The sequence below is a fragment of the Salvelinus fontinalis genome, chromosome 4 (genome assembly GCF_029448725.1).
Source record: "Salvelinus fontinalis isolate EN_2023a chromosome 4, ASM2944872v1, whole genome shotgun sequence".
NCBI lineage: Eukaryota > Metazoa > Chordata > Actinopteri > Salmoniformes > Salmonidae > Salvelinus > Salvelinus fontinalis.
In genome coordinates this window covers 13,197,079-13,300,692 of record NC_074668.1, presented here as the reverse complement: position 1 = coordinate 13,300,692, position 103,614 = coordinate 13,197,079, and the positions used below count along the sequence as shown (strand labels likewise).

The following is a 103,614-nucleotide window of genomic DNA, read 5'->3' as shown; positions in this document are numbered from 1 at the left end:
GACACTAAAATGTGCAGTTTAGTCACAACACAATGCCACAGATGTCTCAAGTTTTGAGGGAGTGTGCAATTGGCATGCTGGCTGCAGGAATATCCACCAGAGCTGTGGCCAGATAATTTCATGTTCATTTCTCTACCATAAGCCACCTTCAACGTCATTTTTGAGAATTTAGCAGTATGTCCAACCAGCCTCACAACCGCAGACCTGTGTAACCACACCAGCCCAGGACCTACACATCCGGCTTCTTCATCCGTAGGATCATCTAGAGACCAGCCACCCGGACAGCTGATGAAACTGAGAACTATTTATGTAATAAAGCCCTTTTGTTGGGGAAAAATAAATAATTCTGATTGGCTGGGCCTGGCTTCCCAGTGGGTGGGCCTATGCCCTCCCAGTCCCACCATGGCTGCGTCCCTGCCCAGTCATATGAAATAGATTAGGGCCAAATTATTTGGTACAAATTGACTGATTTCCATATATGACCTGTAACATAGTAAAATCGTTTAAATTGTTGCATTTATATTTTATACTATTACACAACTCTAGTCTCTGAATTACCATAATTTAATCTGAATCACAATAAAATAGGATGGAATGCGTCAGTTAATGTGGTAAAGGTAGTGAATTGAGGAGTTTCATTTACGCCTGTTAGGTTACTCCCAGTCCTAGCCAAATACTTGTTTGAGAAATATTTTGTTAAAGTTATTTTTGCCCATTTTATTGGAACTATATTACAGTAAGGTACGTCATTGTTACGCAAAAGTAATTTGATATAAAAACGGCTTTATTGGGCATTTAAATAGTTTCACATGTGAAATTACACATTGTTGTACTTCCGAGTCAAATTTACCCGGAAAAATATATTTTTTTTAATGTCACTTTTTTTTAAATATATATATATATATATATATATATATATATAAAGGCTTTATTTAATTGAGACAATCATGGCTTTCGATTTCAAAGTTAAAAATACATTTAAAAAAAATCAATACTTGAAATTGAAGAGTTCATTTCCGGGGCAAACTCCTTGGTTAACACCTTTTAGTAAAGACCTATGATTGGGCGTTGCTGAATTAGCTATAACATACGTTTTAATTACTGAATTCAAACATCTAGATAAGCTACAGGTAAAGTTAACGCTTATGTTTTGTTGCTGGTCATCTTTACGTGTAGTGGTAACGAGCCAAGCAAGCTAAGGCTACCTAAAAACTAGTGTCAACAACCGCTTAACAGTACTGTTAGCTAACGTTACCAAAGCTATTTTGATTTAGTTAATAACTACAGTAGCTAGATGTAGTGCAAACTAGTTTTAATAAGGCTATTGCTAGCTCTACTTGGTAACGTTAGTAGTTAGGTTGATGACAAGCTATCTTGTTAGCCAAGTCAGTTTGCTAGCTGGTAACCCAAACAACGAGATCTAAGCCAAAGAATATATAACTAAGGTTTCCCCTTTCATCTGTGTAAGCTATCTGGGCTAGCTGTGAGACTGGGCGGAATTCGTTTTCAGCGATTACCTTCGCCCACGACTGGCTCGTGTTAACTATAATACCGACGCTGTGTTCTAACGTTTAGAAACGTCAATAAAGCGCTTTCGTAACATATGGCCGTATCTTTCAGCGATAAATAATCCTTCAAATAAAACACTTAGTGTTGCAGTTTGGTACAGAACCATATATCTATGGGTGCCTCCACTGGAGCTGACGAAACTACACTTCCCGAGTTATGCACACACAGGTGTTTGGAGCACCCTAGATAGCCAATTAGTACAGGTGGTCTTTTAACAAGCGTTGTAACACTAACCCTGTAAAAAGTGTAGTGATATAACTCTCGTTATCTCGCAGATATGAAAGGTATGTTCCAAAAAACGCATTTCAAACGATGCGTGTTAATGTTCTGCCCCTGAACAAGGTAGTTTACCCACTTCTTGGCCGTCCATTGTAAATAAGAATTTGTTCTTATCTGACCTGCCTAGTTAAATAAAATGTTTTGACTGTCGTCTGAGCTTTTTAGTTCCCCGATCAGAAGATGGTCAATATGCATTAAAGCAGTTAGCGTCTATGAATGGGGTGTATTCAGTCCCCTTGACTTTCCACATTGTTACTGCCTTATAAAATTGATTAAATCGTTTTTACCTCCATCTATACACCATGACAAAGCAAAAACAGATTTATACATTTCTGCAAACTGAAATATCACATTTACATAAGTGTTCAAACCCTTTACTCAGTACTTTGAAGCACCTTTGGCAGCAAATACAGCATCAAGTCTTCTTGGGTATGATGCTACAAGCTTGGCACACCAGTATTTGGGGAGTTCTTCCATTCTCTGCAGATCCTCTCGAGCACTGGCAGGTTGGATGGGAGCTTTGCTGCACAGCAATTTTTCAGGTCTCTCCAGAGATGTTTGATCGGGTACAAGTCCGGGCTCTTGCTGGGCCACACAAGGACATTCAAAGACTTGTCCCAAGTCACTCCTGCATTGTCTTGGCTGTGTGTTTAGGGTCGTTGTCCTGTTGGAAGGTGAACCTTCGCCCCAGTCTTAAGGTCCAGAGCAGGTTTTCAGGAAGGATCTCTGTACTTTGCGCTGTTCATCTTTGCCTCAATCCTGACTAGTATCCCAGTCCCTACTGCTGAAAAACATCCCCACAGCATGATGCTGCCACCACGCTTCACCATTGGGATGGTGCTAGGTTTCGCCAGACATGACACTTGCCATTCAGGCCAAAGTGTTAAATCTTGGTTATCAGACCAGAGAATCTTGTTTCTCATGGTCAGAGTCTTTAGGTGCCTTTTGGTAAACTCCAAGCGGGCTGTCATGTGCCTTTTACTGAGGAGTGGTTTCAATCTGGCCATTCTACCATAAAGGCCTGATTGGTTGAGTGCTGCAGAGATTGTTCTTCTCGAAGTTTCTCCTATCTCCAGAGGAACTATAGAGCTCGGTCACTGACAATCGGTGCTTGACCAAGGCTCTTCTCACCGATTGCTGTTTGGCCGGGCAGCCAGCTCTAGGAAGAGTCTTGGTGGTTCCAAACTTCTTACATTTAAGAATGATGGAGGCTACTGTGTTCTTTGGGATATTCAATGCTGCAGAACTGTTTAGGTACCCTTCCCGAGATCTGTGCCACGACACAATCCTGTCTCGGCGATCTATGGCCAATTCCTTCAACCTCATGGCTTGGTTTTTCCTCTGACATGCACTGTCAACTGTGAGACCTTATATAGACAGGTGTGTTCCTTTCTAACTCAAGTCCAATCAATTGAATTTACCACAAGTGGACTCCAATCAAGATGTAGAAACATCTCAATAATGATCAATGGAAACAGGATGCACCTGAGCTCAATTTCAAGTCTCATAGCAAAGGGTCTGACTACTTATGTAAATAAGTTATTTCAGTTCTTTATTTTTAACACATTTGCAAAAAACTGTTTTCGCTTTGTCATTATGGGGTATTGTGTGTTGATTGCTGAGGATTTCTATTTATTTAATCAATTTTAGAATAAGGCTGTAATGTAACAACATTTGGAAAAAGTTTGAATACTTTCTGAAAACACTATGTCTGGGCTAGCTGGCTAATTTTACTCCACTCCTGTTGTTATTAATTTTAGCCCAATTGCTTAATTTTGGTGACAACTTTGACTGGTATCTTAATTGACATCTCACTGACTTGGATTTATAGAGACAATGTCAAACAAAGAAGTTAAATCAGCTCTAAAAAATGCCAGAGATGCCATAAAGAACAAGGAATTTAAAGAGGCGCTAAAACACTGCAAGGTAAGCCCTTGCCCATTTCTCTATGTTCTTTCTACACACACCAATAGTGTGAGGGGAAACTGGGTAATTATGTAGGATTTCTGTTTTGAAAAAGGTATTCTGTCTCAAATCAAACCAAATTCCCCCACCAGGCTGCCCTGAAGCTAGAGCAGAACAATTACAATGCCTGGGTGTTCATTGGTGTGGCCGCGAGCGAGCTGGAGCAACCAGACCAGGCCCAGACAGCCTACAGGAAGGCTCTGGAGCTGGAGCCAGAGCAGCTTCTGGCCTGGCAGGTACTGGAGATACATCACACCTAGATCAACTGAACTAATATAGGCTCTCGCTAGACATAGGCTTCTATATTGGACAATCAAGTGAAGAGTGTCCCAAAAGTAGAGCTGTGACGATAAACCATAAATTATCGACATGGACCATACACAATCACTTATAGCCGGCGTTTCACTGGTATCGTTCATTATGATAAGTAACCTATACCAGAGAAATGTGACGTTTGAAGTGAAATACATTTGCTAATATGGGTGATTGTTACTGAAATTAATGGTAGTAGTTTAAAACCTGTTAAATGTAATCTACGTAATCCCCAAAAGTAATAATTTTTCATGAGAGGGTCAGTAACATAAACAGTAACTAGTAATGCTGCATACTCTGGTTGAAATCTCACCTGCTGAGCTGTAGTCACTTTTGAGAAAACAAGCTCGAATACACAGTACAAATATTAAATATTTTATGATACATTTCTTATTCAACAAAACTATATGAATAAGGCTTGAAATTACTTATGCTTCATAAATATAGTATACTCAAATTATAAAACTGCTAACTATAAGATTTCACCTTCCTTATAACTGTAAAATACATATGTTTAGTGTTAGAAAATGTGCATATTTTCTAAAGGTCTCTCTTGATCAAAACGTCTGCCCCCATCTCTGTGAACTTCTCACAGGGCTCTAGGAAGTGCTTCCTGAACTCATTAGGAACTCGCCTTTCATCACATATTACTTTTGTCAGTCTATGCCAGTGTTTTTCTTGTTTAAAATCTATAAATTATTTATGTGCTACAGCCACAAAAAAACTATAGCTCCTGCTGCGCTACGATGTAAGGATTCCAGGCATATGTTAGTGGCTGTGCTGTAGGGTTCAGCTAGGAGTTGATGGAAAGTCGGAAGAGATAATGAAATGGTAAGACGGACATCCCAGCTTTATGTGGTGTCATTTCACATCCTTCTTGACACAGGCAAAAGAGACATACTCCTGTGTCTGAGAATCAGGGCTACCGCTCAGTACAAGCCATTTCCATCTATGGTGTCCTACAAGCAAAACTGTCGGTCGGAACTGGTACTAGAACCACGCAGGTCCCCTAAACAGGGGACTTTACATCTAAGAGGATTTATTAAAGGATAATAAAAAAGAAAGACTTTGGTGCACATTAATGTTATAAATGTATCGTTCTATTTATCATTATCACATCAATTCAGGCAATCTCTCGTCACAGATTTTTATTCCATATCGCCCAGCTCTACCCAAAAGTCACATTATCTACACATTATCCATTTGTCTTACAGAGTATTCCAGAGCAGTGTTATGGGGCATATCACTATGTCAACATGCTGACTAAAATGTGATCCGTTATTGTTGCTGTTTTAGGGATTAGCAAACCTGTATGAGAAAAGTGACCAATCGGATTTTAAAGCGGAACTACCCAAAGTCTACCAGAAACTCATTGAGCTTTATGAAAGGTAAGCCATGGAAATCTTCATACCTCTTCTACATCAATAATTTCCCCCCTGTGATTAGCTCTTGGAATATTGTGTTTAACTGTGTCTTGTTCTGCATACACAGTTCAGACAAAACAAAATGTTATGAAGTGATCAGAAAACTGGCAGACATCTTCCATATGGAGAAGGACTATTTACAGGTCTGTAAAGATAGTAGTTGCCCTTTAAATTAATGAGGATATATGTTAATTGTTGTGGCACAGGGTGGACATATGCATGTGTGTGTTTAGGTGGCCAGGGTGTGGCGAAGGCTGATTCAGCTGAAGGAAGGAGAAGGTGCTGACAAGGCAGAGCTGCTGCAGCTATGGCAACAGATGACCTGCCTTCTCTCAGACAGCATGGAGGAACACGACAATGAGACTCAGCAGCACGTAAGAGCAAAGATAATCTACTCAAGTAATCCCTTTAATAAGCATTGTATGTGTCGTTCCACCTCTAAAAACAAAAGGAAGGAGGATTTCGACAACCACCATCTCAGATTGTTTCTGTAGTTATGGCCTATTTATTTTCTTACCTCCCTTATCCTACCTCATTTGCACACACTGTATATAGACTTTTTCTATTGTATTATTGACTGTATGTTTGTTTTACTCCATGTGTAACTCTGTGGTGTTGTTTGTGTCGCACTGCTTTGCTTTATCTTGGCCAGGTCGCAATTGTAAATGAGAACTTGTTCTCAACTAGCCTACCTGGTTAAATAAAGGTTAAATAAAAAATAAAATAAAAGTTACAATCAGGTAAGATTGACATTCCTGAAACATTGTTTGGTTGAATTGTAATTTTATCTGGAGAAATTAAGCTAATTGGTTCCACACAAATTGGCCATTTAAATGTATAGGATTCAGATAATATTCAATAAATATAGTACCCTACATCTGATTTGGACCAAACTTTTTCCATCCAAATCTGTTTTTTAAAAAGCTACCCACAGAACCATACAATTGCAAAACTATATATTGTATGTTTGGGACTTTTACCATTTGAAGACCGTTAGAGATCATTCCAGGGGGACCGCCTCGGTGTTATTGCTAGTCATTACTAAAGGTTTTTCTCCCCTATGCTTTGTGCTCATTCCCACTGTTGATGTTATATTTATGTTGCCAGTTAATTGCAGCCTTTGAGAAGGCCATGGTTCTCTCCGACAATGTGCCTGGCGAGGACCATCGGAAGCTCTCAGCTGACTACCTCAAATGCCTTTCACAAGTAAGTCCCCCCCTGTGTTTTTCACTCACTCACACACACACACAGTTATGAGTGCTGGGACTCTGGGTTAGGACTAGGGCCAGAATCTTGCGCTGTCAACTGACCAGAAAAACTTTCCTCTCTCTAGCTTTCGCATGAAGAGTGTAAAATGAAAGAGGCCTGTGAGTCCATATTGGCCCTCTATCCCTCACAAACATTCCCTTTGGAGATCCTCGGTGCACATCATCTCAAGTCAGGTAAGAAATCACTGACTTAGCAAACTATAGGTAAAGAACTGGTGCAGTCATTGGCAGTGTATAGTTTCACTCTAGGTGAAATAAAAACAACAAAAGATTGACCTTGCAGGACTGGAGAAGGTCAAATCTACTGTGAAATGATTAGTATGTATTATTTGATTGAGCCTTTTGTTCTGTGGACAAAGAAGTGACACATTGCACCTTTTAAGTAGTCAGCTTGTGTGTATTTGTCTCTTAGGGGTCTGCAGTGAGGACGCGGGCCGTTGTTTCTCCCGTCTCTTGGAGTTGGACCCAGACAGTGGCTTAGGCCATCTGGGTTTGGGCATCAGAGCTCTGGAGGAGGGAAAATGTGACGACTCCATTAAGTATCTGGCCCAAGGTGAGTAATTTGGGGGCTCTGGTTTGGCTGTTGATCTGTGGTGTTCTCCACCACCTCACTGTCTGTTGTGCTCTCAGGACTGAAGCGAATGCGCTCCAGCTTGGTGGGCTGGTGCAGCCTTGCTCAGGCCCAGCTGAAAATGCACCGATATTCCGACTGCGCAACATCCTGCTCCCAAGGTACATCTGGCCAGTGTTTTATAATCCTAACCTAAACCTTTTCTCCGAAAACCCACCGTACTTTCCACATAATCAGGGCTTGGCTACGACCTTACTGTAAGCCTACTCATCCTTGTTTGAAGGTTATAGTGACTTGACTAGTTGAAGACCTTATCTCCCAAAGTCAAAGATGTGTATTGAAATGTGGCATTCAGTGTGTTGACAGGCCTTGCTGTGTTCTTTCAGGTCTGAAGCTGGGTGGGCCTGGAGAAGAGGCACTGGGACAAAAGCTCCTGAGGCTGAGACTAGAGGCCCTTGTGAGGACTGAGGATGAGCACACTGCAGACCAAGCCCTGGAGAGCCTCTCACAGGTACAGCATTCATACTCCACCTCATCTCACCGGCTGCTCCCCAACGGCTCACCACCAATATGCTCCAATTCTCTACGACTACTACTATCTACTGATTTGTTTGTTTGCTCATCAAAATATTTATTTTATAGCTTTCAGATGCTAACAATGACCCTGTCCTGGTAGCCTTAAAAGGAAGAGCGTATTTGCAAAAAGGACAAATTGACCAAGTGCTCCAGGTAACTTCACAATTATTGGTTACGCTAACATATTTTTTTATTAACCTCAGGTGAATGGGTATCAAATATATTTTGTGCCTATTTTGTTGATTTCCCATGTCTGCTAATCTCTGGCCTTGTACCCAACAGGTGTCGACGGAGCTGCTGAACTCTCACCCTGACCTGGCTGAGGGACTGGCGCTGAGGGGACTGGCACACATTGCACAGGGCCATCACCAACTAGCAGAACAGAGGTGTGTTTAGGGACTGCAGTTGAAAATGTGCCCGCTGGCTAAAACTGGCACTTTTACTATAATGTTGATTAACGTGCACTGTAGCTGTAAAACTAAATGTAATAAAGTGAAAGTGTGTGTGTGCGCACCCATCCCCCATTCCACACACTTCTTCTGTATTGATAACTGTCTCTATTATTACCGTTTTAATCAACAACTCATCACTACTCCTAAGAGACAGCGTGAATGAAGTAGACCATGTAGTTAGATTAAGCTTTGTCTTGTCTTCTCCTGTCCCTGTTGTAGCCTCCTGCAGGCTGCAGCCCAGAGCCCAGCCTGTGGAGAGTACTACTTCCTGTTGGGGCGGCTGTACTGGGACATGGGGGAGGAGAGTCGCAGGGACAGGAGCAAGGCCCACACCCATCTACTGAAGGTCAGTGTTTACGTGGGGCCTCTGTCTGGGGAACACTGTATAGCTGGAGAATCATACTATGGGGAGAATGCATGACTGTCACATCCACAACCAAGCAACTCCCTGCCGTTCTGAAATGCACACTCATTGATGAGAGCTTCCTGTGCATTGTTACTCTTATGGCTTCTAAATGTCATAGGATGATCAACAGGCTTTAACAGTGGGTGGGATGGGCTGTGGGCACATTTCTAGCTTTGGTACAGTTAAACTACAGTGCTTCTCACATCCAGCTGTATGGTATGACATTAGTTTGGTGATTGGCTCACTGCCATTACTGACAGCTGGTGTGTTTTGTGTCAGGCTGCCAAACTGGATCCGTACCTGGGCTCTGTGTTCTGCTACCTGGGCCATTACTACCGGGAGGTGGCCAGGGACCAGGGTCGAGCCAGGGGCTGCTACAAGAGAGCCTTTGAGCTGGACAGCAACGACGCAGAGTCCGGGGCTGCCTCTGTGGATCTGAGCATGAAGGAGGGGGACATGGTGAGTTGTCTGTTGATTTGTTCTGGTCCTGGAGGGCTGCAGCCGATAACAGAAGACTTTCCCCTGTGGAAGTGACTCTAGTAGTCCATCCACCCGATTCAATACATTTGGATAAAACCTAAATGTCACTTAGGCCTACCTAACTGTTTGATATACAGTTGAAGTCGGAAGTTTACATACACCTTAGGCAAATACAATTAAACTCAGTTTTTCACAATTCCTGACATTTAATCCAAGTATAAATTCCCTGTCTTAGGTCAGTTAGGATCACCATTTTATTTTAAGAATGTGAAATGTCAGAATAATAGAGTGATTTATTTCAGATTTAATTTCTTTCATCACATTCCCAGTGGGTCAGAAGTTTACAAACACTCAATTAGTGTTTGGTAGCATTGCCTTTAAATTGTTTAACTTGGGTCAAGCATTTTGGGTAGCCTTCCACAAGCTTCCCACAATAAGGTGGGTTAATTTTGTCTCATTTCTCCTGACAGAGCTGGTGTATCTGAGTCAGGTTTCTAGGCCTCCTTGCTCGCACATGCTTTTTCAGTTCTGCCCACACATTTTCTATAGGATTGGGGTCAGGGCTTTCTGATGGCGACACCAATACCTTGACTTTGTTGTCCTTAAGCCATTTTGCCTCAACTTTGGAAGTATGCTTGGGGTCATTGTCCATTTGGAAGACCCATTTGCGACCAAGATTTAACTTCCTGACTGATGCCTTGAGGTGTTGCTTCAATATATCCACATAATTTCTCTTCCTCATGATGCCATCTATTTTGTGAAGTGCACCAGTCCCTCCTGCAGCAAAGCACCCCCACAACATGATGTTGCAACCCCCGTGCTTCACGGTTGGGATGGTGTTCTTCTGCTTGCAAGCCTCCCCCTTTTTCTTCCAAACATAACGATGGTCATTATGGCAATACAGTTCTATTTTTGTTTCATCAGACCAGGGGAAATTACGATAATTGTCCCCATGTGCAGTTGAAAACCGCAGTCTGGCTTTATGGCGGTTTTGGAGCAGTGGCTTCTTACTTGCTGAGCCGCCTTTCAGGTTATGTCGATATAGGACTTGTTTTACTGTGGATCTAGATACTTTTGTACCTGTTTCCTCCAGCATCTTCACAAGGTCCTTTGCTGTTGTTCTGGGATTGATTTGCACTTTTCGCACCAAAGTATGTTCATCTCTAGGAGACAGAACACGTTTCCTTCCTGAGCGGTATGACGGCTGTGTGGTCCCATGGTGTTTATACTTGCGTACTATTGTTTGTACAGATGAACGTTGTACTTTCAGGTGTTTGGAAATTGCTCCCAATTATGAACCAGACTTGTGGACGTCTACAATTTTTTCAGAGGTCTTGGCTGATTTCATTTGATTTCCCATGATGTCAAGCAAAGAGGCACTGAGTTTGAAGGTAGGCCTTGAAATACATCCACAGGTACACCTCCAATTGGCTCAAATGATGTCAATTAGCCTATCAGAAGCTTCTAAAGCCATGAAGTCATTTTCTGGAATTTTCCAAGCTGTTTAAAGGCACAGTCAACTTAGTGTATGTAAACTTCTGACCCACTGGAATTGTGGTACATTGAATTATAAGTGAAATAATCTGTCTGTAAACAATTGTTGGAAAAATGACTTGTGTCATGCACAAAGTAGATGTCCTACCCGACTTGCCAAAACTATAGTTTGTTAACAAGGAATTTGTGGAGTGGTTGAAAAACAAGTTTTAATGACTCCAACCTAAGTGTATGTAAACTTCCGACTTCAACTGTAATATCAATAACACTTAGGCCTACCTAACTGTTTGATTCAGTTGATTTTGTGCCTGGATGAAATGTTTCTCTTGCTAGTGTAGACTACGGACATTGGACTGCACTGTAATCTATGCTGCTGTATCAAGCATCTGTCCCTGTTCCCTCTATCTGCCTTCCCCAGGACACTGCCCTGGCTGTGCTCCAGTCAGTGATCCAGAGAGCCACCCCTGGTTCAGCAAAGTGGGCCTGGATGAGACGAGGCCTTTACCACCTGAAGGTGGGCCAGCACCCCCAGGCCTGTGCAGAGTAAGACCCCTGAGGCGACCACTCATTTGAACATAGTCTCTGACACCACATACGAACATACACACACTCATTGATGTGTTATGTCAGTCTGCAGGCTGCTCTGAGGGCTGACCCCCAGGACTGGGTGTGCTGGGAATGTCTGGGCGAGGCCTACCTGAACCGCCGGAGCTTCACGTCGGCCCTGAAGGCCTTTGCCAAGGCCCAGCTGCTCAACCCCTCCTCTATATACAGCCTCTACCAGACTGCTGCCATCAAACAGACCCTGGGCAAGTTCAAAGAGGCTGCTGCAGAGTACCTGCAGATCATAGCCCAGGAGGACTATGTGCCTGCACTCAAAGGTAGGGGTGTGTCTGAGCGTGCACACGTGTGTGCCGCCTGTCCTTTTCTGGTGTTCTGTTGAAACTGTGACAGTCTGACAGCATACACGAATTACAGTATGTCCAGAAGCTCTGAATGGATCATGTTGGAGGATGACCTTTCCTTGAATCCCAGCCATCACATACAGCTGAAGTTGGAAGTTTACATATACTTAGGTTGGAGTCATTAAAACTTGTTTTTCAACCACTCCACAAATTCCTTGTTAACAAACTATAGTTTTGGCAAGTCGGGTAGGACGTCTACTTTGCATGACACAAGTAATTTTTCCAACAATTGTTTACAGACAGATTATTTCACTTATAATTCACTGTACCACAATTCCAGTGGGTCAGAATTTTACATGCACTGAGTTGACTGTGCCTTTAAACAGCTTGGAAAATTCCAGAAAATGATGTCATGGCTTTAGAAGCTTCTGATAGGCTAATTGACATCATTTGAGTCAATTGGAGGTGTACCTGTGGATGTATTTCAAGGCCTACCTTCAAACTCAGTGCCTCTTTGCTTGCCATCATGGGACAATCAAAAGAAATCAGCCAAGACCTGTCTGGTTCATCATTGGGAGCAATTTCCAAATGCCTGAAGGTACCACGTTCATCTGTACAAACAATAGTACGCAACTATAAACACCATGGGACCACGCAGCTGTCATACCGCTCAGGAAGGAGACGCGTTCTGTCTCCTAGAGATGAACGTACTTTGGTGCGAAAAGTGCAAATCAATCCCATAACAACAGCAAAGGACCTTGTGAAGATGCTGGAGGAAACAGGTACAAAAGTATCTATATCCACAGTAAAACAAGTCCTATATCGACATAACCTGAAAGGCCGCTTAGCAAGGACGAAGCCACTGCTCCAAAATCACCATTAAAGAAACAGACTACGGTTTGCAACTGCACATTATAACAAAGATCGTACTTTTTGGAGAAATGTCCTCTGGTCTGATGAAACAAAAATAGAACTGTTTGGCCATCATGACCATCGTTATGCTTGGAGGAAAAAGGGGGAGGCTTGCAAGCCGAAGAACACCATCCCAACCGTGAAGCACGGGAGTGGGAGCATCATGTTGTGGGTGTGCTTTGCTGCAGGAGGGACTGGTGCACCTTACAAAATACATGGCATCATGAGAAAGGAAAATGATGTGGATATATAGAAGTAACATCTCAAGACATCAGTCAGGAAGTTAAAGCTTGGTCGCAAATGGGTCTTCCAAATAGACAATGACCCCAAGCATACTTCCAAAGTTGTGGCAAAATGGCTTAAGGATAACAAAGTCAAGGTATTGGAGTGGCCATCACAAAGCCCTGACCTCAATCCTATAGAAAATTTGTGGGCAGAACTGAAAAAGCGTGTGCGAGCAAGGAGGCCTACAAACCTGACTCAGATACACCAGCTCTGTCAGGAGAATTGGGTCAAAATTCACCCAACGTATTGTTGGAAGCTTGTGGAAGGCTACCCAAAACGTTTGACCCAAGTTCAACAATTTAAAGGCAATGCTACCAAATACTAATTGAGTGTATGTAATCTTCTGACCCACTGGGAATGTGATGAAAGAAATAAAAGCTGAAATAAATCACTCTCTACTATTATTCTGACATTTCACATTCTTAAAATAAAGTGGTGATCCTAACTGACCTAAAACAGAGAATTTATACTTGGATTAAATGTCAGGAATTGTGAAAAATTTAGTTTAAATGTATTTGGCTAAGGTGTATGTAAAATTCTGACTTCAACTGTACCACCAGCCCCAAGCATTGCGACCATTTCCGTGTGTGTGTGTGTGCGTGCTGCCCCCAGGCCTTGGGGAGTGTCTGCTGTCCTTGGCCAGAGGCCTGATGGAGGACTATAGAGATGGAGGAGCCATAGACCTCATCCAACAGGCCATCCAGTACCTCTTCAGGTTAGACACTTCACTCAGCGTTCCCAGGAGCCCAGAGAGGCAGCTCATTGAAAAGGATTACTGGAACTCACCATCGGCGATCAGAGAGAATTGGAATTAATTGGGTCCATAATAAAATTACTCTGTGGTATCAAAGGGCACTTTGCTCATGAGAATGACTTGGGCTACCAGTATTACATTTGATAAATGCCTTGTTGCTTTCATGTAATGTGAGGACTTTAAACCTACATCGTTTCTCAAGTTGCTCATGAAACAAAAGTCAAGGGCCTCAACACATGATTTGTTTTGCACTGAAAATGTATACAAAAACACACTTGACTGTACTTAACATCCCCTTTGCCTGTGTCTGTCCACTCCCAGGGCTGTAGAGCTGCGTCCAGACCTGTCCTGTCTGTGGAAGTTACTGGGAGACGCCTGCACCTCAGTCAGCACTGTGGCCCCCAACAGGGCCCGCGTTGTGGTGCCAGGACCCCTGGCCGGGTTACAACCCCCAGACCAGGGCCACCTTCTCAACCAAGAACACACCCTCCGAGTGGGGGAGAGGTGAGGGGCCAACAGCGGCTAGTCACTAGTGTTCTGATAGCGTTGTCCTGTGTATTCAAATCACGTTGCTTTTATCTCAAGGCTAATGGATACTGGGTAGGAGGATCCCTCTCTGGTGTCATGATTTTTAGGTTTGGTCTGCACTGTAAGATGAATCAGGAATCATGTCTTTGTGTACAGATGCTATGGGCGTGCTCTGAAGCTGATGCCTGAGAGCTCCAGCCTGTGGTATGACCTGGGTCTCAACTACTACCACCAGGCCTGTCTGCCTGTCTGCCTTCAGGAGATGGAGCACAACACCCTGCTACTGCTGCTGGAGAAGGCTCTGCAGGTACAAAACTCACCTGGCTGGATGGATGGCAGGATGGGGCAGAACACTCAATTGTCTGAGGAGGAAGAGTTGGAAGAGATGTATTCAGCCCAATTCTTGGGAGTTAAACACCAACACGTTTCATAGTTAACATACAATATCAATGTAATACACTCTTTCTCTTCTCCTCAGTGTGTGAAAAAGGCCATCATGTTGAACAGTAGTAACCATAGCTACTGGAATGCCCTGGGAGTGGTCGCCATGAGCAAAGGTAGAAAGATGTAGCCTGGGTACCAGTCTGTTTCTGCTATCATTACACTCCTTGACACAAAACAATGTAGACGTTACTGTAATTGGCTGAACCCAAGTGTTTTACTTTTGTCTGGTTGATGGGAGCCTTCGTTGGTGGTGGAGCTATGGGATGTTGTTGCCATGTCTTTAGGTCTGTTTATAACATAAGAATGGCTGTTTACACTTCCTTTTCAGGACTTGAGAACTATGCCCTTGCCCAACACAGCTTCATTAAGTCAGTGCAAGTGGAACCCAATGTAAGTACAACACATCACACAGTATTGGGTACTCACATCTCACAGTATTGGGTACTCATCTCTTATGTCTTAGTCTGGGCACCAGTCTGTTTAGCTGCTATCATTCCACTCATTGCCACTTCTTGTCATGCTGAACAGACTGGCCTTTCTGCCATCTTCAAATATGAACATTCTATCATTAATGAGCTTGACTAGAACAGAGGAATTGATCCTGATTCGATAAACCTCAAAACGATCATCCAATCACAACGATTAGGCACATATTGGAACTCTATCACTTTTTTCCTCCACAGAACATGTTGGTATAGTTTTTTGTTTCTCCAGACCAGTCTGTCAAAAGCTGCTAGCTCATGTCAAAATTCTCTTAAGTAAATACATCCTGCAATTCCGACCACAAAACGTCTCGGCTCTGATTTTAAGCCTCAATACAACAACTTTGTTAGAATTTTAATTATATCTTCCAGAGTCCATATGTTGTTATGGAATTATTTGTTATGTTTAACAACCAATCAGCAACTCTGCCATACATCGAGCTGCATATTGAACGTTGAGATTGTTGAAAGGCCAGTCTCTTTAAACATACTGGTCCCCAGTGCAGTTATGTGTGTCTTTTAAAAAATAAATGTCCTCCCAATCTAGAATGTTGTTGCTTGGACAAACCTGGGTGCTTTGTATCTGAAGAAAGCCAGTGTTGAGGTATGTGTCCTCTAGACCGTGTAAATGCCTATGTCTATGTTCTGTCTGTATTACTGTCAGGTTCATTGTATTAGGAATGTCTCATTTCTGGTAAATGAACTTGATTGTGATTCTATCTACTGATGTTTATTGAAAGCATCTACTTCCATAGTGTGTGTGTTATTTTATTATTCATTTCATTCCCCTGTTAGTTAACAATCCTGCTCCATTGCTTTCCCAGCTCTCCCATGAAGCCTTTAAGATCGCCCAGTCTTTGGAACCACTGTATGTCAACTGCTGGATTGGACAGGTATCTTGTGACATGCCTACAAGGCACCAGAGACCGTAACCATGCAAGCCAGTGTTGCTCAACGTTATACAGACATGTTATACAGACATGTTATACAGACATGTTATACAGACATGTTCTAACCTCCTATCCCTTTCTTTTTCTCCTCTTGTCGATCGCTTTGCTCCCCATATCCCGTTTTCTACTTCTTTGTACCAGGCCCTTATTGCAGAGATGGTGGGCAGTTATGATACCATGGATCTGTTCAGACACACCACAGAGCTCAGTACACACGTATGTCTCAGTATGTAAAATGTAATGAAATGTAAAAAAATAAAATAAAATGTATGCACTCTACTGTAAGTCGCTCTGGATAAGAGTGTCTGCTAAATGACTAAAATGTAAATGTATGTCAATTCATTCCTCCATTTAGGCTCCTGTTGGTGGTCGTCAGCTGAGACCTATTGGAATGATGTTGTAGCATCTCATTGTCTGCTATTCCGTTATCCTGTCTTGTTTTATTCTCTTGCTCTTGTGCTCTCTACACTCTCTCTCCTTTCACTCTCAATCTGTCTCTCTCGACACCCCCCCCCCCCCCCCCCCCCCCTCACACACACACACACACCTAGACGGAGGGGGTAAAGGGCTATGCTTACTGGGTTTGTGCCACTCTGCTGGATAAGAGCAACAGGGACTCTGAGCTCTATCGCTACAACATCGTCCAGATGAACGCGGTGTCTGCCGCTCAGGTGGCTTTGAGCAAGTACACAGGTGTGTGGTTGAGTCATCAATCAAGCTTTCTTACAATGGTCTTCTTATGCCATAATTGGCAAAACTTGAGATTGTTGTACCTTGTATCTTCAGTCTTTGATTGTCAAATTTAGAAATTAGCTCTAAGAGCCTAAAGGGAAATGGTTAATTTCTTTCTGTCTTGTCAGAGCGGATCCAGACAGACCCTGATGCCTTCGTCATGCTGGGTTTCCTCAACGAGCACCTGCAGCTGAAGAAACAGGCAGTGCTGGCTTACCAGAGGTGTGTCTGTCTGGAAATGGATTGTGTGTGTCTGTGTTAGTGCGCCTCTACTTGCTATTTAAATGCCAGGTTAAATAGAAAATGTATCTCTTGAATTGGAAATTAATCTCTTCTGTTTTTCATGAAGTAATTCACTTCTTCCTCTTCTCCTCAGAGCTGTGGAGTTGCTGCAGGCGACGCCTTCCGTGGAGTTACTGGCCTTCTCCCTGGGAAGCTATGGCCGGGCCCTCTGGTACCACAACACTTTGTCCTCGTACAGATGTTCCGAAATGATTGAAAGATCTCAAAAAACAGGTTTGGTAGTGTAAGTGTGGTGTTTCTACCCCTCAGCAACACAGGCCAATGGGAGGAGGCGGTGTATGTTTACTCTTCCACATCTCTAGAGGTGCTCCACGACTTGGCTGGCCTGGCGCTGGCCTACTGCAGAGCAGGACTCATCCCAGAGAGCATCAGTGGTGAGTGGCTCATTCAGTGTCGGGGGGGGGGGGGGGGGGGGGGGGGTATTTTTATATGTTTGGATGCCTTTCAACATTGCCCTGTCTCTTAGCCTATGAGAAGGCGCTGATGGTGGCCTCTACTGAGAAAGAGAAGGCCTACATTCTGACTTCTCTGGCTCTGCTGCAGCACAGACTGGGGAACATGGACTCTGCTAAAACACTGCTCTTCAAATGGTCAGTTCCTCCTGACGCACCACTGCTTCAACACTTCTCCCTTCACACACTGAATGAAGACCTAAATGACTAAACCTATGGTGTGTGTGTGTCTCTGTGTGTTTCTGTCTCTTTGGGTCTGTGTGTGGTGTCCGTAGCTCCATGCTGAAGGAACCTGTGCCAGAGTCTCTGCTGTGCCTGTGTGCTCTGGGGCTGGTCCATGGGGACAGCACCCTGGCCAGCGCGGCCCTCACTGAGCTGCTGAAGCAGGGCAGGGCCACAGGGGCTGCCGTGGAGCAACGCTGCCTGCTCACCTGCACCCTGCTGGCCCTGCAGGGCAACTACAGCGCTGTGCAGCGAGAGGCCTCCAGGGCCGTCCACAGGTACACCTCAACACCACTGGGTGTAGTCAATAGTCCAAAGGAAAACGTTTTGCAACGAAAACTAGTTTCTTATTGGACCAAATACTAGGTAGGTCCAGGTAGTTACCTCCACGTTTCAGCCCGCTTGGCTCCTTTTGGTTCCTAGTGTATGCAACCCAAGTCTCAATATTGACCCGTAATCCCGGCCTGTACTACAGACCTATTCCATCCCCCTTCCCTTGAGTAGCATCAAGGTCCCTTTTCTTATACAGGACCAGTCAAGTTTGGACACACCTACTCATTCAAGGGTTTTTCTTTATTTTGACTAATTTCTACATTGAAATAACACATGGAATCACGTAGTAACCATAAAAGTGTGAAACAAATCAAAATATATTTTATATTTGAGATTCTTCAAAGTAGCCACCCTTTGCCTTGATGACAGCTTTGTGGACTCTTGGCATTCTCTCAACCAACTTCACCTGGAATGCTTTTCCAACAGTCTTGAAGCAGTTCCCACATATGCTGATCGCTTGTTGGCTGCTTTTCCTTAACTCTAAGGTCCAACTCATCCCAAACCATCTCAATTGGGTTGAGGTCGGGTGATTGTGGAGGCCAGGTCATCTGATGCAGCACTCCATCACTCTCCTTCTTAATCAAATAGCCCTTACACAGCCTGAAAGTGTGTTTTGGGTCATTGTCCTGTTAAAAAACAAATGATAGTCCCACTAAGTGCAAACCAGATGGGATGGCGTATTGCTGCAGAATGCTGTGGTAGCCATGCTGGTTAAGTGTGCCTTGAATTCTAAATAAATCACTGGGCCACTGCAAAGTACCATCACATCACCTCCTCCTCCATGCTTCACGGTGGGCACCACACATGTGGAGATCATCCGTTCACCTACTCTGCGTCTCACAAAGACACGGATGTTGGAACCAAAAATCTCAAATTTGGACTCATTAGACCAAAGGACAGATTTCCACCTGTCTAATGCCCATTGCTCGTGTGTCTTGGCCCTAGCAAGTCTCTTCTTATTATTGGTGTCCTTTAGTAGTGTTTTTTTTGCAGAAATGTCAAGTTCTGATTCACGCAGTCTCCTCTGAACAGTTGATGTTGAGATGTCTGTTACTTGAACTCTGTAACAGACGCATGCTTGCCAAATAGGGCTATCTTCTGTATACCACCCCTAACTTGTCACAACACAACTGATTGGCTCAAACGCATTAAGAAGGAAAGAAATTCCACAAATTAACTTTTAACAAGGCACACCTGTTAATTGAAATGCATTCCAGGTGACTAACTCATGAAGCTGGTTGAGAGAATGCCAAGAGTGTGCAAAGCTGTCATGAAGACAAAGGGTGGCTACTTTGAAGAATCTCAAATATAAAATATATTTTGATTTGTTTCACACTTTTATGGTTACTACGTGATTCCATGTGTTATTTCATCGTTTTGATGTCTTCACTATTATTCTGCAATGTAGAAAATAGTAAAAATAAAGAAAAACCCTTGAATGAGTAGGTGTCTCCAAAATTTTGACTGGTCCTGTAGTTTAGGATTAAAGAAAGCGCTAGAATCTCTTCCATATGAGTAGGTATGTAGATACAGATAGTAACACGCTTTCTTGTTGTGTTGGTGCAGTAACCCTGGCAACCCTTCCCTGTGGGCCCTGCTTTCCAGACTGGTGCCACAGTATTACCCCAGGAAGGCCAAGGTATGTCATCTATCTATCTCTATCTTTATCTGTCACTTTCACTCTATCACTCAGCTTGTGTTGTGTGTTCCAGGGAGGTGCAGTGGCAGGCCACGTGGCGTGTCTCTCCAGCATGACCCAAGGAAAGGTACGTGTGCACCCCTGTCCCCACGCCTCACCCCTACCCTTCGTCTCTACTTGACACCCCCCAAATTTCACTAGTGATCTTCTAGGGAAGGTTTGGTCCCCTCCCTCTCACTGTGTCTATTTTGTCCCTGTGTGTGGGTGTGCTGCCTGCCACTACCTGTGTGTGGCTGCAGAGGGCACTGCTGTACAGTGGAGTGAACCAGCTGGCATGTGGCAGGCACTCTGGAGAAGATCGCAGCAGGAACGCTCTGAAGACCATGCAGAGGGCTGTGCTGCTCTGCCCCGGTAAGGCCATGATGATCACACACACACAGCCTTTTCCAACATTAACATCTACACACAAAGCCTCAATCCCTTTAAGACTGTGTATGGACACTGTGTATGGATTCCCTGATGTAACATGTTCCTCTCCCCGTCTGTCAGATGACCCGGCGGTGTGGGCGGGGCTAATGGCTGCTTGTCACACAGAGAACACAGCCTGCTCCCTCTCTGGCTCCACCCCTGGCAGACGAGGCTTGGAGCAGGTGCTCATGGCCGTGGTGTCAGAGAAAGGTAGGTCAGCACTGGTCGGAGGTGTGTGTGACTATGTGTACATGTGTAGCAAAGACATGTAGCATTATTTAAGTTTTGGATCGAAAGAAAGTATTTAAATGTGAGACTTTTTCCCTCGCTCCGTGTGTTTACCTTTTTCTTTAACCTTTTTCTCTGTGTGTGTGCAGTGCGGAATGTGGAGGAGGTGGAACAGCCTCTGGCCCAGGCTCTGGAGGGTTGGGTGCTGCAGCAGGCTGTGACAGGACTGACAAGTGGAGGCCAGCTAGAGCAGGCTGAGGCCCTCTGCTCTCAGGTACACACACCGTCAAAACCCTCACATACACACACACACACACACACACACCACACACACATGTGTTAAATACTGTTGAAGTAATATGTCTACAGGTTCTTCTGCCTCACCTAAAGCCCATTTTTGTGGGAAGATGCTATAGACCACCAAATGCTAAAAGTCAGTATCTGGATAATATGTGTGAAATGCTTGATAATGTATGTGATATCAACAGAGAAGTATATTTTCTGGGGGATTTTAAATATTGACTGGCACTCAAGCTACCCACTCAAGAAAAAAATTAAAACTGTAACCAGTGCCTACAACCTGGTTCAGGTTGTCAGTCAACCTACCAGGGTATTTACAAACAAATATAATAGCCATATCTAGGAAAACTACTGTTCCAAAGGCTGGGCCCAATATAATGTATGAGGTCATACAATAAGTTTTGTAGTGATTCATATGTTGATGTAAAGAATATTTGCTGGTGTGTAATGAGGAGCAACCAGACGCTGCACTTGACACATGATGAAACACATTATGAAATTGCTTATTCCAGTTACTAATAAGCGTGCACCCATTTAAGAAAATGACTGTAAAAACTGTTGAATCACCTTGGATTGATGAGGAAGTGAAAAATGATATGGTTGAGAGGGATGAGGCAAAAGGTATGGCAATTAAGTCTGGCAGCCCAACTGATTGGCAAACGTTCTGCAAATTAGGAAAACATGTGACTAAACTAAATAAAAATAAACTATACTCTAAAACAAAGATGAATGATAGTAAAAAGTCTTTGGAGCACCTTAAATGAAATGTTGGGGGAAAAGCCAACTTTGCTCCATCATTCATTGAATCAGATGGCTCATTCATCACAAAGCCCACTGATATCGCCAACTACTTTAATTACTTTTTCAATGGCAAGATAAGCAAACTTAGGGATGACATGCCAGCAACAAACGCTGACACTACACATCCAAGTATATCAGACCAACTTATGAAAGACAAGAATTGTACTTTTTAATTCCGTAAAGAGGTGAAAACATTATTGTTGTCTATCAACAATGACAAGCCACTGGGGTCTGACAATCTGGATGGAAAATTACTGAGGATAATAGGAGACGATATTGCCACTCCTATTTGCCACATCATCAATTTAATCCTACTAGAGAGCGTGTGCCCTCAGGCCTGGGGGAAAGCTAAAGTCATTCCGCTACCCAAGAATTGTAAATCCCCCTTTTCTGGCTCAAATAGCCGACCAATCTGCCTGTTACCAACCCTTAGTAAACTTCTGGAAAAAATTGTGTTTGACCAGATACAATGCTATTTCACAGTAATCAAATTGACAACAAAATTTCAGCACGCTTATAGTGAAGGACACTCAACAAGCACAGCACTTACACAAATGACTGATGATTGGCTGATAGAAATTGATGATCAAATGATTGTAGGGGCTGTTTTGTTAGACTTCAGTGTGGCTTTTGACATTATCGATCATAGTCTGCTGCTGGAAAAACGTATGTGTTATGGCTATATTGTGGATAAAGAGTTACTTCTCCAACAGAACACAGAGGGTGTTCTTTAATGGAAGCCTCTCAAACACAATCCAGGTAGAATCAGGAATTCCCCAGGGTAGCGTTGAGTAAAGCCAGTGTGTCTATGTATGTGGATGACTCAACACTATACACGTCAGCTACTACAGCGACTGAAACGACTGCAACACTTAACAAAGAGTTGCAGTTAGTTTCAGAGTGGGTGGCAAGGAATAAGTAAGTCCTAAATATTTCTAAAACTAAAAGCATTGTATTTGGGACAAATCATTCACTTAATCATAAAACTCAATTAAATCTTGCAATGAATAATGTGGAAATTGAGCAAGTTGAGATGACTAAACTGCTTGGAGTAACCCTGGATTGTAAACTGTCATGGTCAAAACATGTTGATACAACAGTAGCTAAGATGGGGAGAAGTCTGTCCATAATAAAATGTTACTCTGCCTTCTTAACAAGGCAGGTCCTACAGGCCCTGGTTGTCACACCTGGACTACTGTTCAGTCATGTGGTCAGGTGCCACAAATAAGGACTTAGGAAAATTGCAATTGGCTCAAAACAAGGCAGCACATCTCGCCCTTGGATGTACACAGAACTAATATTAGTAATATGCATGTCAATCTCTCCTGGCTCAAAGTGGCGGAGAGATTTCAGTGACTTCATCAGTACTTGTATTTATGAGCGGTATTGACATGTTGAATGCACCGAGCTGTCTGTCTGAACTACTGGCACACAGCTCGGACACCCATGCATACCCCAGAAACATGCCACAAGAGGTCTCTTCACAGTCCCCAAGTCCAGAACGGACTATGGGTAGTGCACAGTACTACATAGAGCCATGACAACATGGAACTCTATTCCACATCAAGTAACTCATGCAAGCAGTAAAATTAGATTTAAAAAACAGATTAAAAAACACCTTATGGAACAGCAGTACTGTGAAGCAACACAAACATAGACACACACACACACACACACACACACACACACACACACACACACGATAACATATGCACTATACACATGGAGTTAGTACTGTAGATATGTAGTAGTAGGGGCCTGAGAGCACACAGTGTTGTGAAATCTGTGAATGTATTGTAATGTTTTTTTTTAAATTGTATAAACTGCCTTCATTTTGCTGGACCCCAGGAAGAGTAGCTGTTGCCTTGGCAGGAACTAATGGGGATCCATAACAAAAACAAATACACCCTGTACATGCAGCAGTCATACGTCCCCTATACGCTCGGCACTTCCAAACCACATCCGTCCTACATCTCTCTGAGCTTTTGAGTCTAATTTGAAAGTGAAGGAGTTTTCATGTTTGATCTCCTGAAGGTGTTCCTCATCTCCTGCAATTGTCCCTCTCCCCCCATCTGGCCCAAGTCGTTTGGAAATGCTCTTCATGGTCGACAATTCTGAAGTGTCATCCTCTAACCCCGTCTCTCCTCCCTCTCTCCCAGGTCCTGAGTGTGTCTCCTGAGCACCCCGCTGTAGTCCTGCTGTTGAGGCAGGTGCAGTGTGAACACCTCCTCCTGTCCAGTGCCGGTACTGCCCTGCCAGCTTCCGTCCTGGAGCAGCTCAGCAGTGCCGTCTTAGCCAATCACACCTCAGTGGCCGCCTGGCACGTGAGTCACACACACTGCTGACTGGAGGGGTTGAAGATATTGGCCTGGATGTCTGTAAAGTATTGTATGTTTGCGTCCTTCTTCCCTCACTTGTCTCTCCCCTCCTCTCTCAGTGGCTGGCGGAGGTGTATCGTACCCAGGGTCTGCTGGTACAGGCAGTAATGGCCTACAGACAAAGCCTGCAGCTGGCCTCCCAGCTTGACCTTCACAGTGGGAAAATGGCATGTCTTCTGCGCCTAGCCCTGCTGGCCCTCAGCCCCTGCATGGTGAGTCTCCCTCTGGGACTAGCCCTACTGGGCATGGTGAGTCTCCCTCTGGGACTAGCCCTACTGGGCATGGTGAGTCTCCCTCTGGCACTAGCCCTACTGGGCATGGTGAGTCTCCCTCTGGGACTAGCCCTACTGGGCATGGTGAGTCTCCCTCTGGGACTAGCCCTACTGGGCATGGTGAGTCTCCCTCTGGGACTAGCCCTACTGGGCATGGTGAGTCTCCCTCTGGGACTAGCCCTACTGGGCATGGTGAGTCTCCCTCTGGGACTAGCCCTACTGGGCATGGTGAGTCTCCCTCTGGGACTAGCCCTACTGGGCATGGTGAGTCTCCCTCTGGGACTAGCCCTACTGGGCATGGTGAGTCTCCCTCTGGGACTAGCCCTACTGGGCATGGTGAGTCTCCCTCTGGGACTAGCCCTACTGGGCATGGTGAGTCTCCCTCTGGGACTAGCCCTACTGGGCATGGTGAGTCTCCCTCTGGGACTAGCCCTACTGGGCATGGTGAGTCTCCCTCTGGGACTAGCCCTACTGGGCATGGTGAGTCTCCCTCTGGGACTAGCCCTACTGGGCATGGTGAGTCTCCCTCTGGGACTAGCCCTATTGGGCATGGTGAGTCTCCCTCTGGGACTAGCTCTACTGGGCATGGTGAGTCTCCCTCTGGCACTAGCCCTACTGGGCATGGTGAGTCTCTCTCTGGGACTAGCCCTATTGGGCATGGTGAGTCTCCCTCTGGCACTAGCTCTACTGGGCATGGTGAGTCTCTCTCTGGGACTAGCCCTACTGGGCATGGTGAGTCTCTCTCTGGGACTAGCCCTACTGGGCATGGTGAGTCTCTCTCTGGGACTAGCCCTATTGGGCATGGTGAGTCTCTCTCTGGGACTAGCCCTACTGGGCATGGTGAGTCTCTCTCTGGGACTAGCCCTATTGGGCATGGTGAGTCTCTCTCTGGGACTAGCCCTATTGGGCATGGTGAGTTTCCCTCTGGGACTAGCCCTACTGGGCATGGTGAGTCTCCCTCTGGGACTAGCCCTACTGGGCATGGTGAGTCTCCCTCTGGGACTAGCCCTACTGGGCTACTGAGTAGTACAATTATTTACACATCCATGACAAGTCAAGAATGCGGAGTTTGTTTGTATTCTAGTAAATTACACAAGTGATCCTTGGCATGTGAACCCTTTTTCCTAAAAATGTCTGAAATGTGGTTAAACCAAGGTAGCCGGTGTATTGAATCAGTTGCTAACACAAAACACACTCACACAGGGGCCCATCCACCCCAAATACAGAGACCAACAACAGAACACAAACAGACGGCAGGTTAGTGAGGAATGACACACACACAATGATGGAACAGCTGATCAAAGCCAAGTGGAAATGCAAACAGCACCAAGGGTATTCATTGTCCCTTTCAACAGCCCCAGTGTATGTACAGCTCTAAAAGGGGAGGTTTGGGTTATGCATCAGGCTTATGAGCATAGTCGTGAGAAGTAGGGGTGCTGATGGTGCTGCAGCACCCCCTGAAAATATATATATTTTTAAAGGAAACAAATGTCCCACTAAAGTAGTTCCAATGGGCCTTTACTAGGCCTGTATTAGTGGACCAATATAGCAGTCTGTAGCGTAGGGAAGAAAAAAATAAACCAAACATCTTCCCGCGGCTGTGACTTTTTAAGAGGCATAGTGAACCTTGGTGAGAGAGGGGTATGAACGGTTCTCTTCCTGTGGGGTGGTAATTATCTGTCTCAGTACCTGCTGAGCCCAAATTAGATTGCAGACAAAGCCTTCCAGATTAGACAATTCCTTGATTAAACAGTGGAACATTGCATTGTCTTTTTTGTCAATGTAGTTACTGCTATAAAGCTTCAAGGGACATTCACCTTCTGCTCACCTATATGGAGGTATGAAATGTGTTGTTTTTTTTCTTGTGTGTTTCAGGCGAAGGTCCCTGGTGATGAATGGAAGGAGCTGGTTCTGGAGGCGACCACCGAGGCTCTGAAGCTGGGCCCCTCCCCTGTAGCCCTCCTTGTCCAGGCCCTGCTACACTTCGCCACCAAGATGGCCGCCAGGTGGGAACCCCTGCTACACTCATCAGAGTGGCTGGCGATGTCTCAATTATCTCCTTCCTCCCAAAGTGTGGACTTATTCACTTCTTTACCTGTAGCTTCCCTTCAAGTTAGGAATCAGGAATATGGTGAAAACTCCCACTAGCCAATGTCTCCACCAAACCAATGCTTTTGGATTTATGGGAAGTAGTGAATGAGTGTACACTTCAGGATAAAGGAGATATTATTGGGATGTACCCATAATCTCCATTTCATATTCTCGCCCCTCGAACCATGACAGCAAATCTTCAATGAATGTGTTCAACAGTACAGTTGATATTACCAGACAGCTTATTCTTGTGTGCTACAACTTCATAACACATTCACAATAGTAAAAGCCCATGCACATCCGCTGCAAACAACTCTCCTGTCGTCTGAGTCGGATTGCTCTTATTGTTGTTGTGGTCCAGGGAGACGAGGCGTCTGTTGGAGAGGCTGGTGTACTTCCCCTCCCAAGGTTACCCAGAGACGGTGGCGTGTGTGGCTCGCTGGTACCTCCTACGCCACCTGCATGCCAAAGATGACCTGGAGCTGATGGACGTGAGTACAGAATGAACCAATTACAGCTAAAAGATTTCCAAGAAGTATACATGTGTGATTGGTTTAAAAAGACTAACGTAACAGTATTTGTGGTTAAAATGAGATGCCATATTTAATACAGGAGAAGGTAGTATATTTACTTTGTATTGATTGCTTGGTCTGTCGAAGCAGGGAGCACAGTTGAGGTCAGGTGTACTGTTTCAATAAGGAGCAGGCCAGCCAGGTGGGATGCACTGAGGTAGCAGCAGTTAGCTAGGGACTGCCAATCAGGTAACAGAAGATCATTAGCCTAATGTCTCAGAGGATGAAGAGATGAGGAGGGTCAGGTGGCCAAAACACTAGCCTCTGAAGATTGTATCTTGAAACTTTTTGAACAGCGAAGCAGTGGTCATATCATGCATAGGGTGTGTTCGTATGCATGAGATGACCACTATGTCCTGCTACGCTGTTCAAAGGGTATGCTGCATGTAGGTAGAAGGTAGTGGTACGCAGTGAATACATCCCTTAAAACATGTTCCTGTCACAATGTTTAGTGTTCCTATTCAGCAGTTTTACTTTGTGTGTCTTTAGACCCTGGTGGATGACGCCAAAGCCAGTGGAGACGGCAGACTGCTAGAGTTCCACACACGGCTCACCTCTTGCTGACTACCAGGGGACAGCACAGCTCCATCCACAGCCAGCCACTCACTCCGCAAACAATGCATGACCTGAAGTCAACAATGTATCTCCTACATCTCCTTCACTGCTTGACTCTTGTGCTGTCTCTGTCTTTCACAATCATGTCAAACGTTTACAGTACTTATGGTATTTGTATGCAATAGATTAGTTTAGGCAATCAGTTCTTACTATGGGATATTGAGATTTGGGAATAACACCAACGGGAGGTGCTGAGGGTCAAAACACTAGCCTCTGAAAATGGTGTCTTAACTTTTTGAGCAGCGCGGCAGGATGTAGCGGAGTGGTCATATCATGCATAAGTTATGTTGTCGCCTATGTATGATCGTATGCATGAGATGACCACTCCTCTATATCCTGCCATGATGTTCAAAGGGTATTCTTTATGTAGGTAGAAGGGAGGCAAGGTAGTGGTAAGCAGTGAACACATTCCTGTCACAATGTTTTACTTCCAGGGTTTAACAGTTTAACTTCAAATCCTTAGAGGTGCATTCTGTAGCTTTAAATCCATTTCTCCAGTGGCAACTCACAGTACCAGAAACACATTCAGACAAAAAACAAATGGGTACATTTGAATGCACCAAAACCTACACCTTCAGATTCAGCACTTTTGACCATTCCAAAACATATGTATGGTCTCCCTACAGCTTCTGGTGAATGCTCACTAGTTAACCCATATTTAACTGATCAGTTACTAAATGCCTTGACTGACACTTGTGATATTGACAGACAAACAAGACAGTGTTTAAATTCTGTAGTTGGCTAATTAAGAATGTAAGCTTTGTCATCTTGCTATTGCACTATGCTGTTTATCATGTAGGAAAGTGCCTTCAGAGCATGAGCTATATTAACATATCTGCTTTTGGGTGTCGCCTTAAGACAGAAAAGATGTATCACTTAATAACATTTTTAATTTGCGCTCAAAGCCAACCCACTGGTGCGGAAAGCCACCCTTGATGTATATGCTCTAAGCCTGGCCATGAGTCAGGACTGAAGAGTAAAGATGGTTGAAATCACATCACACGCCACTGGGTCTCAAACTCTTTAGATTCCAGTGTAGTTTGCACTGTGCATACTGAGGAAATTGAGTTTAAAACAAGGCGCTTTCTCCGAAACGCATCAACAATAAATATAATTGAAGGAAATTAAGCTGCCGTCCTGAACCTGCTTTTACTATTTGTTGCTTCTTTATTTCATGTGAATGCTGTCACACATTGCAACACAGCCAAATTATATCATGTAACCACTGCCATAGCTATATCTAAGAATCACAAACCCTATGAGGATTAAGTATTTTTACTTTGGAGCTCATGTATTTCATATGAAATGGATCAAATCAAACTTTATTTGCCACATGCGCCGAATACAACAAATGTAGACTTTACCGTGAAATGCTTACTTACAAGCTCTTAACCAACAGTGCAGTTCAAGAAGAAGACAATATTACATAGTGAAAATATACATAGTGATGCTGCAGTAATAAAAGACCAATATACAGTACCAGTCAATTTTGGACACACCTACTCATTGAAAGGTTTTTCTTTATTTGTACTATTTTCTACATTGTTGAATAATAGTGAAGACATCAGAACTATGAAATAACATATGGAATCATGTAGTAACCAAAAAATTGTTAAACAAATCTAAATATATTTTACATTCTTCAAAGTAGCCACCCTTTGCCTTGATGACAGCTTTGTGCACTCTTGGCATTCTCTCAACCAGCTTCACCTGGAATGCTTTTCAAACAGTCTTGAAGGAGTTCTGAGCACTTGTTGGCTGCGTTTCCTTCACTCTGTGGTCCAACTCATTCCAAACCATCTCAATTGGGTTGAGGTCGGGTGATTGTGGAGGCCAGGTCATCTGATGCCATCACTCTCCTTGGTCAAATAGCCCTTACACAGCCTGGAGGTGTGTTTGGGGTTCATTGTCCTGTTGAAAATCAAGTTCTAGTCCCACTAAGCGCAAACTATATGGGATGGATGGTGTATCGCTGCAGAATGCTGTGGTAGCCACGCTGGTTAAGTGTGCCTTGAATTCTAAATAAATCACTGACAGTGTCACCAGCAAAGCACCTCCATGTTTCACAGTGGGAACCACACATGCAGAGATCATCCGTTCTCTACATCTCACAAAGACATGTCGGTTGGAACTAAAAATCTCAAATTTGGACTCATCAGACCAAAGGACAGATTTCCACCTGTCTCATGTCCATTGCTCGTGTTTCTTGGCCCAAGCAAGTCTCTTCTTATTATTGGTGTCCTTAAGTAGTGGTTTCTTTTCAGCAATTCAACCACGAAGGCCTGATTCACGCAGTCTCTGCACAGTTGATGTTGAGATGTCTGTTACTTGAACTCTGTGAAGCATTTATTTGGGCTGCAATTTCTGAGGCTGGTAACTCGAATGAACTTATCCTCAGTGGCAGAGGTATCTCTGGGTCTTCCTTTCCTGTGGCGGTCCTCATGAGAGCCAGTTTCATCATAGCGCTTGATCGATTTTGCGACTGCACTTGAAAAAACTTTGAATGTTCTTGACATTTTCCAGATTGACTGACCATCAAGTCTTGAAGTAATGATGGACTGTAGTTTCTCTTTGCTTATTTGAGCTATTCTTGCCATAATATAGACTTATAGGTGGTACACAACTGATTGGCTCAAATGCATGAAGGAAAGCAATTCCACAAATTAACTTTTAACAAGGCACACCTGTTAATTGAAATGCATTTCAGGTGACCTGAAATGCATTTCAAGCTCATCAAGCTGGTAGAGAGAATGCCAAGACTGTACAAAGCTGTCATCAAGGCAAAGGGTGGCTACTTTGAAGAATCTCATAAAATTGATTTTGATTTAACACTCTTCACTATTATTCTGCAATGTAGAAAATAATAAAAATAAAGAAAAACCCTGGAATGAGTAGGTGTGTCCAAACTTTTGACTGGTACTGTACAAGAACATGCTATGTGTCTTTGTTGATCCACTCTGGCACATCAATGTGCACCAAAATAGCACACCATAATCAGCCACATGCAACATAAGCCTACATGTGGAGATAAAAGGTTTGTTCAGGAGATACATTCTGGCCACATTATGTACAGCATATATTTTACAGGAGAAAAAAATATTAGGTCCCTGAGACACGTGTATGCAATAACACACCACCGAAGACTATTAGACCATGACACATCACTGCCCTATGAAAAATTCCCCCCGTCAGGCACTGGCAGAGCAGGTGTGTTTGGTCATGAGGGTGCAGATGTTCTGTCCGCAGCCCCAGCACGGGTGCAGCGTATGTGTGTGATCTGGTGTGGTTTTCCTCCTGCACAGGGTACACACACCCCCAGCCACCGCAACCTGTATGTCTCCACCCCTTCCAGTCGCAGCCCGCTTCTGTGAAACCAACTGCATTAGCTCAGCCATGATGGTGGGGTTGGGCGCCTTGGCGATGCTAGTGACCACAACACGCTGGGGGTCAAACACACAGTCCTCCTCCAGGCCGCTGGGCACGGATTGCATGCCACAGTTGGGGGGAACCCACGCGGTGTCGTACCCTGCTGCGTTCCAGCTCTTCTGCATAGGGTGGTTGTCTTTGTCGATGCGTTTCACGCGGCCAGTGTTAACACGCAGCTGCAGCACCACGCGGTCGGAGGGGGGGGCTTTTAGCGGGTAGCGCGCTGCCTTTTGCTGGTTGCGGCTCACGTACACACCGGGGCCCAACATGCCATCAGGGGACTGGCGGAAGCCATTGGTGATGATGAGCCGAGCAGTCTGGACATTGGTGCCATGGTACATAGTGTAAGCATCCCCCTTTTGAGGCTCCTGCTCCGCCCCCAGTTCCAACACCAGGGAGTTGTCATCGTACACCACGTCCCAGCCAAAGAACGTCACCGACATCCTAGAATTAAATTAATTGGATAGTCAAAAAAATATATTCTACATTCTATTTGGGAGCCAAATAGTACTTCAAATGAATGAAACGGTTTAAAAAGGATTTGAGTTGGCTGCTAAGTGTAGGCCTACTTCCTGGCATTGGTGTAAAGTGCTTTAAAGTGGCAATATGTAACTTTTTGGGCGACCTGACCAAATTCACATAGAAACGTGAGTTATAGATCTATCATTCTACTTGAAAGCAAGTTTGTTCTTGTTCATTCTTAAGTTTTGTTTTTGCATCTTTTACTTTTGGTTTAGGACACAAGCTTCAAACCGCTGAAAATATAATATTTCTGGTTTTGAAAAATATATTTCACAGCGGTTTAGATGGTACAATGATTCTCTACACTATACTAGCTTATTTTGTCACAAACTGAAATTAGGAGAACTATTACAGCAACCAGGAAATTGCGGAGTGATTTCTGCATAGTGCAACTTTAAGTAAAAATACTTTTAAGTACTACTTAAGTAGTTGTTTGGGGTATTTTTATGTTACTATTTACATTTTTGACAACATTTATTTTTACTCCACTACATTCCTAAAGAAAATAATGTTATTTTTACTCCATACATTTTTCCTGACACCCAAAAGTACTCGTTTCACTTCAAATGATTCCTTACCAGGCTGGGAAAATGGTCCAATTTACGCACTTATCAAGACAATGTCCTAGTCATCTCTACTGCCTCTGATCTGTCACTCACTAAACACAAATGTTTTGTTTGAAATTATGACTGAGTGTTGGAGTGTGCCCCTGGCTACCCATACATTTTTAAAACAAGAAAACCGTGCCGTCTGGTTTGTTTATTATAAGGAATGCGAAATTATTTCTATGTTTACTTTTGATAATTAGATATATTTGAGAAATTACTTTTACTTTGATACTTAAGTATATTTAAAACCAAATACTTTTAGACGTTTAATCAAGTAGTATTTCACTGGGTGACTTTCACTTTTACTTGAGTCCTTTTCTATTAGTGTCAATATGTAACTTTTTGAGCAACCGACCAAATTCACATACACATGTGAGTCGTAGATCTATAATGTTACTTGAAAACAAGTCTAAAGTGGTCGCTCTGTTATTTCTATGCTTTCCGTTCTTAAGTTTCGTTTTTGGGTCTTTGTCTTTCGGTTTTGTACACCGGCTTCAAACAGCTGAAATAGCAATAATTTTGGTTATGGAAAATATATTTCACAGCGGTTTGGATGGTACAATGATTATCTACACTGTACTAGCTTATTTTGTCACATAAACTGAAATGAGCCAAACTAGAGTTTTAGCAACCAGGAAATGGCGGAGCTAATTCCGCATAGTGCAACTGTAAGGTATCTTTACTATTACTCAAGTATGACAATTGGGTATTTTTTCCACCACTGCATCCTGATCTCATCATCCCTGTCTATCCCTACAGTGGACCCTAACAGATATAGCCTACTGTAGCCTACATTTAAATTACGCTAGAATGTCATATTTATAAAGTCATATTTAATTTATGTCTTATACATTATACACAGCTGCTAAACATCAAACTGTATGGACCACAGACAATGGCATAACCATAACAGACAGAAATAAAATAAATATTAGTTTAGGTTCAGCCAAGTCCTATCAAAAAGGTTTCCAAATTAGTATAACATGTATATTAGTGTTTTTCTTGCCTTACCTGTACAGCAATACGTCGGCCAAGTGAATCGTTCGATCTGAGCAATCCTTTCGCTTTCTGTATAACAAAATTGAAAGTAGCCTGAGCTAATGAAATCACACTACGTTCTAAAAACAGCGAAAACGGGAACGTGCCACAATAATAGAGTTAGACGCCGTACAGACCACAGAATTGGGCCTATATGGTAGAACTCGTAATGCATACGATTCTCATAGAGAATTCCTCTAGAATTAATTATTGCAACAGTTGCAAATTCAACTCGGCAACTAACAACTTGGAGGACACTTTTGGGCTGCGTATCAATAGTGAAACTATTTCCTCCCCTCCTCACCTTAATATAAGGTTATATCAAATAGTGAATAAGGTGCTGGAGTATAATATAGCAAATTCAGGGGTAGCCCTGACCGGGACTCAAACCCGGTCCAGCGACTGTCATGCCAACACCTTAACCATTTATACCAAGAGGTCCAAGCCTCTTGATAAGGTTGTTACATGTTGGGTTAAAGTTGCTACATTATCATTACCCCCTTCCTTTGGGAGAGCGTGTCTCCATTCTTCTCTATACCAAGTCCATCACATGTACACAGCTCTCCGGTAGCCCCACCCACCATCCCACTTCTGACACCAATGTAGCGAATTCAAGGGGTAGCACCAACCGTGAATTGAGCCACCCTGGTCCAGCGACTATCAAGGCAGCAACTTAACTGTTACGCCAAAAGGTCCAAACCTCTTGACGAAGTCGCTAAAGATATTCTGGATAGGGAGAGTCAGTCCCTGCAACATGACATACAGCCTTCATAGACTTCTCTATAGGCTATGCTGGCTGCTGCTGTGTAGGACATTAAGAACCTTGTCAATTATGCCATGTCCCCCCCCTACTTCCCCCTTCCAAAGACAGAGTGAAGGATTGAAGGGTCTGAAGAGCTAGCTTCACAGCTGTGTAAAGCTGAGACTGGGGTGTGATTCATGGCTAGGTTTATTCCTGTTTGTCAAGGGCTTCAGAATCCCTGCAGAGGGAAGGCCTTACCATTTAGCACATTTGGTTCCTTAGAAGTTGTGGGAACGTACATTTTTTGTTTCCCATTGGTTCTAGGAATGAAGCCATACGTTTCCTGACCGTTAAAACTGAACGTTTTTTAGACATTCTGAGAATAGAAGTGAAAATTTCACCATTTCTGGGAACTATACCTTTTAGGTTGCAGTTAGCTTTGCAAATGTTTTTCTATGGTTCCCATAAAGTAATTATTTTGGTTTTATTAACGTTCTGAGTACAGAAATTATAGGTTATATGAAGATAATTAAATAACGTTCTGAGAACATGTTTCAATAATTCTGCTAGCTTAGGCTAACTGTTTTGAACTCCAAGCACAGATAGAACACATGGAATTTAATTTGCTTACGTATTAATCATGCAAACACATGTATTTTTTATTGTGGCATGGCGTCAGTGAGATTCAAAACCATTGATCTTCTGCGTTCTATCCATGGAATTAGTCCACTGTCCACCAGGATGGCCTTGTTTTTTTTTTTTACTTATACAAAGCTTTTCATTTTAGTCTATTCAAACAGACCCCATTCCAAAGGAAACACGCACTCATTAAGATCAGGTGTGGCCATGTAGTGGGTGTGACCAACACACCTGAACACAGTTAACAAGATAGAGGACAGAGGGAGTTTTGTTGAGCTGAGAACATTATGTATATGTTTTTAAATAACATTCTTAGAACGTTACAAATGTTTTCTTGTGTTTTTTTGATGGAAAGTTTACTTAATGTGCTGAGAACATGACAAATAAAACCACGAGGAAACCTGCAGAAAATGTTATTCTGAAGTAATGGAATTCCCACAGAAGAATGTTGTTTCTTAATGTGAACAATTTGAGAACATTGCTTTAAATAGAACCATGAGGAAACCTGTAGGAAACGTTATAGGAAGGTTGTATGCAAAATAACCATGAGACAATCACGCTCTCACCAAGCTCTAAGAAACATATATGGTTTTCAGAATGTTATGTGCTAGCTGGGTAGAGCAAGTGCCAGCTCCTTGGAGCAATGAGCTAGAAATCGGCATCAGGAAATTGGCATAAGGACCAAACCCAGGCAGAGGTTAATATTTTTTATGGGATTTATAGTAAAGACATGTATTTTAACTGTAATGTACGTTCATCCAAAATAATTCCACCGTCTGAACAGTGCACTGTGCACCCGCCAACTTTCCTTCAATTCACAAGTGGCTGAAACCCTCCCTGGAGAATGCATCCGAGCGAGCGAAACAGCGCCCCTCTGTCTTACAATATGTAGCCCATGTATTTTTTTTTTTTTTTTTTTATTTAACCTTTATTTAACCAGGTAGGCAAATTGAGAACACGTTCTCATTTACAATTGCGACCTGGCCAAGATAAAGCAAAGCAGTTCGACACATACAACAACACATAGTTACACATGGAGTAAAAACAAACATATAGTCAATAATACAGTGAAAAAAATAAGTCTACAGTATATACAATGTGAGCAAGTGAGGTGAGATAAGGGGGGTGAAGGCAAACAGATATATGTATAAATAAATAAAAATATAAAAAGGCCATGGAGGCGAAGTGAGTACAACACAGCAAGTAAAATAAAAACTAAAAAAAACACTGGAATGGTTGGTTTGCATTGGAAGAAAGTGCAAAGTAGAGACAGAAATAATGGGGTGCAAAGGAGCAAAATAAATTAATAAATAAATACAGTAGGTAAAGAGGTAGTTGTTTGGGCTAAATTGTAGATGGGTTATGTACAGGTGCAGTAATCTATGAGCTGCTCTGACAGCTGGTGCTTAAAGCTAGTGAGGGAGATAGGTGTTTCCAGTTTCAGAGATTTTTGTAGTTCGTTCCAGTCATTGGCAGCAGAGAACTGGAAGGAGAGGCGTCCAAAGGAAGAATTGGTTTTGGGGGTGACTAGAGAGATATACCTGCTGGAGCGCGTGCTACGGGTAGGTGCTGCTATGGTGACCAGCGAGCTGAGATAAGGGGGGACTTTACCTAGCAGGGTCTTGTAGATGACCTGGAACCAATGGGTTTGGCGACGAGTATGAAGCGAGGGCCAGCCAACGAGAGTGTACAGGTCGCAGTGGTGGGTAGTATATGGGGCTTTGGTGACAAAACGGATGGCACTGTGATAGACTGCATCCAATTTATTGAGTAGGGTTTTGGAGGCTATTTTGTAAATGACATCACCGAAGTCGTATCTGATGCTGTCTGGCCAAAAAAGAGTATGTCATGCCATAATAAAACCACCCGCGGGCCGCCAGTTGGGGATCCCTGACCGAGAGTCTATAGACCCAGGGCTGGGTTTCTACTAAGCTAAGATCTGGAATTGTTTGAAGATGATCATACAAGGACCATTTTGCCATTTGATTTTTCAATTTAAAACCCCTGTAGGTAAAAAAATATACACTGCTCAAAAAAATAAAGAGAACACTTGAACAACACAATGTAACTCCAATTAAATCACACTTCTGTGAAATCAAACTGTCCACTTAGGAAGCAACACTGATTGACAATACATTTCACATGCTGTTGTGCAAATGGAATAGACAACAGGTAGAAATTATAGGCAATTAGCAAGACACCCCCAATAAAGGAGTGGTTCTGCAGGTGGTGACCACAGACCACTTCTCAGTTCCTACAGGTTCCTATGCTTCCTGGCTGATGTTTTGGTCACTTTTGAATGCTGGCGGTGCTTTCACTCTAGTGGTAGCATGAGACGGAGTCTACAACCCACACAAGTGGCTCAGGTAGTGCAGCTCATCCAGGATGGCACATCAATGCGAGCTGTGGCAAGAAGGTTTGCTGTGTCTGTCAGCGTAGTGTCCACAGCATGGAGGCGCTACCACGAGACAGGCCAGTACATCAGGAGACGTGGAGGAGGCCGTAGGAGGGCAACAACCCAGCAGCAGGACCGCTACCTCCGCCTTTGTGCAAGGAGGAGCACTGCCAGAGCCCTGCAAAATGACCTCCAGCAGGCCACAAATGTGCATGTATCATGTGTGTGTATGTCATACAATACGCTTTTAGTTTTTGTTGTCATAGTCTACCTAGCTAAATTGCTTGCTAGCCTAACTTCCTCGCATGGGCAACAATGAACCAGCTAAGTTAGCTAGCTAGTTAATGTGAGCTTAGTAGTCTACATCTAGGCTACATTGAACTTCAATCATCTCAGGACAGTGGCACAACATATGAATTTATGGATATATCAGAATCACCATCATAACCATCGGCTTGTACAGGGAATTAAGTTAAAACCACAAGTCCAAATCCCCATCTCTATCCATGGCTTAGGAAAGGGCCGATTTAGCAAGCTGGCTACTGCAGGACAACAACACAAGCAGACCAGAAACAGACACCTTTTTCTGACAATGACGTTTTGCTTTGGATGTGATTTGACTGGTGTGAAGCCAAATCCAAACTGGCCTCCCTTGGGGGGCGTTTTGCTGCACCAGGACAATCCACAGTTGAGCTCAGCTCAACGCTGATTGGCTAATTTTTAAAAATATTTTTTATCAAGGCATGCCAAATGCTTGCTGGCATCAATCAATCAAATGCTAGGGCGGCACTATGTCATACTCTTTTGGTCCAGACAGCATCAGATACATGGGCTACACATACTGAAACAGGGGGGGTGCTGTTTCCCTCTCTCTGATGATTTCTCCGGTGAGATTCTTATGAAAACACAGAGAGACGAAAGATAAATGATTTTATAATTGTTATTTTTTTATTGGTCAAATATTTGGAGAAGCCTGGGTTCCCTTGTCATCCATGAATACACACCACTGGATGTTAGGCCTGAGGCAGTTGCCTTTTTTGCCTAATGGTAAGTCTGCCACAGAGCCTACCATCAGCCTCCAACAACTCCGTGCTTGAAGGCTCCATGGAAGGGCCTGTTACATCTTCATTTGTTAATTAAGGTTCTGGGTGTCAAGGATTTTCAGCATTTCATGAGTGTGTTTTTCTAGCAGGCCCTGCACTTGGATGGGAGGAGGCGCTCCAAGTGGGCTCTCTAGGGTAATTATTCCAGTGACCATCTCAGTAACAGCCTTTCACACACACTGTTTTGATTGGCCTGCATGCCAGCACTTCATTCAGCTGGACTCAGATACTGCCTCCTCAACAGAAATTCTTTACCAGGCGTTGTCGACTGGAGAGGAGAGAGACAGCCATCTGTGTCACGCCCTGGCCTTAGTATTATTTGTTTTCTTTATTATTTTAGTTAGGTCAGGGTGTGACATGGGAAATGTTTGTGTTTTATCGGTTTTGGGTGGTTATATGGTAAAGGGGGTGTTGGGTGTAGTGTATGGGTTTGTGTTGAGTGCATGTGTCTAGCTGTGTCTATGTTGGTGTAGTTGTCTAGGAGAGTCTATGGTTACCTGAATGGGTTCCCAATTAGAGACAGCTGATTTCTGTTGTCTCTGATTGGGAGCCATATTTAGGGTAGCCATAGGCTTTCGTTTGATGTGGGTAATTGTCTATGTTATACGTTTGTAGCCTGTGTGTGCACTTCGTTCATTAGCTTCACGATCGTTTTCTTGTTTTGTTTAGTGTGTAAGTGTTTTGTTTCGTTTTGCCTTCGTATTCATTAAAAGGAATATGGCTTATTTTCCTACTGCTGCGTTTTGGTCCGTCAATCCTCCACACGATCGTGACAGAATTTACCACCAGTGCCTAAATCACGCACCAAGCCTCCTGTGTGTCCCCAGAGTCCTGTGCGTCCTGTTGCTGCTCCCCGCACTAGCCCTGAGATGCGTGTCCCCAGTCCGGTACCACCAGTTCCGGCACCACGCACTAGGCCTAATGTGCGCTCCCAGGGTCCAGTATGCCCTGTTGCTGCTCCCCGCACTAGCCCTGAGATGCGTGTTCCCAGTCCGGTACCACCAGTTCCGGCACCACGCACTAGGCCTAATGTGCGCTCCCAGGGTCCAGTATGCCCTGTTCCTTATCCCCGCACTAGCCCTGAGATGCGTGTCCCCAGCCCGGTACCACCAGTTCCGGCACCACGCACCAGGCCTACAGTGCGCCTCAGCCGGTCAGAGTCTGCCGTCTGCACAGCGATGCCTGAAATGCCCGTCTACCCAGCGCCATCTGAGCCATCCGTCTACCCAGCGCCATCTGAGCCATCCGTCTACCCAGCGCCATCTGAGCCATCCGTCTACCCAGCGCCATCTGAGCCATCCGTCTGCCCCGAGCCATTAGAGCCGCCAACCAGACAGGATCTGCCAGAGCCGCCAACCAGACAGGATCTGCCAGAGCCGCCAACCAGACAGGATCTGCCAGAGCCGCCAACCAGACAGGATCTGCCAGAGCCGCCAACCAGGCAGGATCTGCCAGAGCCGCCAACCAGGCAGGATCTGCCAGAGCCGCCAACCAGACAGGATCTGCCAGAGCCGCCAACCAGACAGGATCTGCCAGAGCCGCCAACCAGACAGGATCTGCCAGAGCCGCCAGCCAGACAGGAGCAGCCAGATCCGTCAGCCAGCCATGAGCAGCCAGATCCGTCAGCCAGCCATGGGCCGTTCCTCTGTCCGGAGCTGCCGTCCCTCAGTCCGGAGCTGCAGTCCCTCAGTCCGGAGCTGCAGTCCCTCAGTCCGGAGCTGCCGTTCCTCAGTCCGGAGCTGCCCCTTATCCTGGTGCTGCCCCTTATCCTGGTACTGTCCCTTAGTCCGGAGCTGCCCCTTAGTCCAGAGCTGCCCCTTAGTCCGGAGCTGCCCCTTAGTCCGGAGCTGCCCTTTAGTCCGGAGCTGCCCCTTAGTCCGGAACGGCCCCTTAATTCAGTGGGGTTAATGTGGAGGGGGGTCATTTGGAGGAAGCTACGGAGGCGGTTAGTGACTGTGGTGGGGTGGGGACCACGACCAGTGCCGGAGCCGCCACCGTGGAAGGAAGCCCACCCAGACCCTCCCCTAGACTGTGTGCTGGTGCGCCCGGAGTTCGCACCTTAAGGGGGGGGTTATGTCACGTCCTGGCCTTAGTATTATTTGTTTTCTTTATTATTTTAGTTAGGTCAGGGTGTGACATGGGAAATGTTTGTGTTTTATCGGTTTTGGGTGGTTATATGGTAAAGGGGGTGTTGGGTGTAGTGTATGGGTTTGTGTTGAGTGCATGTGTCTAGCTGTGTCTATGTTGGTGTAGTTGTCTAGGAGAGTCTATGGTTACCTGAATGGGTTCCCAATGAGAGACAGCTGATTTCTGTTGTCTCTGATTGGGAGCCATATTTAGGGTAGCCATAGGCTTTCGTTTGATGTGGGTAATTGTCTATGTTATACGTTTGTAGCCTGTGTGTGCACTTCGTTCATTAGCTTCACGATCGTTTTCTTGTTTTGTTTAGTGTGTAAGTGTTTTGTTTCGTTTTGCCTTCGTATTCATTAAAAGGAATATGGCTTATTTTCCTACTGCTGCGTTTTGGTCCGTCAATCCTCCACACGATCGTGACAATCTGTCCACTGCATTCACACTAACCCAAAAGTTGGTTGCAGAGCAAAGTCCCCCAACAAACGGGATCAGTGAAAGCTGTCACCTTGGATATGCAGTTAGCTTTCCACAAAGGCTTTCTGTGAGTAGTGGCACAATATTCTCAATGACTCAATATAGCTGCCTCAACGATGCGATGTTGTGTCTTAACCCATAGCTTCTCAAATACAGGATGCCTCATTACTCTCATTGAGTGTTTCCTCTAGACAAAGAGGCAATGAGGAAGCCTCTAGGGTGTCTGTGTTTGTATATATCTGTGTCTGTCTGTGTGCGTGCGTGTGTGTGAGTGGTTTGAAGGGGCTGGTCTGTGCAACAGGACGTGCTCAAGCTACCAATGATCCTCACCCTGGAAGTATTTTTCTAAGTCTCTGCCTCATTCATGACCTGTTCCCAGAGCCAGGCCATGGCGGAATAGACACAGATGGATTACCTGCTTGGGCCTGATCAAATATTTTTATTCCCAACAAAAATAATTAAATAGAAGGTTAACACGAGGAATAACGATAGCCAAGTTATGTACAATAAATACACAGAGAGCAACGATAACTTGGCTATATACACGGGGTACCAGTACCAAGTCAATGTGCAGCAGTATGAGATGAATAAAGGAAAGATATGTACATATGGGTAGTGGTAAAGTGACAAGATCTTACCATTGTAAAAAAACAAGAGGGCTTAAACATAAAATAATGATCTTGCCTATTCACTTATAATGGCTTACATTTCCCATTTCCCAAGGAGAGAGCTACTGTATATCTTATATTGCTTGGACCAAGCCTCCTTGATGTAGAGGCTTTGACCGAGTGCCTTGATGGAGTTACCAACAGGTCAATGTTTTAGGTGGAATACAGTATGTATTACTGTTATATTCTGTTGCGTAGAAAACAGCATGATACTATTTGTAATACTGCATCTGTGAACTATAGCTGTACCATTGATGGTACATCATTGATTCGTGGTTTAGGTTACAGTCTCGAGTAGGGCATCTATCAGAATAGCTCAGTCCCTCTCACTGAGTTTCAGCTGCTGCTGAGACAGACAGAAACCACAGAGGCATTCAATGAAATAACCTTCAGACAAAGCTCATACACCACAACGTAGTCCCCCTCACACTGTGGAGCCAGAGGATGTTACCTTCATCTACCGATAAACAGTATGATTCAGTTGTTTCTCTAAAGGATTGCACAGGTTAGTGTCCGTGTTGTGTGTGTTAAGAGGAGTTACTGTAAGAGCACTAGACAAGGCCTGCTGGGCCTCCAGGAGCTGTGATGTGGCTGTGCAGGTCAGCTGTTTCTCTGGCCCTGGGCCTGCTCCATACACACACAAACGCACACAAACACAAAGGATGAAAACATATTCAGCAACACTTGTGAGGCAAATTAGAGTCCAGACAAACAACTGCGACTTCAAACCCGGACCCTGCGTGACCTATACATGTTGTTTGTGCTGTGTGCTCTGTATAGTGACGTGCATGTGTGCATGATTAGAATGGCATAATGTGTCAATTCGGCTCTACTGCCCAGAGAGTAGGGCATGCAGGGACTAGTCTGGAAAACCTGAACCTTGACAAAACAGTGACTAGGGTCTGGTTCCAATGATGGACTCTTTTGGCACAGAGCAACTACGTCACTGACTACATCACTACTTAATGTTCCAAAAAATGCTTATTACAAAAAGCTTATTTCTATCAATTTTTGTGCACAAATTTCTTTACATCCCTGTTTGTGAGCATTTTATCTTTTGTCAAGATAATCCATCCCCCTGACAGGTGTGATATCAAGAAGCTGATTAAACAGCATGATCATTATGCTGGGGACAATAAAAGGCCACTCTAAAATGTGCAGTTTTGTCACACAACACAATGCCACAGATGTCTCAAGTTTTGAGGGAGCGTGCAATTGGCATGCTGACTACAAGAATGTCCACCAGATAATTTAATGTTAATTTCTCTACCATAAGCCACCTTCAATATCGTTTTAGAGAATTTATGTCTGTAATAAAGCCCTTTTGTGGGGAAAAACTCCTGACTGGCTGGGCCTGGCTCCCAAGTGGTGGACTAGGCTAAAATCCCCTTTCACTGTTTGTCCAGCACAAAAATTCAGTTTTTACTCCAGTCCTCATCCCTATACTATACTTTATATATTCAGCAAGAGAAAACGTTGATTCCTTCAGTAAAGGAAGATAAAATGAAAGGGAGATACCTTCATGCCTCTTCTTGTGACGTGCTTGGTCAGGTTGAGTGTGACCTACAAGCAGTCCGGTTGTTCAGAGTCTCTCATCTTGGTGTCCATCTCTCCCAATCTCTCTCCCAGGCCTGACTTGACCTCTGACACCTCCTGTTGGATCCTGATGATCTGCTGCACCATGGCGCTCACATCACCAGACAGCTTGGCAATGCTGGCAACACACCTGAGAGTGCTGGAATGAGACAGGAAAGACAGCTGTCTTTACCATTACAATACAGAGCACTCCCACCTGGGGCCCATATATAAACGCTGCATATGCACAAAATAGGCCCCAAAATATCCGTGCCCCAGTTTTCAAGCAAAAGTTGGAATTTATAAAAACTGAACCTGACACGAGAATGTGCAGGAATATATAATGACACTCTTATTCATAACAAAAAAACAGGTAGCTAAATATAATAACAAGATGCAATCATTTGCTGTTAGTGTGAAGAGCGAAAAACGATTTACTTTATCTTTGCATTCTAAAATAATTAGTAATAGGCATCTATTTCCTATTATGTATTCCATGTCCATGATCGTTGCAGAATAAATTCCTCACCTTTTCTGACTGTGATGGTTTCATATTAGCTAAATAGCCTATAGGCCTACAACAAGTTATGAGAAGGCTACCATTCATCCCATCTCTCATTTAATTGGAGCCACTTCACAGTAGTAAATGGACAAGCTAGTTCAAGTATTCAGCTCTATTTGTACCAATCCGAAAGCAGTATAACGGTAGAACAGACGGTTCACCGTTTCCATTGAAGTTTGTAGGCTATTACATCTGAATACTGTAATGTCAAATTTCTCGTAGACAATATTTCATTTATAAACATAATACATACTGTATATCCATTCCTAACCTTTGCAGAATAAATTCCTCACCTTTTCTGGCCATGAATAGTTCAACTTCCTGAAGTAGCCATACAACAAATTACCATGCGCATCGGTCATTGTGCCTATTAGACATTATCATTTCAAGTTTTGACATAAGAAAAGGAGCACAGTTTATAACATACAGTAGAACTGAACAGGTGAACAGACAGGTTATCTTTTGCATTGAAGTGTGTAGACTACCACTGTAAGCAGTGGTGTAAAGTTCTTAATTCAAAATACTTTAAGTAGTTTTTTGGGGTATCTGTACTTGACTTTACTATTTATATTTTTGCCTACTTTTACTTCACTACATTCCTAAAGAAAATAATGTACTTTTTACTCCATACATTTCTCCTAACACCCAAAAGTAGTCGTTACATTAAGGATGCTTAGCAGGACAGGAAAAAGGTTCAATTCACATACTTATCAAGAGAACATTCCTGGTCAACCCTACTGCCTCTGATCTGGCGGACTCACTAAACATGCTCTCAGGTGATATTTATTTACAACAACGTTTCGACCCTTAGGTCTTCATCAGGCATCCATATCCCAGGTCGGGTGGAAGGTTCTATATATAGGGGCAGTACTCAGTGACATCACTTCCTGAAACAGGAGGTAAAAAATGTATAACATAGTTTCACAATATTAACATTCAATAATCAAAATATATGATCATACACAGGGAATGTGATCAATATTTACAGTAATATACATACACATATTCAATTAGGATTAAAAAAACACAATTTAGACATATTGAAACATATTGAAACTCCTCATTAAGGCCAAGAGGAGACAGTGTGTTGAGCCTGTGGATCCAGGAAGATTCCCTTTCAAGAAGTTCCCTCTCAATGTTCCCTCCTCTGCAGGACATCTTGACCATTTCTATTCCAATGTATCTCAAAGAACTGATAGGATGTCCAGCTTGCGTACAACTCCAGAACCTGCGGAAAGCACCTGGATGTGTGTATGTTCTTCATCTCACTAAACACACATGCTTCATTTGCAAATGATGTCTGGCTGAAAAACAAGAAAATGGTGCAGTCTGGTTTGCTTAATATAAAGAATTTGAACTGATTTATACTTTTACTTTTGATACTTAAGTATATTTTAACAATTACATTTACTTTGATACTTAAGTAAATTTACTCAAGTAATATTTTACTGGGTGACTTTTACTTGAGTAATTTTCAATTAAGATTTCTTTACTTTTACTCAAGTATGACGATTGGGTACTTTCCACCACTGACTGTAAGTAGGTCTACTTTAGAGTAGACAATGTTTCAGAATTCGCAAGCAGTGAAGCATAGCCTATTTAGGTTTGGGAAAAAGTTAACGCAAAACATTACTGAATTTAAACGATCTGTTTACAGGTCCACAACAATGTGCAATTGTTTTAGTCTTTCAGACACATTTAGATACAGCTAATGTCACTGCAAAAGAAAACGTTCTGCCAACCCCTCCATAGACATTTGATCCAATTCGCCATGCATTGCTCTTTCCTTTAGAAAATTGCCTCAGCCTAATTCCAATACTTCCAAAGTAAACAGAAAATAAGGGCATTATTGTTACCATAAAAAGTGAATGATGGGCGTTTTTCAGGCAGAGTTATAATGCTCGTTCACGCACAGTTTCACAACAGGTCTGATTTATAATGACAAACATGCATATGTATGGTGTGCTCCATGTTTATAAATCTCAATATATTTGTGCGTGAGCAGTCTTTTCAGAAATGGCCCACGCAGATACAGTATTTACGTCCTCGATCACGCCTTGATCCCACCGACAGAGTCATTGTGCAAAATAGTACGCAGCATCATCTGGATATGTGTGCAACCAAAGTTCAACATTCACCTTCTGCTACCATTTCTGTCAAGCCGTCTACGCACACAATTTGAAAAAGCAGAAAAGCAAAAGCAGCATTCCATTGGAAATGAATGTACTTCTGGTGTACCAAAATGTAAACTCTGTCGGTGTGATCGAGGCATCACACCAACAGTGTTATTGCAATTTGGTACACCAGAAGTACATTCATTTCCAATGTAATGCTGCGTTTGCCTTGCAGCATTGCATTGCAGAGGCAGTTGCAGTGCGTTGTGTGTGGTGCATATATTGGATTCAACGAACGTATGCGTCAAACTGTGTGCGTAGACGGCTTGACAGAAATGGTAGCAGAAGGTGGATGTTGAACACATCCAGATGATGCTGCATACCATTTAGCTCTATGACACTGTAGGTGTGTCCGGGCGTTAGTGTTAAATTTACACAATGGTTATAAATGAGGCCCCTGGACTGACTATCTCTGGCAACCATGCAGAAAGTTTCATGGAGTCAACAATTAGCCCATGTCAACTAACATTTTTTAGATTGCTAAATCTAGCCAGCTGTCTAAACATGTAGTAATCATGGTCGAATTGATTTTGTTAGTCACTCTCACTCAGATATCATGTTAACAATTGCTAACATTTCTCTCCACCCTATGGCAAAATGTGTAGAATTGAAGGAAATGAGTTATACAATTTCAACATTTTCTCTCCGCCCCATGGATAATGTGTAGAATTGCATGAATCTTGCTTATAACGGAAACATTTTTTCTACGCCCCATGGCAAAATGTGTAGAAATGCAGGAAAATAGCTAACACTACAAATATTTCTGTCCACTTTAAAGAAAGAGAAGAATTCCGCTTAAGGCCCCCAAAAGGCTAGGGACAATCAGAATGAGTTCATATTTTTGTGGCCCTCACCCCCTGGTTTAGACAGATTAGAATGTTATACAAGCAAGGCAATTATAGTTGCCTAAATAAATACACAGTTTATATGAATAACCCAAATGTGTATTCACCATGCACGAGATAATAATCAGCAATGCGGGGGAAAACACTCCACTAGGGATATGCAAATTCATTGAATTGTTCACATAAATCTTTATGACCACAAGGCACCTTTTGAACATTGATGTAAAGCTCTACCTTGAATGAACTCACACTAGCAGCTTCTTTTCAGATCCCTGTAGTGTCTGCTGTATAGCTCTATCGTTATTTAATTGATATTGTCAAGCACTTTTAACAACACAAACAGTGCTTGAGCTAAATGTATTGTGTCATCACCTAGGTTTCCCACTGTGCTGGTTATGAAGCACTTTGTGGAGAGCAGCGATGAGAGGTTTAGGGATACTTTTTTACATTTTAAGATTTTTTAGGAAATGTGTGTCATAATGGCTATATTGCAATAAACAGTCATTATTAATCTATTTGAAATACATATATTTCTCAAATTTTCTTCCGACACGTGGTGTCACTTCTTTGCAGTGGTCATCCCTCAACCAACATCAGTGCAAGCGGAAGTTGGTTGACATAATACAATTACATTTCTCTGTCATAATGTATATTGATGATAACTCATTTTCTCACCCCACTGATGTTACATTGTTGTTTACCTGGTACTCACTCTAAGTTGTATTTGTTTACAAGAACAGCAGATAGCCTACATGAGGTGGGATAGGCCTATTGCTAGAGATCATCATGCCTCACGACTACCCATTTACATTAACAATCACTCGTTAAACCATTCAAATGTGTCAAGCTGCACTCACTCCATATCACACGGCTGCGCCCTTGCAGATAAACTCAGGGAATATTGAGCATGACAGTATGCCAGTTTGATTAACTTTATCACCTCTCTTGTTCCATGTAGAGGAGTCAATTCCTGGTTCTGGCCTATTGCTTCTCTCGCTCTTTCTTACACACATACCAATTAGGTGATAATTTATAGTTTTAATTTCAGATAGCGTCATGCCAAATATTTGGTCAAAATAAAAAACCCATTGGTATTGAACTAATTTTGCAATGTCCGCTGTGTTCATGAGGGCATTATTCTGTTTTTACCTGTTGGAGCTGTCTATTTCATACACACAACTGTGTTATTACAGTAAGCCAGTTCTTCTTCTGAGCAGCACGATTGGCAACCGTTCCAGAACTCATTGATGTTTATTGAATGTCATAAACATGTCTGCTTACTTATGAGGAATAAGCCATAAGCTCTGAATGAGATTCAGTGAGGCTTTGCTCAGTGCAGTATAATCAACTCACCTTGATCCGGTGGAGCGAAAGAGAGAGAGAGAGAGGGAGAGGGAGAGGGAGAGAGAGAGAGGGAGAGAGAGATCGATAGACTCACGTAGAGAGACACTTAACACTCTTTTGTCTCTGACCTCACTCTCCTATACTCCCCACTCTCATGTTGCTGGACTACCACTTCAGATGATTGATCAAGGTCTGGACCACAGCCATATGTATACTGTAGCTAAGAAAGTAATACTAAGTGTATGTTGTGTAGCAAGCTGTTAGTAGCCCATGTGCCTCACCCCTAAATAAGTTTCCCCCTCATAACTTTGTGGTGCACATGTAGCCTATAGCCTGTTTTAGAGAAATGTCATCATTGACTATTGTAAGAGCTTTTATTGTCTGCTTATATGCCACCTTTATTTATCCAACGGTTCTAACTTGGTGTACAGAGAGAATACTGTAAGAACGGCCTATTTTCTGAATTTTGTAATCTCCTCCTCATCCTCTGCACCAAATTTGCCAGTTCTTGCTGTGAGATGTTACCACACTCTTCCACCAAGGCACCTGCAAGTTCCCGGACATTTCTGGGGGGAATGGCCCTAGCCCTCACCCTCCGATCCAATAGCTTCCAGACGTGCTCAATGGGATTGAGATCGGGGCTCTTTGCTGGCCATGGTAGAACACTGACATTCCTGTCTTGCAGGAAATCCCAAACAGAACGAGCAGTATGGCTGGTGGCATTGTCATGCTGGAGGGTCATGTCAGGATGAGCCTGCAGGAAGGGTACCACATGAGGGAGGAGGATGTCATCCCTGTAACGCACAGCGTTGAGATTGCCTGCAATGACAACAAGCTCAGTCCGATGATGCTGTGACACACCGCCCCAGACCATGACGGACCCTCCACCTCCAAATCGATCCCGCTCCAGAGTACAGGCCTCAGTGTAACGCTCATTCCTTCGACGATAAACGTGAATCCGACCATCACCCCTGGTGAGACAAAACCGCAACTCGTCAGTGAAGAGCACTTTTTGCCAGTCCTATCTAGCGACGTTGTTGCCGGTGATGTCTGGTGAGGACCTGACTTACAACAGGCCTACAAGCCCTCAGTCCAGCCTCTCTCAGCCTATTGCGGACAGTCTGAGCACTGATGGAGGGATTGTGCGTTCCTGGTGTAACTCGGGCAGTTGTTGTTGCCATCCTGTACCTGTCCCGCAGGTGGGATGTTCGGATGTACCGATCCTGTGCAGGTGTTGTTACACGTGGACTGCCACTGTGAGGACAATCAACTGTCAAACCTGTCTTCCTGTAGCGCTGCCTTAGGCGTCTCACAGTACGGACATTGAAATATATTGCCCTGGCCACATCTGCAGTCCTCATGTCCTCCTTGCAGCATGCCTAAGGCATGTTCACACAGATGAGCAGGGACCCTGGGCATCTTTCTTTTGGTGTTTTTCAGAGTCAGTAGAAAGGCCTCTTCAGTGTCCTAAGTTTTCATAACTGTGACCTTAATTGCCTACCGTCTGTAAACGGTTAGTGTCTTAACGACCGTTCAACAGGTGCATGTTCATTAATTGTTTATGGTTCATTGAACAAGCATGGGAAACAGTGTTTAAACCCTTTACAATGAAGATCTGTGAGGTTATTTGGATTTTTACGAATTATCTTTGAAAGACAGGGTCCTGGAAAGGGGACGTTTCTTTTTTTGCTGAGTTTATATACAAATAATTTGCTCAAATATAGATTTTGGCCTTTACTACTAAAGCCCATAGAAACGCATCGAATAACACATCAAAAAGGACAGTAAAAAAATGTATCATAAGAAACAATCTGGCCCTTCTTTGGACACTGTGTTAACAAACCTCCAAACGAGCTTCAACGCCATACAACACTCCTTCCTTGGCCTCCAAATGCTCTTCAATGCTAGTAAAACGAAATGCTCTTCAACTGATCACTGCCCGCACCCACCTGCCCGACTAGCATCACTACTCTGGATGGTTCTGACTTAGAATATGTGGACAACTATAAATACCTAGGTGTCTGGCTAGACTGTAAACTCTCATTCCAGACAGATCCACAGATGATGCTATCTCTATTGCACTCCACACTGCCCATTCTCACCTGTACAAAAGGAACACCTATGTGAGAATGCTATTCATTGACTACAACTCAGTGTTCAACACCATGGTGCCCTCAAAGCTCATCACTAAGCTAAGGACCCTGGGACTAAATACCTCCCTCTGTAACTGGATCCTGGACTTTATGATAACAACACATCCGCCACGTTGATCCTCAACACGGGGGCCACTCAGGGGTGCGTGCTCAGCCCCCTCCTGTACTCCCTGTTCCCTCATAACTGCATGGCCAGGCACGACTCCAACACAATCATTAAGTTTACAGATGACACAACAGTGGTAGGCCTGATCACTGACAACGATGAGACCGTGTGGTGCCAGGACAACAACCTCTCCTTCAACGTGATCAAGACAAAGGAGATGATTGTGGACTACAGGAAAAGGAGGACTGAGCTCGCACCCATTCTCATCGACGGGGCTGTAGTGGAGCAGGTTGAGAACTTCAAGTTCCTTGATGTCCACATCTCCAACAAAGAATCATGGTCCAAACACACCAAGGCAGTCATGAAGAGGGCACGACAAAGCCTATTCCCCCTCAGGAGACTGAAAAGATTTGGCATGGGTCCTCAGATCCTCAAAAACGTATTCAGCTGCACCATCGAGAGTATCCTGACTGGTTGCATCACTGCCTGGTATGACAATTGCTTGGCCTCCGACCGCAAGGCACTACAGAGGGTAGTACGTACGGCCCAGTACATCACTGGAGACAAGCTTCCTGCCATCCATGACCTCTATACAAGGCAGTGTCAGAGGAAGGACCTAAAAATTGTCAAACACTCCAGCCACCCTAGTCATGGACTGTCCACTATGCTATCTCACGGCAAGCAGTGCCTTGAGAGCCTACAGCTTCTACCCGCAAGCCATAAGACTCCTGAACAGCTAATCAAATGGCTACCCAGACTATTTGCATTGCCCCCCTCTTTAATGCTGCTGCTACTCTCTGTTTATTATCTATGCATAGTCACGTTAACTCTACCTACATGTACATATTATCTCAATTACCTCAACTAACCATTGACTCTGTACTGGTACCCCCTGTATATAGCCTCGCTATTGTTATTTTACTGCTGCTCTCTAATTATTTGTTTCTTTTATTTACATTTTTTTACTTATCTATTTTATACTTAACCATTATTTGTCTTAAAACTGCATTGTTGGTTAAGGGCTTGTAGGTAAGCATTTCACTGTACAACACCTGTTGATTCGGCACATGTGATTTGATAATTTTTTCCCCTTGGACATTTTACCACGTTGTGTGATGCTCTTTACCTCTGCTTTCTCAACAAAACAAAAACAATAACAACGGCCATGGGGCGGACAGTGGCACTGTTTCCCCTACTGCAGACTCCATCTTTAAAGATGGTGGTTCATTTTCCAACGGGACAGAAGGAAAGACAGGGGGATTTCTCATTTGGGCAAAAGTCCGTCCTCTGTCTTCTTTCCTCCGTCCGCTCTCCTCCGTGACCCGGAAACCGATAAGTGGTTGAGTGGGTCGAGGAGTGTGTCAATTCGTTAGTAGGCAAATGGAAGACGGTCCTTCCCTCCTCGATAGCCTCCTTTTGGTGAGGAAGCACAAGTGTATCTTATCTGAGTCCATCACAGACAGACAGACAGACAGACAGACAGACAGACAGACAGACAGACAGACAGACAGACAGACAGACAGACAGACAGACAGATATAGTGAGAGAGCGACCCTGTCTGACTTGATTTGTGTACATAGGCAAGAAGAGTGATATCCAGATCATACAGACACTAATGTTGAGTCGAGACGAGGCCAAGGGACAAGTGTTAATGAGGAATCTTACAGGAATTCAAATCAAATCATATTGTATTAGTCACATGCGCCGAATACAACAGGTGTAGACCTTACCGTGAAATGCTTACTTACAAGCCCTTGACCAACGATGCAGTTCAAGAAATAGAGTTAAGAAAATATTTACTAAATAAACTTGTGTAAAAAATATTATAAAAAAATAACACAATAAAATAAAATACTCAGGTTATATACAGGGGGTACCGGTACCGGGTCAATGTGCGGGAGTACAGGTTGGTCAAAGTAATTTGTAAATGTAGGTAGGGGCAAAGTGACTATGCATAGATAATAAACAGCGAGTAGCAGCGGCGTTAAAAAAAGGGGGGGGGGGGGGGGTCAATGCAAATAGTCCAGGTAGCCATTTGATTAGCTGTTCAGCATGCTTATGGCTTGGGATTAGAAGCTGTTAAGAAGCCTTTTGGACCTAGACTTGATGCTCCGGTACCGCTTGCCGTGCGGTAGCAGAGAGAACAGTCTATGACTGGAGTGGCTGGAGTCTTTAAACAATTTTTAGGGCCTTCAGAAGACAAAAAGCAGATGCACCTCTGGCAAACATCTGCTTGCACCAGCGGATATTTATGGTAAACCTGAAGTAAAAAATGCTTAAATAACGTTAACAAAACCATTAGAAATGGATGGAAACATAAAGAGATTCATAGTATATTTCCACTGGGTATGCCTGTCGCACAACCAGCATTACTTACATTACTTACATGAGTTGCAATATAAGTTGTAATATAAGGTATAATATAAATTGCTTAAAGCCTACTGACAATTGAACGTAAAAGCATATTGAATCACATTCCACACAATATTGAGGTTTTCTGTAAGGTGCCTGGCATCGTGGTTGGCGTTTCAGCACAGCTAAAGATACACAATGCAAGATTAGGGCAATCTTCCAACGAGAGCCAGCAGCTGTTCAATGTGATGATTCTGGAGCTCACCCAAAATGGTCATCTGAGTGCCTTTCTCTCAGACAGCAGAGAGGAAAGGATTAGGTAAGACATCAAAAGGCTTCATTTATTAGGCTGATATTCATTACACAAACCTCTTGCAAAATGCTAAACATAATCTGTAGCATATCAGAAATCCCAGACCTAGGGCAACATCACTAATATGTTGCTAGGACATTGTTAATGTGGAAGGCAACCTGTCTGCCTAGGGAGACAAATCAATGGCATCAATTATGCAATGCAATCAGGACATGTAGATCATTTACACCCACTGACATGGGTTGACCAGGTGGAGGCGCATCGCAGCTTTTAATATGTTCAGTCTTCATTACATGAAATTGATATTGAAAATACAAAAAAACGTGTAAATAGTAACAACCAAAGCATAACAAGTTATTAAAAGCCATAGTATGTTTATTTGTTGTCACTTGTCTCCAATGTGGTTGTTCTGTCCAAGCAGCCTGTGTGAACTTCACAATTATAGCACGCGCAACGGCTTCCGCTCCATCATTTTACCGTTTGACAGCTACACACCACGTTTGTCATGAAATTCACACTTCAACTGCACATATTCAGGGAAGACGCGCTCCCGAAGAACAATACACACACACACACACACCCTTTGCCAATGCGGCTCCTTGGCGCTGGAAATTGATCAGTAGAAGTACTGCTGTAGCCTATCATTAGCCAACGGTGACATTCACTAAGCTGCGCGCTCAGACTGGCAGGTTGCTGTACTAGCACTATGGAGGACAACCCCAAGGATGATAGTGCCGCGAAAGGACAGGAATCGATTTCATACCAACGAAGAATGTGGAAGAATTTCCAAGACAAAACCAAACCGTTTTTGAGCCCCAAACTGGGCTCTGGGCGTCGCAGTCCCGACAGTAAAAAGGAGACCGGGTTATGGATGTTTAAAAGGAAAAAGAAAGAGTTAGACCGTTTCTTTTCGTCCTCACAGCCCAATCTCTGCTGCTCTACCCCGACGCCTTTCCCGGTTGACCAGTCCCTCGATGGTAGAGCGCCTGGGAGCAGCAGCACCGGGCAACCTCTGCATCAGCTACTGGGGGCTGATAGAGCGTCCGCGAGCAAGCCAGAGCTAACGGGACATGACAGCCCGAAGCTCATCGTCTCCCATTTAATCCTGTCCCATCAGAAGAGCTCCTCTCTCGGCTCTGCATGCTTCGAGGAGCTGGTAGTAGAATCTTCGGTCGTTGGAGAGGAGGAACAGTTGCGCAAAAACGCCAGTGATTCTGTGAGTAGGCTAACGTGAATATAAACAGCGTGCCACACATCTCCAAAAGCGACCTTCAGGATATTTGTGAATAGACATTAATACGCAGTTAAAGTGTCAATTTATGGATAATCACCATTGTTATTGTGCAATTTGAACTCAGCTTAAACACAATATACATGCTCCTAAAAAAGGTGGTAATTGTAGGCTAACAGCAGTGGCGATCCTACTCAGGGAATTTCATAACTTTTTTAATGTTTCATAATTTGTATACTTTTTAGATAAAACTAAATAATATTCACATGTCACCAAATAACCGATTAAAAAACACTGTTTTGCAATGAATGTCTACAGTAGCCTCAACAGCACTCTCTGGGGTAGCACCACTGACTTCAATTCAAAATCTAGAAGGTTCATGGTTCTCACCCCCTTCCATAGACTTGCACAGTTAATGTGACTTCCGGAGGACGTCCTCCAACCTATCAGAGCTTTTGCAGCATGAACTGACATGTTGTCCACCCAATCAAAGAATCTGAGAATTAATCTAGTACTGAAAGCATAAGCTAAAGCTAGCTAGTTAGAATTGCAGTGCATGAAATGTGGTGAGTGTCACGTTCTTGACCTGTTTTCTGTTATTTTTGTATGTGTTTAGTTGGTCAGGACGTGAGTTGGGGTGGGCATTCTATGTTTTGTGTTTCTATGTTTAGGTCATTGGGAATTAGCCTTATATGGTTCTCAATCAGAGACAGGTGTTTGACGTTTCATCTGATTGAGAACCATATAAAGGTAGGCTGTTCACACTGTTTGTTTGTGGGTGGTTGTCTTCTGTGTCTGTGTATGTTGCACCACACGGGACTGTTTCGGTTTGTTTGCTCGTTTTAGGTAGTCTGTTCCTGTTTCATGCGTTCTTCGTGTTTATGTAAGTTCTTGTTCAGGTCAGTCTACATCGTTTGTTATTTTGTAGTTTGTTGAAGTGTTTTTGTGTTTCGTCTTTACTTTATTAAACTTCATTATGTCCACATTCCACGCTGCGCTTTGGTCCAATCCCTACTCCTCCTTTTCAGACGAAGAGGAGGAGAATAACCGTTACAGTTGACTCAAAAAGAAAGTCAATAGGTGAACAGTTTTTAACAAATCAATTTCTTCAAAAAGTAAGGAAAAGCAGCAGAGTGAGAGAGATCTAGCTATATTTCATTGTATTTTTTTTTTTTTTTTTTACTTTCACTTACTTAGCTAGCTAATTCAGCTAACTAATTTAGCCTACCCAAACACCTGGCTCAAACAGAGAGGAATGCTATTTATGTTAGCTAGCTGGCTAGCCAATAATGGAACTCTTCATTATTGTCAAGGTAAGCTTCTGGTTGTATTAATTTATTGCCACTGGGGCCTGCCAGTGTAACTGCTAAACTGCTTGCTGTAAACTGTATTGCATGATTGTAGCGTGTTTACCAACACATTAGTTCTAGTAGATATGTTGACTATGACGTTAGCTAATATGGTGATATTAACAACAATGTAGGCTGTGGTGAAAGGCAGACAGCTGTCTGTGACCAGGCAGAAAAACATTTCCAAGCCACACCTTCATACAATAACTGCTGTGGCTTGGAAAGGTTTTTCTGCCTGGTCACAGACAGCTGTTGTGTTGTGCACTGAATTCCTCAAGCAAAAAGAAAAGGTGAGAGGAGGAGAGCGCGTAGATGCAAGTGGGAATTATACAACAAGCAAAGTGATTATGCTGTGCTATGCTATGAAAGTGAACTGTGTGTACGGGTGGTGATCAGCGGTGTATTCATTCTGCCGATTCTGTTGAAAAACTTTTCTTAAACAGAAGCAAACAGAACGAAACTGGGATAAATCCACCTGAATTTGTCCAAATAGAAACACTTGTTTGCAACTGTTGGACTAATAATTACACCCTAGATCAGCTAGATACAGGCAAGAGTGTGTGAGATGGCATTGAATGTGCCACAGCCTTTCACCATGATTATTCCAATTTGTCTCTTGACCTCTGGGCGTCGCACTGGTTAATTTCACACTATACAGTTGCATCCCATGGTGAAACATCTGAAGCCATTCACTTTCAATGGAAGGAAAGCTAGATGCCAAGAGTGTGCAACTGCAACCCGCCATTCGAGGCATTCCTGCATCTGCAGGACCACCCCCCTGTCGGGCACCCCATTGGTTCCTGCATAAACGCCCTTGCTAGCTAGCAGGAGTGACATCGGTAGACTGGCAGGAAAATGGTGACCGACAGGCAGGACCGAAGGACACTGTCTACCGGTCGCCTCCCACTAGCACAGCAGGCTGGAGGCTGGGGCGACACCATGTGCTAGATAGCTGGCTAGTTAAGTTAACGACACCTTGTGCTAGCTTGCTAGCTAGCACACGGTCTCTCCCCCACTTTCTGCCTGCTGTGTAAGGCAGTAAACCATGCCCGACAGACAGAGGAGAAGGACACTGTCTACTGGTCGTCCCCGCCTCCCGCTAGCACAGGAGGCTAGGGCGACACCCCATGTACTAGCTAGCTTGATAGTAAGTGACACTGTGTGTTAGCCAGGTTGATAGTTAGTGACACTGTGTGCTAGCTAGCTTGATAGGTAGTTAGCACACGGTGTCGCCACCGCCTCCTGCCTGTTGTGTACCGGAGTCCTCTTTAGGAGTAGCTGGCTAAGCTAGCACACAGTGTCCTACGCTCCCGCCTGCCGAACACCTGCTCTCGCTGTCTTTAACGGAACTGCGGGAAAACAGTGCCTGACAGGAATGCCGACATGCAGGAATGCCCCGAATTGTGGGCCTCAATTTCACACTTTTCAGAGTTGTGGATTGGGCGGGGGACATTTGAGCAATGTTTTATTTGAACAGGGCTGGACTAAAGTTGGGGAAAACTGAACGAGTGACCAATCAAAGCTCACCATAGCTTCCAACCTCTTCTGGATTGTCTGACAATGGCTGTTGATACTTATCACTACCTAGCTTGATTGCTAGCTTGTTAGCACCCACATGAGGGTGAGGCTAGCTGGCTAGGGGACTGCCGGTTGTATAGTGTGATGGCTGAGATCCTTTGAACACGTTAATTCGATTAGCCATGCTAGCTTCGCCCTCATGTCGGTGCTAGCAAGCAGGCTAGGTAGTGCTAGGTATCAACAGCCAATCCAGTAGGGGCGGAAAACTATAGTAAGCTTCGATTGGTCAATTGCAACGCGACAAACGTTCAGCTTTCCCCAACTTAAGTTCCGCTCTGTTCAAGCTCCCAATGGTCCCCGCTCTCTTCCCTTCAATGAAAATGAATGGGGCTTCATTGTTTCATCGCCCCCAATTCGTTCAAAGGATCTCTACCGTAAACGGCCGGTAAGGACAGGTAGACTAAATGCAAGTTTCAGTGACGTGATGCACAACCAGTCAGGTAACTTGCTTTGATGTCAGCGCCATCATGGTAGGCCTATTGTCAACTCTCAATTTTGTGGCTGTGAATGTTAGGCTACTTGTGGCAGAACATAAATTGCCTAATTCCCATCTCATTACTACACTTCCACAAAATCTAATGGGGCAACAAAACTTTGTCTTTGGAGGGTCCTATGCCTACATTTTATAGGAACTTTTTGAACCCTGCTGTAGACAAGGTCCATTCAGCCAAGAGTAGACTCCCACCTCTCCCCAGTGTTTCTGGCTTTAGCCTCGACATTACAGTAGACTTGTTGTATACAACTCAGTCTGACATCCAGGTGCTTGTGTAAGCGATTTGGCATACATACTAACTGAAGTGCACTTTTCCTCTGTGCCAAGGACCCATTTAATCTTTGAGACACACTGCATTCAGGTGACAGGGTGAAGGGTACTTCAAGAAAAAGGATCTGAATTTACATTTTAGTCATTTAGTAGACACTCTTATCCAGAGCGACTTACAGCCCTTCTACACTATAGCCATCAGATGGCACTGCCATCAGCCATTGAAGAAGTGCTTCCTTTGAAGCTTCAAAGTTGCAAAGGAAATGGAGGGGGGTAATAATTTTTTACATTTGTTTTATTTAACCCTTATTTAAATAGGCAGGTCAGTTAAGAACAAATTCTTATTTACAATGACGGCTTACACCAGCCAAACCCAGACGATGCTGGGCCAATTGTGCGCCGCCCTATGGGCCTCCCAATCACAGCCGGATGTGATGCAGCCTGGATTCGAACCAGGGACTACAGTGACACCTCTTGTACTGAGATGCAGTGCCTTAATGAGGCCACATTGTTGACAAAAAAGGCCTCCAAGAAAATAAATTATACCATACAACTGAATAATAGATTGATAATTGCTTTCCATAAATATACATATATTTCATATGAATATAATCCATGTTTTTTTAAATAATCGTAGAAACAACTGTCATTAACCACCCATGGACTATGTCATAATAATAGACTGTTCCACCCTGACACAGTTGTATTGCAATGCTTCACGCGACATGATTGCAAACATTACTTTCATTGAAATTAAGCTGCTACAACGAGGCGCTTTCAGAGCAGGGGCAGAGGAAAAAATATTTAATTTAAACAGAAATATTACATAACGCATTTATTTAGTAGAAATACAGGTGCTGCTCGTCGAGACAGAGGACATATGTGTGGGACATGTATGCTTAGATGGCGCTGCAGTGGAAGGCAGCCGTTTTAGGGGCTCATGACAAATTCTGCTAATTTGTGTTTTTTTTACACTGATCGTAACTTTTTGATACATAACGCGTCATTTTCTATGCTCGGACTGAACACCTATGATCGGACACGCCTACCCGTGACGTTTTTCCCCTTTTTTCTCGCGACGATTTAAACCCCCCTGTGAAAACAAAAGTAGGGTATCCTATTCAAGAGTACCAATACAACATTACACGATACGTGCATATTTAGTGATATAAAGACGGCATAACTTCTACATGTGACCAAATGTACAGTTAAATCTCTTAAATGATTAACTCGCGACGACAGGCTCTTACCAGCTCCTCACTCGTCAGAGTCATCACATCGAAAATCTCTCTCCATTTTGATCATGAAGGCAAATATTTGTTTATTTAGTTGCCATGACATCCATACCTACGAAAGCCAACGATGATCAAATGAAGAAATTAGGTTTCCTGCTGGTAGACGGAGATCCGTTGGCGAAATAAGAAAATGCGTTTTTCAACTGGCGGATTTGGAATCATATGCAGACATTGCGATGCGATTCAAGATCAATAAATGTTGTTGACATATTAAACAGGCACTGTTAAGGTTCAAAATGGTATGTTCCCCCCTAAACCACCTTGGACACCGCATTCAAAATGTTCTGGACACTGGCTCTGAACTCTCATTTTGCCACTGAATCATTAATTAAGAACTACAGATGTATCACGTAGATCAAGTGTTACTTGCATGTGAAAATGCCATGGGATGCATTTGCTTCATTGTTAACTTTTTTGTTATTAGCCCAGTCTTTGAGGGTATTTTATAAATGTATACTGAACAAAAATATAAACGCAACATGCAACAATTTCATCTATTTTACTGGGTTACATTTCATCTTAAGAAATCATTCAATTGAAATAAATAAATTAGGCCCTAATCTATGTATTTTACATGACTGGGCAGGGGTGCAGCCAAGGGTGGGCCTGGGAGAGGGCATAGGCCCACCCACTTGGGGGCCAGGCCCAACCAATCAGAATTAGTTTTTCCCCACAAAAGGGCTTTATTACAGACAGAAATAGTCCTCTGTATCATCAGCTGTCCAGATGGCTGGTCTCAGACAATCCGGGAAGAAGCCGGATGTGGTGGTCCTGGGCTGGCATGGTTTCACGTGGTCTGCAGTTGTGAGGCTGGTTGGAAATACTGCCAAATTCTCTCAAACGGTGTTGAGGCGGCTTATGGTAGAGAAATTAACATTAAAATCTCTAGAAACAGCTCTGGTGGACATTCCTGCCATCAGCATGCCAATTGCATGCTCCATGCTGCACATTTTGGTGACCTTTTATTGTCCCCAGCACAAGGTGCACCTGTGTAATGATCATGCTGTTTAATCTTGATATTCCACACCTGTTAGGTGGATGGATTATCTTGGCAAATGAGAAATGCTCACTAACAGGGATGTAAACACATTTGTGCACAAAATCTGAGAGAAATAAGCTTTTTGTGCATATGGAACATTTCTGGGATCTTTTATTTCACCTCATGGACATGGGGCAAACACTTTACATGTTGCGTTTATATTTTTGTTCAGTATAGAATAGAAAATATTATTATGTATTTATTTTTCCAGAAGGAACTTCAGTTATGGCAAGTCGGATAAGATCAAATTGTATAGTAAACATATAAACAGCAACATTCACACATGACAAATACAAATGCTAACAAAGTATATACAAGATAAATGTCACAAAAATCTATTAGAGCCGTACTATACAAGATAAACATAAATCACACCAAAAAATAATATTTTAAAGCTGTACTGATGCTGGTACAAAACTGTTAATGGCTTTCTTGATTTTAAGAGGTATAACCCTAACGGAAAAACTGTGAATTTCTTCAAAAACACAAAAAGCAACATGTGATAAAATTGAACCTACACATGTGAAAACCTGATCACATGTGAAGTGTTCCAAAAACACGTTTTCACAAGTGAAATTTCATGTAATGTGATTTTCCACGTGAAATAATATGTAGGGTTTTTTTTGTAAGGGAAAGACCAGAGTCTGCATCATAATGTCAGTATTACGTATTGGTGGTTCAGTCTGTGCTAGTTTAAAAAATATATTATTCCTTTACCCCTCTTGTATGTCTCAGAGTGCATTTTGGTTTCTCCCTACAATTTTACCACTGACCTGCACAACTCTCTAGGGTATTCTGACTTGCCCATATGAGGAAGCTGAACCAGGACACTAAACTAAATGTTATGACAGGCTCAATAAAACATACAAATTTAAAAAATGTAAACTCCACAAACCTCGCTGGCTTGCCAACTTCAACATGCCATCAACCAGCTTCCATCATTCCTGAAGAGGTTGGCTTTAAGCATCCTCGTCAATACCTACTCAAACCCCGCTGCCTTGCCAACTTTAAATCTGGTTTCAAATCTGGTTTCAGCTACATAGAACTATCTCTCTATAGTTATTATACTTAAAATAAATTAAACATATTGACCCATCCAACCCCCACCCATCTATAGAGTAAAAAAGTAAAAAACAGTAACTTTGTTTTACATTTGAGTTTTTTTACAGCTATTTTGTTACATACAGTATACACTGAGTATACCAAACATTTGGAACACCTTCCTAAAATTGAGTTGCACCCCACCCTTTGCCCTCAGAACAGGCTCATGTTGACTCAAATGCTTCCCACAGTTGTATCAAGTTGGATGGATGTCTTTTGGGTTGTGGACCACACACGGGAAACTGTTCAGCGTGAAAAACCCAGCAGCGTTGCAGTTCTTGACACAACTGGTGCGCCTGGCATCTACTACCATACCTTGTACAAAGACACTTAAATCTGAATGGCACACATACACAATCCATATCTCAATTGTCTAAAAGCTTAGTTATCCTTCTTTAACCTGTCTCCTCCCCTTCATCTACACTGCTTGAAGTGGATTTAACAAATGACCTCAATAAGGGATCATAACTTTCACTGGATTCACCTGGTCAGTCTGTCATGGAAACAGCAGGTGTTCCTAATGTTTTGTCTGCTCAGTGTACATTATTCATATATTTTGCAAACATAGTATTTTTATATACAGTATTAAATTACATAAATATAGTTTGATATAAACATTGCACATTAAAAGGTACTCATGTATACATGATGTATGCAGTTTTCGGTCATAACTATTAGAGATTATTTTTTAATCCCAGCCCTCAGTTACTCTGTCCATCCCACCTATCTCCGTAGACCACCCTCTCTTGATTTCCATGTGCCATATATATTTTTCAAATGTGCTGTGATGTCTTACATGAGTTCTGGACCTTTCTAATCTCATTGTACCCAAAGATTGTAAATGAAAGATTAATATTTTTGCCAATTGTATTATTATATTGTTAATTGACTGACTGTGGCTTTTCAAATCTCCCAACAGTGCTATTTGTAGGGTTAGGTTTTGGCTGAATGTTGGGATTTTTCAGCCTCTATTAAACCTTTGTTTCCCTCATATCTCTCAGAACATTAAATACTTTAAAGACTAAATAGAACATTGTGGGCCTCTGGCCTTGTTGTGCAGGGACCCAAAATGCTGATGCAGCTGTGTGTGTATGCGCGTGCACGTGTGCGTGCGGTCTGCAACATTTCAAGTTTTTTTAAATGATTCTCCGAGCTCAGGATTGAGCCAACACTTTCTAAATGAAATGAGAATTTATTGGAAAAAACAAGCCACAGCATTAAACACTCATCATTTCACAATGTCATTTGGAGAGAGAGCGGTGGTGATTCACTTCAAGTTCTGACAGTCACAATGTATTACATTGTGAGGGCAAAAAAAGGGTGACATTTTCAGTAACTACACAGTGTATATTCTCCATTGGATTTTAGAAGTCTGGGTGTACATGACATAGAAGACACAGTTGAGTGTCATTGATCATCTTTACAGGTCTATGAAGGGCTCATTATGATATTGTGTTCTGTTTGTATAATGAAGATCTGCTCGGTGTATAATTAAAAATTCAAATTCCTACGAGTCCCAATTCTTTGCATATCTTTGCACACCTCACAAATTCATTCAGAGGCATGAAAAATGTGTGTGTGTGTGTGTGTGTGTGTGTGTGTGTCAACTAGGCTGAATGGTTTGTTGATGTAGCAGAAAATTGTCAAATCTATTCTTTGTACCCCATATCATTTACTTGAACATGAGAAATGGGCAGACTGACAAACTACAGGAGAACTGACAGATGCATTTGCTCATTATTAGTCATAATCAGCATGTGTCATTTTCCATAACCACTAGGCATGACATTGACATCGCTTCTTGTCAGGGTGGTAAGTGTTTCAACAGGGCCTCTTCATATTGAAATGGGTCAACTAGAGTCCCAGATATGTTCATCTGTTGACTTCAGGTTCTGAGCCTGTCCACTTTACTTGTGTCCACTTGATGAATGGCCAGTCCCAGACACATACTGAGCACTGCAGTCACTACAACCAGTCACTTCAGTCACGGGCTGAAAGCTGTCCCAGAGATGTGTTGGTCCCCATCTGATGTTCTCAGTTCAGAGGATATCTGTACACAGCTGTCTCCATCCTCTCTGTCTCTGAGCTCAGGTTGAAGCCCTGAAGCTCTTCTGTCTGGCAGGATTATATCCTTTAATCTCTCTCACTCTCACACTTTCTTACTCTTTATCTCTGTCTCCATCCTCTCTGTCCCTGAGCTCAGTCTTCATTCTGGGAGGATTAAATCCCCTCATCTCTCTCTCTCCTATCTCTCCTCTTCATCTCTCTCTTTCTCAATCTCTCTCTCTCTCTCTCTCTCTCTCTCTCTCTCTCTCCTCTCTCTCTCTCTCTCTCTCTCCTCTCTCTCTCCTCTTCATCTCTCTCTCTCTCCTCTTCATCTCTCTCCTCTTCATCTCTCTCCTCTTCATCTCTCTCTCCTCTCTCTCTCCTCTCTCTCTCCTCTTCATCTCTCTCTTTCTCAATCTCTCTGTCTCTCCACTTAATAGCTCTCTCTCAGATTCAGATAAAAAATGAGATTATGCAGTGCATATGTCTAACAATATTGAACAGGCACAATGAGCTCGTCTATGGAATGTAAGTGGGCATGTAGGTGTCAAGTCCTCACAAGAATAGTAAACCAACGAAAATTAAGCGAAGTGAGGACATTTTGCCGGTCCTCATTTGTGAAAAGGCCCATTTTAGTTTTAGGTGTTAGGGTTAAAATTAGGGTTAGGGTGAAGATTAGGGTTAGGTGTTGTGGTTAGGGAAAATAGGATTTTGAATGAGAATCAATTGTTGGTCACAAGTATAGTAAGACATAGCTGTTTGCGTGTCTCTGTGCGTGCACACATATACATTCAATCACACATACACCAACTTGTGCACATTGTTTTGTATGGGTGTGTGTGCATATAGGAGTGTGTGGATAAGTGTATGAGTGTATTACATGTTATTTGATGTATTATTTAATGTGTGCTTAGAGTGCATACATCAAGTGTTGTCTAAGTATGTATAGAAATGAAATTAGTAAAATTGATTCAATAAGAAAAGAAAAGAAAAACATAACACAATGAAACATAACAAAAACACTAACAACCGCAAAGTCTATCCCATCTCTGTGTGTGTCACAGGGTGACAAATGTAGCTGCCAGCTTAGCAGTTGCTTCTCCTCTCCAAGCAGGATGGGGAGTTTATGCACATCAGGGATCTGTCTAAAGTTTGGTATATCATTTTCTATATCTGCATACTATGTTTCCCTTATGTTGTCATATTTTGGGCAGGAACACAGGAAGTGTATCTCAGTTTCTAGCTCCTGTAAATCACAAAACCTCCATATTCTCTGATCTCTTGGGAGCCAAGATTTAAGGTGTCTGCCTCTTTCAATTTCCAGACTGTGGTCGCTGAGTCAGTATTCTGAGAGGGTTTTTCTTCTTTTTACGTCTTGGAGGCTGTCACGCCCTGGCCTTAGTTATCTTTGTTTTCTGTAATGTTTTGGTTAGGTCAGGGTGTGACAGGGGGGATGTTTGTGTATAGTTGTCTCGTCTGGGGTGGTTGTATGGTATAGGGGGTTTTGGTAGTGTATGGGTTTGTGTTGAGTGTAGGTGTCTAGGTAAGTCTATGGTTGCCTGAATGGTTCTCCGTCAGAGACAGCTTAGATATTCTGCCAATGATAACGATCAAGTTTAGTTTTAAAATACACCTAAAATACTTTTGATAAATTCTAACAGAAATTTTCCAATGGGGACTTTTTTCCATTTGCTGAAGTCAGGGTCAGAGATGGGTCCACATACTTTGCTACCATACAGTAGTATTGAGGTCAGAATGACAAAATAATAGGGATATTTGTATTACTGAATTTGTATTTGATAGCATAACACACTCTTCTGGTTTTTCCACGCAGTGCCTTTGTAGCCAGGCTGTAACTCCCAGATTAGTTTATCTCCAGGCCAGGTCATTATAGCTGGTATTGTGCTTTAGTGTAGTTCCACTGTTGGTAACTGGTAGTGGTTTCCCTGCAATCTGACTTTCTTCTTTAAAGATCATGATTGAAGTATTTTCTAAATGTACTGTTAGTGCTCATCTTTGTTATTTTTTTCTTGTGTTCCTTTTGATTTTTAGATTCATGAGCGTGTGGAGGAAGTAAATGTGATCTGAGGTGCGATGTTTAGGGAGGAAGACAAATTGACATTGTGTTTCTTTGGGAAGGAAAGAATTCTGGTATTCATGATGCTGTTAAATATTTTCCCCAGATTACTGCACACTCTGTAGTTATTGGGGTCAAATTTGTTTTATTTTTTTGTAAATGGGTGTAATAAACCTTCATTCCACATTTACAGGGAAACATCCAGTTACCAGTATGAAGTTAATAAATAATTTAAGCAGTTGTGTCCACCAGTTTATGGCTGCTCAGTTTCACCATTTCATTACTGATGTTGTCTGGTCTGCATTCCTTCTTTAATTTTAAAGTTTGGATTTTATCTTCAATTTCATTCATTGTGATTGAGAAGTCTAGAGGATTCTGGTTGAGCTTAATGTTTCCCTCACTCACTCACTCACTCACTCACTCACTCACTCACTCACTCACTCACTCACTCACTCACTCACTGCCCCAGCCTGTTCATCAGTCACCCTGCCTCTGTTTCCAGCTGATATGGGCCATTTGAAATATTTATCAGTCAAGGAGGAGGAAGGTCCTCCTGTATACAGGACACACCACAATCACACACCTTATTATAAACCTATAGTAAGCTGCATTTGGAATGGTCCCCCTGTGGTTGACTGAATTTGTTCTATCCTGGACTAAAGTGGACATAAGAGCCTGTACAGTTTTTGCTTGCAACACTAGCAACTCACTCTCCACAACTTTATGTCATCAAACACATCATTCACATACTCACGCTTTGTTGGTGACATCTTTCAGGGATGTCACCATTCACCTCACAGACAAACAGTTATTTACAAGGGCTGTCATACTGACTGGTTTCTGTACTGGGAAAATGGGTGAACAGCGGCTGATATGCATGGGCCTTTGAGAGAGCAGCGCCTGGCTCGATCCAAATGGGAGTTCCCAGAGATCGCAGTTAGTTACATTAAGAGTCATGACTGACAGCCTCAGTACCCTGGGGACCCTCTCTGCTGCTAGTCAGTGAATGACTGATGTTTAGAGCCTGAAAGTCCCTGGGCACCATGAGTCAGAGAAAAACACATTTGTGCAAGTTTGGGCGACAAATGCTCAAGAAATGGAGGCGTGTAGCTCTCATCTCTGATAGATTGCAATATTCCCTTCTCTCTTCCTGACTCCCGCCTCCTCCCAGGTGTGCTCAATGTCTGGTGAAGGATACTGAGGGTAACGAAGGATAGCTTGTCCCTGATTCAGAGGGGTTGGGTTAAATGTGGAAGACACATGTCAGTTGAATACATTCAGTTGTATAACTGACTAGGTATCCCCTTTCCCTTCCTTTCCCATTTGAGCCTTTCCCTTCTGTCTGACTGAGCATGTCAGGCCAACTTCAGACAGTTTAAGCCCACAGTATCAACAGTACTCACTATGTTACCAACACATCCCAACATCCTAGTGTGCACCTCGTCCGCTTCTCGGATGTCTCCCCTGCTCTGATCGCAATCTGTGTGTCCGAATGAATTTACGACAAGGAAGAAAGGGAGGATGTTCTGCTCTGAGGACACATGGAAATCCCTCTGAAAAACAACCAAGAACAGGGAGAACAAGCAGAGTGGTGTGAGGAGAGAGCGAACACCACTGCGTTACATTGCTTCATGGGGTCAACCATTGTTCCTGTACCCAAGAATGCAAAGGTAACTGAACTAAATGACTATTGCCTTGTAGCACTCACTTCTGCCATCATGAAGTGCTTTGAGAGACGAGCCAAGGATCATACCTTACCTGTCACCCTAGACCCACTTCAATATGCTTACCGCCCCAATAGGTCCACAGACGATGCAATCGCCAACACACTGCACTCTGCCTTATCCCATCTGGATAAGAGGAGTACCTATGTAAGAATGCTGTTCATTGACTATAGCTCAGCATTCAAAGCCATAGTACCCTCCAAGCTCATCATTAAGCTCGAGGCCCTGGGTCTGAACCCCGCCCTGTGCAATTGGGTCCAGTACTTCCTGATGGGTCGCCCCCAGGTGGTGAAGGTAGGAAACAACACCTCCACTTCGCCGATCCTCAACACTGGGGCCCCACAAGGGTGCGTACTCAGCCCCCTCCTGTACTCCCTGTTCACCCACGACTGCAAGGCCAAGCATGCCTCCAACTCAATCATCAAGTTTGCAGATGACACAGTAGTAGGCTTGATGACCAACAACGACGAGACAGCCTACAGGGAGGAAGTGAGGGCTTTGGGTGGTGCCAGGAAAATAACCTCCCACTCAACGTCAACAAAACAAAGTAGCTGATCGTGGACTTCAGGAAACAGCAGAGGGAGCACCCCCCCATCCACATCGATGGGACCGAAGTGGAGAAGGTGGAAAGTTTCAAGTTCCTCGGGGTACACATCACTGACAAACTGAAATGGTCCACATACACAGAGAGTGTTCTTCAGCTTCTTCAACCTCAGGAGGCTGAATACATGTTGCTTGTCACCTAAAACTCTCACAAACCTTTACAGATGCACAATTGAGAGCATCCTGTCAGGCTGTATCACCACCTGGTATGGCAACTGCACCACCCACAACCGCAGGGCTCTCAAGAGAGGGTGGTGCAGTCTGCCCAATGCATCACCGGGGGCAAAATACCTGCCCTCCAGGACACCTACAGCACCCGACGTCATAGGAAGACCAAAAAGATCATAACGGATGACAATCACTCGAGCCACTGCCTTTTCCTGTCGCTATCATCCAGAAGCCGAGTTCAGCTGCATCAAAGCTGGGACTGAGCAACTGAAACAGCTTCTATCTGACATTGCTCGTCCATATATTTATATATTCTTAATTCCATTCCTTTACTTAGACTGTGTGTATTGGGTGTATGTTGTGAAATTATTGAGCCCATAATTGTTAGATATTACTGCACTGTAAGAGCTAGAAACACAAGCATTTCGCTACACCCGCAATAACATCTGCTAAACACGTGTATGTGACCAATAACATTTGATTTTATTTGAGTCTTTGTTCTCTTCATTTTGCCCCTTCTCTCAGGACAGAGACTAGCGTGTTAAACCACAATACGACTGAGGATCAGTGGTGACTGGTTGCCCTTTAAATGGGGATGACAGGCTCATAGTCATAAACTCAGCAAAGAAATAAACGTCCTCTCTGTCAACTGCGTTTATTTTCAGCAAACTTAATATGTGTAAATATTTGTATGAACATGGGGATGACGGAGAGGAGGAGAAATGACTAGAAACGATTCGGTTGACCATTTTATCTGTGGATTAATTGTCGGAGTAGAAGACCTTGTGCATTACAGGTAAAATTACAACTCAATGTTGTACTCAATCCCAGGACAAATTAGCTAGCAACAGCAAGCTAGCTAAATAGGACAAATTAGCTAGCAAGTGCAAGCTAGCTAGCTAAATTGCCATAAATGTGTAATGCTTTTCAACCTGTCCCCAAATTAATAAAATTGGTTCAGAGTTTGTTTCGATATTTTAACCTGCATGTCGTGATCGTGTGATCGGACAAAATACATTTATGCACAATGGCGCACGATGGCGCACCCACGCAGCTGGTTTGGGTTCTGTGTGAGCCTGCAGGAAGGGTACCACATGAGGGAGGAGGGTGTCTTCCCTGTAACGCACCGCGTTGAGATTGCCTGCAATGACAACAAGCTCAGTCCGATGATGCTGTGACACACCACCCCAGACCATGACGGACCCTCCACCTCCAAATCGATCCCGCTCCAGAGTACAGGCCTCATTCCTTCGACGATAAACGCAAATCCGAACATCACCCCTGGTGAGACAAAACCGCGACTCGTCAGTGAAAAGCACTTTTTGCCAGTCCTGTCTGTCCCAGCGACGATGGGTTTGTGCCCATAAGCAACGTTGTTGCCGGTGATATCTGGTGAGGACCTGTCTTACAACAGGCCTACAAGCCATCAGTCAAGCCTCTCTCAGCCTATTGCGGACAGTCTGAGCACTGATGGAAGGATTGTGCGTTCCTTGTGTAACTCGGGCAGTTGTTGTTGCCATCCTGTACCTGTCCCGCAGGTGGGATGTTCGGATGTACCGATCCTGTGCAGGTGTCGTTACACGTGGTCTGCCACTGCGAGGACGATAAGCTGTCCATTCTGTCTCCCTGTAGCACTGTCTTAGGTGTCTCACAGTACAGACATTGCAATTTATTGCCTTGGCCACATCTGCAGTCCTCATGCCTACTTGCAGCATGTCTAATGCACGTTTAGCAGATGAGCAGGGACCCTGGGCATCTTTCTTTTGGTGTTTTTCAGAGTCAGTGGAAAGGCCTCTTTAGTGGCCTATGTTTTCGTAACTGTGATCTTAATTGCCTACCGTCTGTAAGCTGTTAGTGTCTTAACGACCGTTCCACAGGTGCATGTTCATTAATTGTTTATGGTTCATTGAACAAGCATGGAAAACAGTGTTTACACCGTTTACAATGAAGATCTGTGAAGTTATTTGGATTTTTACGAATTATCTTTGAAAGACAGGGTCCTGAAAAGGGGACGTTTCTTTTTTTTGCTGATTTTAGTTTTCCATTTGTTTGATACCATTCCATTCGGTCCATTCCAGCCATTGTTATGAGCCGTCCTCCCTTCACCAGCCTACTCTGCTCAGGAGTCCTCTACAGTTCTCATCATGAGCAGCACAATTAGAGATGATGACTCACATTTTACTGTCAGATCTTAGAGCACTGCACTGATTCCCTCTGACATACATAGCAGTAATGCACACTAAGGCTTACTAATGTTGTCTTCTCTTCATCTGTTGTATTCAATTTGCCCTGGAGTGTTTCTCTTCATCCACAGACACACAGACACACACACACACACCCCTCCCCTGCCCTCCATGCTCACACAAACAAACCTTTTTCTGTCTGTCTCTCTGTATGAGGGTTTTCTCCAGCCCAGGGTTGATCCGGTCTCAGTTTCTGTTTGTTTGACTGTGCGTGCATGTGTGTGTTTAGATTATATATTTTTTGTCTTCCAAAGAGGAAATTAATTTCCACATATACTCGTACATATACATAAAGACCAACAACAAACCCATACACCCATTCGTAATGTTTACAATACCAAAACCAAACTTCCCAGGACTGAAGATAAAACAACTTCCCTACACATGGGACAGCAGATAAAACAACTTCCCTACACATGGGACAGCAGATAAAACAACTTCCCTACACCCTGGACAGCAGATAAAACAACTTCCCTACACCCAGGACAGCAGATAAAACAACTTCCCTACACCCAGGACAGCAGATAAAACAACTTCCCTACACCCAGGACAGCAGATAAAACAACTTCCCTACACATGGGACAGCAGATAAAACAACTTCCCTACACCCTGGACAGCAGATAAAACAACTTCCCTACACATGGGACAGCAGATAAAACAACTTCCCTACACCCTGGACAGCAGATAAAACAACTTCCCTACACCCTGGACAGCAGATAAAACAACTTCCCTACACCCTGGACAGCAGATAAAACAACTTCCCTACACATGGGACAGCAGATAAAACAACTCCCCTACACCCTGGACAGCAGATAAAACAACTTCCCTACACATGGGACAGCAGATAAAACAACTTCCCTACACATGGGACAGCAGATAAAACAACTTCCCTACACATGGGACAGCAGATAAAACAACTTCCCTACACATGGGACAGCAGATAAAACAACTTCCCTACACCCTGGACAGCAGATAAAACAACTTCCCGACTAAGACACAACATAAGCAGTGGGATATATAGCCCATTAGCTGATGAGGTTGTTTATGGCTGTGGAGATGAAGCTCCTGCAAAACCGGGCCTTCTCCCAGCGAAGGCACCGGTACCTTCAGCCAGAGGGGGGTATTTCAAAACACTGGTGTTTAGTGTGGGTAATCCTTTTATTTTGGAGGTATGTTTCTGTTGTTGACTGTGAGCATGAACATGTAGCAGACGCTGCCATACACTATTATAACAAAGGGTTCTACCTGGAACGCTAAAGGGTTCTTCAATGGATTATCCTACGGGGTCAGCAGAAGAACCCTTTTAGGTTCTAGATACCACCTTAGGACTGGTTCCAGAATGCTGCAGTTAGGGTTTGACAGAGAGGGAACGGAGTTTGCGAACAATGAAGTCTGTTGGCAGCGTTACGGTAATATTCCAGAAAACAAATAGCATTCCCCTAAACAGACTAGACATGAAGTCCAACCCATAGATGGAGACTTGAAGCCTTGTATGAACGTTAGACTCAGGGGACTAGATATCTCTGTGGGGACTAGACATCTCTGTGAGGACACAGAAAGATGAGCAGACCCCACTAAAACCCTTTCCTGCAGTCAAATGGCCTCATGGGTGGAATATTATTCATATTTTTAATATTTTCATAATTAATAAACATAAATTATTTTTCAACGCCGAAAATCCGGTGTGTCTATGTCAAATGGTTTTGTTATATTGAGTATATCAATATTTGGAATTTGGAAGTGGGGGGGGGGGCAACTCAATATCAAGAAGGTATTACTAATGTTTGGTATACTCAGTGTATATAAAGTGTAATACTGGGATGCAAACTCAAAAATGAATACATTTCAATTCTATATCTGACATGGTACAGGTGTCTTTTTTAAGTCCATAACCATGTGTGTGAGGTATATATTTTTGTTTCAAAGTAGATTTGTTTAACCTCTTATGGCTGCAGGGGCAGTATTGAGTAGCTTGGATGAAAGGTGCACAGAGGTTCCCATAGTAAACTGCCTGCTCCTCAGTCCCAGTTGCTAATATATGCATATTATTGGATAGAAAACACTCGGAAGTTTCTTAAACTGTTTGAATGATGTCTGCGAGTATAACTCATATGGCAGGCAAAAACCTGAGAAAGAAATCCAACCAGGAAGTGGGAAATCTGAGGTTTGTAGGTTTTCAACTCATCTCCTATCGAATACACAGTGGGATATGGGTCAGTTTGCACTTCCTACGGCTTCCACTAGATGTCAACAGTCTGTAGAACCTTGTCTGATGCTTCTACTGTGAAGTGGGGCCGAAGGAGACGGGAATGAGTAAGGTCTACCATGAGCTGACCATGCTCTGACCATGCGCGTTCACATGAGATGGAGCTCTGTTCCATCGCACTTCTGAAGATAATGGAATTCTCCTGTTGGAACTTTATTGAAGATTTATGTTAACATCCTAAAGATCGATTCAATACATCGTTTGACATGTTTCTACTGACTGTTACAGAACCTTTTGACATTTTGTCTGCTTTTAGTGAACGCGCTTCCTGACTTTGGATTTGTTTACAAAACTCGCTAACAAAAATAGCTATTTGGACATAAATGATGGACATTACCGAACAAAACGAACATTTCTTGTGGAAGTGGGAGTCCTGGGAGTGCATTCCGACGAAGATCAGCAAAGGTAAGTGAAGATTTCTAATGCTATTTATAACTTTTGTTGACTCCACAATTTGGCAGGTAACTGTATGGCTTCCTTTTGTGGCTGAACACTGTTCTCAGATTATTGAATATTGTGCTTTTGCCGTAAAGCTTTTTTGAAATCTGACACAGCGGTTGCATTAAGAACAAGTGTATCTTAAATTCTATGTAAAACATGTATCTTTCATCAAAGTTTATGATGAGTATTTCTGTTATTTGATGTGGCTCTCTGCAATTTCTCCTGATATTTTGGAGGCATTTCTGAACTTGGCGCCAATGTAAACTGAGGTTTTTGGATATAAATATGAACTTTATCGAACAAAACATATATGTATTGTGTAACATGAAGTCCTATGAGTGTCATCTGATGAAGATCATCAAAGGTTAGTGATTAATTTTATCTCCATTTCTGCTTTTTGTGACTCCTGTCTTTGGCTGGAAAAATGGCTGTGTTTTTCTGTGATTTTGCGGTGACCTAACATAATCGTTTGTGCTGCTTTCGCTGTAAAGCCTTTTTGAAATCGGACACTGTGGTGAGATTAACAAGAAGTGTATCTTTAAAATGGTGTGAAATACTTGAATGCTTGAGGGATTGTAATTATGAGATTTCTGTTGTTGGAATTTGGCGCCCTGCACTTTCACTGGCTGTTGTCGTATCGATCCCGTTAACGGGATTGCAGCCCTAAGAAGTTTTAAGACTACTTTGTGACCGTGATTTAGCCCACTGCACTAAAGGTTCGACAATTTCTGTTGAACTGCATCTCAGAGTTCTGAACTGGATCTCAATGGCTGCATGCGGGAAGATTTTATCAAGCACATAGACATGGTTAGCAGATGTTAATGCGAGTGTAGCGAAATGCTTGTGCTTTTAGTTCCGACCGTGCAGTAATATCTAACAAGTAATCTAACAATTTCACAACAACTACCTTATACACACAAGTGTAAAGGAATGAATAAGAATATGTACATATAAATATATGGATGAGCGATGGCCGAAGTCCAGGCACGGCGTCCAGTCCCGCTCCATGGCCGGAGCCTTCCGCTGCGCCGGTCCCCAGACCGGGCGCGGTCTGAGCGGGTGCTACGTCCCGCACCGGAGCCGCCACCAACGCTAGTTGACCACCCTAACCCTCCCCATCTAGTTTCAGGTTTTGCGGTTGGAGTACGCACCTTTAGGGGGTGGGAGGTACTGTCACGCCCTGACCATAGAGAGCCCTCGGGGTTCTATATCTTTGTTGTTTTGGAAGTTTCACTATCATTAAAATGTGGAACTCTACTCACTCTACTCACGCTGCACCTTGGTTCAATTATTCATATGACGGTCGTGACAAGAGATTTGAGTCAGTATGTTGGCAGCAGCCACTCAATGTTAGTGATGGCTGTTTAACAGTCTGATGGCCTTGAGATAGAAGCTGTTTTTCAGTCTCTTGGTCCCTGCTTTGATGCACCTGTACTGACCTCGCCTTCTGGATGATAGCAGGGTGAACAGGCAGTGGCTCGGGGGGTTGTTGTCCTTGATGATCTTTTTGGTCTTCCTGTAACATCGGGTGGTGTAGTTGTCCTGGAGGGCAGGTAATTTGACTCTCGGTGATGCATTGTGCAGACCTCACTACCCTCTGGAGAGGCTTACGTTTGTGGGCGGAGCAGTTGCCGTACCAGGTGGTGATACAGCCAAACAGCCCGACAGCCCGAGCCCATACAGCCAAACAGCCCGACAGGATGCTCTCGATTGGGCATCTATATGTTTTTTGGTGACAAGCCAAATTTCTTCAGCCTCCTGAGGTTGAAGAGGCGCTGTTGCGCCTTTTTCACCACGCTGTTTGGGTGGGTGGACCATTTCAATTTGTCCGTGATGTGTACGCTGAGGAATTTAAAACTTTTCACCTTCTCCACTACTGTCCCGTCGATGTGGATAGGGGGGGTGCGCCCTCTGCTGTTTCCTGAAGTCCACGATCATCTCCTTTGTTTTGTTGACGTTGAGTGTGAGGTTATTTTCCTGACACCACACTCCGAGGGCCCTCACCTCCCCCCTGTAGGCCGTCTCGTCGTTGTTGTTAATCAAGCCTACCACTGTAGGGTCGTCTGCAAACTTGATGATTGGGTTGGAGGAGTGCATGGCCACGCAGTCATGGGTGAATAGGGAGTACAAGAGAGGGCTGAAAACTGACCCTTGTGGGGCCCCAGTGTTAAGGATCAGCAGGGTGGAGATGTTGTTTCCTACCCTCACCACCTGGGGGGCGGCCCGTCAGAAAGTCCAGGACCCAGTTGCACAGGGCGAGGTCGAGACCCATGGTCTGATGATGAGTTGGAGGGTACTATGATGTTACATTCTGAGCTGTAATCGATTAACAGCATTCTTACATAGGTATTCCTCTTGTCCAGATGGGTTAGGGCAGTGTGATTGCGATTGCGTCATCTGTGGACCTATTGGGGCAGTAAGCAAATTGGAGTGGGTCTAGTAGGGTGGAGGTGATATGATTCTTGACTAGTCTCTCAAAGCACTTCATATGACGAAAGTGAGTGCTATGGGGCAATAGTCGTTTAGCTCAGTTACCTTAGCTTTCTTGGGAACAGGAACAATGGTGGCCCTCTTGAAGCATGTGGGAACAGCAGACTGGAACAGCAGCTGGTCTGTGCATGCTCTAAAGACGCGGCTAGGGATGCCGTCTGGGCCTGTAGCTTTGTGAGGGTTAACACGTTTAAATGTTTTACTCATGTTGGATGCGGTGAAGGAGAGCCCGCAGGTTCTGGTAGTGGGCTGTGTCAGTGGCACTTTATTGTCCTCAAAGCAAGCAAAGAAGTTGTTTAGTTTGTCTGGGACAAGACGTCGGTGTCCGCGACGGGGCTGGTTTTCTTTTTGTAATCCGTGATTGACTGTAGACCCTGCCACATACGTCTCGTGTTTGAGCCGTTGAATTGCGACCCTACTCTACTCTGTACTGATGCTTAGCTTGTTTGATTGCCTTGCGAAGGGAATAGCTACACTTTTTGTATTTGGTCATGTTTCCCGTCGCCTTGCCATGATTAAATGCGGTGGTTCACGCTTTCAGTTTTGCACGACTGCTGCCATCAATCCACGGTTTCAGGTTGGGGAAGGTTTTAATAGTCACCATGGGTACAACATCACCGATGCACTTGCTAATAAACTCGCTCACCGAATCAGTGTATACATCAATGTTGTTGTCTGAGGCTATCCGGAACATATCCCAGTCCACGCGAATGAAGAAATCTTGAAGCGTTGAATCAGCGTGGCTATTTGAGTTTATATTTTCTTGAACAACAATTATTATTATTTTTTTAAAGTGTCCGTTTGATAGCTACTCTACCCAAAAATCCAAAGAAAAAGTTGAAGATAACCCTCTTCCTCTTATAGTTTTGGGGAGTTTGCTAGTGTTGGGTTCCAAAATACTGGTGAATCTATCCATCTTGGCAGAGCAGAAATAGGTAGTTATTTTACCTCATCAAGTTAATAAAATGTCCCTATTTTTCAGTCCCGTTTGAAAGGTTGACAAGCTAAAATAGTATTTTGTTTTATAGTCTCTTACAAACTCAACACGCCGCTCCAAACTCAACGCTCCAAAACCTCTCCACTTTAAATGTAACAGCCACAGGATAGGAAAATAGCAGACATTAGAAGCCATTTCGTGGATGAAACCAGACAACATGGACATGGGAACAAGACACTGGTGGGCGGTAAACATTCAGCAGACAAACCAGCAGCAGAACCTTTACTTTTCCCAAGTGACAATCCAACAAAATCCATTCATTGCAGATCAATGAAGACAGCTCCACTCATCAGATGAGTATTGAATGCAGTTGCAAATGAGGCCCAAAGAGGAAGCATGCATATAGTACATTGTTTGCTTTCAATATGATCATAGTCTCAGTATGAATGATGATCATGAGACGCTTTCTCTGCCAGTCTGGAGTGACCATATCTGTTCTGTGTTTTACCTCGTTGGAAAAGCCTGTTTGACATGACCAGAATTAGATAAAACCAGGAATTCAAATTCCGGATATAGAAGCATAGTTTGTATTTCAATGGCCAGGTGTTGCAGATTGAGTGTCTGCTTGGGTGCTCCTGTAATTGTACAACAGCCTGTTCTGTGGGATGTTTTGTTTGCACCTGGGACACTGCCCCTGTCTCTCTGTTTGCCTGTCTCTGTTTGTCTGTCTCTCTGTTTGTCTGCTATGGAACTTTTGTCTACTACAGCACAGCTGTACATTTGTGTGGTCATGTCTCCTTTTGTGAATGTGCTTATACTAATACCCTTGCAGAACTATCTTGCTTTCTCTCTATATATATCTGTTCCCATTAATTCATTGAATTCATTTGAGTATTGTCATATTTTTGTGGGAGAAAGGGTTTATTGAATGTCCTGTGGTTCAGCCGCACCGGTTTCGACCATGCACTTTACAGCGCCCCTGGAGAGAGGTCTTCAGTCTTTATCAGTGTCTTTCATCTCCAGGGCAACTGCCACAGATAATGACCTAAAAAGCCACAGTATTGATCCCACTGTGAATTACGAACCGCTGGATTTCTTGGCCAGTCATTGTTCTATTAATTAAAAAGGGATATAATTTAATTGACCTATCAGTCCACCTGTTTCTCAATGGTGTTCTATTTCAAAGTGTCTACCAGAGAAAGCACTTGCATGTAGACTAAAGTAACGAGTAGAGCACCGTCATTAGGATTAGGCTATAGGGTTTATCCACACTACTGTCTCAATGGTTTAAATCTCACTTATGACCAGGTCAAGTGGTGAACAACATAAAAAGAGGGGGTATATTGTTACCCTACACAGTCGCAACTGATTGGTCATGGTATCAGTCTAGTTTACCCAGTGTGTCCCTCCTTATCCTTACTCCAATATGACAATTCCTCACCACCTCTCCTTTCCCAGGCTGTATGCAAAGTGGCAAACTGGAGAGGAGAGATTAATATGAGAGACAGGCAGTTGGTGGGACCAGGGATGTGTATATACCCTGGATGACTGGCAGGGGGTGCTGTATTGAAGTCCCCTTGCAGCCATCTTGGTAATCCTTCTCAATGGTAAAAAAATACTTTGGAATCTATAGAAATACATTTATTAATGTCTACATGAGTTTTTGAGAAGTGTATTCTATTACAGACACCTTAAAGCATACTTTTAAAATATATTATGTGAGCTAAACATAAAACATTTCAAATGTATTAATTTTTTCTTTCAAGTATAATTTTTTTGAGTACTAGTGTTACTGTCCCCACTACAACAAAAAATACTTATGTACATGTAATTTTGTCCTTAACATTTAATATAAATACTGTAGAATTCCATGAATTCCTATGGAAGACTGCTCTTACTGGGGAGTGCCAATATGGCCGACCGGTGGCTTCAAAGCCTCTCAATGGCCAAAACATAGCATGGACAATCTAGGGTTTAAATACATAATTGGGTGGGACAGCAGCGGTTCCATAAATCACGTGTGGGTTAATTAAGACAACTATAGCGTTATTAAAGGCCTATGTAGAACAGAAGCATTGCTGGTTCCGCTTGGAGACGACTTCAATATCATTGTGACTAGCATAAATCAGACAGAGGCTAGCCCAGGACAAGGTTAGCACTACTAGCAGCACATCACAGAGGGCTAGCCCAGGACAAGGTTAGCACTACTAGCAGCACACCACAGAGGGCAAGCCGAGGACAGAGTTAGCACTACTAGCAGCACACCACAGAGGGCTAGCCGAGTACAGGGTTAGCACTACTAGCAGCACACCACAGAGGGCTAGCCGAGGACAGGGTTAGCACTACTAGCAGCACACCACAGAGGGCTAGCCCAGGACAAGGTTAGCACTACTAGCAGCACACCACAGAGGGCTAGTCGAGGACAGGGTTAGCACTACTAGCAGTAGCACCACAGAGGGCTAGCCGAGTACAGGGTTAGCACTACTAGCAGTAGCAGCACAGATAGCATATGGTAGCAACGTGTATAATTGTAGGAAATTAGCTTTAAAACATTTTCTCTCAGCCTCATGGGAAAATGTGACCAAAAGCATGAGATGAGCTATAAAACACCAACAAAAATCCCTGCCTCATGACAAAGTGTAGAATAGCATTCTAAAACGGCAAGTCTTTCTCTCTGCACCATGGCAAAATATGGTAGTCTGGCCCTGATCGTAGCTGTGCCTTCTCAGGAATTATAATGTCAGGGATGTAGTCCACTAGTGTATCAAAGCCTACATAGTGCATGGTAACATGGACACCATTTAAATAAGCCAAGGTGTTTGAGATATGTCTTGTGTTCCTAGAATGGCAACTGCATGAATTATGGTTGTTTTGTCTGGCTGGGCTGGGTGGACTAGATCCCTTGTAGAACACTGTCACAGAGAAAACGGTTGTTTATAGCCTACCCCAGGAGTCGTTCTGTCTTTCTCCACGAGCAAGCCCCAGCCCTTCACAGCCTGCATCTTCTGCTACATCATCTTCTCTCATCACTATTCTGTGATTTGTGGCTCTACAGCTCTCTGCAACGACCTTTCGTTATTGGCTACCTACTGTGGTTTTGTTTGTGTGTGTTTCCACTTCTCTTGGGCCGGTGGATTCAATTTGTTTCTGTTTATACCAATCAAAGTAAAACAGCAAACAGTGTAGGGGGGTTAACAAAACCCCTGTAGCATTACAAGCTATACCACCACATTATTGGGTATGTAGTGAGAGTAGGGAACAAAATTCACCTGGATTCATTCTCTTTTAAGCAACACATTTCTAATGAACCATTATCCCTCTGTTCTCTACCTAATCATCTGGGTGACTGTTCTTCCACTGTACAGTTTAAATTACCGTCCTCTCTCTCCCCGTCTTTCTGATCCTCTGTATCCTCAGCTCTGCTGGGACAACTCAAACAGTGGAGGAAGAGAACCTGCAATTAGACCTGTTTTACTGAGCAGAGAGAGAGAGTGCAAGAGAGAGACGTATGGGAAGTAGGTTTGTTATGTGTGTCGTGACTACTGAACCAGTCAGAAAGCCTGCTGAGTGATTTAACAGGACAGAGATATATTTCTTCATTTTTTCCCAAGCGGTTTTGACCTATGCTCTGCTGGTTTTCTTGTTGCACTTGCGAGGCCAATTTTACCAGGAAACCTCAACATTGGTCATGTAAAGGTTTGCATGATAGCACGCCACCTTTTTCTAACATGCTCAGTGCGAGGACGGTTAAACCTGCCCTCGAGTGTCTTGTAGACAGGGAAGGACAGCTCATAATAATGGCTGGAATGAAGTGAATGGATTGGTATCAACCACATGGAAACCACATGTTTGATACCATTCAATGTATTCTGTTCCAGCCATTACTATGAGTCCATCCTCCCCAATGAAGATGCAGGTAGCCTAGTGGTTAGAGAGGCACGTAGCCTAGTGGTTAGAGAGGCACGTAGCCTAGTGGTTAGAGAGGCACGTAGCCTAGTGGTTAGAGAGGCACGTAGCCTAGTGGTTAGAGAGGCACGTAGCCTAGTGGTTAGAGAGGCACGTAGCCTAGTGGTTAGAGAGGCACGTAGCCTAGTGGTTAGAGAGGCACGTAGCCTAGTGGTTAGAGAGGCACGTAGCCTAGTGGTTAGAGAGGCACGTAGCCTAGTGGTTAGAGAGGCACGTAGCCTAGTGGTTAGAGAGGCACGTAGCCTAGTGGTTAGAGAGGCACGTAGCCTAGTGGTTAGAGAGGCACGTAGCCTAGTGGTTAGAGAGGCACGTAGCCTAGTGGTTAGAGAGGCACGTAGCCTAGTGGTTAGAGAGGCACGTAGCCTAGTGGTTAGAGAGGCACGTAGCCTAGTGGTTAGAGAGGCACGTAGCCTAGTGGTTAGAGAGGCACGTAGCCTAGTGGTTAGAGAGGCACGTAGCCTAGTGGTTAGAGGTGCAGGTGGCCTAGTGGTTAGAGAGGCACGTGGCCTAGTGGTTAGAGAGGCACGTGGCCTAGTGGTTAGAGAGGCACGTGGCCTAGTGGTTAGAGAGGCACGTAGCCTAGTGGTTAGAGAGGCACGTAGCCTAGTGGTTAGAGAGGCACATAGCCTAGTGGTTAGAGAGGCACGTAGCCTAGTGGTTAGAGAGGCACGTGGCCTAGTGGTTAGAGAGGCACGTGGCCTAGTGGTTAGAGAGGCACGTAGCCTAGTGGTTAGAGAGGCACGTAGCCTAGTGGTTAGAGAGGCACGTAGCCTAGTGGTTAGAGAGGCACGTAGCCTAGTGGTTAGAGAGGCACGTAGCCTAGTGGTTAGAGAGGCACGTAGCCTAGTGGTTAGAGAGGCACGTAGCCTAGTGGTTAGAGAGGCACGTAGCCTAGTGGTTAGAGAGGCACGTAGCCTAGTGGTTAGAGAGGCACGTAGCCTAGTGGTTAGAGAGGCACGTAGCCTAGTGGTTAGAGAGGCACGTAGCCTAGTGGTTAGAGAGGCACGTAGCCTAGTGGTTAGAGAGGCACGTAGCCTAGTGGTTAGAGAGGCACGTAGCCTAGTGGTTAGAGAGGCACGTAGCCTAGTGGTTAGAGAGGCACGTAGCCTAGTGGTTAGAGAGGCACGTAGCCTAGTGGTTAGAGAGGCACGTGGCCTAGTGGTTAGAGAGGCACGTAGCCTAGTGGTTAGAGAGGCACGTAGCCTAGTGGTTAGAGAGGCACGTAGCCTAGTGGTTAGAGGTGCAGGTAGCCTAGTGGTTAGAGAGGCACGTGGCCTAGTGGTTAGAGAGGCACGTGGCCTAGTGGTTAGAGAGGCACGTGGCCTAGTGGTTAGAGAGGCACGTGGCCTAGTGGTTAGAGAGGCACGTAGCCTAGTGGTTAGAGAGGCACGTAGCCTAGTGGTTAGAGAGGCACGTAGCCTAGTGGTTAGAGAGGCACGTGGCCTAGTGGTTAGAGAGGCACGTGGCCTAGTGGTTAGAGAGGCACGTGGCCTAGTGGTTAGAGAGGCACGTGGCCTAGTGGTTAGAGAGGCACGTAGCCTAGTGGTTAGAGAGGCACGTAGCCTAGTGGTTAGAGAGGCACGTAGCCTAGTGGTTAGAGAGGCACGTAGCCTAGTGGTTAGAGAGGCACGTAGCCTAGTGGTTAGAGAGGCACGTAGCCTAGTGGTTAGAGAGGCACGTAGCCTAGTGGTTAGAGAGGCACGTAGCCTAGTGGTTAGAGAGGCACGTAGCCTAGTGGTTAGAGAGGCACGTAGCCTAGTGGTTAGAGAGGCAGGTAGCCTAGTGGTTAGAGAGGCACGTAGCCTAGTGGTTAGAGAGGCACGTAGCCTAGTGGTTAGAGAGGCACGTAGCCTAGTGGTTAGAGAGGCACGTAGCCTAGTGGTTAGAGAGGCACGTAGCCTAGTGGTTAGAGAGGCACGTAGCCTAGTGGTTAGAGAGGCACGTAGCCTAGTGGTTAGAGAGGCACGTAGCCTAGTGGTTAGAGAGGCACGTAGCCTAGTGGTTAGAGAGGCACGTAGCCTAGTGGTTAGAGAGGCACGTAGCCTAGTGGTTAGAGAGGCACGTGGTTTGAGTATCGGACTATTAACCGAAAGGTTGCAAGATCAATCCCTGAGCTGGCAAGGTAAAAATCTGTCCTTCTGCCCCTGAACAATGCAGTTAACCTACTGTTCCTAGGCTGTCATTGAAAATAAGATTTTTTTTTTAACAGATTTGCCTAGTTAAATAAAGGTAAAAAACAACAACTGCCTTGTGCTTGCAGATTGCATTTTTTCAGATGCAGGATTGTAGAGCTCTGTAGTGGATTGTGTGGATGTGCCAGTGCTATGTCATCTAAGAACACATCACTGTAAGCTTCAACACAATCTACAACACACAGTTCAGATGAAGCCATGTGGTGCATTTGGTCTATTAGGTCGTAGCTGTCACCTTGTATTGCTGCACGCCACACACTGTTTGAATTGATTTACTTCACTGTGTGAATCAAATGGGAAGTCCTTGTAGCATATGATCCCTTTATATTAGTATGAGAAATCAACACCCTGTACATGGTAACTGTAGTGACAATGTAGCGCCACTGTTTCCAACCGTAGCATGTGTGTGGTGAGTGGGACCCTGCATGGGGGCCTTGTTGTTGACGGTGTCAGTGGGTGAGAATGGATTTGGCGCCACCTGCTGGCATCAAGGTGGAGATGTCTTGCCAGGTAAGGGAATATGGTGTAATTGCAGACCTCAAGTCGGGGTGTTTCTTGATGTGGGTGTTCCCTGATATCAGAAAACACCCATTGATACGTGCCATTGGTCAGTTCCAATGTTATGAGACTGATGGTTTCTCGACACAGATGATTTGTTTACAAATCAGGTTAGGATAATTAACCTGGCAGGTTAAGCCTATTAGTGTAGCAGGTTTGCAAAATGATATTAAGGTTAGGAAAAGGGTTAGGGTTAGGCTTAGCTACACTGGAGAAACCCATTGATGGCTGTCCGTGGCTGTTTCTTTCACGTCAGGGACAACAGTTGTTGACAACTGTAGGGGTGTTTTCTGATATCGGGCTTTTCTTGATATCAAGTTCCACCCCTGATTATTGCCATTGCTCCGTGGCCGTTTCTTTCACCACGGATCAATGGTGACGTGAACGAAACGGCCACTGACTAATGGTGACGTGAACAAAACGACCACGGACTAATGGCGAGCATCAATGGGTGTAACTTGATATCAAGAAACGCCCCATATTAGAAAATAACCATAATTACAGTCTGCAATTACATCCTTCTCAGGTGAGGAGAGGATGTGGCTGACAGTAGGTTGAGAATGACAATCAGACATTGATAATCAAGCTTTACATACATTTTTTTTTTTTTACCTTTAACTAGGCAAGTCAGTTAAGAAAAAAATATTATTTTCAATGACAGCCTAGGAACAGTGGGTTAACTGTCTGTTCAGCGGCAGAACGACAGATTTGTACCTTGTCAGCTCGGGGAATTGAACTTGCAACCTTTCGGTTACTAGTCCAACACTCTAACCACTAGGCTACCCTGCTGCCCCAAAATTTATTTCACACTTTAGACACTGATAGTTCTATGAAAAGAAAGGAAGTTGACATATACAGTAAGCAATGCCTCATGGATTTGAAGAATACTTGGTAATAGTAGAAACCTGTAACCTACAAGGTTCCGTGGTTCTCTGAGAGGTGTATAGGCTGTGGGCTCCACCCTGGCCACTCCCTAACCACACCCATAGTCACTGCCTGGGGCACGTTCAGCAGGACACAACATTTTGGAACGTTCAGATAGAAATAAGTTATGTAGAACAAACATGCCTCCCCGACATGTAGAACAAGGAATCATGTTTGCTCTATAGATGAAATTTCTATCTGCAATGTTCAACAATGTTTGGCAACTAGACTTTGTCCTTGTTTGAGTGACTGCACATTTTGGTCAGAAATGTTTGGTAACTAAGTTACTGTTTAGGGTTTAAAAGCCTAGTCATCTCACATCATACGAGTGATAACTTTCTCAAAGACTTCTAAAGAACATTGCATTGTTTATGAAGTTTCCTTTTGTGGACTATTGACCTCCAAGAACTAAGGTGTGGAAGGCTATTTTTGAAGGCCTACTTGTATGTTTAGTCTTTCTCCTCTGTGGACTATTTTTCCTTTGGCTAATTTCACAGACTAACTGAACTGGTAAAGACAATGCTTATTTCATTAAAAACCGCTGGATTAATAGAATGTTGTCTTGTTATTTGGAATTCTTACTGGACATTTACTTGAATTGGAGGACAAAAACATTGTTTCTTAACTTAGAGGACTTTTGATTTTGTATTTTGATTTGTGATCATGGTTTATTCTGTATACCAGTTGATTTGTAAATATTCATTCTTTACATGACAGTGATCGCACCCTTCTATTCAATTGGCTGCGTTGGCTTCAGTGTGAACTGACTGTAATACACCTTTACGTATCACTGTGATACGCAGGGTTGGGGAGTAACGGATTACATGTAATGATTAACGGATTACATGTAATCCGTTACATGTAAGGGATTACAAAAAAACGGTAACTGTAATATTCAAGAAGTTTAAGCTGCCTATCAAGCATTGTTTAAACCAGTGGACAGGCATTGAAAAATGCTCTCTCGCAACAGCTGCATAGTGTGGATCCCAGCCTATGGAATAAAAGTGGGGCTTTTATTGCTCAATCTAATTCATGCTGATAAAAAATCCATAGGCCTAATGGACACATGCTCAAACTTGTACACTTTTGATAGACTTAAAGGGGCAGTCTGTAGTTGCTGCATTTATTTTTGGATTTATACATTATATATACAGTACCAGTCAAAAGTTTGGACACCTACTCATTCCAGAGTTTTTCTTATTTTTTACTATTTTCTACATTGTAGAATAATAGTGAAGACACCAATAACACAAAAGGAATCAAGTAGTAACCAAAAAAAGTGTTAACAAAATATATTTTAGACTTTCAATTCTTCAAAGTAGCCACCCTTTGCTTTGATGACAGCTTTGCACACTCTTAGCAAAGCATGCCATTCCATGAGCACAGCATTTGTTTTTCAACTCGAATCAATGAGCCCTCCATGACAACAAAATCGTAAACAACACAGTAGAGCTGGCTAATAAGTCCTTAGTTTTGGGGTCATGCTCAGGTAAAACAATTTGGCTAATCTATACTTCCATATTTCCAAGTCCTATTCTTGAAGATCAAGGGGTCTAACATTTACTGGAATGACTGGAATTCTGATAGACTTTGGTTTTTAATGTAAAGATATAATTTAATTGTATTATTATATGTAGTAGAAAGTGATGGGTTAGGTTAGAAGAAATCTACATAACCAACCAATTAAGTAAAATTGAACATCCATAAATGGCCAGCAATGTAAACTTTAACATTGATTTATCCTGCAATAGATGTCGTTCAATTGGTAACATACATGTTTGTCTTCTTCTAATGCCTCTTAAGGGGAAAGTCATTTAAAAGTAACGGAATGTAATCAGATCACGTTACTGAGTTTGGGTAATCCAAAAGTTACGTTACTGATTACTATTTTGGACAGGTAACTTGTAACTTAAACAGAAAGTAACCTACCCAACCTTGGTAATACATCATTCATTCATACAGAACTCATAAACCTTGGTATAACTGCGGCTAAACATATGCTGATAGAGGATGGGTCATCAGTGGGCAGTGGATTTTTAATGAATGAGAGCTGTAACATTGTATTATCTTGTTCCCTAAGCACTTCTCCACAATGCCCTTGGTCATACAAGCTTAGGGGTCAAGGGGTCAACAGGAAGCGCATTAGTATTCATGTCAGTTCTCCTTCTGATTCACCTGTGACAGTGTTGCTGTGTTCGTCAGCTTGGAGGGTTTTGACATACGATAGTTTAACTCTATTCTACTCCAGTTAGCTACCCTCCATGTTTTATTCTGATCCCTCATGTGCAGACAGTCCTTGAAAGCAGGTATCGTTAGCCATCGACTCCCTTTGCTACCCCTCCTTTCCTCTCCTCTCCGTCCTGTGTGGTTGATGTTTTGCATGCACGAGCCAGACAAATTAATTAGCCCTTGTAATCCTCTCCACCCAAAGGCAATAAGAGTGTGTGTGTGTGTGTGTGTGTGTGTGCGTGTGTGTGCAGTACTACGTGACTCAGGCGTATAAAGTAATCATGGCTTGAATCACAGAGTGAAATGCAGTAAGAATTAAGACAAGCAAAAAAGCTAATTTCTGACTGCTGGGGTTGTCTGTTTCAAATAATTTAGGCCTGCCATCCCAGTTGTATCTATTGGTGTGTAAACTCCACCGGTCTTATGTTAATGGTCTGCTCTGTATGTAAACTCTGTATGTATCCATCAGTGTATAGAGAAGATCAATATGGCTAGTCATTGTGTACAGGCTCGTAATATTTATTTGCTAGTGGTAGTGGCCAGTCCATATGTTGTTTGTTTCACTTCATCCCAATCGGCACAGTGCCTTTAGAGAGACTGTAATTACTAGTATGCCCCTGAATGTCACTTTTTGCACACACACACACAGACACACAAAATATACTAAACAAATATATTTTTTAAAGACCACATGCATGCACTAACACATACATTCAGGAAACACATATAAGTAAGAATGTACGCAGGAACAATATTTTTCATATTTTGACAGAACACCCTTAGTAATTCCTTTCATGTGGTGAAAATGCATTTGAGTATGTCTGATAAAATAGCAATGTCACATGTTGGTCAGTGACCGAAATCATGTGACACAAAAACACAGTTATCAATTTTCACTTCCTGAGAGAGTGAGTGTCACCTCAAAGGACATTTGAGGGACATTGGCTCATCTTCCTGCCACATGGCAGGTCAACTTTACACCCGGGGATAGATATCTTCTGGTATGGTAATGGTCTGGTCCACTGTAGGCCAACTTTGCTGTGCTGTGTTGGATACAGCTGGATGAGAGGCTGTCAGAACCTACAGCTGAAAATGTACTGGAATCCAATTCTTCAAATCCCAAATGCTAACTTTTCTGTGAGAAGAAGGAAATGGAAATAAACACATCATTACTTTCCCCATGCATACACTTTCCTCCAAACAAGCATCTAGAATAGGCCTAGCATTTCACTGATCTAGCATCACACATTTAAGGAGAGTATGGGAGGAAGTGTCATATCAAATAAAAATGCATTGGTCACGTACACAGATTTGCAGATGTTATCACAGGTGCAGCGAAATGCATGTGTTTGTAGCTCCAACAGTGCAGTAATAATACCTGGCAATACACAACACATAATCCAATAAGTAGAAATGAAGAAATATCAGACTGAACAATGTCATGGTCCGGAATATAAATATACACTGAGTGTACAAAACATTAGGAACACCTTCCTAATACTGAGTGGAACCCCTCCCCCTTTTGCCCTCAGAACAGCCTCATATCGTTGGGGCATGGACTCTATAAGGTGTCAAAAGTGTTCCACAGGGATGCTGGCCCATTTTGACTCCAATGCTTCCCACAGTTGTGTCAAGTTGGCTGGTAGTGGATCTCTACTCTGAATAGCTTGTTCCATATCATCCCACAGATGCTCAACTAGATTGAGATCTGGTGACTGGGCAGTAAGCTGAATTCACTGGCATGTTTGTGTAACCATTCCTGGACAATCCTAACCTTGTGGCATGGGGCATTATCCTGCTGAGAAAAAACATTTGCAGATGGATACACTGCTGCCATGAAGGCATACATCTGATTGGTAATGATGTTCCGATATCCTGCGGCATTCAAACGCTGCTCCACTTTAATCAAGGGGCCCAATGTGTGCCATGAAAACACAACCCACACCATCACACCACCACCACCAGCCTGTAATGTTGACACGTGACAGGATGGATGCATGTACTCATGTGGATTTCTCCATACCCTAGGCCTAGTCCATCAGCGTGACACAGTAGTAACCGGGATTCATCAGACCAGGCAATGCTTTTTCAATTCTCCAGTTTCCAGTGTTTTCGTTTCTTAGTCCATTGCAACCGCAGTTTCTTGTTTTTTTGCTGAAAGAAGTGGAACTTTGTGAGGTCGTCGACTGCCATACCCCATTCATGTCAATATATGATGAGTTGTGCATTCTTCTTATGGGTCTTTGGGCACCAATGTTGTACTGGACTGTTAGTTGACTAACTATAACCCGTCTGTTGCTCTGCACAATTTGTGTCAGCCTCCTTTGTCCTCTTTCATTAATGACCCGTTTTCGACCACTGGCCTCCCGTTGGCTGGATGTCCTTTGGGTGGTGAACCATTCTTCATATACATGGGAAATTGTTGAGCGTGAAAAACACAGCAGTATTGCAGTTCTTGACACACTCAAAATGTACTTAAATCTTTGGCTTGCCCATTCACCCTCTGAGTGTCATACATACACAATCCATGTCTCAACTGTCCATGCTTAAAAATCCTTATTTAACCTGGCTCCTCCCCTTCATCTACACCGATTGACGTGAATTTAAAAGCTGACCACTGTTGTCATCAGAAAACTTGATGATTTGAGTTGGAGACTTGCGTGGCCACACAGTCATGGGTGAACAGGGAGTACACGAGGGGGCTGAGCACGCACCCCTGCGCTCAATGTTGTTTTCCTCGAGGCTTTCCCTTTATAATCTTTCTTGTGTCTAAGCTGTTGAATTGCGACTCCACTTTGTCCTTGTACTGTCGTTTTGCCTCATTGATTGCCTTACAGAGATCATAGCAGGTCTGTTTGTACACGTCCAAGTTCACACTTTCAATTTTGCGCGAATGCTGCCATCTATCCGCGGTTGTTGGTTTGGATAAGTTGTAATCGTCACAGTGGGAACACTATCCTCTATGCACTTCCTGATGAACCCCGTCAATGAGTCAGTGTATACGTCGACACTATTCTCAGAGGCGACCCGGGTCATTTCCCAGTCCGCGTGATCTAAGCAATCTTGAAGCAAACTGTAGGTTCCGATTGGTCAGACCAACGTTGAACAGTCCTTACCACGGGTGCTTCCTGTTTAAGTTTATGCCTATAGGTCGGGAGGAGCAGAGTGTAGGCCGGAGGGATTGCCCATGGCTCTTTTAGGTGAAGGCTTCTGCTGACTTGGGCATTTCCATCGAAAAGGACCCATGAGCACCAATATGTGAAGTTCATATCAATTTGGGTGTCAAATTAAAGGCTCTGATTTCTGGATAAACAGATGGAAAAAGGGTCTTAGAAAATATCTACCAGAAAAAGGCTTGAAAGATATCAGAAATACATCAGAACACAATCATGTTGACGTAAAGACCCCTGACAACTAATATCAACACTTATATTTAGTGTTGGAGAAATTGTTTACCGTCTGTAAGTTTAAGAGATATTGCCTTGTTCCTCATGAGGATTTTGTTTATGAATTATTAAGTGATTAAACTCGTAATTTGTAACAGAATTTCAGATGTGTAATGGAATTACTGCAACTGATTTTGGCTACAATGGGAAATCAAAATAGTCACAAACCAGTTGCGTCACCTGCTACTGTCCTCCCTTCCACTGGCATGCTGTTATGTTCTACTGATAACTGTTTTATTTCTGTTGTCTGGTGGTCAAACCAAGAGTGTTAAAACAGTCTGAATGTGGACACCCCTTCTCTCTGTCTCTCTCTCTCTCTGCCTCTCACTCACTCTCCAGTTAATGTCACCTCTCTCAGCTCTTACTGACACCTACCAATGAGCCCCCTCTCTTTCCATTTACTGGAAGCAGCATCCTCACCCATTGACCACCGGCCCACACCGAATGTCCATGGACGTTGAAAAGTATTTGAAATTTGGTCAGTCCACCCTGGCCTTGACGTTAACGGCCACAGACTGACCGGACCACATCTGAACCGATCAAAGACGTATGTTTCACATATTTGGATACAGTACTGTACAGTGAGTACAGTACAGTAGATACCTTTTCTTTACTGTGCTGTACTGTTGACTATAGTACAATATTTTTAACTGTACTCTATTCTACTGGACTCTACTTTGCTTTGCTGTGCTGTTATATTCATAATTAAGAATTTCTGTGTAGCACAGATCGCGGATCCATGATGTACAGTGCCTTGCAAAAGTATTCACCCCCTTAGCATTTTTCCTATTTTGTTGTGTTACAACCTGTAATTTAAATGTATTATTATTTGGATTTCATGTAATGGACATACACAAAATAAACCAAATTGGTGAAGTGAAATGAAAAAAATAACTTGTTTCAAAACACTATAAAAAATGTAAAACGGAAAAGTGGTGCGTGCATATGTATTCCACTCCTTAGCTATGAAGCCCCTAAATAAGATCTGGTGCAACCAATTACCTTCAGAAGTCACATAGTTAGATTGCACACAGGTGGACTTTATTTAAGTGTCACATGATCTCAGTATATATACACCTGTTCTGAAAGGCCCCAGAGTCTGCAACATCACCAAGCAAGGGGCACTATGAAGACCAAGGAGCTCTCCAAACAAGTCAGGGACAAAGTTGTGAAGAAGTACAGATCAGGGTTGGGTTATAAAAAAATATCAGAAACTTAGAACATCCCACAGAGCACCATTCAATCCATTATTAATAAATGGAAAGAATATGGCACCACAACAAACCTGCCAAGAGAGAGCTGCCCACCAAAACTCACGGACCAGGCAAGGAGGGCATTAATCAGAGAGGCAACAAAGAGACCAAAGATAACACTGAAGGAGCTGCAAAGCTCCACAGCGGAGTTTGGAGTATCTGTCCATAGGACCACTTTAAGCCATACACTCCACAGAGCTGGGCTTTACGGAAGAGTGGCTAGAAAAAATAAGCAAACATGTTTGGTGTTCGCCAAAAGGCATGTGGGAGACTCCCCAAACGTATGGAAGAAGGTACTCTGGTCAGATGAGACTAAAATGTAGCCTTTTGGCCATCAAGGAAAATGCTATGTCTGGCGCAAACCCATCACCTCACATCACCCCGAGAATACCATCCCCACAGTGAAGCATGGTGGTGGCATCATCATGCTGTGGGGATGTTTTTCATTGGCAGGGACTGGGAAACTGGTCAGAATTGAAGGAATGATGGATGGTGCTAAAAACAGGGAAATTCTTGAGGGAAACCTGTTTCAGTCTTCCAGAGATTTGAGACTTGGACGGAGGTTCACCTTCCAGCAGGACAATGACCCTAAGCATACTGCTAAAGCAACACTCGAGTCGTTTAAGGGGAAACATTTAAATGTCTTGGAGTGGCCTAGTCAAAGCCCAGACCTCAATCCAATTGAACATCTGTGGTATGACTTAAAGATTGCTGTATACCAGCGGAATACATCCAACTTGAAGGAGCTGGAGCAGTTTTGCCTTGAAGAATGGGCAGAAATCTCAGTGGCTAGATGTGCCAAGCTTATAGTGACATGCCCCAAGAGACTTTCAGCTGTAATTGCTGCCAAAGGTGGCTCTACAAAGTATTGACTTTGGGGGGGGGGGGGGGGGGGGGGGGGGGGGGTGAATAGTTATGCACGCTCAAGTTTTCAGTTTTTTTGGTCTAATTTCTTGTTAGTTCACAATATTCACGAAACAATATTTTGCATCTTCAAAGTGGTAGGCATGTTGTGTAAATCAAATGATAAAAACCCCTGAAAAATCTATTTTAATTCCAGTTTGTAAGACAACAAAATAGGAAAAATGCCAAGAGGGGTGAATGCTTTCGCAAACCACTGTAATTCTATTACCATAATTCCGCTACCAGGTTTAAATCCAATTCACTTTAGTTCAATAACCAAAATATATACTTTTTCAATCTCAAGGTGCCATGTCATAGCTGACACCCCATTCTTTCTGCAGACATCTTTCAATCTTAATTCGGAGATGATTTTTAACACAGTTTTTGGAAAACGTGGTCGCATAAAAACCTGAAGGAGATTTTACCCTAATTCCGTAGGTTTAAATGCTTCCACTAAATTATTTATTTTAAATTTAGTGGACATTGTGCATAGAGTTTGAAATAAATGTGATTTTGTTTGGCAACAATTTACAGTGAAAAAACTCCAAGCATTATTCCATTACTGTGGAATTGCACTCAGTTCCCTGTCCACAACAGATTAATGTAATGTGGTGGGAGGGCTGTGGAAGTGGGTATGCATGCTCTACGAGTGCTCACACACACTGGCTGGTCGTGAGTGCTCGTAGGTTAACGGGATCGATTTGACAACATCCGGTGAAATGGCAGAGCGCCAAATTAAAATTTAAATATTAGAAATATTTAACTTTCATACAATCACAAGTGCAATACACCAAATTAAAGCTTTACTTCTTGTTAATCCAGCCACCGTGTCAGATTTCAAAAAGGCTTTACTGCGAAAGCAAACCATGCGATCATCTGAGGACAGCACCCCATCAAACAAACACAGACAATCATATTTCATCCCGCCAGGCGCAACACAAATCTCAGAAATAACGATATAATTCATGCCTTTCCTTTGAAGAGCTTCTTCTCTTGGCACTCCAATATGTCCCATAAACATCAAATGGTCCTTTTTGTCTGATAAATTCCATCGTTATATCTCCAAAATGTCAATTTATTTGGCGCGTTTGATCCAGAAAAACACCGGTTCCAACTCGCGCAACATGACTTCAAAATATCTAATAAGTTACCTGTAATCTTTGTCCAAACATTTCAACCAACTTTCCAAATACAACTTTCGGTATTTTTTTTACATAAATAATCAATACAATTTAAGACGGGATAAACTGCGTTCAATAGCGGCTAAAAACAAAGTGGAGCGAGCTTTCAGGTTGCGCGTCCCAACCACAACAGTACACTAGACTCGACCCTCGTTCTGAACAGCCCTACTTCTTCGTTACACAAAGGAAAAACATCAACCAATTTCTAAAGACTGTTGACATCCAGTGGAAGTGATAGGAACTGCAAGCAAATGCCTTTGAAATCTAAATCCACATAGAAATCTCATTGAAAACACTGTCACCTCAAAAAAAAAATTCTTGGTGGTTTGTCCTCGGGGTTTTGCCTGCCAAATAAGTTCTGTTATACTCACAGACATCATTCAAACTGTTTTAGAAACTTCGGAGTGTTTTCTATCCATATCTACTGATAATATGCATATCATAGCTTCTGGGCATGAATTGCAGGCAGTTTGTTTTGGGTACGCTTTTCATCCGGACGTGAAAATACCGCCCCCTAGCCTAGAGAGGTTAATGAGTGTGTGTGTTTTCTGTATTGTGTGTGTGCATGTGTGCTTGTTTGTTTGCAGTGCTTATTCTTCCCTGTGGTGTGACTAAGCAGCCTATGTGCTCCCATGTGCCCTGTGTAAAGTTTACATTACCACTGTACTCAAGCTTTGTCTCTCAGAAACAATAGGATTTCTCCCCATTGTTTCTGAACCGAAAGGTAGTAATGTAGTAATGAAATGCAGGGGGACAGATGTACTTATGTCTGGGTATTGTTGGCCGGTTGGATTTGAAGAAGGGTACATTTTTATGGAACATGGTCGATGGCATCTACAGTTGAAGTCGGAAGTTTACATACACCTTAGCCAAATATATTTAAACTCAGTTTTTCACAATTCCTTACATTTAATCCTAGTAACAATGACCTGTCTTAGGTCAGTTAGGATCTACCCTTTATTTTAAGAATGTGAAATGTCAGAATAATAGTAGAAAGAATGATTTATTTCAGCTTTTATTTATTTCATCACATTCCCAGTGGGTCAGAAGTTTACATACACTCAATTAGTATTTGGTAGCATTGTCTTTAAATGGTTTAATTTGGGTCAAACGTTTCAGGTAGCCTTCCACAAGCTTCCCACAATAAGTTGGGTGAATTTTGGCCCATTCCTCCTGACAGAGCTGGTGTAACCGAGTCAGGTTTGTAGGTCTCCTCGCTGGCACACGCTTTTTCAGTTCTGCCAACAAATTTTCTATAGGATTGAGGTCAAGGCTTTGTGATGGCCACTCCAATACCTTGACTTTGTTGTCCATAATCCATTTTGTCACAACTTTGGAAGTATGCTTGGGGTCATTGTCCATTTGGAAGACCCATTTGCGACCAAGGTTTAACTTCTTGACTGATGTCTTGAGATGTTACTTCAATATATCCACATAATTTTCTTACCTCATGATTACATCTATTTTGTAAAGTGCACCAGTCTCTCCTGCAGCAAAGCACCCCCACAACATGATGTTGCAACCCCCGTGCTTCACGGTTGGGATGGTGTTCTTTGGCTTGCAAGCATCCCCCTTTTTCCTCCAAACATAACGATGGTCATGATGGCCAAACAGTTCTATTTTTATTTCATCAGATCAGAGGACATTTCTCCAAAAAGTACGATCTTTGTCCCCATGTGCAGTTACAATCCGTAGTCTGGCTTTTTCATGGTGGTTTTGAAGCCGTTGCTTCTTCCTTCCTTGCTGAGCGGCCTTTCAGGTTATGTCGATATAGGACTCGTTTTACTGTGGATATAGATACTTTTGTACCTGTTTCCGCCAGCATCTTCACGAGGTCCTTTGCTGTTGTTCTGGGATTGATTTGCACTTTTTACACCAAAGTACGTTAATCTCTAGGAGACAGAACGCGTCTCCTTCCTGAGCGGTATGACGGCTGCGTGGTCCCATGGTGTTTATACTTGCGTACTAATGTTTGTACAGATGAATGTGGTACACTCGGGCATTTGGAAATTGCTCCCAAGGATGAACCAAACTTGTGGATGTCTACAATTTTTAATGACTAGAGGACCAAACCAAGCCGAGCCATACCAAGCTGAAATTGACTTACCTGTTTGGCCTGTTTACGAATCCACTATTGTCATGCCGTCTGTGTAGGTGGCAGGGAAGTCAGGCGCAGGAGAATCAAACTTATTATAATGGAGTAGTTTAATAACGTGAAACAAAAACTCCAAAACCAAAGTACATAATAAAATAATTGTGGGTACAAGAACCCGTCGCACACCAGTCCATAAAACACGAGCATAACAAAAAACAGTCTCTGACAAGGACATCAAGGGAAACAGAGGGTTAAATACACAACATAATAATGAATGGGATTGGAACCAGGTGTGTAGGAATACAAGACAAAACCAATGGAAAATGAAACTGCTCAAACACGAGATGTATGTGTCAGGGTCTTCAGACAATCACGGATTACAAAAAGAAAACCAGCCACAACACGGACATCGACGTCTTGCTTCCAGACAAGTTAGACAACTTCTTTGCACGCTTTGAGGACAATACAGTGCCACCGATGCGGCCCGCTACAAAAGACTCTGGGTTCTCCTTCTCTGTGGCCGATGTGAGTAAAACATTTAAACGTGTTCACCCTCACAAGGTTGCCGGCCCAGACGGCATCCCTAGCCACGTCCTCAGAGCATGCGCAGACCAGCTGGCTGGTGTTTGGTTATTGTCCTGCTGAAAGGTGCATTTGTCTCCCAGTGTCTGTTGGAAAGCAGACAGACCTAAAGTAGATTTTCCTCTAGGATTTTGCCTGTGCTTAACTCTATTCCATTTCTTTTTATCCTAACAAACTCCCTAGTCCTTGACGATGACAAGCATACCCATAACATGATGCGGCACCACCATGCGTGAAAATGTGAAGAGTAGTACTCAGTTATGTGTTGTGTTGGATTTGCCCCAAACATAACGCTTTGTATTCAGAACATGAAGTTAATTTCTTTGCCACATTTTTTGCAGTTTTACTTTAGTGCCTTATTTCAGACACACACACACACACACACACACACACACACACACACACACACACACACACACACACACACACACACACACACACACACACACACACACACACACACACACACACACACACACACACACACAGCAACAGGGAGTGAGACAACTGACAGACAAGACAGACTGCTAATCTGGTCTTTAGAGTGTGATCAAATCAAATTATATTGGTCACATACGCATATTTAGCAGATGTTATTGGAGATGTTGAGAAATGCTTGTGTTCCTAGCTCCAATAGTGTAGTAGTATCTAATAATTAACACAGTAGTATCAAATGATGTGATGACACGTGAGCTAATGTAAACTGTTGAAATAAATGCTAATAATTTCAGTAGTGTAACCACACCACCACCCTAATACCCCTGTGGGATGAGAAGCAGGGCTTGGTCTGAGAAGTATCTGTAGTGTCCCTAGCCAATGACTCACCACCCTACATTACACACGCTTCAGTGAGTGATGAGCGCCGCCTGGCAACATGTGGACACCCGTGGCTCAGGGGGCCTTCCTCTCTCCCACGCCACGTCTCACTGCTCATCTCTCTGCCCTCTCTCTCTCTCGCTCTCTTTCTCTCTGCCCTCTCTTTCTCTCACTCTCTCTTTCCTGTCTCTCACTGCCACCCTCAACTCTCACATGTTCTTCAGGTAAACATGCTCTCAGTCTGTCAGGTGGTATGTTGCCTGTTATTTTCTATTGTGTATATACATAAAAGAGAAAGACAGTTTGATAGAGAAACAGAAAGATGCATTTCATGCATCCTGAAAGTCAAAAATACACTACATGGCCAAAAATATGTGAACACCTGCTCGTTGAACTTCTCATTCCAAAATCATGGCCATAAATATGGAGTTGGTCCCCCCTTTGCTGCTATAACAGCCACCACTTTTCTGGGAAGGCTTTCCACTAGATGTCAGTACATTGCTGCAGGGACTTGCTTCCATTCAACCACAAGAGCATTTATGAGGTTTGGCACTGATGTTGGGCGATGAGGCCTGGCTCACAGACGGCGTTCCAATTCATCGCAAAGGTGTCTGATGGGGTTGTGGTCAGGGTTCTGCAGGTCAGTCAAGTTCTTCCACACCGATCTCAACAAACCATTTCTCTATGGACCCTGCACAGGGCATTGTCATGCTGAAACAGGAAAGGGCCTTCCCCCAATTTTTGCCACACAGTTGGAAGCACAGAATTGTCTAGAATGTCAATGTATGCTGTAGTGTTAAGATTTCCCTTCACTGGAACTATGGGGCCTAGCCCAAACCAGGAAAACAGTCCCAGACCATTATTCCTCCTCCACAAAACTTTACAGTTGGCACTATGCATTCGGGCAGGTAGCGTTCTCCTGACATCCCCCAAACCCAGATTCGTCCATCAGACTGCCAGATGGTGAAGCGTGATTCATTACTTCAAAGAACACTTTTCCACTGCTCCAGAGTCCAATGGCGGCGAGCTTTACCCCACTCCAGCCGATGCTTGGCATTGCACACGGTGATCGTAGAATTGTGTGCAGCTCCTCGTCCATGGAAACCAATTTCATGAAGCTCCCGACGAACAGTTCTTGTGCTGAAGTTGCTTCCAGGGGCAGTTTGGAACTCGATAGTGAGTGTTGCAACCGAGGAAATTGCCAAAATTCGGCTGTGTAATGTACCTTCTCCACTCCGTGTCCTGTGGTAGATGGCTGTCTAGTCTCCTCTGAGAGTGGTGGAGTCCTGTAAGTTTGCATGCAGTTTGTCTTTGAGGGGAGACAGAGGAATCCACAGACTGAGGCAGACCCACTGCCAGCCAACATACAGGCCCCAGAAACTAGGAGGAAGAGCAGCAACTAGTAAGGGAGGTAGGGAGTAAGGGAGCGGAGGAAAAGAGGCAGGGAGGTAGGGATGAAGAGAGGGAAAAAGCTATGAGGTGGAAGCCAGGGAGACGGAGATGGAGACAAGTAGGGAGAGACAGAGAGGTAGGAGAGAGAGACATGCAGGCTAGGAGGGCGAGAAGGAAGCAGGGAGACAGAGATGGAGACAAGTAGGGAGAGACAGAGGGGTAGGCGAGAGGTAGGAGAGAGAGACATGCAGGCTAGGAGGGCGAGAAGGAAGCAGGGAGACAGAGATGGAGACAAGTAGGGAGAGACAGAGAGGTAGGAGAGAGAGACATGCAGGCTAGGAGGGCGAGAAGGAAGCAGGGAGACAGAGATGGAGACAAGTAGGGAGAGACAGAGGGGTAGGAGAGAGAGACATGCAGGCTAGGAGGGCGAGAAGGAAGCAGGGAGACAGAGATGGAGACAAGTAGGGAGAGACAGAGAGGTAGGAGAGAGAGACATGCAGGCTAGGAGGGCGAGAAGGAAGCAGGGAGACAGAGATGGAGACAAGTAGGGAGAGACAGAGGGGTAGGAGAGAGAGACATGCAGGCTAGGAGGGCGAGAAGGAAGCAGGGAGACAGAGATGGAGACAAGTAGGGAGAGACAGAGGGGTAGGAGAGAGAGACATGCAGGCTAGGAGGGCGAGAAGGAAGCAGGGAGACAGAGATGGAGACAAGTAGGGAGAGACAGAGAGGTAGGAGAGAGAGACATGCAGGCTAGGAGGGCGAGAAGGAAGCAGGGAGACAGAGATGGAGACAAGTAGGGAGAGACAGAGAGGTAGGAGAGAGAGACATGCAGGCTAGGAGGGCGAGAAGGAAGCAGGGAGACAGAGATGGAGACAAGTAGGGAGAGACAGAGGGGTAAGAGAGAGAGACATGCAGGCTAGGAGGGCGAGAAGGAAGCAGGGAGACAGAGATGGAGACAAGTAGGGAGAGACAGAGGGGTAGGAGAGAGAGACATGCAGGCTAGGAGGGCGAGAAGGAAGCAGGGAGACAGAGATGGAGACAAGTAGGGAGAGACAGAGGGGTAGGAGAGAGAGACATGCAGGCTAGGAGGGCGAGAAGGAAGCAGGGACACAGAGATGGAGACAAGTAGGGAGAGACAGAGAGGTAGGAGAGAGAGACATGCAGGCTAGGAGGGCGAGAAGGAAGCAGGGAGACAGAGATGGAGACAAGTAGGGAGAGTCAGAGAGGTAGGAGAGAGAGAGACATATCTCCCAGGAAAGCACTCTGATAGCATTTACCATTCAGAGACAGCAATCTGTTCTCGCTCTCTCGCTCTCTCGCTCTCTCGCTCTCTCGCTCTCGCTCTCTCTCGCTCTCTCTCGCTCGCTGTCTTCCATGCTTTGTTTTTCACTCCTTGATGATCTCTTATTTTGTTCATGTCTATGTTCTGTGATTACTACCCCAGGCTTTCATTTGGATCTCAAGGTCTGTCTGTTTGTTGGTTCTGCCTTGGCACTATGCCTCGCTAATTATCCAACTCTGGAGGGACCTGTGTGCCTTGGTGGGCGGTGGCACACAATGGAGAGATGTGTGTGTGTTGGGGGTGTGGGTGGGGGGGGGGGGCAGTGCCAGCTTGATTGTGGCACAGTATGTCCTGTGGCAGTATATCTAGTTTCACCTACCTTCCCCAGAGACCTGCTCTAGATGGGTGTGCAGAGAAGAGAGAGTGGTGGTACATTTGCCAGCTGTGCCACCTGCGCCAGTCAACCAGAGTGTAGGCCTAGACTTTTTCCCAGTTGTACGCCTGGCTAGACTTGGGAAACCCTTCTGCTGTTTGGGAGATTGGAGAGTCGTTACACCTGCAACAACTATTTAAAAATGTTACACCAATGATTTATTTGCACTAATTTAACCTCTCTGGGATATGGCCAACATCCAGTGAAAATGCAGAGCGCCAAATTCAAATAAATTACTATAAAAATGTAACTTTCATGAAATCACACATGCAATACACCAAACTAAAGCTACACTTGTTGTGAATCCAGCCAACGTGTCAGATTTCAAAAAAGGCTTTACGACAAAAGCACACCAAACGATTATGTTAGGTCAGTACATAGTCACAGAAAAACAGCTATTTTTCCAGCCAAAGAGAGGAGTCACAAAAAGCAGAAATAGAGATAAAATTAATCACTAACTTTGATCTTCATCAGATGACATTCATAGGACTTCATGTTACACAATACATGTATGTTTTGTTCAATAAAGTTCATATTTATATCCAAAAATCTCAGTTTACATTGGCGCGTTATGTTCAGTAATGTTTTGCTTCCAAAACATCCCGTGATTTTTCAGAGATCCACATCAATAGATAGAAATACTCATCATAAATGTTGATGAAAATACAAGTGTTATGCATGGAACTTTAGATAAACTTCTCCTTAATGCAACCGCTGTGTCAGATTTCAAAAAAGCTTTACCGAAAAAGCAAACCATGCAATAATCTGAGTACAGCGTTCAGACAACAAAACGAGCCATACAGGTATCCGCCATGTTGTGGAGTCAACAAAGTCAGAAATAGCATTATAAATATTCACTTACCTTTGATGATCTTCATCAGAATGCACTCCCAGGAATTCCAGTTCCACAATAAATGTTTGTTTTGTTCGATAAAGTCCATCATTTATGTCCAAATACCTCCTTTTTGTTTGCGCGTTTAGTACACAATCAAAACTCACGACGCGCGGGCAAGTCCAGGCAAAAGTTCAGACGAAAAGTCATATTACAGTTCGTAGAAACATGTCAAACGAAGTATAGAATCAATCTTTAGGATGTTTTTATCATAAATCTTCAATAATGTTCCAACCGGAGAATTCCTTTGTCTGTAGAAATGCAATGGAACACAGGTCGCTCTCATGTGAGAGCGCGTGACCAGCTCATGCCACTCTGGCAGACCTCTGACTCATTCAGCTCCCATTCCCCCTTCCTTCACAGTAGAAGCATCAAACAAGGTTCTAAAGACTGTTGACATCTAGTGGAAGCCTTAGGAAGTGCCTTAGGAAGCCTTAGGAATATGACCCCATAGACACTGTATATTCGATAGGCAATGACTTGAAAAACTACAAACCTCAGATTTCCCACTTCCTGGTTGGATTTTTTCTCGGGTTTTTGCCTGCTATACTCACAGACATCATTCAAACAGTTTTAGAAACTTCAGAGTTTTCTATCCAAATCTACTAATAATATGCATATATTAGCAACTGGGCCTGAGTAGCAGGCAGTTTACTCTGGGCACCTTATTCTTCCAAGCTACTCAATACTGCCCCCCAGTCCCAAAGAAGTTAATAAATGATTGCGGTATTGTAAGTGTTTGACCAACATGCCTCAGTCTGTTTGTACTTGTATTAGTCTATAACACACAAGCCACCTTGACACTTGTCGCTCTCTTCTATTGTGTGAGTCCTCTGAAAGGGTTTCATAACGCTGCTGTGAGTTGGAGTAGGTCCTCTGAAAGGGTTTCAGTGACTGGGAGGCTTTAAAGAGTGTTTCTGAACCCTGGGCCGTTTTCCTCAGTCTGGGGGCTCCTGCCCGGGCCGCCATGCTGTGTGTGGGTCTGTGATGTGCTCACTAATGAGCAGACAGATGGCACACGCACCAGGCTCTACTGACTGGCTCACTGATGCCAACACAGGAGAAGAGGCAAGCCTGCAGACATGGTGAACTGTGTGTGTGTGTGTGTGTGTGTGTGTGTGTGTGTGTGTGTGTGTGTGTGTGTGTGTGTGTGTGTGTGTGTGTGTGTACATGAGTTTGGGGAGGACGGGAGGGTAGTGTGTGTGTGTGTGTGTGTGTACATGAGTTTGGGGAGGGTAGTGTGTGTGTGTGTGTGTGTGTACATGAGTTTGGGGAGGAGGGGAGAGTAGTGTGTGTGTGTACATGAGTTTGGGGAGGAGGGGAGGGTAGTGTGTGTGTGTGTTTGGTAGCCTTCATTGTTTGGGTTAGTTTGCCTAGAGGCTCTGCTATGGTTCTGGTGTGCATTTAAGCGAGTAAATGACTGTGGACTAGGATGACTACACACAATAACACACACGTGCATAACACACACACACAAACGTATGGGCAATTCATGATGTATATCTCTCTTTTTTATGTTCTCTAAATATATTTTGTTGCACAATTAAAGGTCAATACACTAAATGTAAAATTATACCTAGGCTAAATATACTGAACTAAAATATAAACGCAACATGTAAAGTGTTTCATAAAAAAATGATTACACCACCCACAACGCCCACAATTCTTCATCATCATTCCACTATTGTTCTAAATTCAATCATCCTGTTCACCCTCATCATTCGGCTCAATCAAATTCAATCACCCTCCTCATCATTCAGTTCATTGAAGTCACATGCACCATTATCAGTTTCTATCTGGCTTCTATTCCCCTTTAATCTGTTGAGGACAGAATAGCATATTTAAAGTGTATTATGTTACCAGTTTTTGCTTAGGTGTCAGAGCAATGAAGCTGTGCAAGTGGTCATGTGCTGAAAAAGTGCAATCTGGAAAAAAGAGCTGCACCTACTGAATTTTTTTAGTTATTTGACAAAGGTAAGTGTCATAAAAACTGCAGAATATTGTCACAATGCAGAGGCGGATGCAAGATGCAAGCAACGATGGTTTAACCTGTCTAGGATCAGCGTGGCGCTAGCGGCACCCCCCCCCCCCCCCACTGAAAAACCAGTGCCGCGAAATTCAAAAAAAATATATTTTTAAAATATTTAACTTTCACACATTAAAGTCCAATACAGCTAATGAAAGACACAGATCTTGTGAATCCAGTCAACATTTCCGATTTTTAAAATGTTTTACAGGGAAGACACAATATGTAAAGATGTACATCTATTACCTAAAAACACATTAGCATCATCCACCATCTTTTATTTGTCCACCAACACCAGTAGCCATCACCAATTCGGCTAAACTAAGATATTTATAGCCCCTAACCAACAAAAAAACTCATTAGATGACAGTCTGATAACATATTTATGGTATGGGATAGGTTTTGTTAGAAAAAAGTGCATATTTCAGGTAGACTTCATAGTTTACAATTGCACCCATCATCACAAATGGACTAGAATAATTACAATGAGCAACGTGTTTACCTAACTACTAATCATCAAACATTTCGTAAAAATACACAGCATACACGAATCGAAAGACACAGATCCTGTGAATACAGACAATATTTCAGATTTTCTAAGTGTCTTACAGCGAAAACACAATAAATCGTTATATTAGCTTAGCACATAGCAATTAGCAGCCCAGCATTGATTCTAGCCAAAGTGAGCGATAAAAGTCAACATCGCCAAAAGATATTAAAAGTAGAACATTTGTCGCCATCCACTTCCTTATGTCTGAAACACAGGCTTCCAAGGAGGGCAATTTTGGGGCTTCACCATGTTTCATCGAAATGCACAGCTGTGTGTCATCCGCATAGTAGGGAAAGTTAACATTATGTTTCCGAATGACATCACCAAGAGGTAAAATATATATAGTGAACAATAGTGGTCCTAAAACGGAGCCTTGAGGAACACCAACATTTACAGTTGATTTGTCAGAGGACAAACCATCCACAGAGACAAACTGATATCTTTCCGGCAGATAAGATCTAAACTAGGCCAGAACTTGTCCGTGTAGACCAATTTGGGTTTCCAATCTCTCTAGAAGAATATGGTGATCGATGGTATCAAAAGCAGCACTAAGGTCTAGGAGCACGAGGACAGATGCAGAGCCTCGGTCTGACGCCATTAAAAGGTAATTTACCACCTTCAAAAGTGCAGTCTCAGTGCTATGATGGGGACTAAAACCAGACTGAAGCGTTTCGTATACATTGTTTGTCTTCAGGAAGGCAGTGAGTTGCTGCGCAACAGCTTTTTCTAACATTTTTGAGAGGAATGAGAGATTCGATATAGGCCGATAGTTTTTTATATTTTCTGGGTCAAGGTTTGGCTTTTCCAAGAGCGGCTTTATTACTGCCACTTTTAGTACGTTTGGTACACATCCGGTGGATAGAGAGCCGTTTATTATATTTGTCACGGTTCATGAATCCACTGCCTCAC

The 103,614-nt window shown here is 43.5% G+C and overlaps 3 protein-coding genes and 1 long non-coding RNA gene across 4 annotated transcripts; 2 read left to right on the top strand and 2 right to left on the bottom strand.

Annotated features, from left to right (window-relative positions):
• The first annotated feature begins 1,024 nt into the window (after positions 1 to 1,024).
• skic3 (SKI3 subunit of superkiller complex) lies at positions 1,025 to 28,590 on the top strand. The gene is made up of 41 exons (XM_055918840.1): positions 1,025 to 1,130; positions 3,680 to 3,774; positions 3,906 to 4,049; positions 5,422 to 5,513; positions 5,617 to 5,692; positions 5,783 to 5,923; positions 6,657 to 6,755; positions 6,883 to 6,991; positions 7,230 to 7,370; positions 7,448 to 7,549; positions 7,775 to 7,899; positions 8,031 to 8,117; positions 8,247 to 8,350; positions 8,636 to 8,762; positions 9,102 to 9,281; positions 11,215 to 11,339; positions 11,427 to 11,677; positions 13,511 to 13,613; positions 13,974 to 14,156; positions 14,337 to 14,487; positions 14,659 to 14,737; positions 14,953 to 15,014; positions 15,654 to 15,710; positions 15,931 to 15,999; positions 16,198 to 16,272; positions 16,608 to 16,749; positions 16,917 to 17,010; positions 17,165 to 17,242; positions 17,341 to 17,465; positions 17,558 to 17,681; positions 17,819 to 18,043; positions 19,665 to 19,737; positions 19,811 to 19,864; positions 20,037 to 20,148; positions 20,287 to 20,415; positions 20,583 to 20,707; positions 23,694 to 23,858; positions 23,972 to 24,124; positions 26,060 to 26,190; positions 26,637 to 26,766; positions 27,337 to 28,590. Exons 2-41 carry the CDS (start codon positions 3,685 to 3,687, stop codon positions 27,409 to 27,411), a joined length of 4,707 nt encoding a protein of 1,568 aa, XP_055774815.1. The 5' UTR covers positions 1,025 to 1,130; positions 3,680 to 3,684; the 3' UTR covers positions 27,412 to 28,590.
• A 164-nt stretch (positions 28,591 to 28,754) lies between these two features.
• Positions 28,755 to 33,327, bottom strand: gig2p (grass carp reovirus (GCRV)-induced gene 2p). The gene is made up of 2 exons (XM_055918841.1): positions 33,030 to 33,327; positions 28,755 to 31,332 (listed from the first exon to the last, which is right to left on the bottom strand). Exon 2 carries the CDS (start codon positions 31,329 to 31,331, stop codon positions 30,651 to 30,653), a length of 681 nt encoding a protein of 226 aa, XP_055774816.1. The 5' UTR covers position 31,332; positions 33,030 to 33,327; the 3' UTR covers positions 28,755 to 30,650.
• Positions 33,328 to 40,516: 7,189 nt separating this feature from the next.
• On the bottom strand, positions 40,517 to 58,891 carry LOC129853119 (uncharacterized). The gene is made up of 3 exons (XR_008759082.1): positions 58,806 to 58,891; positions 42,729 to 42,945; positions 40,517 to 41,834 (listed from the first exon to the last, which is right to left on the bottom strand). It is a non-coding gene; the product is annotated as an uncharacterized LOC129853119 (long non-coding RNA).
• On the top strand, positions 53,072 to 54,059 carry zgc:194908 (uncharacterized protein LOC797835 homolog). Its single transcript, XM_055918838.1, has one exon. It carries the CDS (start codon positions 53,341 to 53,343, stop codon positions 53,866 to 53,868), a length of 528 nt encoding a protein of 175 aa, XP_055774813.1. The 5' UTR covers positions 53,072 to 53,340; the 3' UTR covers positions 53,869 to 54,059.
• Positions 58,892 to 103,614: the final 44,723 nt, after the last annotated feature.

Bases quoted from the DNA above. Each gene is read 5' to 3' on its own strand.
- gig2p (XM_055918841.1), bottom strand. From the start codon at position 31,331: ATGTCGGTGACGTTCTTTGGCTGGGACGTGGTGTACGATGACAACTCC.
- zgc:194908 (XM_055918838.1), top strand. From the start codon at position 53,341: ATGGAGGACAACCCCAAGGATGATAGTGCCGCGAAAGGACAGGAATCG.
- skic3 (XM_055918840.1), top strand. From the start codon at position 3,685: ATGTCAAACAAAGAAGTTAAATCAGCTCTAAAAAATGCCAGAGATGCC. The intron at 8,763-9,101 runs GTCAGTGTTTAC...GTTTTGTGTCAG, and splicing joins CCCACACCCATCTACTGAAG to GCTGCCAAACTGGATCCGTA. The intron at 20,708-23,693 runs GTACACACACCG...CCTCTCTCCCAG, and splicing joins CTGAGGCCCTCTGCTCTCAG to GTCCTGAGTGTGTCTCCTGA.